Source organism: Gossypium raimondii, chromosome 9, assembly GCF_025698545.1.
Source record: "Gossypium raimondii isolate GPD5lz chromosome 9, ASM2569854v1, whole genome shotgun sequence".
Taxonomy (NCBI): domain Eukaryota; kingdom Viridiplantae; phylum Streptophyta; class Magnoliopsida; order Malvales; family Malvaceae; genus Gossypium; species Gossypium raimondii.
The window spans coordinates 41895927-42014544 of NC_068573.1; the positions used below are offsets into that span (position 1 = coordinate 41895927).

Consider the following 118618-nt stretch of genomic DNA (forward strand, 5'->3'; position numbering starts at 1 on the left):
TAATGACTAATAAAGAGTAAAAAAAAAAGAAAAAGATTCTTTTGATTTACTGATATATTATTATAATCAATCATGATTCATTGAATGTATAATTATTTTATATTTTTTGAACATAATAAAAACGTTTGAAATTTGTTATGAATGCTACCTTCAAAAACTTGTGAAAACACACACACAAAGACGAAGCCCTTCCCTTCGAATTTTAACTACTTTCTGTTAAAGCAGTAACACCAGCAATGTTTATGTAGTTGTTGAGTCATGGGATGTGTCCCTAATTTTAGGGGTACTGAGTAGAAATTATCCATCACTTCAGTTTAGTTTCTTTGTCTTTTTTTTCCCTCTTTTATCTTCTGCTTCTTCTACACTTTCATAGATGAACTTTTTAGACTTTAATATTTACTTAAATTAGATTTTCAAAATAAGGTTTTGAGTATTTTGATTGATCAGGTTTATTACATCCTCTTGAAGTTGCATACTGTTGGTGTTTAGAATTCGAACTTTGATGGTTGATCGAGAGATTTGAAGCATAAAGAAGAGACAGGAAGTTTTAAGTAGAAAAATAATTGAAGATTGGAATATATTAATTGATTTGCACTTCAACTATTTGAATACAAAAGTACAAGCTAAAAATAGAAAAAAAGTTCTAAAAATCTGTTAAAAAACTGGTAACAAAATAGCAAACAAATCAAAAATCTAATCTCCTAAAGTCAAGGAGAATTATTCAAACTTAGTAACAGAAAAAATTAAATGGCAGCAATCTTAAACATATAATCTCAACACTCCTCCTTGTTTAGATGCTGCAAACTCCAATTATCTTTCTGTCCAGAGGTCGATCAACCAACTCCCAAGTTTTGTTTTTCTCGATCATCGCAAGCTCCTCCTTCATTGCAGCCATCCAATGTTGACTGTTTTTTTGCATCATGATACCCTGCAGGCTCACAAATAGCCATGTTACATCTTTGGTAAATGTCGGAGAGCAGCCTTGTACCTCTGACAGGTGCATCATCAGCCAAGACATCTTGCCTTTCATCTTCAGGCTCTTCTAACGTGCTGCTAATGGTAAAATGATTTGGTGCACTAGAAGTTTGGTTCGTCTTGGTCGAGTCTTCCCAATTCCGTTGCTCATTTTCAACAAAATAAACATCTCTGCTCACAATAACACGTCTAGTGTGTGGTTGAAAGACTCTGTAAGCTTTAGATACAGTGCTATACCCAACAAAAATGCCAGCTTCTGCCTTTTTGTCAAGCTTATCACGCTTGTAACCATACCAAGCTTCAAATGGCGTCTAAGAAACACAGGCAGCCAAACACTCTAAGAAACTTTAAAGAAGGTTTGTAACCATACCAAGCTTCAAATGGCGTCTGATCCTTCACAGCTTTTGTTGAAATCCGATTTTGCAAGAACACAGCAGTGTTTGCAGCTTCTCCCCAAAAACTTTTTGGAAGATTCTTCTCATGAAGCATACATCGAGTCATCTCCATTATGAATTTGTTCCTCCTTTCACTGACTCCATTTTGTTGTGGAGTGTATGGCGCCGTCAACTGATGCTCAATTCCAGCCTCTTCACAAAACCTATTAAAAGTTTCTGAAGTGTACTCCTTGCCATTATCAGATCTTAAAATCTGAATCATGCATCCACTTTCATTCTCAACTCTAGCTTTGAATTTCCAGAACACACTAGCAACTTCTGATTTTTGCTTCAACAAAAAAAATCCAACACATTCTTGTTAGATCATCGATAAAGGCTATGTAATAGAGGTTACCATTTAACGAAGGCGTTCTCTGAGGACCACAAAGATCAGTATGAACAATCTGTAACTTCTTCAAGGCTCTCTAGGCTTGTTTAGGAAAGGGTTGTCTATGTTGTTTCCCAAATTTGCAAGCTCGACAATGAGGTAGATTATAATCAATGTCTGTAAGTCCTTCCACAAGCTTCTTCGACAGCATTTGAAGCAATCCCCGATGGTGAAAGTGCCCAAGTCTCTTGTGCCAAGTCTCAGTAGCACTAACTCTGGATTTAAAAGCCATTTGCTCATTTTCCATTGGATTAAGAGCAAAACTTTTTCCCTTCATTTTGACATTGAACAAGTCTCTGCCATTAGCATCTCTGATCAAGCACTGCTTATTCTCAAATAGCACTTTATAGCCTTTATCCAGTAACTGACCAACACTTAAGAGATTTTGATCAATTTTAGGTACAAACAAAACATCTGAAATGAATTTTGTACCTTCATAGCTTGTAATAGCTATTGTGCCTTTTCCCTTGACTTCCAAGTACTCACCATTTCCAATCCTCACTCTTTTGACTTCAGTGTTTCTCAATTCCTCGAAGAGCTCCTTGTCATACGTCATGTGATTTATGCACCCACTATCAATCAACCAACTCTCACTTGATTCTCTGCCTGAGAAACAAGTAACCACGAACAATTGATCTTCTTCTTCTTGATCAGCTACCTGTGCATCTACTTCTTGCACCTGGCCTTTGACCTTGCAAATCACTGCTTCATGCCCAAGTTGATTGCATTTGGAGCATTTGGCGTCAGGTCTTTTCCAACATTTGAATGGTGGATGACCTTTCTTCTCACAATGATGACAAGGTGAGTAGGATTTCTTGACACCTCCTCTTTTGTTCTTCTGATAATTGGCTGATGAATTTTCTCCACTCGTCGACTGGTTCTTAAAATTTTTCTTCTTTTTATACCTGTTGTTGTATTGATGCTTGATAGGTAAGGCCCCTTCTATCACTCTCTCTTACCTCATGGATCTTCTTTGCTCTTGTGCCTGTAAAGCATTTAAGAGCTCTGCAAGAGAGATCTTTGACAGGTCCTTGGTGTTCTCCAGAGTAGTAATGTTGGCTTCAAACTTCTCTGGAACAGTGACCAGCAGCTTTTCTACGATTCTAGAGTCGTTCAACTCAGAACCAAGCAATCTCACCTTGTTGGCAATGTTGAGAAGTCTGTCAGAATATTCTTTCATTGACTCAGACTCCTTCATCATCTGCAACTCGAAATCCCTGATTAGATTCAGGACTTTCATTCCACGAATCCTCTCATCTCCTTCATACTCAGCCTTGAGGTAATCCCAGATTTCCTTTGCTGATTTCAGAGACATTATTCGTGTGAAAATCATTTGAGACACAACTGCAAATAAGCAAGCTTTTACCTTTGATTTCCTTGTCTTCTTTTCCTTTTGTGCTTTAATCTGTGCCACAGTAGGATTTGCTGGAAGTGGCGGGACCTCGTAATCCTCTTCTACAGGTTCCCAAAGATCCAAAGCCTCCAGGTAAGTCTCCATGCGAACTGCCCACATCTGGTAATTGTCTCCATCGAAGACTGGTGGTGCAGCAACTGAAAAACTAGACCCTCCTTCCATTTTAACACGTAAATAACCTCACAGACCCCTCAAGAAAACAGCTCCGATACCAATTTGTTGGTGTTTAGAACTCGAACTTTGATGGTTGATCGAGAGATTTGAAGCAGAAAGAAGAGACGGGAAGTTTTAAGTAAAAAAATAATTGAAAACTGGAATATATTAATTGATTTGGACCTCAACTATTTAAATACAAAAGTTCAAGCTAAAAATAGAAAAAAAAGTTCTAAAAATCTGCTAAAAAACTGGTAACAAAATAGCAAACAAATCAAAAATCTAATCTCCTAAAGTCAAGGAGAATTATTCAAACTTAGTAACAGAAAAAATTAAATGGCAGCAATCTCAAACATATAATCTCAACACATACAGAACTTTAATAGAAAATACTTGAAAGGACTTGTAACTATATAGCTGCTTCAAATAAAACTTATAGTTGATTTACACTGTCAACCTCAAATACACTCCTTAAGCAAGTAAAAATAAACACGTGTAGCCTATTCAGCCTTAGCTCAGCTGGTATTGGCATTGTTTCTAATGTAAGAGGACGTGATTTTGAATGCGTTGAAACGCATTATCTTCCTATTTATGAGTTAGGGAGGGGCTACGGGTAGTTTTAGGCATTGTGCCAAAACCTATAATAAGATTATTCAAAAAAAAATAGACGAGTGTACATTTTCCATCGTAAGAAAAAACGTATCCTATGCAATGTTGTTTGAACGAAATAGAATTGATAGGTCAAATTGGTTAGGTTGAAAATTGATTTGAGTTTCGATTTAGAAAGAGGCAAAAAAGAAACAATTGATTCGCGGATCAATATGGACTGATTGAATTAGCCTAAAAACTAGTTGAACTGGATTTTATAATTTTATAAAACTTATGAAATTTTTAATAATTTATTTGATTTGAACCGGACATGCCATATGAAATTACAATGTAATTATATTTTATTACTCAAACACGTTTAAAGAATTATAATTCCTTATTATATTTTATTAATATAAAAAATTAACACAAATGAGAATACAAGATTACCGATTCAAAGTAATACTTGTGAACCAAATTTAAAAGAGAATATATAACTTGTATTACCATAATCCTAAAATCTATAATTTTAGATGTTAACAAAATAGTGTCACGTGCTCAATTTTAAATGCATTCAAATTTTATTATACACTTATCCATATTTAATAACTTCTCCGATTTAATTAAATTACTTAATTATAATTAAAATTTTGAAAAGAATAAAAACAAACATGTCTTTTTTATAATTTAAATCATTTTAACTTTTCTTTTCAAATTCTAATAGTATTTTATTTATTTTATAAGAGTTTTACTTTTTTAGTTTCTTTTATAATGCAGCCCTTTTTAAGTGGATTTTAATCAAATACCAAAATCATGCTTTTCAAGTATTAGTTTTAGGGTTTTTATCCTTTTCTAAATTTTGATTATGTCTTCTTATCAATCTTTCAAATTTCAGTTAAATTTCTTATTATTTTTCGTGTTTGTTTATGATTTTTTTTCAAAATTTTAATTATATTTAAATAATTTAATTAAATTAGAGAAGTTATTAAATATGAATGAGTGTATAATAATATTTGAATGTATTTAAAAATTGAAGATACGACACTATCTTTTTTGTGCCTAAAAATTATAGATTATCATCTTAACATAAGATATCCTCAATATAAAACAACTCCGAAAAATAAAGTTAGCAATTGAGTTTACTATTGTCAGCTTAGGTCTTGAGCAGGACGTAAGTTTGAGCATACTCAAGCACATTTTATCTTCCTATTTAAACGTTTTGGGCTTACAAGTTTGATTCTGACCTTAGGGGCTGGGTTAGACTTTCTTTGATTTATAGAATCATGAAAAGACTCATTTGCATACGTCGGATAGTAGATATATTACAAATTAAACTCAACAAGCTTTGACGGGAAAATGGAAAAAAAATAAATTTTGAGTTTTGTTGGTGGGGAATAAAAGCGAGAGGAAATAAAATATGAGAGAACGATATCATTTTTTATCTAATGCATAAAAATTAATTTTTCAAAAGTTAGAGATATGCATCTTAGTTCAAAATTATGTACTTTTTTAAATGTTTTGTTTTCTTTCTTTACATTTTTTACTTCTACCAAGCAATGGATCCATTTTCATATATTTCTAAGCATCTTATTTTCTATCTCTCAAAGTTCTATTCTTCTAATTTTCTTTTCACTCTAACAAACAAAAACCTAAAGAATAATATTAAGTAACTAGGAATCAAAATGAGAGGAACTTTTTCTAGTGCAACTTGCGAAGTATGAAAATACATCCCATATATTATTTATCAGAAAATACACAGCTGCACGGCAGACTTTGCGTCCACACCCCACTTGTAAAGAAACTTCTATGCTTTATCTTAGTTTTGTCACCAATTTTCAAATACCATGCACCTAGACCAACCTCTTGGCCAACCTACTTTCAAACTTCCCTTCTAGAAGGTAAATTTTGACAACCAACCAATTTGGTCAAATTTTGATCTTGGTCTCTTTACTATGTTCAACTTTGCGATTCAATCCATGTAATTTTGATCCTTTGTTTTTATAATGTCGTCGGTTAATTCAAATACTTAACCCCATTAATTTTTTTGATAATATTATTGGTGTGAATTTTAATAAATATATATCTTTTTCAATCGAAACAATTGAGGTGTTAACTATTTAAGCTAATTAATGAAGTAATTAAAGTAGAATAATGAAATTACACCAAAATAAGATATAAAGCCTACATTTTAAATTTAAGCAGAGTTCAAGGATAAAAAACTATAATTTAACCAAAATACTAAACATGCGAAACGTGGTCAACTTGGAAATAGGGGGAAGAAAGAAAAAGATGGTCACGTGGGATTTGAAGGCAGCATGTGTTTTTTAGATTAGTGATGTGTTTGTTTAGAGTGAGCTTAAAAATAATAATGAAGGTAAGATTCATTGATATAATGATGATATTAAAATTAGCGGTCAACCGTGTGTTTAAATTCGATGAGATTATTAAAGACATTATATTAAAATTTATATATAATAAAAAATTTAAATTATTTTATTTTTATGAAATTACTAAAAACATGATAAATTATAATTTTATTTAATAAAATAATATATATCAAAATATTTTTATAAATATATTAATTAATTCTTTTACAACCATTTTAAATTATTTATTATATTGATTTTTTTATAACAATACTAAGTACTATTTCAACAAATAAAAACATAATATATATATATATATATATATTTGAGGGAATAAAATATACTAAAAGAATTTGATATTAAATAATATTTATATTTAAAACAATATTATAATAATAGAGTTAAAATAGTGGAAGGGGGTAACATAGAGATTATCCCCTTCATTGGAGCTCCGTTTGCTCCGTTGGAAGCCTAAAGCTACAGCCAAAGGTTTTAGGGGTAATCTTGCTCCACTGGGGTGCCCCAAACAGCCAAACAAAAATAAAAAAATAGGGTGCGATGAATCATAATATATCACTTATGAAAAAAATTAAAAAATGTATTGATTCACTGACAGCAAATAACAGCAAGATATTTAACAAATTTAACATTATTGTTGGTATTGACTATTGAGAGAGTGTTGAAAATTGAAATTAGGATCCACAGCAGACATTTTGGACTAGTTAGTAGCATGCTCCGAAATTAGGTGGATACTGGTGAGGTTCACATTTGACAATCGCAGAACACTCCGAGCAACCCCACACACCTCACCTGTCTGTCTGGCGGCCATGGACGATGAACAGCCTTCCTCTTCGCAACATCCAAGAACAAATAACACAAAATTCCAGGTTCACCAGTATTATACTAGTAATATTTTAAAAGAAATGGTTATTCAAATAAGTAAGCTTTTATGCAAAGTAATGGATTACAACTTATTAACACTGAGAAAAATTTTACAATCATCGACCTCCAGAAAGTAAAGAATCTGCAACAGAACAATGGGAGAATCCCTTGCAAACGGAAGATGAATACGACATGACATAATCATCAAACCCTTGTCGATGTCCAAATGTTAGTCCACTGGAAGTGAGACTGAGTGATGACATTTCTGGAAATGGAAGATCCCCTTCTAAAAATTGAAGGACTTGGCGCATGGTTGGCCTTGCTTCAGGTTCTGAGTGAGAGCAGAGCAACCCAAGTTTTAAAACCAACTCTACTTCCTCTGCCTCATAACCTGAACCCAGATTCGGATCTTTGGCCTCCATAATATCACCGTTGGACCAACATGAATACACCCAATCTACCAAGATTACATCTTCTGTCGGAGATTTTGCCTCTATTGGCCTTCTTCCACACGCAACTTCAAGCAAAAATGCCCCGAAAGCAAACACATCGGTGGACGGCGTGGCTTTCCCGGTTCGAGTATGCTCGGGAGCCAAATAACCAAGAGTTCCCACAACGTGAGTTGTTTGGGGATCCGTTCCATGGTCATATAATCTAGCAAGCCCAAAATCTCCCAATCTTCCATTTAATTCGCCATCCAGTAAAACATTGCTGGCTTTAACATCTCTATGAACCACAACTTGATCCCATTCTCCATGTAAATAGAACAATCCTGATGCTACACCTTTGATGACTCTGAATCTTTGTCTCCAATTTAGGGTGACTTTTGGCTGGTCATGCAAATACTTATCAAGACTTCCATTAGGCATGTAGTCATAGACCAAAAGCAGCTCACCTTTGCGCCGGCAATATCCCAAGAGTTGGACTAAATTCCGGTGTCGGAGACGACCAATACTCACAATTTCTGCTACAAATTCCCTCATCCCTTGCCTTGATTCATGCGAGACTCTTTTCACTGCAACCTCAAGTTTATTGCTTGGAAGAACTCCTCTGTAGACCCTTCCAAATCCACCAGCACCCAATAATTCCTTGTCTTTGAATCCTTTTGTAGCAATATATAGATCTTTAAACTTGAATCTATGAGGCCCATACTCAAGCTCCCAATCTTCAACTACATCAGCAAACTTCCTTTTCCTCCTTACCAAGTAAGCAGCACCAGAAACTCCTGCCAAAGCCAAGCTCACCAAAATCAAAGGCAACCCAATTGTCAAAACTTTCGGCTTTTTCTTTGGTCCTAACCGAGGAAGCTTGGGAAGTTGAGACAGGGTAAGCTCTTCTGCCTGACCATTAACCTTAAAGCTCCAGCCCAAAACATAATGAGATGTGAGGACCGAACCAGTTGACGATGAAAAACCAACATACATCTCACGGTTAACAATTGAAGACAGATCACGAGACAAGGATAAAAGTGGGGTGTCGGGTTTAGGAACCTTAAATGGAGCTAAAGTGACATCCATTCTCTTCTCTAGACCATGATATTCGACCCAAACTTGCATCCGTTTACCACTGATCAAGGTCAGGTTTTTAAAGTCATGGCTGTCGTCCTCATAATATCCAGCTGGAGAAGAAGTAGCAGACTTCAACCCATTAATGTCAATCCCAACGTGATTGTCATTGATATCATCGAACTCCGTACTTCGTATAGTGTCGAGTTCTACAGCAACAACATGGTTTGTATCATTGCCATTGTTGGACCCATTGAACAGTCCGAGATACTGACTTGGAAGAGATCCGGGGAGGCCTTTGGTTGGTGCAATCACGAAAGCGATTCCATGGCCGCTGAGAGTTGGATACTCCGGAAGTATGGCGAAGACAAAGGTGGAAGAGAAGGAAAAAACAGAACCGTTGGTAGAGTTCTTGAAATAAACGAGGTGAGGGTAGAAAGCATGACCTGTTTCTTGCACGGTTTTATTGGTGAGCTTTAGGAGTCCATTGGAAGTGAGTTCTGCAATGCCATCAAGGTTTAGATTAGCCGACCGGAATCCGTTGTAGATGAAACCAACATCCTCGGCAGCTGCAAAGCTAATCAGAAGTAGAGTCAGCAGATTCGAGAATCTGAAACACATGGCCAATGTCTACTAACACTGTCGTCTTTATATTCTGTTCTTCTTTTCATTTTATATTCTCCGACATATAACACAGCTTTAGATTAGTTTGAAATTTCAAAGAAGCTCTCGCCCATGCCATAGAAAACCTTCGCCGGTATGATGAATCATTTTCTTAAATAAATATACATTTTTTCAATAACTAATATTTAATAGAGATGGCAACGAGAGATTGGTAGGCGATGCTGGTTTGCACTCGATTTTCTTGTTTTTTTTTCATCCGATTTTGATTTTAGTTAATATTTTAGGGTAAATTTCACAGTTGGTCACCCAACTTTCTTAAATTTTCACTTTTGGCGCTGAAAATAAAAAAATTGCAAATGGGTATTGCTGTTAACAGCCATTTTTATTTTAGTCATCCAACTTTAATAAGTCTTCATTTTGATCACCCACCTTAATTCAATGTTACTGTATACTCATTTTACTCATCAAATTTTAATAAGTTTTCATTTTATTCACTCATTTACTTTGTAAAAATTAATTTTATTTTAAAGAAAATACTTGAGCTTTTACAGGAAATTGAGTTAATTGAAGAATGAAGCTGAAACTCAAGTTTTGTCGTGCAACCCAATTCACTATAAAACCTAGATTTTTTCCCTTTTACTGGAAAAAATAATTATAAAAACTAAAGAAATTAAAAAGAAAATGGGTCTTCCTAAAAAACCCAAGGAAATTAAAAATAAAATAGTTTTTCCTATAAAACTCAAATAATTCAATGTAAAATCTCATCTTTTTATTGGAAAAAGTTAATCATAAAGAAATAAAGGAAATTAAAAAGATAAAATAATTTTTCCTTCTAAAATCCAAATTTTCTATAAAAATTCAGGTAATTCCTATAAAACACCAGCTTTTCCCTGGGAAAAATTAAAATTTAATTCTATAAAAAGAAAAAAGAAAATCAATTTATAAAAGATAAAATGAGTGATTAAAATGAAATTTTATTAAAGTTGGGCAACTAAAATGGGTGTACAATAACTTAAATTTCTGACAGTAACCAAAATTAAAATTTAATAAAGTTGGGTGATTAAAATGAAAATGGATGTTAATGATAGTGCTCAATTTGTAATTTTTATTTTCGTGCCAAAAATTAAAAAATAATTATAAAAGTTGAGTGATCAACTATGTAATTTACCCAAAATTTAAAACTCAAAACTAATTCTAAGAAAATTAAAACTTTCAACTTGACTTGTCGGGTTACTTTTTATATAATACTATAAATTCTATTACACGCGTATGGAAATTACGTATTTAAAATACATAGGTGTGTTTATAAATAACATACAATAAATAAGTTTAAATTATGCCATTAGTTCCTATACTTTGCAAAATTTGTGAATTTAATCTGGTTATTTTTAGTCACCGTACTTTTCAAATTTTAAAATTTCAATCCTCCCCAAACAGTAATGGTTAAATTCATTAAGTAAAGTTCTACTATTTTTAAAGTCTGATGCGCTAAGTATATTACCGTATGTGTACTATCATATGTCAACTTATCATTTCCACAAATTGCTTACTAAAGATCCAATTAGTGAATTAACAACTGTCAATTGCATCAGGATTGAAATTTCAAAATTCGAAAAGTAAAGGTATTTAAAACGATCCAATTAGAGAAAAGTGACTAAATCTATAAATATATGCATAGTACAAGACTAGTAATTGAATTTAACCAAGCGAATTTAATTACTGCTATTTGGGTCGAGAATAAAATTTCAAATTTTGAAAAGTACAGAAACTAAAAGTGACCAATTCGAAAAATACGTGAACTAAAATTGATCAAATAGAAGTACAAAGAATAAATCTACAACTTTCGCAAACTATAGGGACTAATAGCAAAATTTAATTTATAAATATTGAAATGTAAGATTTGAAACTAATAACAATAATATACTTGCAATGAATACCAAATGTTACTTTTGTTGAAATTGGGAGGGTGTATGTATGGCGTTTTGGGCATGATTTTTCTTGACTTTATATAAAAGATAGAAAATTCTGGCTGAGTTATTCTCTTATTTTAACAATGCAGTAAATATTAAGGGTATAATACAATTTAAATATTAATATCATTTTAAAGTAAAACTTTGATTTAATGCTAAAACCAATGCTATATTGATGTAAATAACATGAGTTTAAATCTCATAACATGCTTATTTTTATTGACATTTTTAAAATATAAAATAATTAAAGTACCATTAAATAATATACTTTATTTTAATTACGAAAAGATCCTTCCATAATTTTTAGTTGAGTTTGTGTCCGATTAACATGTGAGCTTAAATAATAATATAGATTATACAAAATTAAATAATACAAGTATTCTTACTTCAAAATTTTATAAAACTAAAAGTATTTAATTAAAATAATTTTAAAAATCATCAAGGGCGGAGCGAATTTTTTTAAAATGGGTGAATAAAGTTGTATATTTTATGATAACAAAAGTGAAAATTTACCATTTTAATAGTCTATATCTTTATAATTTTAAAAGACTAAATCAATTTTTTGTCATTCGTAAGAGGTTAAAATGTAATTTACTATATATTAATTTAAATTTTTAAAATTATAAAAGGAGAAAATTTGAGAGACGAGAGCCTTGACTTTGCCCCTAAACATCATAATTCTACTAAGAGTTTTGCAAAAAATTAAATAAAGATAGTTGGAAATTAAAAAAATTAATAGCTTTTTTTAAAAAACTAAACTTTGAGAATTTTAAATAAAAAATACTCCTCTATCTCAGAACCCGATTTTGAAAACAAAATAAACATAAAAAAAATGATGTGAGATCAAAATCAAACAGATTGGGATTATTTTAGGGTGTCGTGTGGTAAAGAGAGTGGGGACAGGATCGCTGGATTCGATGCCAGCTTGTCGGCGAAATTCTTGGGGACCCACGTGCCTTGAAGTTTCAAAGGTAAGAGCTTTAGGACAACCTTTTGCTGCTTGCTTGCCTTTCTTTTTTCAAGTGGTTAATAAATTACATTTCGTCATTAATGACACTGATGGCTGAATTTAGTTTTTCTAATTTGATTGCACCTTATTCATCCCTCCAACTCTTTTAATACCTTTAATTTCTATTACATGACTTGCTCAAATTTTGCCACCACTTTTTCCATGTACTAAACTATTTCAATCACTTAAAAAAATTTTACAATATATTTTTATTTTAATTATCTATGCATTAAATGTTCAATCGCACTGCACACATCAAATCATGTCCACATCGCGTTTATATTTTCATTTTATTTGCTTAACTTTTAGGTTACTTTCATTTTAATCACCCAAAATAGATCATTTTTTAAGTATTGATATGTGTAAAAATTGAAAAATGTAATTATGGTGCTCCAACTATACCTATTTCAAGAGGATCTTATAATTACAACGGTTATCCAAACATGTCACGCTTATGTAATTACTGACAAGCAATTAAATCCAAATTTAATTACTATGTGGCTTTCCAAACACTACTTAAATAAAACGTTGACTAATATGTTACTATAATATTGAAATTAATTAAATTAATATCCTCTTAAAATTTTATTTTATGTTTCTAAATTATCCTTAACGGAATCAACTCATATTTATCATTGTCTAGAAATCTAAATTTCTTTTGATTATAAAATCTTGAATCTTTCATGCTAAGTTAAAAGTAAAGAAAAATTCTTACAAATAATTAAATTAATTGTTTGTTCTTTGTTTGGGTAAAGAAATGATGGAGAAAATCCTTGCAATTAATTGTTTTAACTTAGCATGGAAGAATCAAGATTATATAATAAAAAATAGATTTCAGAGACAATTATTAAATATGAATTATTTGAGTTTATCTCGTTAAAGCTAATTTAGAAACATAAAATAAAATTTTAAATTTTGGGTGATTAAATTAATTAATTTCAATATTATAGTAACAAATCAATTGACACTATCAATGGATAAAAGTTTTCAACAAATTATTTAATTGATATTGATGTTTTGAAATTTAAAAGTTAAAAAATAGAATTTTCAATAATGGGATAAATAAATATAATTTGATAATTTTTTTAATACAATGTTTATGTTTCTACTACTTTTTCACTTTAATCCTTAGTTTTTTTTTATCAAGGTCAATACTTAAAAAAATATTTTTTTTAGGTGACAAAAGTGAAAACGACCTAAAAGTTGGGTGGCCAAAATGAAAGTGTAAACATAATGTGGCATATACAGTCAATTGCCACTGGAGATTTAATGCTTGGGTGACTCAAATGAAAGCGTTCTCTAACAACGGTGGTGAAATTGCAAGAATATACTTTTAGGTACCAAAATGAAAGCACTTTAAATATTAGGTGACTAATTAAATAGTTTATTCAAACTGTCTTATCTTAGTTGTTGCGTTATTAAAAATTACAATAATTGGCCGACACATGTTCTTATAAAATAAATGAAAATTTTATAAAATTTTCAATAATTGAATATTAAAAATTTAATGGTTACGTAGATTGAAAAGAGAAAGAAAAAGGATTCAATATGATATTATGGAAGTTAGTACGACTTTTCTGCATCTTGAGTTTTAAGAGGCTGCTAGCTGGTTTAATTATTCGAGGTTACGTGATGAGATTCTTTTATACCCTCCAATTTTATAAAAACAAAAAAAAATTTAATCCTTCATTTATTTTTATTCTTTCAGTTCTTGAATTTTTATATTTATTAAATTATCTCAAAATAGATGAAAAATTAAGATATATGAATTTTACTGACCTGGCATTAATGTGTATGTCACACCAACAATTAATTATTATTTTTAAATATTTTTATATTTTTAATATTTTTTAAAGTTTAATTTTTTAAATTTTAAAATTTAAAATTAATTAATTGTTGACGTAACATCCACGTGGGACTTATTAGCATCGTTAATTTTTCTATCAGTTTTGAGGTGAATTGACAAACAATACAAATCAAATATTAAAAGAGATGGAAAATTAAATAAAATGCTAAAATAATATTTTTTATAAATTTAAAGGATTAAATAAATTGTTATGCCAAAAAATAATTACATAAAGTATAAAACTAACATAAGTGTTGCTTAACCTAGAATGATTATTTTGTAATCTACTCTCTCTTTTCTAATAATAAAAACAAAGATAATAGATGAAATGATATAAAAAATTATATACAAATTTTCAAGTGTAACCTTCCATGAATATAGAATTTGTATCATATAAATTCAATTAACTTAATTAATTTAAAATTAATTCATTTTATTGCTAATTTCATATCAAATTAAATAAAGGCAATCTAGGTGTTTTAAATTATTAATTAATTAATAAGTTACTTATTATATTATTTTATTAATATTTTTAATTGTTATTTATTTTATAGGAATTACATTTTATAATGTCATTGTGCAAACATTTTATTATTTATTGATCGTTTTATTAATTGTGTTATTTCTTTATCCCAACTGAGACACGTGGCAATATGAGATGTGACTTGAGAGGCTTCTACGAACAATTCCCTGATCGGTATCACTCGACTAGTCATAGGATGAGAAGCCATCTGCACATTTAACACCTCTATCAAGCCACTTGCTTTTAGCGGACCCTCCATTAAGTCAATTGCTATTAACGGCATGCTCCTATCCCAGAAGCGAATCACTAAAGGATTACTGAGACATAATGATTTCGTGGTACCTCAACAAAGAGAATGTTAGAGTAGAACCCCACTTGACGACAGTAGACATATAACAGACTAGCCACCTAGCCAACCACATGGTTGAGTAGCCATCACTGTTGTTGATGACACGACTCTATCAAACAAGGGAACATTTTCCCTATATGTACCCCTAATACACGATATTAAAGAGATCTTTTTCTCCCATAAATGTTTAAACATAAACTTATGACTATATATACAAATTAATTTAATAATATATTATATAAATATAATTTAATATACTTTAATAATTATATTATTTTTATGACAAATGACACCTCTCGACACATCCGTAATTAGTAGTTAAATTATTATTATCTTTACTAAATTATTTATGAGTTAAATTTGTAATTAATGTTGAACAATTTTTCAAAATAAAAATAGAAATATATGAAAGTAAATGGAAGCTTACCATAAACACTTCGAAGTAGGTGTTTTTCCCCATTTTATGTTTAAAAACTATCAAAAGAGTTATATGTTAACATATAAACAATTTTGAAAATTATTTTTTGAAAATTATTTTAACATATTACCTTAAACACTTTAATAAAAGTTCAAATTATTTAAAATATTATTTTAACATTATCAATATTTTGAAGTAATATTTTAAATTAAATTATTTTTAAAATGTTTTGTAGATTGAAAGTTTTAACAGAGTTTTTTAAAATAAAACTTTTTAAAAACATATTTAACTTTAATTTTTTTAAATGATTAGAAATTTTACTTAAATGTTTAAAAAGTGATTAACTCATGTTAAAAGCATACTACAATTTGTTATTTTTCAAATTATTTAAAACTATTTATATTTATATTTTTAATAAAATAGTTTTTTTTCAAAACTAATTTAAATTTATATTATTTATACAAACATTTTAAAAATTTTTAAAATAGAATTAATATATATTTAAAATATCATTATAAAAATTACAAAATGATTGATTGATATACATGGTATACAAACTATTTTTTAAAATATATTTACATCATACATATTTTCCTCAATATCGTCATGAACCCATTGAAATATTGTACTAGTTCTCAGTCTATTTTCATCTAAATCATCTAAGTTTTGATACAAAAAAGGTACGCTTTCATTTCTTGGTTAATTATCATCTCTAAAATCACCACCCATATCAAATAAGTCCCTAGATTTGTTGCGGAGGATAGCATAACAACTGTTATCAATGAGATCCTCAGAATAAAAGACTTATTTTACTTGAGACGAAAAAAACGTACGACTCGTCAAGTAGATGTTGCCTGGTGTGAATTAATTGCGAGAAGTTGACACTTATAAAACCAAACTAATCTTAGTAGTTACATTTGCCCAATTACAGTTGAATAACACAACCTTCTACTTTCAATAATAATCTAACTCAATATTTCCTTCCACAAGTTTACTATCCTTTACACTAGCATAACTTGTAGTTCTAGAAGTAATAACTACTACACAATTTTGGTTTATCCTAAATCTTTCACAAGATTTTGAATGGAATTGAAATCCATTGATTACATATGTACAGTTGAGTAATTTTTTGTGTGTCTCATTAAAGGGTATATTCAGGTATTTATACATGCTATTATTGTTCATGATTTTACTCCACTGTTCATAGACTTGACCCCACTATTCATAAGATTGTCATTCCGAGCAGGCTTTGGGCATGCTGGACATGTGTATCGTTTTAGGTCAACTAATGAACCTCGCAGCCCACCACATGCAAACTCCTCGGGTATATGCGAATTGAGACTGCGAACTCCGCTCGACTCGTGCGAGTTGATTCCGCGAGTTCCCCTAGTTGTCCTCTTGTTGTATGTCTTGCACACATCCATCTGGCGGGGCTAATTCGGGTCATTGGTAGGCTACCCGGATCTTATCTGGGTTTCGGGTTGGTGGTCATTGGTGTATAACATATACTATATCTTTTAACAGTTTTGTTTGGCCCTTTTGCAAGTGTATGAACTTCGTCACAAACACCCCTTCCACTCCAAACCTATAAAAAAAGAAAACAATAATATAAGCTCGTGAATATCTAGCGACTTAAATGAAAACTTTCAAATGATTTAGTGATTATTTGTAACTTTTTGAAATTGAGTGACTAAAATGTAAACTTCCTAATAGTTTAGTGATATTAAGTGTAATTTACCTTTTAAAATTTTGCTACCGTAAATTCTAGTTAAAAAAATGTGATTGGTGTTTTTAGGTAGCTACAACACTGGCCTTCAGTCTAGTTGCTCATCGTGGTTTCTTCACCATTTTCATTTCTTCGTAGTTTTATTTTATTTTTAATTTCAGTCCACATTCATAAGTTCATGGTTTTATTTTGTCTGCAATTCCGTAGATTTATTTTGTCCATATTTTTCATGGTTTTTACTTTGTCTAATTTGTTTTATTTGATTTGATTTTAATTTTAATTTTTAATAATATTCTAGTGTATATGTGAAATTTGTCAATATAAGGATGTCCCAGATCTATTATGAATCGTTCTCAAAGGGCTTTATCATGATAAGTTCGAGATGATGGTGATGATAAACCATAAAAAACTTACCTTTTATCGGTAGATCTCTCAAGACTTTTGGTAGTTTTTCTTGATTTTGAAGATGACAAAATTAGGATGAAAATTTCAGCAATTTGATTAAGCTGATACATCTCGGTTTATTTTGAATTATTCGAGTGTTGCAGTTATTATCAATTTGTTTTTAGATTATTCTATAATAATTTATTTATCACGATCTCTTTATATTGTTTTCGTTTAATGTTGTTATTAATTAATGAAGTTAAGCAGGATTCAAAAAGAAAATGTGATTGATCACATGGTTGGAGGAAAAATTCATGAACCGGGGTGAATCCTTTTAAATTTCAGTATTCAGTAACTGGATCAATCCATTAAGCATCTGATTTGGGTTAGGTAATCCCTCTTAAAAAGTAATTAAAAGCGTATAGCCCACGCTTAATTAACACCACGCGCTAACACCGTTGAGTCTTCCACGCCACAGGCCCTTTTCCATTTCTTTTCTTTTTCTTCTCCTTTTCAGTTTTAATTTAAGCGTTCGATCTCTCACTCAGATTCTAGGGATTTTAATTTTCTCCAATTTCTGAAAATTTCCGGCTTTTCATTTCATTTCCATGGAATCGATTTCATCACCCTATTGGTGTTACAGATGCAATCGCTTTATACGAGTCCGGATCCAATCCCCCCATGATTCGGTTCATTGCCTCCACTGCGGCGGAGGATTCATCGAGGAAATCCAAACGCCCTCTCGATCTCCCATCGACCACCGTTTCCCCGTCGCATCCTTGTACTCCGGCACTCCCAGTCTGAGCCCCAGCCCCACCGCCACTCCTCGTTTCCGTCGAGCTCGACGAAACGCTGGCGATCGCTCCCCTTTCAATCCCGTCGTCGTACTCCGTAGACCCTCCTCCGAAACGGACGGCGAACTTCCCGAAAGAGGGAATACCAGTTTTGAGCTTTATTATGATGATGGGTCCGGGTCGGGTCTTCGTCATTTACCCGATAGCATGTCGGAATTTTTAATGGGTTCGGATTTTGATAGGCTTCTTGATCAGTTATCCCAGTTACAAGTAAACGAAGTTGGTCGCTTCGAGCAGCCGCCGGCTTCAAAAGCAGCGATTGAATCAATGCCGGTGATAAGGATCGTTGGAAGGCACATCAGGTCGGACTCTCACTGTGCAGTTTGCAAAGAACCTTTCGAACTTGATTCCGAAGCTCGGGAAATGCCTTGTAAGCATATTTACCATTCGGACTGTATTGTACCTTGGCTTTCGATTCGAAACTCTTGTCCAGTTTGCCGCCATGAATTGCCAATGGAAGATAACAATTCAGGGGAAAATGAGGCTGTGGGATTAACAATATGGAGATTGCCTGGAGGTGGGTTTGCAGTAGGGAGGCTTACTGGAGGGAGGAGAGCAGCGGAGAGGGAGTTCCCATTGGTGTTTACAGAGATGGATGGCGGGTTTAATAACGCGGCTGCTCCTAGAAGGATTTCATTGGCGCCCAGTGGGAGAAGTTCACAAATAGAGAGCAGAGGATTCCGGCGGGTTTTCCGGAGTTTTGTTTCATTTTTTGGGAGGTTTAGGAGTTCATCTCGTTCAGGCTCAGATTCTGGGTTTACAAGGAGAAGTCGATCGCTTTCGGTGTTTAATAGATCTTCTAGAAGGGATAGCGACTGAGATTTCGAGGAATCGAATGCAGTTTTTGTTGGGTATTCTGTTTTAGGTTAACCTTCGATGCTATAATGTTGCCGCTTTCCGAGGAATAGAATGTTTATAGATTGCATGGTTTTACTTGGATGTAAATAACAACACTATTGGTGAAGCTATGAGTCGTTATGTGCACCATTGAGGAAGAAGAAAGTGGACGAAGGATAAAGTTTTGTGGTTAGTAAGATCCTTTAGTGGTTGCTTAAAGCACTGATCCTTGCTGGCTAAAAGTATTCATTAGTAGGTTTTGTGATGATAACTTATGTTCTTGTATTATCAGGAATTTTGTTGTTTATTTGTTAATGCAAATTATTCATTGGTTCATGTCATTACTTTTGGATTTACTTGACTGGAAGCCAATCTACCTGCAACAACTGGTTTTGGGATTTCGTTTGAATTGCTTAACCATGTGACGGATTCTGTAAACTTTTAGTGTTCTATCTATTCAATTATTTATTATTGAGCATAAATGTGATGTTGCAGCAAAGGCTATGTAATTAGTGAATTAATTGTTTCTTGAAGAACACTATGTCTTGGAGAGATAGGGCTGTTTATTACAGCATGAAAATTTTCCTATAGGAGTGGTCTTACTTGTGCATGGTTTTTCAGTGGTGTTTGAGAGTTCGAAAAGGTAAAAATCAGCAGGCATATGATGCATGTTGTTGTACCTTAGATTTTTTGGTGTAAAACCACGGTGCTCCGGAGAATTTAAATTCTTCTCAACAAACGTGTTTTTTAGAGTTCAAATTTGTGTTCTCACCATTACAGGACAAGACTGCTACTTCTACCACCTTGCTTGGAGTTGTTATGTTGGTGAAAGGCAACCAAAAGCTGCAATCTATTGGACATAATTTGTGGTGGTAGTAATATGGCCGACTGTAAGAGGTTTAACAAGCTCTTGACTTTGGTTTCTGTACTTTTGGCTGGTAGAAAGAGGGGATACTATTAGACATCACATATGAATAAGTCTTTGGAGGGGACCATCCTTATCCAGGAAACCACAAGAATCGTGAGTTCTGACGTGGCCTTATCCAAAATCTAAATCCATACAATACACATGCTTAGATACAAACAAGTACAACCCTGGTAAAGAACCTGCAATGTGTCACTTCTAACATCCACAACCTAAAGCCCCCCCCATTTTTATTTCTCCAGCCGATATAAGAACGCTGTAGGACTGAATATCTCCTCCAACTTCCTCCCTTACTTCCCGAGGTGCTTTAGCTATTGAGTTCAGTTGACAATGGCATCTTTGCAAGTTTTGCATGCAACAAATCTGAAGCAGTCGCCATTGCAAGGGTTTCTTCCACTCTCATCCCGTTATGCTGTGGCTGCGCCCCTGAAATCGACTGTTTTGTCTAGGACCAAGACCAAAGGCCAGAAGAACCAAAAGAGATCTCTTACAGTGGTTGCAGCAGTTGGCGATGTATCAGCTGATGGTACCAACTATCTGATTGCTGGTGCAGCCGTTGTTGCTCTGGTTGGAACTGCTTTCCCTATCTTCTTCTCTCGCAAGGACACGTAATTAAACCCATTCCTTTTTTTTTCTCTGTGTTTAAAATTGCACTATAATAAATTGAGCCCTTAGGGTGTTTCTATGTTGTGGTTTTTATTTCAGATGTCCTGAATGTGACGGGGCTGGCTTTGTTCGTAAAGCTGGAGCAACATTGAGGGCAAATGCTGCACGAAAGGACCAGGCTCAAATCGTATGCGCTCGTTGTAATGGGCTTGGAAAATTGAACCAAATTGACAAATGAATACCTTTGATTCCGTGATTTTAATCCAAATTCCTGGTGTAAAGTCCAAAGACCCTATCTTTTACTGAACTCAGAAATTTCTCTGCAGTTCACACAAGTTTAAATTGTTGAATGTCCTCCTCCACGTGTAACTTATATATAAATAACAGAAACATCTTTGATGTTAATCATTCTTAGTTCGTTTTTCTGTCTCGTTCTATACTTGATGGAACAGTTTCAGTTTCTATAATAAGATTTCTCCATTTTTATATAGTTGCAAATGCTTCAAGCTTGGTGGCTTGAGCAAGTAATGTTGCAATTTATCAGGAAAAAGAAAAGATTAAAGAAACCAAGAACCTTCCAATTGACAGCCAAAATTCCTTGTGGTTTATATATGACGTGTTGATCATACTGGGATTTTGAATATTCTTGTAATAATGTCGAAACGGGAAATGCCATGATCTCCGTTTTAAATAACATTCTTCATATACATGGGTGATGAAAATATATGTAATATAAAAATTGGATAATATAGATGATGAGAAGATAAATGTTGATACAGAAGGCCCAATTGTATATAATTTGGAGATGGAATTCGGGGTCAAATCTCCAGGCTTGAAAAACTTCACCTGATTGAACTCTTCTTTAAGATAAGAGCGTTGCAATTTATTATCATGATTTCTAGAACCGGATTTGCTTAGATTAGTATATCTGATTAGTTTAATTGTTCAACAAATGTAGCTTATAAATCCTCCCTACTACAAACTTCCCTAGTTCCCAAGCAAAGACAGCCCAATATCAAAGAGGGAAAAACAAGGTTCCAACGTCACAAATATTAATCCCCACAAGTTGGGATTTCCTTAAAATACATGGTTTCTATGTAAGCTACCTGCAATAAATATATATATTATTCAATGACAGCGGTTCCATGCACGAAGAAGTTTATAGCATTAAGGACATCTACATTCTGTCATCTCCTTATCTTTCGGGCGTCATCATAAACTAAAGTAGAAGAAACCAAAGCAACCTCTTCTTCTTGTTTGTGGTTCCATCATAGAAAACGCTCCCGCGACGGGTAATTAACTCAGTTGTATGTTTGTTGTTCAAAAAAAAAAAAAAAAAACTTAGTTGTATCTCTGAGTTGGGAATATAGTGTTAAGAGACGATGAAAGGGTATGATGTGGAAGGGGATGATGATGCATTCCAAACAAACGATGAAAGGGTATGCGTTAACGTTGATAATGGTGAGGATGATGAGAGTACAGAATCTGAGACAGGCTCCCCATCTCCAAATTCATCCCCTAATTGCCTTCAACTAAACCATTCACCTTCATGGCCTCAAAGCTACAGGTTCTCTTCTTTCTTCTTTTTCTTTTCCCTTTCCTCTCTCAATTTCCAATGCTTAGAGCTAGCGTTGTTATTCAACAATTTACAACTAATGTGCTTAGGATCGACAACAAAAAATCTTTCTGAATCGAAGCTTTACACTATTAATCAAAATTCATATAGATAATAGTTGTCAATAACTTAATATACAACTAATTGAAACACATATATTTTTGCTAATTTTTTAAAGGTTAATATTTGATATACTATCAATTAACCATAAAAAACCACCTCATCATTTAGTAAAATAAACAATAATTGAAGGACCTATAAATAAATGACGATAAATTTATTTATAAAATGCAACCTTCAGAATCAGGCAAAACATGCATTAGAAATCAACGGATATACTCTTGCTGTGTGGTTAAACCTAGTACTGACTTATAAAAGAGCAAAATGAAAATCCTTTTCAAAAAACCTGAATTACATATGTTGCCGTGGTTGAATACATGCAGGGAATCAATGGATATGTTCAAAGGCCTTAGTCCTCTATCCAATAGTTTCCCCAAGGGAAATAACACCACCAGACTAACAGGCACTAATCCATTTGGCGGCTATCAAAGTAGCGATGATGAGACTTCCCTCGGTAAACCATTCATTTCTGAAAGAACTTTAGATGAAGAAGTGCCGGCCACTACTCTCCCAGAATCGCAGCAAATAATATCTGTCAATAGATCAATGCCATCACCGAAGCAGTGTTCATTTACGCAAGCACTTGTTAATGGTACTGAACAACTTATTATCTACTGTCAATGTGTCAATGCATGCTGTTTTTTTATCCTTCAGTGTAAAGGCTTTCTCATTGTTGTTTTGTTTACCAAGGAATCAATGTTCTGACCGGCATAGGACTCCTTACAACACCTTATGCTGTTAAAGAAGGAGGGTGGTTGAGCCCCACATTGCTCTTAATATTTGGTGTCATTGCCTGTTATACTGGGATTCTATTAAAAAGATGTTTAGAAAGCTCTCCAGGTCTACAAACATACCCAGATATCGGACAGGCTGCTTTCGGTATAACCGGTCGCTTAGTTATAGCTGTAAGTGTGATAAGCGCATGTTGAAATTGAATTGTCCTATGTTCTTTTTGCATTGACAGTGACACTAACATCAAGCGCTTCTTCTATTTAATTTATGAAATGCAGGTAACTTTGTATGCAGAATTATATGTAAGTACAACGAGTTCTTTCATCTTTTCTGTTGATCTATCATGGTTCAGTATATATAATTGAAAGAGCGCCTCTGATATGTAGGCAGCATGCGTGGAGTACGTAATAATCATGAGCGAAAACCTGTCCACGATTTTCCCAAACACCAGCATACAATTCGGCGGAATATATCTCAATGCTCATCAAATATTTGCTATCATAGGAATTCTCATTGTTCTCCCAACTGTTTGGCTACGAGACCTTAGTTTGCTATCATACCTTTCAGGTTGGTTTCTCATCATCCTTAAACCACTTTAAACCTATGAGGGCTGCTGATATTAATCTTTTAAATGTTTAGTTGGTGGAGTAGGAGCATCAATTTTAGTGGTGATTTGCTTGTTATGGGTTGGGACTGTCGATCAAGTCGGGTTTCCTCGAGCTGGAACCACTCTTAACCTCGCCAATATACCCATTTCAATTGGTATATATAGTTTTTGCTATTCAGGCCATTCGGTTTTCCCAAATATATATACTTCCATGAAAGAACCATCACGTTTTCCACTCGTACTTATAGCCAGGTAGCTTAAAATTTCACCTTCATCTTATGTATGAACAAAACCTGTGGGAATAATGAACTTTGTTAACTTCAGTTTCTTCTCTTTCAGCATTACATTTTGTTGGTTCATGTCCACTGGGGCAGCAATCTCAGGTTTTCTGATATTTGGTGACTCTGTTGAATCTCAGTTTACATTAAACATGCCAACAAAATTTGCAGCCTCTAAAATCGCTGTCTGGACAGTGGTACGTATGTAAATCTGCTATTTAGTTTCTTTTATATATTCATGCTTGTTTACAGTTCCAAGAGCTGAAATGTAAAATGGTTTTGGTCAGGTAATTATAACAATATCAAAGTACGCTTTGACACTCACTCCCATTGCATTGAGTCTAGAAGAACTTGTACCTACGACATGGTTGACATCTTATGGTGGTTCCATACTTATCAGAGCTGCTTTAGTGATTTCAACTTTAGTTGTTGCATTGAAAGTCCCCTTCTTCGGTAAAAATAAATAAAAAGTACATTTAGATCATTTACAGTTCAATATTGCCTTGGTACGTGCTCATTTATCGACTTTCTTTACTGCAGCTTTTCTCATGGCATTGGCTGGATCTTTGCTTACGATGCTAATTGTGAGTTCATATTGTTCTTTAGTTAGCTTAGAGACAGTTAAAAAGGTAATGTATTTTGATCTTATATTTTATTATTATACAGACTATTATCTTCCCATGTGCCTGTTATCTCAGCATACGTGGCGGTGGATTAACCAATTTACAAGTAAGAATATCCCTACTTACAGCTTTCCAAGATTAGTTTATATGTATATGTTTACAAATTATTTGACTCTAATGTTTTGTACCATTCAGAGGGCAGTCTGCATTTGCACTGCTGTGCTGGGATTGTTGATTGCTTGTGATGGCACATATTCAGCGGTCATAAGAATAGCTGGCCAAAACTGATCAAAGGGGGTTTCAATTGCTCTGCTTTAGCCTTGAATTCCATCTTTGTTTAAAATGTGAAAATAAACCCCAGTTTCCCATATCCAAAGTCACAATTCCATGAGGTTTTGCTTAATCATTCAGGTGTCAGCTCATAAGCTTGGTCCTAAGCGTCTTTTTGGCACTTCTCCTGCGGCAATTCTTCAGTCCATGTCAAATGCCAATCGAGTATTTATTGCTTCAAAAGCTAATATATATATATATCAGCAAATTAATACCGTGTCAAATGTGTTACAGCAACATACATTAAAAACATGCAAGTTGTGCATGGCTCTGTATTCAGAATGTCATTTTATATTAAGAAACACTATTCCCCATCACTGGTGTGGAAAAGATGACTGTAATCCTATATCTTAATTGATTGACTATTTTTCTCTTATATTCTTTCAATTTATTGTTTAGTTATTTGTATAGTCATGTACTTATTTAATCTGCTTCCATGGCCACTAATTTGTATTATAATTAGGTAACTGTTGGAACAATGGCATTAGAACAAAACAAAATAGCAAAACAGAAGCAATGAAATCGAAGCAAAAAGGAAAGAAAAACAGCAGCCAAATTTTTGTAACTGAAGAGCAACCACTTTTCATTCAAAAATTGAAAATATACATAAGTTACAAGGTTAACTTGACAGTTACCTAATGGCTTAACTGCCCCCACTAATACATGACTAATTTGAAACTTAAGTTACACACAAAATGAGCTGACATATCAGCCATTACATCAAGAACTAATCCTACCAACTTTCTTGAATAAGTCACAAGTGAACTAAACAAAATTACATTGAAACAAAATGGACCAAGCTACTGTTGCATTCGGTCAGCTTCAATGCTGCACTTGAAGCTGCTTTGCTGTTGCTGCATGTTGCATTGCAGGCCAAAGTTTAACAGTAACCTTAAGAAAAAGTTAACCACAGGCTTGCTTTGTGAATACCCAAAGGCTTCAATGCAACCTCAAGCCTACTCCGCACAGCACCCAAAGGCTTCAAGCAGCCTCAACAACGAACAAAATTATGAAAACACAGAAGAAATGAGCTAAATGAAGAACAAACATTTACTGCTGAATGAACTTTCTTGCTTAACCTAATTCATTCTATCTTCATCAACTTATATACTGTGTACATGAAGACTAACAACTGACTCATGAACAGATTAATTGTATTTAACATACTAACTATCGGCTGACTGAGTTACTCTAATAAGCAAATCATGCAGGCTAAAACTATCACATTCAATATTATCTTAGTAAAAGTACTATACGAGTTTAAGTATTGTTCTAGAAATATAAAATCTCTTATTCAATTAACAAGTCCATATATAAAAATCAAATTAGAGGAAGATTTATTTATTAAATCAACTAGATGTATTCTTAGCAAAAGGTAACCCAAGTTTAAATCTTAAAATTCATGATTTTATTAGCAAATATAATTAACATGTTACATCAGGCTCCTTAAAGCCCTACACTTCATTATCTATAATATATATGAAGAAAATTTTAAACTAACCAATGTAATATTTGTTGTTCATTATATAATTAAATTTTACATTTTATATTTTTTATTTATAAGATTTATCACATCTATAAATAAAAATTTTAATTTTACTAAGTTATTTGAGGGATGAAATTGTAATTTCTCATACTTAAATAACCAAAGTGTAAACTTATTAATAGTTATGTCGCCATGTATAATTTATCCTTTTGTTTTTTCTTTTATTTTTAACTAGCATTTCCACCCTGGTTAGTGGTTACATCAAGGATTTTCAATATATATATATATATATATATATATATATAATTCATATAATATTTAAAGTTAACTTTAAATAATTTTTATTAAATAAAAAATTTCAATTGTTAAATTAAATTTATAATAATTTATGTACAATTTTTAATAGATTCATAAAGCAAGTGAATATGAGACAAATATTAAAACAAAGAATAATATTTTTTTCTGGATACATCAAAATCTTTGAATAATTTTAAAATAGAGAGAATATTTGATGCATTACTAGTGTTTTAGTTCCATGCATAAATGAATAATAATATGATACATTATTATTTAATAAAACAAAAAATAGTGGAGGATTTACAACTAAAAACTAAAAAATTATTTAAACATAATAAAATAATAATTAATTATAAATTAATATTAAAATTGTAAATCCTAAACTCAAAATATAGGCTTAAAATTTTGTCCAAGCCTTTCCATATTTGTAAAAGATTAACCCAAACCCATTTTAAGCCCACTCATATTATTTTTATTTTTAAAATATTTATATTATATTATTTTAATTTAATATTTAATAATTTTTATTTATTGAAAATTTTTATATAGTCATCTTAACATTATTTTAATGTCTACATTAGAGTAGTATAGTATTGAAAATATATAACGATAACTTAAAAGTGACTTGGGCTAGGCCGGACTCTCGGGCCTTAGATGTTCAAGCCCGAGCCCGACCCATATTTTAAATATGTTTATTTTTTTGCTCAAGCCAATTTTTCGGGCATAACAATTTTACCAAAATCCTCCCAAATTTCGAGCGGGCCTTCGGGCCTAGACGGGTAGCCCAACCCATGAACTGATCTACTAAACCCTAAATCAAAAAATTGGTAAAAGTACCACAACCCCCCCCCAATACTATACTTTGGATTGCATTTTAACCCCTCTATTGAAACAATAGGCAAATTAGTCCCTATACATTAGATAGTGAGAAAGCAATCCCTCCGTTAAAATTTGGTGTTCATATATAAGGTATAATAACAAATTTAACCCTTAATCTTTACACGTTTATTCAATTTGACTCCTACTCTTTTATTGGAAGTAAATTAGAAATTTTTGAAACTTATAAGGCTAAATGGTCAAAAAGGCCTTAGTAACAAATTTTAGAAAACTCAACTAATCACTTTTAAATTTTAAAATTATTTAAAAATCATAAAATTATAAACAAAATTTATAAAAAATTCTAAATTTATTAAAATTTAAAATTTAACAGTTATAAGATTTTAAAAAATTTGACCCTGCTCTATTATTAGGTCAATATTATTATTTTAAAAAAATAATATTTTCTTTTTATAATTTTGACAATTTTAAATTTTAAAAGGGCTTAATTGTTTTGGTTTAAATTTGTTACTAAAGCCGTTTTACTCTTTAACCTAAATAGTTTCAAATATTTCTAATATACTTCCGATAAAAAGAGTAGGGTCAAATTGTATAAATATGTAAAGATTGAAGGCTAAATTTGTTATTATAACTTATATATAAACATCAAAAACATTTAACGGTACAATTTTAATATAGGGGCTGTGTTGCTCACTCATTTAATATACAAGGGTTAATTTATTTATTTTTTAGTAGAAGGGCTAAAATGCAATTCGTGGTATAGTACAGAGGATTTTGTAATACTTTTACCTCCAATAGTTATTGATATATATTTATAATAGTTAGAACTAATTAGTGTTTAATTATATTTAATAAAATCATTAATGCTTATTTATAAGTCATCCATAATTTTTAAATTTATTTAACGGTGATGTATCATGTTATAAATAAACAAAATAAATTTAGTGCATCAAATATCATCCCTTAAAACAAACAAAATAAAATATTGCAAATCGACTAAGTAGGAAACATAAATCAATTTGTGAATGGATGTGCAAATCATCCTTTAGATGCACTCTGAATTGACTCTTTTAGCAAAGGCAACTATGAACATTGAGTAGATTTGTCTTCATGAACCCTAAAATATAAAAGGCACCACAAAAATAATTTAAAAATAATAATTAAAGCACAACATAAAATAAAAAACAATATAAACATTATAGATATACACATACATGTTAAAATATGCGCTCATATGATTTTGATTTAGTATAATAGCTCTCACTGTTTAAATGTTTTGTCAATTTTGTTTTAAATTTAAAAAATTTAATAAATTTAACCCTCAACATTTAAATTTTGTTGATTTTTTAGAATCGTGACCAAAACAACTTAATTTATAAACATTGAAGATTAAATTTGTTATTATATCTATCAATAGTAGGATAAATTGACGGAAAAAGTCAATGTTGTGATTAATTGTCCTTAGTTGCTCATTTTTAAATTGATAGGGGCTCAATTATTTAGTCCCTTTTAAAAGGGATTAATTTATTTAATATCAAAATTGAGAGAAACCTTTTACCAATTTTTTTCCTCTTCCCTTTCCTTCTCTCCTCTCTTTTCCTCCCTTCTTTTTCTTTAATTGTATAATAGTAAAGAATTGATTAGACACTGAAAAATAAGAAAATTTGAGAGTAGAATACGATTTACTAGTGGGGTATAAATTAACTTGTAAAAGGTCTAAATATGTGGTTAAGCATAATCGCTAAAGTTGGAAAAGGTAGATCCTATAATTGCAATTAAACCAATAAAGGACGAAGTGATGTTTTGCAAATAAACCAAAATGTTACGTTGGTGCTCATAGGTAACCGTTAGATTTGCACCAAAATGTGCCTTGAACGATGAATGACCGTTGGATTAAGGTGGATGAGTTCAAATTCATAAACACATGTCAGGATATGAGCTAAGCATTATGTTGTATAAATTTGATGATGGTGAGCCGCTTCCATGATCAACTATTCTCCTGCTTAATGGTGAGGGAACATTTTACGTTTCCTTTATGTTGACAAGACATTATATGTTCTGTACTGAAATCCTGGACAAGCCTGGAGTAAAAGCAAATTTTATTTACAGTCCACGTTCAATTTTCTTTTTTCTTCCATTAAAACGTCGTCGCTGAGATATAAAAGTGAAACAAATCCCAGCATGGCGGAATGGGTTACCATAACCAGAGAGGTGGACTCCCCCAGACCACGACCATGTGTTTGTAAAATAATCAGCACAGCATGTGCAACCACCTGATAACTATGTTTCTAAACACCATATGCAAGGAATTGGATCCAAGAATCTATTGTACTACTCATGCACGTGAATGTTTACATAATTTAATCCTACTTTTTTTCCCTTTCCACCGTAATACCTTGCATTAACTGATTTTCCATCGTTGATTTTCTTACTGATTTCTGGAAACCAGACAAATCAGTTTTCCTATGACTTCATAACTGCAGGATTCATGTTCCTTGGTCCTCTTATTGTCACCAAGTTCGTTTTTGGTTACATGTCTCTGTCAGTGTTTTAGTTGCAGGAGATTTCACATTCATGTATTTCAACCATAGTCATTAACATAAATTATTATAAGTACTCAACTCTAGATAATTAATTCAACTCAAATTAATTTACACAAATAAAACTCCAACATAATCACTTCTTAAAACTTCAATATTATAATGAAACGAAGGCCTCGTTGAAGTCTTTAACAAAAATATATATTAACCAATAACATAAAATCTTCCACAAACACTCATTTTAAATTAAATCCTAAGAAAGCCACATTATACCTTTCATCAAATCAAGAAGTCATCATTAGTATGAAATAATATGAGAAAAATTCACATCTATTTGTATATGTCAGTAGGATTCTATCACCTAAAAGAACCCACTAACCCTTCAGTGAAACACAAGCCACAAATACACCGCAACAAGATCTAGGTTATTGATAAGAAGTAGGTCCTAACAACAAGTTGTCAAAATTTAAAAAATAAATAAATAAATAATTTTCATATACATCTATATGTATCATAAATACACTTGAATATTTGTCAGAAAAATTCTATATTTTTTATTTCTATATAAAAAAGGAATATTACCAGTGTCAATGTCAGGTAAGCAAGTTTGATCGGGGAAATGGAGAGCAAAAGCACCAATTCGAGACTAAGAATAACAAAGGAATGAAGGAATGAAATGCAAAGAAGACAAGAAATCAGGTGCTTTAATCAGAATGCACGATTCAAATAAAGGGAAATTTACCTTGTAATTAAAGACTTAAAAAGTAATAAAAATTTTAGCCTACAGTACATGAGACATTAGTGACTAGACGAATGTGATTAAAAGAATTTTAAATACAGACAATATGGTTTAATATCTCAAATAAAAGGGGATGATCAGTCTTGATCAAATACTGGAAAAAGAAAAAAGAAAAAAAAAAGGAAAATTTTGGGAATTCATGGCGGGCCAACACATCAACAAACAAAACAGGAAATGTTAAGCAGTGTCGGGTCGAAAACATTCCGAACGGCACCGTCTCGCCCACTCCACTCCACCATGTAATCTCTAGTTTGCATATCTCAGCCAGCCTCAAGATATTCTTTCTGAAGCTAACTGACAGAAAAAGAAAGAAGAAGCTTCTTATTTTCATACCAGAGTTCCATGTTTGAAATATTTCACTGCACTCAAAATAAATTCCTTACCCTATCTTCCAAGAAAACCAGTTTCTTTGTCACCAAAAAACACATCTTTCTATCTTCATTTTCATCTAATTATACTTTACAACTTCCAAAACCTTTACTTAAATGTTCCATTCCTGACATTTAAAGAGCAAAGCTGTTGGTCAAAAGACACTAAAATAAAAACATCATGAAATCTTACATCATCTCCAATTCTAAGTCTAACCCATTTCTCAAAACCCTATACCTTCGAATTTTCTTGTTTTTTCTTCTTATTCAGATTCGCTCTTGTTTTTCTTCTTCACCAGCACCCTTCATTTTCCCCCTTAAAACTCAAATCCTAAGATCTCCGAGCAAGCTTCAGTTTCAGCACAACGTTAGCCTCATTGTCTCATTAACAGTAGGAACTCCACCGCAAAATGTTTCCATGGTTCTTGACACCGGAAGCGAGCTCTCTTGGGTCCATTGCAACCAAACAACCCGAAACAACCAACCAGACCCGACAATATTCAACCCGAATCAATCAACCTCGTACAAACCAATCCCTTGTTTTTCTCCGACGTGCGTAAACAAAACCCAAGATTTTCCAATCCCACCTTCATGCGACTCCGACAACCTTTGCCACGCAACTCTTTCCTACGCCGACGCTTCATCTTCCGATGGAAATCTCGCCTCCGATACTTTCCATCTCGGGTCATCTGGCAATATCTCGGGCCTTGTTTTCGGTTGCATGGACTCTATTTTCAGCTCTAACGCCGACGAAGACTCCAAAACCACCGGGTTAATGGGCATGAACCGTGGGTCCCTCTCTTTTGTTTCCCAAATGGGATTCCCCAAATTCTCGTATTGCATCTCGGGTTCCGATTTGTCGGGTCTCCTCTTACTCGGTGACTCCAATGTCACGTGGCTTACACCGTTGAACTACACGCCGTTGGTCCAAATTTCCCGACCGTTGCCGTATTTTGATCGGGTGGCTTACACGGTTCAGCTGCAAGGGATCAAAGTATCGGGTAAGTTATTACCGATTCCGAAATCGGTTCTAGTTCCGGATCATACTGGAGCAGGTCAAACCATGGTTGACTCGGGTACCCAATTCACTTTCTTACTGGGACCCGTTTATAACATTTTAAGAAGAGAGTTTTTGAATCAAACGGCTGGGGTTTTAAGGGTTTTGGAGGATCCGAATTTTGTGTTCCAAGGAGCAATGGATTTGTGTTACCGGGTACCACTGGGTAAAACCCGGCTACCAAATTTGCCGTCGGTGAGTTTGGTATTTACCGGGGCGGAAATGGTGGTGTCGGGTGATCGGGTTTTGTATAGGGTTCCGGGTGAAACAAGAGGGAATGATTCGGTGTGGTGCCTGAGTTTTGGGAATTCTGATCTGTTGGGTGTGGAGGCTTATGTGATTGGGCATCATCAGCAACAAAACGTGTGGATGGAATTTGATCTTGAGAAATCAAGGATCGGATTGGCTCAAGTACGGTGTGATTTGGCGAGGCAGAGATTTGGTGTGGGCCTCTAGGGAAAGGAACAACAATAATACACACGGTGCTTTTCAATTCCAAAGGGTTAAAACATTAGCCATGTGATGATCAACTTGATCAGAGGCTGCAACCAATTTGATGAAGGGGGAGTGAGAGATGGGAAGGCAAAATTTCTTCCAATTTGTACAACGGGTTTTTATGTTTATGACCTCAAAATTTCACAGGTTTATTATAAAGTGCAACTCTATTTGTTTTCATTGTTGCTCTTTCCAAATCCCAATTACAAAGTAAATGCTGCCATTAAACCAGTAACATTGACCATGTAGAAAGGAGATCATGGGACAAGTTTATAAAGTGTGACACTAATAAAGAAAGGCTAGCCCAATATGCTGGTTTGTGTTCTACCTGTAGTGGCTCAAAATGGATTGATAGGCACAGTCTAATTGGCCCAAATGTTGCAATTAAAAACGCTATTTATATCATTTTTAGGTTGAATGTTACGTTTTAACTATAATTTATATGGGATAAATCTCAAAATTAGACATGAACTTTAATTTAATGTACAATTGTATACATTAATTCTAATTTGGTGTAATTATACACTCTGAACCTCTAATTGCGGTTCAAATGTATACTTGAAATTTTTTTTGATTTAGTCATGCACATTAAAAAATAAATAAATACATCAATTTATTTTATATTGGCTAAATATAATTATTCATGAATGCAATATATAAACATAAAATGTTGTTATATCAATAATTGTGCTAATAATTTCAAAATTTTGATCAAATTAAAATTTCATGTACAAAACTACACAAAATCAAAATTCATATATGTAATTACAAATTAAACCATAGTTTACATATTGTTTTGGAATTTATCCCATTTTATATCTAACATTGTTTGACTTCTTAATATTTGATTATTTTATAATTGTTAGAATATAGATTCTAATCTCAATACTACATATAATCTTAAATTTTAGATTAATTTATTTTTATTTAATTTTTCAAATAAAATTTAAATCTAATTAAAAATAAATATTTCTTTTTATTAACAGTAGAATAGTAGATTTCATTCCTTAAAATTAAAATTATTACATTTACTGTATATATTAATAATTATTATAATTTAGCCTAATAAATTTTATAACAACAACAATTTAGTATACTTTGTTTTTAGGTGATCTTAGATTCTATTAACCAAACACTTGTACTGGAGCTAAATGAACTAAATAAGATAATATAACATATTAGATATTCTAACCCATAGTTTTACATTCTCATAATTCTATTAACACGGTTAAGTTTTTAACTCAAATACCCAAAAACATTGGAATTACAATTTGAGTTTCATCCATTAATTCTATCGATCAATTTTTAAAAAGTTAGATGTTAATATATCAATTTTTTAAAAAAGATATTCTTATTTAAAACACTTAATTTAATGCTCATAATCTATAGTTTATTCCCACTTAGTTTTCAAATCTAAAATGTAGTCATCAATGAAGGCAACAGAAATTTAGATGAATTGAGAGAAAGGGGCAGTGAAAGTGATGTTGCAATCAGAATTTGTTAAGGAACTTAGAGATTAAACAGTTTGGAACAACCGACAGCTAACAAAGATAATACAATTTCTTTCTGTTTTGGCTTCATTAACAAGTATTAATGGTTGGAGATTGAAGGCTACCAAGCAACCATGCCCACAATAACCCCCCCCCCCCCTTAGCTTAATCAAATCCTTCCCCTTTTTTTTCTATTTTTAACAGTACAATTAAGTTTTTTTTATTTATACTCAAATAATTTTGGCTTAAATATTAAAAACAAAACAAAACAATCATCCCACACCCAAAATCATTTTATTGTTCATCAACCTCATGTCAGCTCCAAAATTTTTCTTAATTTTTGGAACTTTAAGATGAGGAATTTACTGTTAATACATTAGAGAAATTGTTCATTGGCTTGGACCTCACTCTAAAGTGATTCACCAGCAGCCTTTCGGACCAGACATGTAAGTTGCTGCTTAAGATGCAAACTTGTCTATAAGCTAACAGGGGATTATCTGAAACTTAGTTACCTAATTAACAAACTAGTCAGTCCTCTCCCACTATATAAACTGATTGATTCCTCCTTTTTTTCTCGGCATCCAAACATTTTTGGCTACATATCTCACAAAATATATTGCTAAAGAAAACAGAAAACACACCATGGTTTCACTTGTTCTTACATCATCCGACATTTTCAGGGCTTTGTTCCTAGCATTGTCTGTTGTCTGGTTAGTATCTGATTTGGCATTTGCAAAACATGCAGGCATTACCAGGCACTACAAGTTTGATGTAAGTAATTTTTGTTTACCCTTTTCTGATACTGCAATTTTAAGTTTGGTTATAGCTTAGCCTAACATTTCTACTATGAGTTTGCAGATTAAGATGCAGAGTGTGACAAGGTTGTGCCAAACGAAGAACATTGTGACAGTAAATGGCCAATTCCCGGGGCCTCGGATAATAGCACGGGAAGGTGATCGCCTTTTGATCAAGGTGGTTAACCATGTTAAATACAATGTCACAATTCACTGGTATGAAATTTGAGTTCCCTAATCCTACTGATTTCCTTCATTTATCAATGGTTAGCATTTTAGTGTAAAAATGTTGGCGGTTCGTTTGTGAAACTAGGCATGGAATCCGGCAGATAAGGAGTGGATGGGCTGATGGACCTGCCTATGTCACACAGTGTCCGATTCAGACAGGGCAATCCTATGTATACAATTTCACTCTTACCGGCCAAAGAGGGACGTTATTTTGGCATGCTCACATCTCTTGGCTAAGAGCTACTCTTTATGGACCTATTGTCATCCTCCCCAAAAAGCATGCCTCTTATCCATTTCCCCACCCCTACAAAGAAGTTCCCATCGTTTTCGGTAACCGACACGATTTCTCATATCAGCCACTATAACAGTAATAATTTTATTGCATCTCTAATTGATTTGTTTGAGTTTTTGCCTCGAATTGCAGGGGAGTGGTGGAAAGCTGATACCGAAACAATTATCAACCAGGCAATGGCAACCGGAGGAGCACCAAATATCTCGGATGCCTTCACCATTAACGGTCTTCCGGGGCCTTCTTACAACTGCTCAGCAAAAGGTACCTCATCATCATGCATTCACAACATTGTCAATTTCTATTGGAAAGGTTCCAATTTAGTGACATACTAAAATCATGTAAACGAAACTTATACAGATACATTCAAGCTTAAGGTGAAGGCCGGTAAAACTTATCTTCTCCGTCTCGTCAATGCTGCACTCAACGACGAGCTGTTTTTCAGAGTCGCAAACCACACCCTTACAGTTGTAGAAGCCGATGCAGTGTACGTCAAACCCTTCAAAACGGGTATTGTGCTTATCACTCCAGGGCAGACCACTAATGTCCTTCTGAGGGCCAAATCCAAGACCCCAAGTGCCAAGTTTGCAATGTCAGCTAGGCCTTATGCCACGGGCCCTGCCACTTTCGACAATACCACTACAATTGGAATTCTGGAATATGAGAAATCTGCTTCAGCCTCAAAATCTAATCACAAGAACTTGCCACTGCTAAAAGCAAAACTTCCACAATTCAATGACTCCAGCTATGCTATGAAGTTCCAGCGTAAATTCCGCAGTCTTGCCACTGCTAAATTCCCGGCAAAGGTCCCAAAAAATGTTGATAGACGGTTCTTCTTCACGGTGGGGCTAGGGATACTCCCTTGCTCAAAAAACCAAACATGCCAAGGTCCCAACAACACCAGGCCAGCAGCAGCAGTTAACAATGTCTCATTTGTGCAACCAAATATTGCTCTTCTCCAAGCTCACTTCTTTAATAAATCAAAGGGTGTTTACACCACAAACTTCCCAACTAACCCACCTTTCAAGTTCAACTACACAGGCACACCACCCAAAAACATAATGTTGAGCAGTGGCACCAAGTTGGTAGCGCTACCTTTTAACATTAGCGTGGAGTTGGTGATGCAGGATACTAGCATCCTTGGTGCAGAAAGCCACCCTTTACATCTTCATGGCTTCAACTTCTTTGTTTTGGGTCAAGGTGTTGGAAACTTTGATCCTAAAAAGGATCCGGCCAAGTTCAATCTCGTCGACCCTGCGGAGAGGAACACGGTAGGTGTACCAGCTGGTGGGTGGGTTGCCATTCGGTTCCTTGCAGACAACCCAGGTGAGTTAATTATAACTCTGCATTTCTTTCAATTAATGATTTGCAATTCTTTTGTATCAACTTAGAATGTTAAATGGTGCATGAATAGGCGTTTGGTTTATGCACTGCCATTTGGAAGTACACACAAGCTGGGGCTTGAAGATGGCTTGGGTGGTCAACGACGGAAAAGGGCGCAAACAGAAGCTACCACCTCCGCCTGCCGATCTTCCTAAATGCTGAAACCCCACCCATCGTTGTCGTCTTTACCATGTTACGATACAATTTTCCACTATATTCTCTTATTTCCTTTCCTATGCACTTTATATACGAAACGATATAGCACTTGTTAGGTCCCCCAGATCTTCACTGTTTTCGGGTTCCATATATACAGCGCCAGAACAAGAACTGGTGCAGATTTTGGTATAGATTATCAGGCTGTGTAATGCACTACCATCACAACTAATGATGTCTGAAAGGATCTATATACATTATATAGATTTTCTACAAATACAATTTTTCTTTTTCTTATTAACTTGTCCAGATTTCCATAATCATTACCGAGTTTTGCTTTAGTATATGGTTATATATAGTGGCTATTTCTGCCTGTTTTCATGTCTAAGTCCTGGATACACGATGGAAAAATGTACATACATATGTATGCGTATTAACACACAAACTCAAAAAAGAGAGAAACCTATCTATTGGGTTACTGTTAAAAATCAAGATCATAATTGGTTTACGTTTAATTCATTAGGTAAATCATAATAAAAATAAAAATAATATTTGTATATAGTAAAACTTATAACTAATGGAAAATTATATAAATAAATGAAAATATTAAATTTACTATAATATAGGTACATTATTTTATGTACTTATTTAAATATTTTGATTATAATTATGAAATTTTATTTAAATTTAAAGAAAAAATAGCCTTAAACTATATCATTTTTTCCTAAACCAATAGTAATAAATATATATATTATGAAAATAAAAAAATATTAAAATACATATTATAAAATTAAAATTAAATTATTTAAAAGATAATTTAATCTCAGTAACAATTAAATGTCTATCTCATCCCATCCCATTTGTTCTCACGACATTTTTTTCTCTTCTTTCTTCAACCTAGGGTTTAGGTGTTTCATATTATCTTTGTATCAACTCACAGGATTTGAGGTATGTGCAGTGAGAACAAAGTTGGAGCTGAAGAGAATACCGACTGGAAGCTCAAGTCAAATTGATTCAAAGCTTATTTATTGTTACTGTAGATTGAAATCTGGTTAAACAAAAAAAAAGTATTTTTTTCTTCTTCTTCTTTATTCTCAAGGTATCTCCGGGGAGGAAGCCATTTCTCCTATTTATGTATCTCTTGTGTAAAATAGAAAGTATCTCTGGTGGAGGAAATCATTTTTTCCATCGATTTGGGATTATAGGGTTTCTCAAATTGATTAAGCAAGACGAATAAACTATTTGAAACACCTAGGGTTTCAAGAAACAAAATTGAAAAAGAAGAATAAAGAACAACCAAAGGATTTATATTTTCAATTGGATGATTAAACCATGGAAGCCGATGGATTGTTTGATATCTGATTACAATTTTTCTTTTTGGTACACGATATCTGATGAGAATTGAAACAGTAAGGAACGAGAATGAGTAATCTTTTTGAGTATGGGGTAAATTTAAATTACGGTAATTGTAATTATTATTAATTTTTCCATTTCCTATTTTTATTTCTTTTATTTCAAAATTTTATAATTTTAAAATATAATTAAAATATGCCACGTATCAAATTTTGATTAGTTCAGGAAGTTTTTAAACGACATGTAACAGAAGGATCGATAGTGCAAATACCATTTTGATAAAAAAAAGAAAAGAAAATTAAGTATTTAAGTGGAAAAGGCCGTATATTTAAGCTTTTTATTTATTATATTAAATGGAAAATGTTGAAAGCCTCTAAATCAAAACAAATAAAAATTAAAATAATGAATAATTTTCGAACTTTTAATTTAAAAAATAAAAACTGAAATAAATATATCTCGAAATATGATAATAATATTATGAATTAAATCAAGAAAGTTATTTAAAATTTTAAATAAAAATGTAAAAAGTGAAAATGTAGTATAAGCCAAATAAAAGGAAAGGAAAAAAATATTAATATGTGATGGGCAGATGACATTATTAAAAGGTAGTTATAAACCTTTTATTTAATCCGTAGAAAAGATTACTATTGAATAAGAAAAGGAAATTAAAAAGTATTTCTTGGAATATATGGTAAGAAAAACCAAAAAGCTTTAATAATATTAAGAGTAAATTACATTCAAGAATACTAAATTATTAATAAGTTTATATTTTGATCACTCAATTTTAAAAAATTATGAAATGGTCACTAAGTTATTCGAAATTTTTTATTTAATTCATTGAGTTGTTAAGTTTTTTAATAAAAAGATCCGGCTTACGAGCTCTAAGCGACGATTTGATGATTTGTACAGTAAATCAATACCCATTAAATAGTGGGCAAACATACCTTAGATCCAAGTCAATATGACAATCATTGTCGGAAGTAGAATAGAAGTTGTTGCATGAAAAAAAAATTAAACTGTAGAATAGAAGAGAAATGAGAGCTTTTAATTGGTGTAGAGGTAGCAAGTAAAAAGGTCATGCAATAGCATTTTTAAGAGCCTGATAATTAAAATGAAAACTTTTGAATAGTTTAATAACTATTTTGTAATTTTCTGAAGTGACTAAATATAAACTTACTAAAAATTTAGTAAGAAAAAGTGTAATTTACCCTGATAGTAAAAAGAAGATTAGTGGGATGAAAATGGAATCAACTAAGATCTAACGGCAAAATTACGCCAACTCGATGGATTTTGAGTCGATAGAAGTGGATTCTTTTTCATTTTAAAAAAATCGAATATGAGGGGAAAGTGGGACAATGAAAATTTTTAATTAACAAATTATGAGATCAGATAGGGATTGAATTTTTATCAAACCAATTTTTTTGGAATTAAAAATTTCAAAATATAAAAAAATAAAAAATCGATTCAATTCATTTTTTAGTCTCATTAAACATATCTATATTGATTCATGGGCCAACCAACTTTATATCTCTCACTAAACCAATACGTTGATTGATTCCTAATCTAGCTGGTTGATTCAGTTCAATTCACATAAACACATCATCTTGGTAAGAAAATTACCAAAATATCTCTCTTCTAATTTTATAATTAACTTTTAAACTTTTATTAGATTCTATAAAAAATTAACTATTTTTGTTTATTTTAATTGAAATATATTTTTTATTTTTATAATTCATTCTTTATAAAAATTAATATAATACCAAATTTATTTAATATTTTGGGTAGAAATCGGTGAAAGCCAAAGATTTAAAAAAGAATAATTTAACAAAGGATGGGTTCGAGTATTGAATTTCTAAATAAAATGGGATTTAAGACGAGATCCGAAACGAAAGGTATAAAAAATTGAGCCGAGAGCAAGCAAGCAAAAATTGGTCGCCTCCTTCCCGTTACAATCTCCAAATTGAAAACATGCAGTCCAAAAGGACTGGTATGACATTTGAAATATGAAGCTTTCGAAACATATCGCACTAAAGCGTCTTTTAAACCCAAATAAATCTTAAATCAGATTGTTTTGAATAATCAGTTAACCATGTTTTAAATCTTCGTTATTTTACTCCTATCGTGAATGAACAAGAAACTCATAAAATTGATGTGAGAGGTAAAGATGATTATATTTCTAAAAGCAAACTTCAAGGGAATCTGAAAAATGATAAAACCCTTGTGTTTGAAAATATGATAGAAAAGAAAATCACAAATAAAAGCTTAAATGCAAGCTTTTCTTTTCTTACCATTTCCGCATCAAAATTAACCATGTTCATCAAGTACAATTAAGGGGATTTGTGACTGTGCTGTGGGAATGCTGCTGCAGTTGGCTAAGTTTTACGCAAAAACCTGCTGCATTGGATTCCCAACATCATAAACTTATCCCATCCTCACTCACTGACACCACTTCACATTTTGTTTCAAATTCCAGCTTTGCCAGCTATTGTATCGAGCGGGAAAATCATTGCCCTGACAACCCTCAATCATTCATTCCCACATTCCTCAATATTTGAATTGAACAACAGGAAATTACTAATATCTTCCACCAATTTCTCTTTTATTTCATCTCACTACTAAACAAATCTTTGAATAATAGGTCAACCCTAATATTGAAGAATTAAAAGTTGGAATATAAACATTTTCAAAGGTAAGCATTTATATGGGACAAAAATTTAAAAAAATCAGCAATTTATAGCTTCAAAAGTAGGCTAAAATTATTAACAAGATTAGTATCATAATCAAAATGGGTGGAACAAGTCGGCCTAATTCTGCTAGCACCTTACAAGAAAGATAAGCTTTTTTAGGTTAAAAAGTCCATAGATTAAACAAGAAATGTGTAAGTCTGTTACGTCATTGAATCGGAAAAAGAATTTAAGTAGTAATAAAATTACTGAAAAAAAAAAGAACAAATAGCGAAAGGGGAAACAAAACAAAATTGGATGACATAATAGAAACCGAAACGATAGCAAAGACAATAAAATTCATACAAATAAATTTAATATGCTTCTACATTAGAAATTTGAAGAAAATAGATAACACTACTAGTTTCTAATCATCCTAAATCATATATTTACGGATGGAATTTATAAAAATAAAATAAATAAGCCAATAATGCAAAAAGTTTTTTTTTTTATAGTTTGAACCATAAGGCTTCTCGTCTAGGCTGCATAGTGAAAAGAGCATCGAGATCAGGCGGCTGGAAGTAACCGTTCTTCGGTGGCTCCCTCTTTACTACGCCTTGTGATTTCTTTCTTGGCGGCGGCGGACATTTGAATGCCTCCGGAATTCGATGCTTCGGTGTCGTACATCCTTCTTCTATCAAGCCGGCTCTCTCCATTACTCTAAAAACTTTTAAAAAAGCAAAAATCTAGAGACTTGAAACCGCTATATATATATAAGGAATTGAATTTCGTATAACTTTTTGAATGTTTGAAAATTTGGTGGGAGAGGAAAAAAAATGGGGAATGTTCGTGGAATCGTGGGCGGTTTTTTTTTAAGCTGTTGAAATATATAAATATATAAATAATAAATTAAAAAGATTGGCCAATTTTGATCTCGCGAGGGGGATTGTTGACAGCTAAGCAAGAATTGGTTTGGTTGACGTGGCGGATGATGACTGGAAGTTAATGAAATTACACGTGGCTTACAATGAGCCGCGTTATGTGTTCATGGGGGCATTTTTCAAATAGGGCGGCGCCTGACTTGGGTCGGCGTTTGGGCGGGAAATATTAGTTACTTTGAATGTCGACCGCCCGTTTTTGGGCTTTTTTATACTAAGATTTTGGTGGAGATAATTTTTATTTGGATTTTATGATGAGGGTTTATCATATTTGAGTCGGTGGATATGAATTGGTGGACTGAACCCGCTGTCAATGGGGCCACTGGCGACTGAAAAAAATAACAATGGGCTTAGATTTGAAGCATGCCTAAAATGTGCTTCAATTTAGTTTCTTACTAATACCATTTTAACCCCTAAATCCATAAAAAAAGAACATACAATTTTATTTTTCATGCATTGCTCCTCCAGTAGGATTCCAACCTACAACTACCGGTCATTTACAAATGTATAATTTAATTAAATAATTTAAATTGTGCTAACTAAGTTTTAACTCGATTTACATCGATATTGTTGTCATTATATGTAAGAGTTAGAAGGGTTATGAGTAGTTTTAAGAGTTGTGTAAAAGAAGTTTAAATTGGTTAAAATTTGACATAAGTTCCTATACTCCTCAAAAATTTAGAATTTAGTGCTTATACTTTTATTTTTAAGAAATTAGTTCCTCTACTTTTGATTTCAAAATTCAAGTCCAACGGTTATCATTGTTAATTTTGTTGTTTAATTTGTTAGTGTAACATTTAAAAAAATACTCACTTAGTAGCCATGTAACTAAAAAATGACATTGTAATGAACCTGAATTTAACAAAATAATTTTAATAGTGTTAATAGTTGGACTTGAATTTTAAAATCTAAAAAGTAATGGGTTCGAGAACTAAAATTACAATGACTAGATTCTGAATTTTCTAAAAGTACAAGGACTTGTAATATATTTTAAGCATTTATCAATACTTAGTAGTAAATTTGAATTATAAAATTGTTTGGTATATTAATTAAATTTAAGCTTTTAATATAATTATAATTATTTGATAAATGTGAATATTAAAATTTTAAAGGTAAAGTATTTAAAGGTCACTATAACGTTAAAAGAAGTTAAATTAAATTTAAAAATTCTATATCATGAATTACCAAACTGTTTAAAAATTAAATCTTTGAAATAGTAATTTTCAATTTATTTTTTCTTCAATGGGTTATCAAACATGAATTTATTTTTAGCACTTAATTTTTAATTTATCAAACAATATTTAAGTCTTATGATAAAATTAAAATAGAATGAATTTATTTTTAGAAATTTTAAATAATGTACCATCACCTGGTTTATTGATAACATATAAATTTATCTGGTGTTAGTGTATCAAATATTAATCCAAAATATGTCATGATAAAAAAATTGTGATATTAATTTTTTATTTAAATTTACTATAACAATTAAGTTATACAAGGCATTGCGTTAACTGTGGTGGTGGTTCAAGTCATGTACGGTACAGAGGACACTAAAAATGAAAGTAGTGAGTGTAATTAAGAATAGTTTCATCTTGTGTTGGGAAGAGATATTTGTAAAGAAATGTCAGTTAGGTATGGATCCTAGCGACTGAGCACTACATTTCACAAGCTTAAGACAACAAGAAACCTTTGCTAATTGTTGATATTGTGTACAACAAAGAGGAGGTCAAGGAGGAGGGAATGGTGGTGACAAGTAGGTCAGTTCACCTGGTAAAGCGGAGAATGTGTTCTAAGGTTGTTGGAGAGGCCAAAAGGATCCGTTCTTCCTCGTCTGGGGGAGTATATATAGTGGATGTCCTCTTGTTCGCTAGCATGACATGGTAAGCCGTTATAGGAGGGTTTCCATAAGAAAGAACATGCCAGAGGTGCAAGACGTGTATCGTGAGCCCCGTTCTATTATGGTAGTACGAGGTGGATGGATAATTCCTAGAGATGGGTGGCTCCTGAAAGAGAGAGCGTGTAATATCCTGATTTTAGGGTTAGTCGGAACAGTGGTTTTGGGACCACAATCCGAGGTCAAAATAATTATTTTATTATTTTATTAATGTTTACAGTATGATAGAATGTTCGTGTGAAAATTTCATAAATAAATTTTATCGTTTGAGTGGTTAATTCAATAAAAAGGACTTAATCGCGTAAACTTGAAAAGTAGCATGCTATAAGTTAAAGTGCTTATTTGCTTTAGTTAATTAAAGGTGAGGTCCTTATGTTGTGATTTGACCATTAAATAATTGAGTGGACAAATATGGACAACTATTAAGTGTTTTATTTATGTTTTATTAATTGACATTTTGGTAATTAAATAAATAATGGTAAACCAAAACATGACTTTAGTCCATCTTTTTGGTGAATGCCGAATTTCTAAAGAAAGAAAACACTATTTTTGAGCTCTCATGCATTCGGCACTTGTATCTTTGATCAAGGTAAGTTCTTTGCTTGATTTTTTGATAATTTTTATGTTTTTGAGATCGTTGCTTCGTAATTTAGCTAGCCCGTACCTCCGATTTCGAAACTGTTAAAGATTTTGATAGTTTTCATTGTTGAATACATGTGTTAATTGATATTTGACGATTAAATATGAAATTTTGATGATAGTTTTACATGTTTGGTAAAGTGATTTTGAGTAAAAATGTTAATTTTGGACTAAATTGAGAAAAAAGATAAATCGTGTGGTAAAAGTGTGAATAAATGAAAATTTTGGGCTGTTATGGCAATAATAAAATTCGGCTAGCTTGGGTTTGTGTTTAATTTTATGAAATTGTGATTTTATGTGATAATAACTAAATTGCAAAAATGTGAAAGTATAGGGGCAAAAGTGTAAAATTGCCCTAATGTGTAAATTGTGTTATATTGAGTGAATTAGTGATTAAATAAGTAAATTTTGTATTAATTTAGATCAAGAAAGGAAGAAATCGGAATTGGATCGGGGGAAGTCGAAAGTTATTGAATAGTCGTTCTGGTCTATTCGTGTTCGTACGAGGTAAGTTCATAAGTGAATAAATGTTCTCGAATTCAAATGTATATGTTTTATATATTATCGAATTGAATTGTATTTATATACATATTGCCGAATTGAATTGAGCACGGAATGACGTGTTTCGAGCTGGAATTGATTGAATTATGACGTCCGAAAGCCCCGTACGAACTATAGGAATAGTATAGGATACATATGTCATGACATAGGATTCCGAGATGTGTTATCGTGTAAGACCACGTCTGGGACGTTGGTATCGATTTGTGATTTACGTGTAAGACCATGTCTGGGACATCGACATCATATATGATTTCGTATTAGACCCTGTCTAGGATAGTGGCATCGATATGTGATAACATGTAAGACCATATCTGGGATATGGCGTTGTATGAGCTTTCCGAGCAATCCAAGTATCTTTATTGATTCTGAATTATCGAAAGAGCAATATCGATAAATGGATAACTGTAATGGCCTAAATTCTAGGTTATCGGAACAGTGGTTTCGGGACCACAAATCCGATGAGGAAAATTTTATTTTTCTTATATTTTTATGGTCTATTATTTCACAAAATGATTTCGTGAAAATTTCGTTGAAAAATTTTGACGTTTGGGCACTCAATTTAGTCAAAAGGACTAAATTATAAAAAGTGCAAAAGTTGAGTTCTACATGTTAGAGGTGTCCAATTGTTATGAAATTTTAAATTGGAGGTCCTTATATGGTAATTAGACCATTGGTAACTTGGTAGACAAAAATGGACATGAGATAAGTGAAATAGAAAATTTTTAAGTTAGGGGCAATTTGGTAATCTAGTAATAAAAGAATTAAAAAGGGAAAAAGATGGCAAAAATCATCATCTTCTTCATTAGGACGAAATCAGCAAGGGGGGAAGCCATAGTTAGGGTTTTCAAGCTTCCAAGCTCGATAGTAAGTGATCCCAAGCCCCGTTTTTAATGTTCTTTACGTTTTTGAGATCCCGGTAGCTTAATTTAGCTTATTTTAGCCATAATTTAACCTAGGGTTTATATTTGGAAAAATACCCATATGTGAAAAGTGTTTATTTTGATGTTTTATGATAGAATATGAAGCTAGAAATTATGTTAAACAACTTTTGCTAGTCGATTTTAAGCGAAAACGAGTAAAACGACATAATCGGTAAAAATACCTAATGTTCATAAGTACATGTTAGAGTGAGAATTTGATGTTTCCATAGAAGGGAAAAATGTTCAGCATGTCATAAAACATAAGAATAAGAGATGAAGTTTAATTTCCGAGCCTTGGGGCAAAAATGTAATTATGTAAAAGTTTAGGGGCAAAATTGTAATTTTGAAAAAGTTAGAGTCGAGGGCTGTTTTGATGAATGTGAGTATTAAATAAGTTAAATTTGCTATTTTAGATCAAGAAGAACGAAACTCGAGGTTAGACAAAGGGAAGAATAAAGTTGAAGATTAAGTTGGTGAATTGGACTATATTTGATACCGAGGTAAGTTTACGGTAAATAAATGCAATATTTCAATATTTATTATTAATGCTGTTATTTTCCAGCAATTATGAATTTATTTTATGAATTTATTTGATGATGATCCAAGCATGAAACGATAGAGAATTAAAGTTAAAAAGCCCCGTTGATACATAAGGATGGTACTGGATACGAATGTCATGACATTTGGGTAAAGAGGTCCCATGTAAGACCATGTCTGGGACATGGCATTGGCACCGAGATGATAGGTCCTCTGTAAGACCATGTGCGGGACATGGCATGGGCACCAGATGAGAGGTCCCATATAAGACCATGTCAGGACATGGCGTTGGCACCGAGATGAGAGGTCCCAGTAAGACCATGTCAGGACATGGCATGGGCACCGACATGAGAACATCCCATGTAAGACCATGTCTGGGACATGGCTTTGGCATGTTATTATCAGAAGAGACCCGAGTATCCTTATTGTTCCAATGTAGCTCAACGGGCTAATAAACGAATCATGTTCAGGAAAGTTCAACTAAAAACACAAATGGCAAGCTCAGGTAAGTTTTAAGAGTTACGAACTTATTATATTATCAATTGATATTTGACGATGCAGCAAGAGAAGAGTAAGTTATGAACACAAGTATATTAAGTAAACAAGCAAGAGAACTAATATGAGATTAACTAAAGAGTAAACTAGAGATATAGACATTTAAGTTTAATTATTTGAGTTAAGTATTGTTATTTATTTGCTAGTAAACTTACTAAGCCTTATGCTTACTTCTTTTATTTCTCTTCCTTGTATAGTATTGCAAGCTACTTCAAGGATCCTAAAGAAGTCGGAGATCGTCCACACTATCAACCACAGTTGCTCGGTATTTTATGATAAAACACGTTTGAGTTATGGCATGTATAGGAATTTAGTTATTTTGCATGTTTGTAATTATGATTTTACTAATGAATGATGTGTAAGCATTTGATGATGTATGGTCATTAAAATGGTTAAGTATGAAGGTGTTTGTTGTTATGAAAGTCTAGGTGATGAATTATGCATGAAAATCATGAAAGGATAAAATTGTGCAAAGAAACAGAATTCAAGCAGCACTGTGACGTGACTTTGAAAAATCACTTAGGATGATATAAAATGAATCAGAGGGTGAATGATATATGGAATTAAAGCTTGTTGAGTCTATTTTCATGTAAAAATAACGGTTTAACAAAAGGAGTTTTATATTTTAAGATATGTGAATTTTAGTGAGACAGGGTCAGAACTGTTTTTGGTGTCCCCTGTTTTGAGTTTAGAAAATCATTAAAAATTGTACAAAAATATTTATGAGTTGTATTTTACATTCTTATATTCCTTATTGAGTCTATTTTCTGTATAAATAAGTAATAACTTCATATAAAAATCCTATAATGAGAAAATTTATTTTAATGATAAGAGGTCAGGACAGTCAATTGGTGAAACAGAGGAGACTTTAACAAATAAACTGTACTAATTGGCTGAACCAAAAATTCTAAAAATTTTATGGTAAGTAGATATATGAGTCTAATTTCAGGGAAAATTTACAGAATTAAATTTCGAGTTCCGTAGCTCGAGTTATAATCAATTTAGTAACTGCTGCGCGATTGGACAGCTTTGCTGTAAATAGTGAAAGTAATTTACAAAGTAAATTTTTATGCTCCGAATTAGTATGATAAGTTAAGTAATGCCTCGTGCTCGACTCCGGCAACGGTCTCGGGTAAGGGGTGTTACAATAACTATGTGAAAGTATATCCGATCCAGGTACATATGAAGTGTATATGTTATTCAAAAATTGAAAGGTGAGTATGTTTAAAATGACAATATGTGAAATATATGACAATGAATGAAATTAATGTATACAAATGAACGTTGTGTTACATATGCTCGTTATATGAAATTGTGGTCATATGTTCTGTAATACCCCGAAAATTTTTATAGTAAGATATTATCTTTGATATAGTAAGGAAATAAAGTGACAAAAGAAGAATTTTGAGTTATGACAACATTGAGAAGTATATTATGACATATTAATTCAAGAAAGGATTAAATTGCAAAAGTGAGAAAAGTTTTGTTACCCAAGAGTAAATACTCAAAATTTAAGGGGTTAAAGTGTAAATATAAAAAAGTTGAAGGACCAATAATGTAAATATTTTAAGGGTGGAATAATCTATAAACTAAGGAAAATTGATGAATTAGGACCAAATTGAAAAGCTAGAGAAATTTGAGGACTAAATCACAATTTTACCAAATTAAGTGATGACTCAATGTAATACCCAAAAAAACAATTACTATAGTAAAAAGTAAGATAATATTCACGATATAGTAAAATAAGGAAATAAAGTGATAAAAGGGTAATATTGAGTTATGTCAACATTGAGAAGTATATTATGACATATTAATTCGAGCAAGGATTAAATCGCAAAAGTGAGAAAAGTTTTGTGGCCCAAGAGTAAATACTCAAAATTTAAGGGGTTAAAGTGTAAATATGAAAAAGTTGAAGGAACAATAGTGCAAATATTTTAAGGGTAGAATAATCTAGAAACCAAGGAAAATGGATGAATTAGGACCAAATTGAAAAGGTGAAGAATTTTGAGGGACTAAATCATAATTTTACCAAATTAAGTGATGACTCAATGATGGAATTTTAAAAGAACATAAAGGGAAAAATGGTCAATTAGAAGAGAAAGAAATCTAGAAGGCAATGATGATGTTGGTGATATTTTAGATTAATTAATTAAATAAATATTAGTTTATTAATATTTTAATTTTGATTTTTAAATGATATTTTATTATTTTATTATTAATTTATTTAGTATATATATATGTGGAAAGATAGATGAAAAGCAACCAACTCATCATCTTCCATGCATCCATCGTGAGGAGAAGAGAGAAATAAGGAAAGTTTTGCTTTCTTTACAATTTGGTCTTTTCTCCAAAAAACTTACCATTTTCACCTAGAAATCAAAAGAATTTCTAGAGAGAAAGAGAACAAGGAGACTGTGGGGAGCTAGAATATCAAGTTGGATTCAAGAAATTGAAGTTGGAGGAGAGAGAAATCAAGTTAAAGATTGAAATCAATAGGACAAGGTAAGAGCATTGAGATTTCAATATATTTTTAAGTTTGATATTATTGAAATAGCATGGAAAAGATGTTATAGTAGAGTTTTCTTATATAAAGTCTTATGTTCTTGATATATTAGTGAAGAGAAATAAGTGAAAGTGATGGGAAATATTACAGAGAAAGGGAATAAGGGAGTTATACACCTAGTAATCAACATTTTGCACTAAAACAGTTTTGGACAGCAGTAGTAGGTTAACTTTGAAAAATCACCATAAATTGTGGAATTGAAATTAGAGGATGAACAAAATATGGAATTAAAGCTTACTGAGTCTAGTTTCTCATAGAAGAAACGATGTAAGTAATGGAATTGTAAATCATGAGATATAATAGATTTTGTGAGACAAGGTCAGAATGATTTTGGGTTCCCTTGTTCTGAATTTGGAAAATCATAAAAAAATTGTACAAAAATAATTATGGGATATCATCCGAATTTTGTACAAGGAGATAATTAAGTTTTAGTGAAGAATGGTCGGAACTGTTAGACAGCAGAACAGAGGTGAATTTAAAGAATAAACTGTACTTATTGGCTAAACAAAAAATTCTGAAAATTTTATGGTAAGAAGATATGTGAGTCTAGTTTCAGAGAAAATTAACGGATCTCAATTTGGAGTTCTGTAGCTCAAGATATAAATAATTTAGTGACTATGACTCAAGTGGACAGCTTTGAATGAATATATAAATAAATAGTGAAATTATAGATAATGTTACATATAAGCATGTTATATATATTAAGGATGTGGAATGGAGAGGAGGAGGAGGAAAATATATGATTATTCAACTAGTATGAGTTTTCATTAAAATGACCAATTTACATGTTTTAGATTCAGGGACTAAATTGAACAAATGTGAAACTTTGAGGGTAAATTTGTAAAAATCAAAAAGTGACCAAATTGCATGAAATGAATTATTTTATTATTTAAATTAGTAAATTGAATAAAATATTAATTTAGATCAAGATTGGGTGGAAATTGAGAAAATAGAAATTTTCCAAAATGTCCTTGAATTTTGCTATTTTTGCAATTTAGCCCGGTAAGTTCGTATGAACTATATTTTGTATAATTTTAATAGAAGTGAATGCTATTTGGTAATGAATATTATATATATGTGTGTTTTATTATTGGAATTGAATTATTATTGGTAATAGGTATGATTATTAGATGTTTTGAAATGATTATCGGAAGCTCGATTGGGTTGAAAGCTTGTTGGAGATATATCACATTATCCATTGGTTCTATTGGTAATTTTGGATGATTTGATTCTAGTTATAATGACTTGTATAAGTTAAATTGGTTAATGTTAGCTCATAAATGTTTTGATTTTGATTGGTTATAAATATGAATGCTTGATGAAATGAAATGTCTGAAAATTAATTTGTAAACTCCAATAATGCTCTATAACCCTATTCTGGAGAAGGATACGGGTTAGGGGTGTTACACTCAAGGATGGAAATTTAAAGATTATAAAGGGAAAAATAGTCAATTAGAAGAGAGATAAATCTAGAAGATAATGATGATGTTGGAGATATTTTATATTAATTAAATATTAGTTTATTAATATTTTAATTTAATTTTTAAATGATATTTTATTATTTTATTATATAGAAGAAAAGGAAGATGAAGAATCATCCATTCCACCATATTTCCATGCAACTAATGTGAGAAGAGAGGAGAAGAAAGAAAGTTTTGCTTTCTTTACAATTTGGTCCTTCCACCAAAAATTTACCATTTTCACCTAGAAATCAAAAGAATTTCCATAGCTTCCAAGAGAGAAGAATAACAAGGAGACAATGGGGAGCTAGAATATCAAGTTAGATTCAAGAAATAGAAGCTGGAGGAGAGAGAAAATCAAGTTAAAGATTGAAATCAATAGCACAAGGTAAGAACATCAAGATTTCAATATATTTTTAAGTTTGATATTATTGAAAAAGCATGGAAATAATGTTATAGTAGAGTTTTCTTATATAAGGTCTTATGTTCTTGATATATTAGTGAAGAGAAATAAGTGAAAGTGACGGGAAATATTATAGAGAAATGGAATAAGGGAGTTATACACCTAGTAATCAACATTTTGCACTAAAACAGTTTTGGACAGCGGTAGTAGGTTAACTTTGAAAAATCACCATAAATTGTGGAAATGAAATTAGAGGATGAAAAAAATATGAAATTAAAGCTTACTGAGTCTAGTTTCTCATAGAAGAAACGGTGTAAGTAATGGAATTGTAAATCATGAGATATAATAGATTTTGTGAGATAAGGTCAGAATGAATTCGGGTTCCCTTGTTCTGACTTGGAAAAATAATTAAAATTTTTTTAAAAATAATTATGGGTTATAATTTATATTTTTAAAATCCATAATTAGTCTATCTTCAATAGAAACAAACGAGAACATCATCCGAATTTTGTACAAAGAGATAATTAATTTTTAGTGAAGAGGGGCTGGAACTGTCAAACAGTGAAACAGGGGAAACTTTAAAGAATAAATTGTACTTATTGGCTAAACAAAAAATTCTGAAAATTTTATGGTAAGTATATGTGAGTCTAGTTTCAGAGAAAATTTGCGGATCTCAATTTGGAGTTCTGTATCTTAAGATATAATTAATTTAGTGACTATGACTCAAGTGAACAACTTGTTATGAGTAAACAAGATAATAGTGGTATTATGTATATATAAAGGATGTGGAATGGAGTGGAGGAGGAGGAAAAATATATGTGAATAGTCAGCTAATATGAGTTTATTTTAAAATAGCTAATTTACATGTTTTAGGTTCGGAGACTAAATTGAATAAAAGTAAAATTTTAAGAGTAATTTTGTAAAATGTCAAAAATGACCAAATTGCATGAAATGAATTGTTTTATCATTTAAATTAATAAATTGAATGAAATATTAATTTAGATCAAGATTTGGGTGGAAATTCGTGAAAAATGGAAAATTACCAAAATATCCTTGAAATTTGATATTTCTGCAATTTTGGTCCGATAAGTTCGTGTAACTTGAATTATATTCTTAAATGCTTGAAATTTTTGTTATTGATGAAACATTGATATATTTGATAAAAAGGGGAAGAAATCCCGGTTGAATGGAAGGAAAATTCGATGGATCTCTGAAAAGGAATTGACGGTAAAAAGGATCTAGCCCGGATGGGTGATCTTGATATAGCCCTCCCGAAGAATATGTGGAAAATGGATTTAGCCCGGACGGGTAATCCAAATTAGGGTTTGAATTTAGCCTGGACTGGTAATTCAGATCCAAGCTCATTAGAGTAATTGTCGTTGTAGGGGATTTAGCCTGGACTGGTAACCCCGACAATACTCTATGAGTTTATATTACTGAGGATTTAGCATGGATGGTAATCCATTGTAAGAAATGAGGTTCATGGAGTGTGCTCTCTGAATTGAAAAATGTGCGCACATGAATATGAATTGACGGACCCGAATTTGTACATTAAAGTGTACCCTTGAAAATCCATCGAAATTTCGAGAAATTCAACGGGATAAAAATAGAAAATGATAAGTACTTAAAATCATGAAATTAAACTTGAAATACATAGAAATGATAATTATTTGATATACTAAAATATGACATGGAAAATACATGTATGTGAAACTTGCCTGATAATTATGCATATTCAATATTATGAACTACTACTGGAATAAATATACATTGAACTTATAAAAAATTATGGTACATGAAATATTGTCATAATGAATTGAATAATTTATATTTAAGAAGAAACAACAAGAAAATGATATGTATCATGACATGTAAATATGAGACTATCTTTGATACGTTGATACAAGGAAAATTATGTGTATTAAGACGAGTAATAAATTTAAGTGAGACATGTCGAGAAAATAAGTTTGTCAATATTAAAGTACGCTAACCAATGTTGTTGCTTGAAGTTTAGGCAAGTGCTAAATTACTGTTGAATGGTAATATGTTTAATTATAAGGTGCATTGGAATGGTAAGTGCTTAGATGAAAATATAATTGAGCTTATGAAAGAGTGGAAAGGTTTCAGTTATGCAATTTCTTATGAAAAGATTTGTTATATGATACACCCGTATGAACCCTGGACCTAATTCGGAAATAAAAAAAAATTTAAAATCTATATATATATTTAGGATTCTGCGAAAAATCTCCTATGATTCCGATTTAATCCCAGTAGGTTCTTAATAAATATTTTGGGCTTCGAGAGCCCAATAGAAGGACGTTATGATTATTTTAAGAATATGAACAATAAATGATTCAGAATTATTGAAAATGTTCAGTAAACTCCGGTAATGCCTCGTGCCCTATTCCGACAACGGATACAGGTAGGGGGTGTTACATGTTCGAACATGGGAATTATTGTAACAACCCTATACCTGATCTAATCGTACAGACCCGGTATAAGACTATTACATTTGGTGCCAAAACTGTTATGGCTAGATATTGTTTAATTAAAACATTTATACATAGCATTTTAACTTACCAACCATATTTGCAAACATACATATAGTTTTAACTAATTCATTATATATATATACCAAAATACGTAAAGTACCTAAAAATAGATAGAAGTCCAAGAGTTTACATTTTAGTTCTTAACACATGGAAGCATAACTGACTGTCTATGTACATGCCATTTTAAGTCAAAATATGGTACCTACTTCCGAAGCTCTTGAGGATGTGATGAGATGAGAGATCTTCTATCCTGACTTTATCTCTTCGAGTCAAATTGTACCTACGCGTTAAAATTTAACGCGTTAAGCCTGTGAAGGCTTAGTAAGCATTACAAGAATAAATAGATAAATAAATTTTAAATAAAATATTTCAAATTCATTCTGTTAATACGTATTTCCGTACATATAAACTTTATAAGACTTACCTTAACACATTAATGATTCACTTTTGTCCACAGCTTATAATCTTAGCCCAAAGTAGATTTTACAGAACACCCCGGATATACGGAACAAATACAGAGAGCACAAATGTGTTAAACAGAGAGCACTGACGTGCTAAATATCAGAGAGCACCAACGTGCTAATAATCAGAGAGCACCAACGTGCTAATAATCAGAGAGCGCGCTAAAGTTCCTTAATGGTATGCCACTAATATCCTGGTAGTTCTAAATTCCATCTACTTGGGCATTAAAATTTAATCTCATTCATTTAAATACTTTATAGAATTATTTCAAAAAGATTTATCATTTCTCCGTCATTACAATTTACTACTTGTTCCACAATTCACATATATCACACATTTTCACGCACATATATATATTTTTTTGTCACAACATTTCCTTAATGTTCAAACAATATACCATCTTATATTTTCCATCTAAAATTTTCTTTACAAATTTCATAGTTCCATAATCTTTTATTTTACTTTATTTTATTTTATTTCTAAATAATTCTATACTATAATATAGGCATTTAAATAAAATAATTTTAAATAAAAATAACCTTGTAGTACTTACAACAAAAGGTTGAGGTGATGTCTTCCTTCACTCCTTAGCCTTCTCTTTTCCTTTTTCTTCAATTAGATCCTTTCCTTTCTTTTCTTTCTCTTCAATTTCATATAAAACACATAACACATATGTATATTAGAAAAACAATCAAATAACTTTCCTATATTATTTAATAAAATAAACATATATGATATAATAATTTCATAATTTCTTACCTTGGCTAATATTTCAATTTAATTCATAACTAAAATTATTTCTATTTCTATCACAATCTATACCTTATTTTTACTTAAATTCTACTTACAACTTGACTTAACTCTCAAATTTTCACTAATAAACCATAATTTCAAATTTCTTACAATTTTACATTAAACTTATAACTTATTTCTCAATTTAATCTTTTTCCCAATCCTAGTTTGAATTTCCATCAATTCAATCTCTAATTCATCCACTAATTCAATATAAACTACATAAAAAATTCTACTAACTTTCAAAATTTCAACATATACCTACTAGTATTTTGATCTAGAATCATAAAACTCAAAGATTTCAAGAAAAGGACTTAATTTGACTTACCAATTTGAAATTGAACCTTAAAACCTTAATTTTCTTCTTTACTTTTCTTTCTTTCTTTCTCCCTGTTTCTCCCCTGTTTCGTTTGAATTGTATTCATTTCTTTCTTTTCATTTCTTTTCTTTTGTTTTATGTATATAATAATAATATAATATTATAATAATATAATATAATAACTTACTTATTAATTAAATAACATAATATATAATATATATAAAAAATCTCAGATATTTCTTTTGTTATGCGCCTCAAATTAGAAAAAAAAGCATAATTGCCTATTTGGTCCACTTAGCTTTCTTTAATTTATAATTAAACTTTCACACTTATTTCAATCTAATCCCTTTTCCTAATTACTTCTAATTACATCAAATTCTCCTAGTTAAAACATAATTAGACACACAATTAACTTCGTAAATATTTATCATAAATATTTACGAATCGATTTACCGAACGAAGTCCCGGAAATGCATTTTTATTTAATCTATTTAAATAAATTTTACCATATAATCAATAAAATTTTATTATCAAAATTTTCATGCAACCTTCCTATCATAATATAGACCATACCACAATATTAAAATAAATTTTCTTTTTAGCTCGAATTTGTGGTTCTGAAACCACTATTCCAATTTACTGAAAATGGGTCATTACAATTATGAAACATGAAACATGGTCTTGAGGTATGTTAATTTGGTTTGAAATTTGGATTAGATAATTGATATCGAGATGGTGGTGTTATGATGCATGGTTAGCATATATGTGAAATGGCTAGTAAAGCATGACTTGTTCTGGTTGGTTATGTAATTAATATGTGCAAATTTAATTTATATGATTAAGCTAACGGTTGCTATTCAAATTTGAAAGCATGGTTTATATGTTCATTGATAAATAAGATAAGTGAAGTTACTTAATGTGGTCAAAAAATTTTACGAGTATGATAAATGTATATGTGGTTGAAATTTGCTAAATTCGGACTAGTTAAATTGAATTATAAATATCATTGAGATGATTTATTTGCTTATGGCTTACTAAGCTTTCTAAGCTTACTCTGCGTGTTTTCTTTCTATGTTTATAGAGTTTCGGAGACTTGCTCGGGTTGGAAGTCACACTATCTGGTTATCGCTTCGGTATATATAAGCTTTGAGTTTTTGGTTATGTGGCATGTATAGGCTAGTTTTGATATGTTTGGTTTTGAAATTTGTATATATGTATATAGCCATGCGAAAATGGCTTGATCATGATACTAATGATGGTATATATATTCGGTCATGTTATAAGCTTAATTTGGAGGTATGTTTCATGTTAAATATGTTTGTGATGTTGGTTATATGATTCGACAATGAGAAATGTTAATGATGATGTATAATCGGCCATGAAAGTAGCTCATTTTGGATGTATAATTTGTCTTGTGTAAAGGATTGAAAGTGGTAAATGATGCGTTTTTGACATAATACATATGCTCACATAAGTTAAGTTATGTATGTGTGATAGCTTGCATATTAATTTTTAAAGTACACTTTGTGATAGTAAAAATATGAACATATATTGTAATTTATTTGATGGTCATTTAGAATACGGTTATAAATGGCACTATTAGCTTTGATTCAATTATGAAATTGGTTGGATTATCGGAGGATAAATTTTATGATCGAATATATGGTTAAAAGATCGATTATGCATATGTATTTTGGAAATGGTAAAGGGTGTGTATTTATATTTGGCTAATAATAGGAAAAATATACTTATCCATGCCTATGATATGTTTTGTTCGTGATTTTGGTAATTAATGGTTAAGTTGTTAAGTTAAATGCTTGAGTTTAAAATGTGTCATATATGTGATTTCTGAATTTGGTAAATGATAGATAGGTATTTTAGATATTTACTAGTCAAGGAGTATTGTAATTATGGTATGATTTGATTCGCTCTTTTATATATAAAATTGGTAGTTATTATTTTGGTAAAATGTGCATAATATGGTACAATCAAATTTTATACTTAACCATTATGTGAAGTTGTTAATGTCGTATGTATATATTAACGTTTAATAAATCATGTGGTTTGGCTTGACTTAGTAAAATGTGAAGAAGTGCATAATTATAAATAGCGTTTTGGAAAGTAGTTAATGAAATAGATTTATATGAATGGATGTCTTAATATATGATCGGCATATGAAAAAAAATTTTATACTTGGTTATAAGTTAAGTATTTGGTTGCCATGATTCATTTGTTATAATGTTTGAATATTAATTTGGGTAGAGTATAAATTATAGAATCGAAGCACGTTAGTTTGGTTTAAAATTATACTAGATGAATAGAATTGAAATGATTATATTATTTGGTACTTGAATTGAAATGAATGTCTGTTCTGAGTTGTATTTTGATCGGTAATGCCTGATAACCTTAATCCGGCGACGGACACAGGTTAAGGGTGTTACAGAGCGAGTGGTCTAAGTCTCACACTGAGACAAGGGGACCCAAAACGACTAGTTACCAAGACGCTCGTGTGGAATTAGTGAGTTGGTTATGGATACTTCCTCGATAGCATATCTTATTAACACGTGCCCAAGTCCAAAATTAATACAATGTAGAAAAGAAGATTTTAGCAAAGTAATGACAAGAGATGATGATGGAAATGGAGATGATATGTAATAGCCCGATTTTCAAAAATGTCGAAAACAGTGGTACGAGATCACCAAATTCAGAAAATAAGCTCGTAAATTTTATTATCAATAATTACGAGCCAAATATGATTTTTAAGAGATTTTTAAATTAGTAATTTGTATTTTATAAAAATTTATTAAGTCAAGAAATTGAGAAAAGAGGTATCGAGACTTCGATATTATAAACCGAGCCGTAAATATTTTTATAAATATTTACGAAGTGTCAATATGGTAGTGTTAAAGTTTCATCAGAAAATTTTAATGTTTTGGCAGTTAATTAATTAAAAGGACTAAATTGAAAAGATGCAAAACTTGCTAAAGTGATTAAATAGCTTAACAATTAAATAAGGAAGGACTAAAAGAGAAAATGGACCAATTTAGGGGTGAGATGACATACCGTTAAAAAAAATCTAAGATTTTTATGTATTAAGGACAAAATTGGAATTACAATAAAGTTTATGTGGCCAAATTTTATTTTAAGCATTTCAAGACCATTTCTTCTTGAAATTTCGGTGGGAGACAGCCATGGAAGAGGGTTTGGAGCTGGTATTCCATATTTTGGCTTCACGTAAGTTTAATTCTTGCTTTGTCCTTGAAATTTTTATATTTTTAGATTTTTACAATTAGGTCCAACTTAGTATTCTACTAGTTTCTCATTTTGCTGAAAGTTTTGGAAGATACTAATGATAAGTTCATATGATTGTTGTTATTTTGATGAAATTGATATGTTAATGGATGTTTAAAGGTGTTTTATTAAAGAATTTTAGATGAAAACATGTTTTAGGGATTAAATTGAAAAGTATTGAAATCATGGATAAATTCTAAAATTTCATGGAATCTATGGGCTGTTATTGATATGTATGAGAAATACTAGGCTTGAATTAAGGATTATATTGCAAGAATTTCATTTTCCAAGCCTAGGGACGAAATTATCATGTATTAAAAGTTTAGAGTCAAATTGGTAATCAATATATTACACTAAACAGTTTTGGGCAGCAGCAGTGGTCTGACTTTGAAAAATCACCAAAAATTGTGGGAATTAAATTAGAGGGTGAATAAAATATGAAATTAAAGCTTATTAAGTCTAGTTTCTCATAGAAGAAACGGTGTAAGTAATGAAATTGTAAATCATGAGATATAATAGATTTTGTGAGACAAGGTCAGAATGAATTCGGGTTCCCCTGTTCTGAATTTGGAAAATCATTAAAATTGTAAAAAAATGATTATGAGTTATAATTTATATGGTTAGAATCCTTAATGAGTCTATTTTTATAAGAAACAAACTAAAACATCATCCAAATTCTGTACAATGAGATAATTAATTTTTAGTGAAGAGTGGTCGGAACTGTCAGACAGCAAAACAGGGGAAACTTTAAAGAATAAACTGTACTATTTGGCTGAACCAAAAATTCTGAAAATTTTATGGTAAGAAGGTATGTGAGTCTAGTTTTAGGTAAAATTAACGGATCTTAATTTGGAGCTCTGTATCTCCGGATAAAAATAATTTAGTGACTCTGACTCGGATAAACAGCTTTGAATATACATGTGAGTGAATAGTAAAATTATAGCTAATGTTGTTTAAGTGTGTTATACACATTAAGGATGTGGAATGGAGAGGAGGAGGAGGAAAATTGGGAAGTATATGAATGATTTGTGTATAATTGGTCATATGCTTGATTATAATTGATAAACGATGAAATAGAAATAATGCTTATATTTGTGCATTATTGGTTTTGGTTTAAGCTCATGTGTGAAAATAAAGTTTCATAGTATGTGTGTATCGTATATTCGGTATATGATTTGGCATGAAATAATTTCATGAATGGTTTATCATGTGGTTAGTTCCAAAAAGAGTTATGTTTAAATATACTAGCTTGTGACTATGGTTGAATGCTATGTTTATATCTTGTGTGATGTGTATAGGAAACAAGTGTGGTAAGATAATGAAATAGTAAGTTCATATGACTGAAATTTAATGATTAAATGTTAATTTCATGAATTATATAATGTATGATGAAATGTATTTAGTGTTGAAAGAGAGTAAAATAAAATGCGGAAATTGAATAAATGATCAAATTGAGCGGAACGCCGGATTTGAGTACTTCGATCAAGTGACAAAGTGATAGGTGATAGCTTGGCTACACTTATCGATCAAGTGACAAGTGGAAAGTGATAAGTGATAGCTTGGCTACACTTATCGATCAAGTAACAAGTGGAAAGTGATAAGTGATAGCTTCGCTATACTTATCGATCAAGAGACAAAGTGATAAGTGATAGCTTCGGCTACACTTATCTGATCAAGTGACAAGTGAAAAGTGATAAGTGATAGCTTTAGCTACACTTATCTGATCAAGAGACAAAGTGATAAGTGGCTACACCTATCTGATCAAGAAACAAAGTGATAAGTGGCTACACTTATCTGATCAGGGACAAGTGATAAGTGATCATACGTAAGACCATAGTTATACTATGGCAAAGTGAAAGTGAAGTACTCAATTTTCCATAACCGTTCCCTAATTTGATTAAGGATGGTAAGTGACAAATGGGCCCAAATGAATTAAAGTAAATGAATAAGTGGTAGTGTATTTATACCAGGATGATGTTGTTATTTAAGCTAAAGTGATATTTTCATTGCAAAATTAAGAATTTCATAAATGTGTTATTGAATGATATAATCGATAAACGTTGAGTTAAATGGTAAATACGTATTAGTGTTAAACTTAGTGACATTGAATTGTACGTGAATTAAATGGAAATTGCTAGTGATATGATCTAAATTGTGAGCATGAGAAATTGCGAATTAAATGAAATGGAAATGAAGCATTGAATTGTATGAGTATGTACCGGGTCTCGTAGGCCCTAATTATTATGATTATAATATTTTGAGGATATATTGTGAAAAGTTATAGAAGCATTCTAATTATTTTGAAAGTTTTAATTTAGTTGAAATTTTATAACTCACTTAAATACGTTTACAAGCGTATGTGTTTTGGTAATGCCTCGTACCCTATTCCGGTGTTGGATACGGGTAAGGGGTGTTACATTTAGTGGTATCAGAGCTACGATTTAGTCGGTTCTCGGACCGAACGTAGCATATGTGAAGTTTGGAAATACATGCCATTATATAACTTGTGATAGTGTGATATCTCTCGACTCTGGTGAGATTTGTTTTATTCATAAACATGAATGCTTTCTCAACTGAGCTAATTTCGATAATGTTGAAAATGATACTCAAGTATATGAATAAGAAAAGAGAAAAAAAAAGAACTAAAAAGTCAAATTGAGTAGAACACAGGAATGAGTACTTTCGTTCAGTGATATGTGATGAATTGACCGAAAATACCATGGTTTGACCATGGCAACATGTGAACATGTGATTATGTGATTCCGTGTAAGACCATACCTGGGCTATGGCATCGGTATGTGATTTGTGATTACGTGTAAGACCATAGTTGGACTATGGCATCGAGAAAACGAAGTACTCAATTCCGTAAGACGTTCTCTAATTTGACAAATTATGGTAAGTGTTAAGTAAATTTTATGTGATAAAACATATTGAACAGTGAAATTGAGCTCAATTATGTGATCTCACCATTCAGAGATTATGTTTGTCAGGTTATGTTAATATGTGTATGTGAATGTAAGTGACAGAAATTAAACAGATAATGATATTGAGCTCATTTACATGAATCTGCCATTTGAAATTGTGATTGACAAAAAGAAGTAATGATTTGCATGCTTATTTCTGGTTATCTGTATTTATTTGAAATACAAGAAAATGATGATTATTGATATGGCTATAAAGTGAACAAATAGTGAAGTTAAAAAATCAAATGGGTGAGAAATAAAGCTTGGAAAATAGCGTGATTTTTTTTCTATACTGGTAGACACATGGGCGTGTGACCCCTATATATGAGAAAATATATGAATGAACTAGGTGGTTACGATGGTATTACATTGATGATGAATGTTAAGTCTTATATATATTCTTTTATCCTCAGAGTTATGTGTATAATTATTCAGTTTCTAATGGAGTTCTTATGTTATGAGAATGTTAGCTAATTATGATGTCAGACAAAAGCCCTATTAGACTGACTGGTTTGTGATCGTTATTGTTCTATTTTGCATGCGTATTTAGAAAGTGTATTATTTTGTTACGATGAAATTCCAGAGCTAAAATGTGGTGACTCTAGTGATTTGCATGCTAAAAGAATATTGAAAGATTGTGTGTTTGAGTTGCATTCTCAACATGAAGAAAAGAGTACTTTGATATGTTAATGTTCGATAGTTGAAATCAACTCAATTGTTTTATTAGAGTGAACTGATTTATCGATATGAGATTTGAGTTGTATGTATTTAAGCATGTCTATTCATGAGTATGAAGACAGATAGTCGGAAAAAAAAATCTATATTTCAGAAAGTATGATATAAAGATATATTTATTGAAAAGAGATATACGAGATTAAATTGATAAGTGATTCTGGAAAGTTAGTGAAAGTGTTTCATGAGAGTTGGAAATAACTTGTTTTGGTAAGATTTTCGAGGACGAAAATCCCTAAAGGGGGGAGAGTTGTAATAGCCCGATTTTCAAAAATGTCGAAAACAGTGGTACGAGATCACCAAATTCAGAAAATAAGCTCGTAAATTTTATTATCAATAATTACGAGCCAAATATGATTTTTAAGAGATTTTTAAATTAGTAATTTGTATTTTATAAAAATTTATTAAGTCAAGAAATTGAGAAAAAGAGGTATCGAGACTTCGATATTATAAACCGAGCCGTAAATATTTTTATAAATATTTACGAGTGTCAATATGGTAGTGTTAAAGTTTCAGTCAGAAAATTTTAATGTTTTGGCGTTAATTAATTAAAAGGACTAAATTGAAAAGATGCAAAACTTGCTAAAGTGATTAAATAGCTTAACAATTAAATAAGGAAGGACTAAAAGAGAAAATGGACCAATTTAGGGCTGAGATGACATACCGTTAAAAAAATCTAAGATTTTTATGTATTAAGGACAAAATTGGAATTACAATAAAGTTTATGTGGCCAAATTTTATTTTAAGCATTTCAAGACCATTTCTTCTTGAAATTTCGGTGGGAGACAGCCATGGAAGAGGGTTTGGAGCTGGTATTCCATATTTTGGCTTCACGTAAGTTTAATTCTTGCTTTGTCCTTGAAATTTTTATATTTTTAGATTTTTACAATTAGGTCCAACTTAGTATTCTACTAGTTTCTCATTTTGTTGAAAGTTTTGGAAGATACTAATGATAAGTTCATATGATTGTTGTTATTTTTTGATGAAATTGATATGTTAATGGATGTTTAAAGGTGTTTTATTAAAGAATTTTAGATGAAAACATGTTTTAGGGATTAAATTGAAAAGTATTGAAATCATGGATAAATTCTAAAATTTCATGGAATCTATGGGCTGTTATTGATATGTATGAGAAATACTAGGCTTGAATTAAGGATTATATTGCAAGAATTTCATTTTCCAAGCCTAGGGACGAAATTATCATGTATTAAAAGTTTAGAGTCAAATTGGTAATCAATATATTACACTAAACAGTTTTGGGCAGCAGCAGTGGTCTGACTTTGAAAAATCACCAAAAATTGTGGGAATTGAATTAGAGGGTGAATAAAATATGAAATTAAAGCTTATTAAGTCTAGTTTCTCATAGAAGAAACGGTGTAAGTAATGAAATTGTAAATCATGAGATATAATAGATTTTGTGAGACAAGGTCAGAATGAATTCGGGTTCCCCTGTTCTGAATTTGGAAAATCATTAAAATTGTAAAAAATGATTATGAGTTATAATTTATATGGTTAGAATCCTTAATGAGTCTATTTTATAAGAAACAAACTAAAACATCATCCAAATTCTGTACAATGAGATAATTAATTTTTAGTGAAGAGTGGTCGGAACTGTCAGACAGCAAAACAGGGGAAACTTTAAAGAATAAACTGTACTATTTGGCTGAACCAAAAATTCTGAAAATTTTATGGTAAGAAGGTATGTGAGTCTAGTTTTAGGTAAAATTAACGGATCTTAATTTGGAGCTCTGTATCTCCGGATAAAAATAATTTAGTGACTCTGACTCGGATAAACAACTTTGAATATACATGTGAGTGAATAGTAAAATTATAGCTAATGTTGTTTAAGTGTGTTATACACATTAAGGATGTGGAATGGAGAGGAGGAGGAGGAAAATTGGGAAGTATATGAATGATTTGTGTATAATTGGTCATATGCTTGATTATAATTGATAAACGATGAAATAGAAATAATGCTTATATTTGTGCATTATTGGTTTTGGTTTAAGCTCATGTGTGAAAATAAAGTTTCATAGTATGTGTGTATCGTATATTCGGTATATGATTTGGCATGAAATAATTTCATGAATGGTTTATCATGTGGTTAGTTCCAAAAAGAGTTATGTTTAAATATACTAGCTTGTGACTATGGTTGAATGCTATGTTTATATCTTGTGTGATGTGTATAGGAAACAAGTGTGGTAAGATAATGAAATAGTAAGTTCATATGACTGAAATTTAATGATTAAATGTTAATTTCATGAATTATATAATGTATGATGAAATGTATTTAGTGTTGAAAAGAGAGTAAAATAAAAATGCGGAAATTGAATAAATGATCAAATTGAGCGGAACGCGGATTTGAGTACTTCGATCAAGTGACAAAGTGATAGGTGATAGCTTGGCTACACTTATCGATCAAGTGACAAGTGGAAAGTGATAAGTGATAGCTTGGCTACACTTATCGATCAAGTGACAAGTGGAAAGTGATAAGTGATAGCTTCGCTATACTTATCGATCAAGAGACAAAGTGATAAGTGATAGCTTCGCTACACTTATCCGATCAAGTGACAAGTGAAAAGTGATAAGTGATAGCTTTAGCTACACTTATCGATCAAGAGACAAAGTGATAAGTGGCTACACTTATCGATCAAGAAACAAAGTGATAAGTGGCTACACTTATCGATCGAGACAAGTGATAAGTGATCATACGTAAGACCATAGTTATACTATGGCAAAGTGAAAGTGAAGTACTCAATTTTCCGTAACTGTTCCCTAATTTGATTAAGGATGGTAAGTGACAAATGGGCCCAAATGAATTAAAGTAAATGAATAAGTGGTAGTGTATTTATACCGGGATGATGTTGTTATTTAAGCTAAAGTGATATTTTCATTGCAAAATTAAGAATTTCATAAATGTGTTATTGAATGATATAATCGATAAACGTTGAGTTAAATGGTAAATACGTATTAGTGTTAAACTTAGTGACATTGAATTGTACGTGAATTAAATGGAAATTGCTAGTGATATGATCTAAATTGTGAGCATGAGAAATTGCGAATTAAATGAAATGGAAATGAAGCATTGAATTGTATGAGTATGTACCGGGTCTCGTAGGCCCTAATTATTATGATTATAATATTTTGAGGATATATTGTGAAAAGTTATAGAAGCATTCTAATTATTTTGAAAGTTTTAATTTAGTTGAAATTTTATAACTCACTTAAATACGTTTACAAGCGTATGTGTTTTGGTAATGCCTCGTACCCTATTCCGGTGTTGGATACGGGTAAGGGGTGTTACATGATACGTAAGCCTTATACTTGGTTTGGAGGCTGCCTTAGGGCCAGTTCTTCATTGCTTTTAAAAAGTGCTGTGGAAAAGTGCTTTTGAGAAGTACTCTTGAAAAAGTTTGGTTTAAAATTTGAGTGTTTAGTATTGCTGTCAAAAAGTGCTTTTCAGAAATAAAATGTCCATTTTAGACATGTTATTATCAAGTAACAAATACGTATTTAAATAATATTTAAATTAGTTAACATTATTATATTTTAGTAATAATATAAAAAATTATTATAACTTATTGTTAATATTTTATATATGAAATATAAATTGTAAATATTTTTAAGCAATAAATATTAATTATTTATAAAATTTAATTAGAATATATAAACTATATTTTAAAAATTTAAATATAACCATTAAATACTATATTATTAGAGGGGTGAAAAAGTAATTAAGCACAAAAAGTGCTTTTGGGAGAAGAAAAGCTAAAATTTTTAGCTTCTCCTTTTTTTCTTTCGAAATCTTTTGAAAAGACTTACGAAAAGTTAAAAATTCTGTCAAAAAAATTGTTCTTCATAGCTTTTCTTTCAAAAGTACTTTTGGAGTCAGAAGTGCTTTTTTTAAGCAATGAAGAACTGGCCCTTAGTCTGTAGGTGAAGGGGGATTGATGGTTACCTTTGTCCAACAAGACTTGTAAGGTTGTGCAAGGACTAAATTATTGCCTTTCAATTTGTATGTGTCAACACTAGGCTAGCAACATAAAAGGTTAAAAAATAGGTTGAAAACTATCAATCTTAAGTTATTTTATTGCCCGTTGTTTTCTTATTGGTGTTTGGAATTCTATGGGACACGTGATCCTCGGTTCTTTGGTCTTATTTACATGTTTTGATATAACAAAACTACTAATCTACTATAGTAATAACATTGTTCATTAAATTACTATTATCTCCTTAAAAGAAAAGCAAATTACTATATTTTCTCCACTAACATTGATTTTGGTGCCACTGAATTAAGTGACAACAATTTAATGTGTAATTTAATCGATGGTAAGAGTTTTTTATATAATATTTTAAATAAAATAAAATAACTTTTTTTAAGAAGGAAAGGAAAAACTAAGCCTAATAAAACTTATCCTTCTCTAATAATCGAGATTATGATCATAAACGATTTAGGTCACAATTTGCAATTATATTTGATAAATTTTATATTTCGAATAAATAATTTACAATTATATTTGATAATTTTATAATCGAAATTATGATCATAAACGATTTATGTCACAATTTGCTCTAAATTATATTTGTTTTTTTTATATAAAAACTTTTTTTCCAATATTAGTACCTAAACTATCACTTCTATATGATTTTTGTTTAGAAATTGTGTTAAAAAGTGGCACACTTAACCAATGAGAATGCACCACATGACATTCATTTACCCATGACAATTCATGATGTGGCATCCATTAAAATATATATAATATATAAAATTAAAAATTAAAAAACATATAAAAAGTATTAATTCAATAAAATTATTTTTATAATATATAAATTATATAAAATAATTTTATAAAAACATTATACAAAATATAAAATGTCAAAATTATATTAAGTTTGAAAATTTATAAGATTATATTAAATTTATAAGATTATATACAAAATTGGGCCTGTTTGTTGGGTCTACTGCTAAGTTTATTAATGGTTTCGGTTTATTTTATTATACTAATAAAAGCACAATCTTTTTCTTCAAAAAGATATAAAATATATAGAATATAAAAAAGTGGGAAAATATACATAAATTCAAAATAAATAAAAAATTGAAAATTTATAATATATTTAATATAAAAAATTATACATGGTATGTAAAATATAAATATTCAAAAATAATAATTCTAAAACTTTTAAACTTTTAAAATATATATTAAAATGGTTAAGGGTTAAAGGTCGACGGTCAACAACCAATTAACATCGATAAACTTCTATTAATGGTCTGTCAATGTAATTAATGCGTTGAACCAACGATCAATCAATTGCCACATCATTGGTCATTGGCCACTTCATCAGTCATTAGCCCCCTCATAGATGACATGGAAAAAGGTAGACAAATGACACATTCTCATTACTTGTGTGCACTGATTTTTTTTTCCCTTTAATTCTTTCGATCAAAAGCTATAATAGATGAATAATTTAGGTGTCGACAAAAAAAAATTAAGTAGAATGATTAAAATTTAGAAGCCAAATCATAATATAAACCAACCATAAACAGTACTACTTGATTTATATAATGAAATTTCTTCTACACGTGCAATTATTTGTTCTTTGAATAAGCTTAAAATTTAAATGCTTAAATAAAATAAGGAACTTGGTGGATGAGACCTTGTCTAATACCTCTTGTTTGCCCCTAACGATTGGTACAGATGAGCGATATCACATTAACAAAAGATTTGCATTCAAAAAGTTTTTTTAGCATAAATTCATCATAAAATTAATTTAAGGGTTTCAAACATTTATGTTTTCACATTTCTAAAACCTTGCGCCTAATAGATTTTCAAATATTATGATGAGGTAAAAGCGTAAAACAAATTTTTGATTGCTTAATCTGGTTAGAAAGCACACTTCTGGAATCAAAACAATAAAGCACTCTCTTATGAATCAAGCCACTTCCCACTTCGGTTTATTAAAAAGAACATTTTTAAGGTTTTAGAAGACTTCTCAAATCATTTCTAAGGTTTTGTTGTAAAATTATATCATTGGGACTTTGTTCAGGATCATTTTTAGCTTAAAAACCCACAAGTTTTGGGGTGTAGGGGCGGAGGTAACAGAATCTCTCTCCAAGGTATCGGTATCTCTATTCATTATTGTAGCATTTTAGTTACTGACTTGGTTATACCGATACAATCAAGCCATGTTCTAATATCTAGATCCTTAGAGTTGAAAATTCGACTCAAAAACACTTTAAAACACCCCCAAACATAATCAAACCATATCAAATAGTTTCATTTCATTTCAAAACAATATCAACACTCATTTGCACATACTAGTCCCTTTATTTTTTCAAAAAAGAGGTTATAAAGATTAATGGGCTAAGTTTATGATTGCACGTAATTTTTTAACGGAGTTAATAGAAAATAATAATAAAAGAATTGAAAATGAAAAAAAAGAGAGTAAAGGGACCAATTTTAAGCAAATAAAAATAGATAAATTAATCATTGAATGTATTTTTATGATTATAACTCAAAGTCACAAAGTAACTCTTTATTCGGTTCATATCAAATTCGAATAATCATTTCCAGCCCCTTGACCATTAAAAAATGGTTATAGTCAGTGATATATAAGTTTTTGAGTTTAATTTTAATGAGAACTTTTAAAAATTAAGGTTTAATTAAAATTTTTAAAAATCTTGTGTAGTTAATAAGAATTTTCAGAAAAAAATTATGAGAATTTAATTAAAATTAAAAATAAGAAATTTCAAAAAATTTGTGCCACCGCCCCTGCCTACAGTCCATCTATCCCCATGCATTAAAGGGGTCCCCTCTTTTATTCTGCCCTAACATGGTTTTGTTGGTTGCACCGTCAGCCAGCCCCCGAGGGGACAGCTGAAACTGCTCCATTTTTCTCCACACGTGAATTTTGACCTCAATCCTACCAAAGGTGCCGCTAAATCTCAACCCCCGATGGTCCCAAGGGTTGACTTTTTACATAACCTCCATTTAGCATTTCGTCTCCATTCGGGGTGGCGGCAAGAATTTTACATCAAAGTTTACCCCTTTGTTTGTTACGATAAATAATTGGATATGGCAATTTAAATCTTTGGCTGACTCCTTAATTACGACCCATCTGACAGTCAAAACCATTTGTCTTGACGTTCCAAGGGGAGCCTCACCTTTGTTTTTTCTTGGATATCCACCAAGTCAAAGCCGAATACCTACAAAACTTCCCTCACTCTCAAGCAACTGCTCCGAAATCGTCTCGTGTTGAAGATAAAGTTTTGTGCATATTTTTGTATCAGTTTTTTCTTCTTCTGATATAGAAATTGGAGCAAACTAGATGTTGTCCCCTCCATTGACAGGATTATATTTTGATTATCTGCTTCTGCTAATTATGCATGTCAGAGATCTGTCTATTGCATTATTGATCTATTTTTTTAATTTGTTGGATATGGATGTGTTCGTCAATTCTATTGATGAATTTGGTATTGTCTTCAAGTTTTGCTTTGAAGATCTTAAATCAAATGTTTAGCCACTTTCTTCGTAATATCATTTATGATTTTTTTTCTAGAACGTTCTACATGCAAAACAACCCTACTATTAACTCGAGGTCAAATTAATCATGATGATGACTTTGATTATCCAACTTAAGTATCTCCATCAACCCAATTTAACTAATAATATATGCTCAACTGCCTAAAGGCTTCAATGATTTGTGCAGAAGGGTATATGTTATTTAAACATTAATATACACTCAATTATTATTTTTTAGAGTACATTATAAATATTACATACTTGTACATTATAAATATTCAGTGGTTGACCTGACACTTGCTGAATTAACCAAAAAATTATAACAACTAGAGGGATAGGATATTCTTAGCAAAAGTCAACATATATAGGTACACGCCTAAGCCTAGAAACTCTTAATTTAAAGTCAAGAGGGCTCACACGTAAAATCTAAACCTCATAAACTTTCCTTCATCTGCTCCACCAGTTTCCTCTTCCTGGCTAATTATTGCAGTCTCTTTGGGGTTATTCTTGTTGTAAAAGCTAAGTTTTTTTCCTCTTCTTATACTTCATCTTATTAGTAGTTCAATCCATGCAAGGCTTAATTTAGTTATCGTTGAGAATAAGTACTGTGATGGAGAAAGAGCAGAAGGATGATAGGTTTGGCTGCGAAGATGAACTTGTGAGAGAGCTTCTTGATGATGAGTCTCCTCTCTTTGTCCTACAGCAAGGGACGGTTCAAGCCAAATCTAAAACTTCTGGAGAAGATTCCACGAAGCGACTCATCTGTGCAGGGCCGAGGATTGAAGATATCGAGAATGCTTTGTCAGTGAAAACATGGAACGGTACTCAATATCAAGTACAACAGCAAAACAGGTTAATTTGGTTTCCTCCTGGATTTTCCTTAACTAGTTTTCATTTGATATTTAAATGAACAATCTTTTCCTTTTGCAGAATTAATTCGATACAGCAGGAAAGAGGTTTGACTAAGATTGAGAATAAGTATACTTTAAAGATAAAAAACTATGGCAATTGCATGGCAGATGATGGATATAAATGGAGGAAATATGGGCAAAAATGGATCAAAAACACCCCAAATCCAAGGTATGAAACTATCTTTCTCTTCTAAGCTCAATTGGTATCCGCAAGTAGAATATACTCATTTGTGTGAGGGTGGCAAAACTTTGAGACTTGAGGGTACGTACCCAAGATAAACAACCATGACACGGCTCATGTCTCGCGGGCTGAATCGAATCATGACACAGGACTGAAGTTTTGCCGAGAATGGAAATCCCTTGAAACTTCCGATTCCCCTAACCACCTGACAGAAACGGATAAAAGGAAAGGAAAAGCACATGCATCACCCGACAAATATCATACGACAATATCCCTTGTCAAGTCTTAGAACTGGATTTGACAATGCCATCTTCAGTTACTTTCCTTGGGACCTCTATATGTCTTAAGTAATTTTGCATTTAAGGCCCATGTCCCAGTCCTTTTGTAATTGTTATCCCCACACATATCATGAGTTAAAAAGTATTGAAACCTAGCAGTACTAGGTGTTTACATAAAACCCTATCTTGTAGGTTTAAATCGCAAAACAACTCTATTTGTGGTGTAATTTACTCTTGTTAGGGATATGTAGGTCAATTATAAATGTAAAAAAAAAGAAGTTCAAAGTATTTTATCATTGTGCAACTAGTGACTATATATTAGAAGTGTGGCAATTCACTTGATCCGGATGGGTTGGGTCAGTTTTATTTAAATGATTCCATGTTAATCTTTTGAAGTGTTTAAGTAACAAGTGGCTTTGAAACAGGAGCTATTACAAGTGCAGGAACCCAAGATGCAGCGCAAAGAAGCAGGTGGAGAGGTCAAAAGATGAGCCAGATACGCTGATCATCACCTATGAAGGATTTCACCTGCACTTTGCCTATCCATATCTCCCACTCGATAACCACCACCAGCCTTCTCCAGATGATACCATTTCACCAACCAAGAAGGCCAAGCAAGGCATTTCCGAAGCTGAATCACAAGTTCCGGAAACTATAGCAAATTATACCAACATCGAGCCACTGCCAAGCTCCATTGAGGGTTGCCCTCCAGAAATGAGTTTGGAAGCAGGGTTTAGCCAACAAGGGCTGCTCGAAGATGTGGTGCCTTGGGTGATAAGGAATCCTTCACATAACAATAATATTTCCTCCATTTCTTCGTCTTCTTCATCTTCTAATTACTCTCGTTCTCCTCCTGCTTCACCTTATTCACTATCTACTTCTCCTTTTTATGACCCATGTTTAGATATATTAAGCGTAAACTCTAGCATTAGGTAAATATTTTGTGCTTAGTGGGTAGAAAAGAAATAACCCAAACAATCTTCCAAGTCTCCATTATTGTATTTGTACCTTTTTTTTAGTATCATATTTTCTTTCTAATCAAACGATGTTTTTCATTGAAGAATAATTTTTTAGAAATATTAAGTAGGATTTATAAATCATATACACCTATTCTTTTAAAACATTAAAATTTTAATCAAACACCATAAAATACGATATTGGATCACAAAATCACCACCTAAGGGTGAGCACTAATCAAATTAAAATATGAAAAAAAACTGACTGATTCGATTAAATCGGTTCAGCATGAAAAACTATTCTTCACGCCTAACTCAATTCTTGCGCAATTTACAGCCCAATGAAAAAGAGGGAAAGGGATTTCTGGCCTATTCGGTTTGTTCATAACAACAACGACAACTCATTTTGGATTAGCCAGAGGCCGAGAAACCTGAAACTCAATTCGAAATGATGAACTTGTTAAATACCGCGGCAGAGCAGCCATCTCTGCTCTAAACCTCTTCAAAATCAAACAAGATAGAATAAGTAATTTTTTTAATGGTATTATTTTCTCATCAACCAAACAGAAGCCAAATTGGCAACTCATCCTTCGATAGTTATCCATTCTGAATCGGCCCATGTTAATATCGTTAGTCTATTGAAATGATTGTCTCTAGAATTGGTCGCTCTCTCTCCTGCTCGTCTAGTTTCAATTTCAAAAATGTAATAACATTTTCCCTTTTTCCTTTTAAATTCAAATTTTTTCAGTCTCCAAGTTTTTTTATTTATTTATTTTTATGATGAAAAATTGAATATTCGTTTCTGCAGAATGTAATATCGAGAAATCTGTTATTGAATGAAACGCATATACCAAGGCCTGTCGGAAATGCATGCATTTCACACGTCAGTCAAGGGTTAGGGCTGTTAAGGGGATATTTTGCACTAGCTGAAGCTGGGAAGAAGCTTGTTCTCAATGCACGATTGTCTATTTTGGATTCGATTCTCGGAAACCCTAGGATTAGGCGGCTTTTCTCCAGTGGTGGTCCTAAGAAAAGAAGTGAGTTAACACAATTCCCTTATTTTATATATGCATATATATTTTTTAAAAGTTACGCCTTTTATATTGACTTTTTTTTTTTGTATTATTGTAACTTATGAAAATTACCATCAAAAGAACAAGAAGAGAATTCCTAAGGCTAATGAACAGAAATCTGGAGGATCCATAGGTACTTCATGTAATGGATATCTTTTAAATTTTATTAAGGAAAGAATAAACGACTTGGCGATTATTTAGAACTTTAGAAATAGGGAAATTGCCTTTGTCTGATTTAGTTGCAAAGCTGAAGTAAGTGAAAACTGACATCAAATTCGTACTTTTTGTTGAAAGTGCATCTGATTAATATAAGTTTTCTTATGTTCTTGTTCAAATATGCAATTCATACCCATAAGAAATCCTATTTTCTAGTAAAAAAGATGTGGCTGAAAAAGATAAAGCATGTTGAAGTAAATGCCTATCGTGTATGGTTTATTTGGAAAAACATGGAATCTCTATTAGTTGAAAAAGATTTTAATTTCCACCCTCAACCCACCCCCCCCCTCTCTCTGTTTGATGTGTTCTTCAGATTAGTTTCCAAGAGTTCAAAAACAACTCCTCGAACCTGGCTTGGTGGAAAAATTGTTGTTACTAATAAATCAGTTGCAAAAGTGTATGCGAGGAGCTCGCCCTGTGATGCAAATCAAACTACTGATGATGCTGTAGAATCTCCTACCACTGGAGCCCCTGCCAAAAGAAAGATAAGCCAAAATAAGTACTACTTTACATAGGGAGTGTTGAATCTTTCGAGGAGAAGCTAGAGGAAGTCCTAGAAGCATTGGGGATAGATCCTCATAATTATGTTCCTGTAACTTATGTAAGTGAAGTGAACCGGTTCCAGGAGTTGCTGCGCTTTGGACCCACACTCTTGCTCCTGGGGACCTTTTGGTTTATGGGGAGAAGAATGCAAAGTGGATTTGAAGTTGGTGGGCCTGGGGGACGAGGTGGTCGTGGAATATTTAATATTGGAAAGGCGCAGATCACAAAAATGGACAAGAATGCGAAGGACAAGGTAAGCCATCGTTAGAAGTTTGCTTTGAGACTTTAGGGCTGTTATCTTACCTGTTTACAAAGTAAGTTTTCAAGGTCATCATCTTGATAATGGTTTACATATTGTCTTGTTGTCTCAGGTCCTTTTTAATGATGTTGCTGGCTGTGATGAGGCAAAGCAAGAAATTATGGAGTTTGTGCATTCCTTAAAGAACCATAAGAAATATGAGGAATTAGGAGCTAAGATTCCCAAAGGTGCATTTCTTGTTGGTCCTCCTGGCACGGGGAAGACACTTCTTGCTAAGGCAACTGCTGGTGAATCCGGTGTGCCTTTCCTCTCTATGTCTGGATCAGATTTTATGAAAATGTTCGTTGGAGTTGGGCCGTCAAGAGTGAGAAGCTTATTCCAAGAGGCAAGGCAATGTGCTCCTAGTATCATATTTATTGATGAGATTGATGCAATAGGTAGAGCAAGGGGTCGTGGAGGCTTTTCTGGTGGCAATGATGAGCGTGAAAGTACTCTTAATCAGTTGCTTGTAGAAATGCATGGATTTGGAACAACTTCTGGAGTTGTTGTGTTTGATGGCACTAATAGGCCTGATATTTTAGACAGAGCCCTGTTGAGACCAGGTTGGTTTGATCGTCAAATTACAATTGACAACTTGACATTAAGGGTCGTGGCCAAGTCTTTCAGATATGCTTGAAGAAACTAAAACTTGATAATGAGCCATCATATTGCTCTCGGTGACTTGCCACTCTAACCCCTGGTTTTGCTGGAGTAGACATTGCAAATGTTTGCAATGAAGCAGCATTGATTGCTGCCAGAAATGGAAGTGCTGTGATAACCATGGAACATTTTGAGGCAGCTGTAGACAGAGTAATAGGTGGTTTAGAAAAGAAGAACAAGGTGTGTTGTTCTTCACCCTCTGTCTCTTTCGTTTACTGATGGACTGCGACACTATCTCGATTGGTCTATGTTATCGATTATGTTTATAGAGATGCAATTGAGTGCGTAGAAGAGTGATTTTGAATTTTCAATGTCAAAATCAGGTTCTCCATTTTCCTCTGTAGTGGTATAATACATTTCAGGATTCTGGTGTAAAGTTTGTACCGAGTACAGAATGTCTTTTTATCACTTGTTCTCTGTATGATGTTCATTCTTAGTGTCTAATAGAGACATGATTTATCCTTTTCTCAGTTCTGACTAATTTCTGCAAGTATTCAATGAAGCTTTGTCGTCTTCAACATTTTTGGTCTGGTATGCAGGTTATAAGCAAGTTGGAAAGGCGAACAGTCGCTTACCATGAATCTGGCCATGCTGTTGCTGGTTGGTTCTTGGAACATGCGGAACCATTGCTTAAAGTAACTATTGTTCCTCGTGGTATCGCAACATTAGGATTTGCACAGTATGTTCCCAATGAAAATCTTCTAATGACCAAAGAGCAGCTTTCTGATGTGGCTTGCATGACACTAGGTGGTCGAGCTGCTAAGCAGGTGAAATTTCAGTTCACCTCCTCACACTTTTCTTTGTCTATCTTAATATCTTCCAGAATTAGTACCATAGACTTATTTAGAACTTAAGATCTGATTAGCAGTATCATATGTTTGTTGCCTCTAACTTGAATCATGTCTGCATAATTGCTGCGTGCTTGACCATTTAGTTCCGAGGTTGAACTTGAAACAGAAGCCTTAGTATCTTGTCTTCGGGTATCATCTAGAAAGGGGCTCGTTTGTTGCAGTTTTACATTTTCTTCCATATGCATGTGTTTGATTGCTTCGAATGCCAAGTGCATGGATCCGCCTATGTTATGCATGTGATGGTTGTATCTCGAGTAAGTGGAAACCAACATGTTTTAGCCATAATATTTTGCACTTTTCAGTGCCATTGATATCTTAATTATAGAAATTTTGCCTGTGCATGGAATCGAATGCTTCCATGTTGCATGTTAGAGTTCTAACCAAGTATTAGATCGTGGTATGTGGAGTAGGTTTTGTTGAGGAAGATATCAACTGGAGCGCAGAGTGACTTGAAGAAAGTAACCAAGATGACCTATGCCCAGGTGGCAGTGTATGGTTTCAGTGACAAGGTTGGTTTGCTCTCTGTCCCTCAAAGGGACGCATTCGAGATGACCAAGCCTTACAGCAGCAAGACTGGTGCAATAATTGACAGCGAAGTAAGAGAGTGGGTGGTTAAGGCATATGAACCAACAATGCAGCTGATAGAGGAGCACAAAGAGCATGTGGCTCAGGTCGCAGAATTGCTTCTTGAAAAGAGGTCCTTCACCAGGAGGACTTGATTCGGATCCTAGGGAAACGGCCTTTTAAGTCGAGTGAACCCACAAATTATGAAAGGTTTAAACAAGGGTTCCAAGAAGAAAACAAGGAACCCAAGGACACAAAAGACGAAGGTAGAACTGCAGGGGATGATGGTTCAACTCCCTTGAAACCTGAGGTGGTGCCTGCATAGTTCTTTCCTATGGTTGTCTAAAAATATATTCTTTTCAGATGTTAATTAACATACTCATTTCGCCTCCAATTTATCCAAATCAAACTTGAAGCTGTAAAAGGGAAAACCGAATGTCTAAACCGAAAATGAGATAGTCCTTCTCTGATTTTGGTCTTGAATTAAGCCACTGATTTGATTTGTTCATGGTTTGCGTATCTAAGCTGTGTCAATCTAGCATCGTTGTTGGCACAGCTTTTAAGGTTAAAAGCTGTTTCCTACAGCAAGAACAATGCTAAACATAAAAAATAAAGGTTAAAAGCTGTGTCATATGATTCTCTTTGCTCGCAACACTTGTACTAATAGAAAGTTCGCCTTCTTTTGTTTTATATTTCAATTTCCTTTCATGAAATTTTGAATGTCACAAATTTACAAACTAGAATATAAATAGCTTTTTCCTTGATTTTTGACATTAACTATTAGATTAACTTGAATCTAATGTATGTTCTACTCATTGATGGGTACTAATCTACCGTATTGATCATCGAATTGTCATTTGGAGCTCACTAGTCGAACTCAAAAAAACCTTTAAGTTTAAATAAGAATTTTCAAATAATTCAAAATTTGAATGAAAACTTTTAATTAAATAGTTCAACCATTATTTTAAAACTTTTTAAAATTAAATTATCAAAATATTAAGGTGTAATTTACCCAAAAATAAATTTAGTTTCTACGGTTAAAATTGACAAACAAACCATGGAGTTAGAAAACTGTGCAGTTTTCTTTATAATTATATATTATTTTTACTAGGAATTAAAGAATGAAATAAGAAAAAGTGGCATTAAATTAGCAATTAAAGTGGGGGTTCAGCAATAAATTCATGGGCTAACCAATTTAACGGCAATAAAAGTAGAGAAGAGGATGGGATAAGGGAGATGGGCAGGTAGGAGGATAAGAAAATTCATAATATATTATTATATTATAAACATTTCTTACCATTCAACTCCCTCTTTGTAACGGCAGCAACCAATCCAAAAGCTTTAATTTATTCCTCGTCACAATTTTGCTAGCCTTACCGGCGGTCGGATACAACCCACTCTAACCCAACCCTTCTGGATCAATGGCTACGCTTACACGTGTCCCATTGGTATTTTCCAGCAACAGGGTTGCACCAGCTCCAGCTGCTTCATTAAATCACAAATGTAATTGCGTGGCGTCATCATCACCCTTAACAAGAAAACTTCCACATTGTTCTACTCCCTCTTCTCTTAGCTTCAACCCTTTTTCATCTTCATTCCCTTCTTTCTCAACGCGACAAAACAAGGGTTTTAGGAGAACATCTGTGGTAGTAGCTTCCATGGCTGATCTCAGCACTGTGCTCGTCACTGGAGCCGCTGGCAGAACAGGTTCTCTCTCTCTCTCTCTCTCTTGAGATATTAAGAGGAGTTCTGTTAATGGGTGAATTGGGTTTTGGGGGGTTTTAGGGAGTTCTGTTGGTATGCCGAGAAATTTGGTTGCGAATAGTGTGATAACCTTGGAGTTTGTCATGGATTTATGATATTTCTGTTGTTTTCAAGTTAATGAGCATATCAATGTTTATTTAGATTGATATGGTTTCTTGCAATTACAAGGAAAAATTGTTACTCTATAGGATAATTTGAGGCAAATTTAGCCCTTCTGATTGGTTTCTTTAATGCTTTACATATGAAAAATGTCTCATTTAGAAGGCTTCTTAGTGTCGATTCAGTAGGCTGTTGTGCTGTATGTATAATTAATCTTAATATAGACTTCAAATGGAGTTGAACAAAAATGATCTCGATGGGATGCGTAGATGAGTTGCGTATATGTTTTCCTCTGCTTACTATCTTTTTGGTCACCATGGTGGTTCCGTTTTTCAATCGAAGATTGGCTGTTAATGTCCTGGGATTAACATGAATCTATTTGTGGGAGTTTGGCAGGTCAGATAGTTTACAAGAAGCTGAAAGAGAGGTCCGATCAGTTTGTCGTGAGAGGATTCGTTAGAACTCCAGAAAGCAAGGAGACAATCGGTGGAGCAGATGATGTGTTTGTTGGGGATATCAGGGATACCACCTCTCTGGTTCCTGCCATGCAAGGAATTGATGCACTCATAATTCTTACTAGTGCTGTTCCTAGAATGAAACCTGGGTTTGATCCGACGAAAGGCGGAAGGCCTGAGTTCTATTTTGAAGATGGAGCATATCCTGAGCAAGTAAACCATTTTCATCTTCTAATTCTACGATTGTTACTCTTGTTTTCTCTTGTTCTTCACTAGATTGATGTTAAGGCTATCTTATCATGTTTCTTAGGTTGACTGGATTGGTCAGAAAAACCAAATAGATGTTGGTGAGTTGTTCATCTAAATTGTTCCTAAGTGTTCACTCTACATGTCTAGTTTTTACTTAACCAAACCATATAATAAAAACCCATATTGAAATGGGCAGCTGAGGAGGCTGGAGTGAAGCAAATTGTGTTGGTTGGGTCCATGGGTGGAACAAACCCTAACCATCCCTTGAACAGCTTGGGCAATGGGAACATTTTGGTTAGCATCCTTTTCAGTACTAATAAACTGCTCCCTCATTTGCTTGCCCTCCTGCTCGAGAGAATAGTGAGTACTAATGAATTATTTAGTTTCTTTTTTTTTTCTCTTTCACAGGTCTGGAAGAGAAAGGCTGAGCAGTATTTGGCTGACTCTGGTGTCCCATACACAATTATCAGGTAGAGAACCACTGGTTGTTTAATATTGTCGGTGTCCCTTATTTTTCCCCTCTCTATTCTACTAGTGGAAATGCTATTGACTTCAAAATTATTGTTTGTTAAATCCGTATGACTTTACAACTAACAGTGACCCTTTGTGGCCAAGTTAGGGCTGGAGGACTGCAAGATAGAGATGGTGGCATCAGAGAACTACTTGTCGGGAAGGATGATGAGCTTCTTCAGACTGAAACAAAAACAATTGCCAGACCTGATGTAGCAGAAGTCTGCATTCAGGTATCGCCTTTCACATATTTATAATTCTCACCGTTGACATTGGATTGCCATAATCATGCACATTTATTTGTTTTCTTTTCAAACAGGCACTGAAATTTGAGGAGGCCAAATTTAAGGCGTTTGATTTAGCCTCGAAACCTGAGGGAGTTGGCAACCCAACAAAGGATTTTAAGGCTCTTTTTTCCCAGATCACTACTCGTTTCTAATTCTCAAGTTCCATAACTTCCGTCTTAGACTTTGAGTGATGTTATGCTCCTAAAGACTTTTTATCAGTATCTCAAACTTCTAAAACCATGCTATGATCTGCAGAGAGGTCTACAAACAAGCAACTCTCAGCTGGTCTACTAAGCTGATGGTGTGATGATATTATCAAAGAATTAGCATTCCTAGTGTTATTTTTGTCTGACATTGCTATGGAACTCGATATTTTAGTAATATTTGCTCTCATCTCTGTCTTTTGATTTGCTTTGAAAGCCATATAATTTTTAGGAACATGAGATATGATATGGAGACTGTTGTAAAAGGAGCAGCCAAAACATCATGTAATAAAGTTGTTTAAGAAAAGGAAATTGTTTGCATTAAGAACCAGAATATTATTTGCAATGATGGGCAAACTATAGCTGTAGTTTTATCCCCCCTGCTAATGTGAAATTGCCCCCAGCAAGCTATCAAAATCTACTGAAGGACATCAGGGTTTTAAGTTTATACATTCGTTAGAAACAACTTCCAGATATAATAGATTTCATTCTCTATTTATCCCAATTGCCCTTTATTAAGTAAACTCTAGTCATATTCCCACAATATTAAGTAAAAGAATCATATTTACTGAAGTATTCTTTCATGAACATTTCCTGTTAAAACAAAAAACAATGGTACAATGTTGTTTGAAAATAAAATTCAAACTATTATTACAAAAGCATCTAAGCATACATTTGTTTATTCAACAAATCATGTAACCGAACTCCATCCAACAAAGGCAGGTGGTTCGGTTTCAGGTCAACTTTGAAGCGAGAGCATACTATTACTAAACATAATTTTCATTTACAGAAGATTTCACTACACAGATTTACAAGATCGACCAGAGATGTAGTCAAACCTCAGACACCTGGTTTTAGTTGCTGCTGCTTAGCCTGCTGTTGGGACCAATAGGCATGGACCGCAAGGACCCTGTCCAAAAGCTCTTGTGGCACAGGTTCTCCTCTCCTTTGCTGAGGGGAGATTCTTGCTGTATGGACCAATGTCTTCCACTTATCCTGTACCATATTCCCTCAACTATGTGAAAAATCCTCTAACACGTATACAATATTCAACAACTAAAGAATCTCAAGATAATGGAATCCAGTTTGGAAAACCAAAACCTGGAAGAGTGGTGATGAAAACTTTAAAAGAACTAATTACTAAACATATTTTATACACAAAAACATGCAGTTGTTCTAAACATATTCAGAAATGAAAGGTTAGTAGGGAATGGACAACAATGAACCTCCAATCTGAAGCAGAAACAAAAATGGACCATTCACCTTCAAATCCACATATGTACGATGCTTTGCGTTGTCAAAAGCATATAATTTGACATCACGCCACCTAGAAAAAAATTAAAAGAAGCTTAAGCCCAAAGCACCAGAGTCAGCAAATCAAACATTCATCAACCAAAGGATGATTGTAAAAGTAACCTTCCGGTTCCTAGTTTCTCAACTGCCTGAACCAATGCTTCTACTTCTGAAACAGAGAAGGGTCTTCTGATACGCCGCTGGACAAACTCGCGACGCCCAGCTCTGTGATGAATTGGAACCACAGCCAATGCCTCCACACTAATGGCTGGGACTGATACTACAGATTGGGAATTCGGAAGAGGAGTAGTACTAGCTGATATATTGGGAAGAGAGGGAACTAGGTGATGGTCCCTTCGGGCACCATTGATGCAACCAGCCACAGGAGGATCAAGGGAGATGCTAGAAGTCCTCGGATCTAGAGTAAAAGATGTCGCATGACTAGAAGACAAACAATTAAACCATCAAAATTTTTGAAAAGAGAGCAAGAGCACAGACCACGAAGTGAAGACAGAATGAGAAGAAGGAAATAGGAGAAGATGGAGGACAATTGAAAGGTCACCCTAACAAATACCAAATACTTACCTTGTTATCCCCTGCTCTCCCAAGCACCGAGGTAGTTTAATTTGTGCGTGCCTGGGCTCCAACATAAATCCCAAATTACAATGCTTGCCATCTCGAGAAATACCAGTCTGAAGTAGAGTTTTACTGTCATCTCTAACCTTCTTTCCTTGAAGAAGGATGCCGACATGTAAGCCATCTCCAAGTACAGTAGTCACTGCTTCCATGACTGACCTCTATAATAACCACTGGACGTTAATTATCAGCAATATACAGATAGGAACCAATATGCTTGACTTCATATCTATGAAATTGAAGAATAAGAAGCCACTTCATCTCTGATATGGTCATACATTATTTCTTGAAATGACCAGTGCACCGGTGATAAGAATATGCATTTTATCGAATGGATAAAATCTTGTACATAAAAGATTAGAAAATAATCAAATAACAGCAAAGAAGGCAATACTGCATACTTTCAGTGAACCAACAGTGGCGGTTGTAGGAATCTCAACAAGAAGCTCCGGAACCTTGAAGGATTTAATCCGGAGCTTCACTGAATAAACCCAAAAAAGAAAAGGAAGAAAGGTTAGAATGGATGGATAATATGGCCATCAGATCACATACTAAAACATTGCACCAAAGATCTTCATACCATTACGGTCTCTGGACCCAGGATGTGGATGTGGACTTGTAACTGAGGATGCCACTCTAATGGCTGCACATAAGAGGACGGATTATTCGGAAAAAACTGAATCTATCCCTAAAGCCAAAGAGCAGAAAATAAACGAAAAGCAGAAGCTGGCAGCCAAATTGAACCTGCACAATAATTATTACCATCGCCTCTCTTGTCAGCAGCAGAATTGAATCTGTCATCAAGCTGAAAGCCTCGATCCGACCCAGAGATGGGGCATTGATTAAAGAAATCCCTTCTCTTCAAAGGAGAGATCCTCTTCGATCTTTGACGACTATAACTAGTTCTCCCATCGTGGAAAATCTTTCTTCTTTTCCCATCTAAAAACATTAGTTAATCAGGAAATAGCATTTAGTCAAGAAGGTAATTTATGCTGCTAAAAGAACAACTATGGGAATGAATGCCTACCATATCCAGTAACATGAGCAAGAACTTATTACTAGTCGCAAACTTCAGCGACTTCAATAGACTGTATCATGACATCTAGAATTACATTCATACTACAAGAGCAGAATCCATTATTAATATACCATAGGATGGTCATATACCATTTCTAAAGGAAGCCCCACCATTCAAATTTGGAGATACTCTCCAACGTCTGGATGAAGACGGGTTCTTAATTCTTTGATCTGCCACGTAATTTCCGTTATCATCTCTACTAACTGTCTCTATAGTATCAGAATGCCTAGAAGGACCCAGAGTTGTCCAATCCTTGGACAATGATGTCTTGCTTCCTGAACAGAAATAATGAGGAGGTTTACAGTCCATTTCCAACGCATCCAAACTGCCTGTAGGCTGAAGAGTTTCACTTTTTACGGTTTGAATGATTGAAAGTTCAGCTCCTGCATCCTCAAATTGCCCTTCAGAAAATTCCCCAGATATAAGAGAAGAAATGCCTAATTCAGAAGAATGGTTTGTGTTTCTACCACTGACATTGGCCAACTTATCGAAGCCCTTTAAACTTGAATAGGGTTTCAAATTAAACCGGTCTGGAGCATGTGAGAACTTATTCACTGTACGGATTTGGTGATAACCAGATAAAGGTTTTTCATTGTATGTTTCCTTATCGGAAAGGTTGCACTTCGATGATTGACTCTCATCCTCTTGTTCCTTTAAAACAAGATTCTTACAAGCATTTTGCTGATCCTTTTTACAGTTAGGAGGCACAAAAGTTTCACCTTCCTGCAAAAAATCACCGGCTACACTAACCAAAATTTCGAAAGCATGTTTCTCATTGTTCCCACTTTTCTTCCTATTTGGCACCCTAACCTAAAACCAGCAGCAAGCAATAACAGTATTTTAAAAAAGAAAAAAAAAACTATTTTTTGAACATAAAAAATACGAACATGAGCATTTCTTTACCCTTGCTGATCTAGAAGCTCGAGGGAACACAGGCACCTGGTAGCCGATGAAACCATATTCCAATCTTGTCTGTGACACCATGTCTTAGGCATTCATTGAAAAAAGAACTCATTAAGCAAAACCAACAGGCAGACTAGATTCTGTAAATGAGAAAAATAAATACAGCAAACGAATAGTACGAAATTGATGATCCAAAATGATACAGAAATATGAAAACCGAAGCCCAAAAAGTTGGAAAACTCAACAAGTTGAACAAGAGATTTTGCCTGAACAAGAAAGAAGAAAGATAGGTGCATGAAAAAACAAGCAAGCAATGGCATCTCATTTAAGCATGAATGAGGCAAGCGTAAACTTAGTACGTATTCAAAGGTTTCGAGTCTAATACGAGCAATACAGCATGGTTCGGTCACCTATATAGCAATGCGTATGAGAAAACAAAAATTGAACTCCATCAACTCCATAGCATATTGGTAAATGAATATCGTACCTAAAAACATGATTTATCGATGGCATAATGAAACCAAAGGCAGCCCTCATAACATATAATGCAACCTAAGGCAGTCCTTATGAGATAATTCTATACCATCAAAATAGGGGAATCTGGAAACGGAACAGTTCTTTACAAACCACTAGGCATCAATGTTACTTGGACTCTAAAATACAGGTCCGACATGAATATACTCGATTTTTCAAAGTATTTGAAGGATCATAATCTCGTATCTATATGTGTGGGATAAAGAAAATAAACAAAAACACCTACATTTGAAAAGGGAAATTCAGACAGAAGGATACTAGGCATTCGAAAATGGTGTAAGAGGAAAATCAATTTCCGTCCATGTCTTGTAATTTATTACTGTAATAAAATAACAAAACCAGGACAGCACATGTCAAAAGAATTATCTCATTGAATATTATTTTATAATTTAGAGAACTGAGCTTTTTAGATCCCAAGAACTTCAAAATCTAATCATCCGTAAACACAACTAGAAATAAAAATTCAAAATGTTCCACTTGGAATAACAAACTTCTCAAATACTCACAGCCAAAAACTACCTTAAACTTTCCACCGAGCAGAAAACAATGTCCTAAATTACCCAAAATTTGCAAGTTTTACGACCAAGACAAACAATGTTTTTGAAAAAAATCTCACCTCTAAAAATGGTTTTTTTGAGTTTGTGTCTGATCAATATAAAACCCCCATGAAACCACCCAAAACTGCAACTTTTTTTGGTTAAACCCACGAAAAAGAACTGCTTACATTTATATAAGATGTGGGCTTTAACTGGAATAACCGGTGAGTTTACCGGTCACTGAAGGGTAAAGCAAAAATTACATTGGACCAATTCCTCCGTTTTGGTTGATCCACTCCTGTCCGTATCAGTTCTATGGGAGACACGTGGAAGCCTGTCCTTCCATTTTGGTTAATCTTATTCTCGTTCACATAAAATTACGTTTATTCTTCTTTGGTTATTTTGGATAATTGGATTTTGAAGGGTTCTTTTTCGACAATTTTTGCCATAAAACTGTGACAAGGATGTGTTTTGCTATCACATTGTCTATTTCACTCGCACTTTTTCCCCAATGGGACAATTCTATATTCGAAATATAGAGTTTTCAAATTAAATGGATGATTAAATTTTAAAATGTTTTGATTTAGATGTAAATAATATATTATCAGTTGAAATATGATATATATTATCTATATCATTAATAGAATTCTTGACTAAGTTGATAGTATAAATTAATTGAGTATTAACTCGATTAGAAAATTACGAAAATATCCTTTTATAATTATAATAAGTCATATTATTCTAAGATATTTTAGTCTTTTCATACTATTTTAAGTTTTTTAGTCTCTTCATTTTAATAAAAATAGAAGTGTTTTTTTTATTTAAAAAAACCAAGAAAAAATATGCATGCCATTGAATTTGAACTCACACCAATTGAATTAATAAAATTTTAAATTTATCACTCAACCAAAATTTTATTTCGATGTTATTTATACATATTTTTAATATGCACAATTTATTATCTCCACCAATTATATATATTAATAATGTTAATTGAGTTTGTGTCACAAGTTAACTCGATTCTAATATTGTTTATCGATGTATTTATGTGTTTAAATGTCATTTTATTCATAATTTAATATATTTTTATTTTAATATCGTATATATTTCATGTATTATTATGATTAATTAGTTTTAAATCATACATTTCATTGTTTATTGTATATTATTTTTAAACACACGTTTGTGTTTTAAATTTGTAAATTCCACACTCATATGTGTGCGATAAGATTTCTAGTATTTAATATGTGGATTAAATTATTATTATTATTATTATTATTATTTTGGTATAATCTCATATGCCCTTATTCGTTTTATGGTCTAAGTATATTCATGTTTGGGTCAAGGCAGGTATTTAGGTAAAATCATCCCAACAATAGAGTTGAGCAAGGAAAACGAAAATTGATCTAAATCGAGGTGTTTAGATGATTTATGGAATACAAATTTAAAAACCACAGTTATTCAAAATCGAATCGAACCGAATCGAACCGAACTAAATTCTATTTTATTTAATATATAATTAAATTTATTTTATGATATAAAATAAATATTTTATATTTAAATTAGTGAATATAATTTAAAAGTTCATCAAATATTATTATTTTTAGAAATATTCATGAAAAAATTGAAAATTTGTCCAATAATATTCAAAAGATAAAAAAAAAAAGAAGCTCATTTTGTCAAAATAATTCTAAACCTCCAAAACCACAAATTAATATGGAAAAATCGACAATCGAAACAAATCAAACCAAATTATAATGAACAGTTCAAAATATCTAAAAAGAACCTTGATTGAATCAATATCAACTCTACCCAACAATATAAACTTTAGGACTTGAACTTGATCCAAATAACTGATAAGAAGTCACATCCATTTCCTCAAACCACTTCTCTTGCATAGATAACTTAAGTATTCTCCAATAAATTTTAATTCTTTGGTTAAAATATGTTATAACGCTTATATTATTTGTAAATTTGATATTTAATCTATGTACTTTGACTTTTAAGAATTCAGTCATTTTACTTTTCAAATTTCAAATTTCAAATTTTAGGTTCAATTGTTAACAATTATAAAATTATTTTGTTAAATTTAAATTTATTACAGTGTTATTTTTTAATTACATTACTACCGAGTATTTTTTATTTCAAAATGTCACACAAAAAATTTAACAAAAATTTTAAATTTAAATCTAGGTCAAAATAATTTAATTTAATTTGTTTTGTTTTTAACCTAATAAAATATCAAGTCGAGAGTTTACACATGATTTAATGAAAATTATGTCACATAAATAACGGGTTAGTGAAGTGTGAGAATTGAACCAAAATTAAATTTTGATGCATTCAAATGGACTAAATTAATGTTGATGTCTACCATTGCAAATTGTATCAAAGTTCATGTATAATTTTGGTATTTATCCTTTTAATAAAATACAAAAATATCTTGAGAACTGCGCACATCGTTCATTTATACTATTATTTAAGCCATTGATTCAGTTAGTATCATGAGTCAATCGGGAACCAACTTTATTAAGAAAATTACAAAATGTCCTTTCGCATTCAAACTAAGTTATATTGTTTGAATTTACTTTAGTCATTTTATTTATAAGAAAACAATAAATATATATATATATACAAGATTTAAACTCACATAAATTACATTAATAAATGCTTAAATTTTTCATTCAACAAATGCTCTATTTTGATTTTTAATATATTTTATTTTGTTATGCATAATTTATTATTTCCATCAATTATGTATTTATACTATTATTTTAGTCCCTTACTAAGTTGGTGTTACAAATCAATCGGGCATCAATTACATTAGGAAAATTACACAAAATATTTTTTTGTATTTAAAATAAGTAATATTATTTAAAGGTACTTTAATCTTTTTTAATTCTAATAAAATTTTACATATAATGAAATTTGAACCATTTAAACCAATAAAACATTAATATTACCACTAAACCAAAATTTTACTTTAATATAAGATTCAAATTTTAATTTTAGTATAATCTTCTATTACCTTCATCATATATTCTTATATTCTTATTGATTGAATTGATGTCAAAAATAAACATGACACTAATTCAAGATTTATAACAACACCATATATTATTTTAATATTATACGTGTTATGTCATAATCAAAATAATACTATAATTTAAAAACTTCAATATATTCTTTTAAGTAATTTCCTCCGCGATAACTCTCGGCACTAAAATCAAGAATTTTGATAATAATATAAATACGGTAATATTTATTTTTATTTCATTTTAACACATGTAGACTTTTGCATATTATTTTTGTATCTACGGTCATATCATAATCAAAATTATTGAATTTTTTAAAAAAGAACCTGAGTAATATTATATCATATATGATTTAAGGATAAAAATACAAAGAACTTTCTTGAAAACCATGGACCAAAAACTAACTAAACAATAAAATTCTAGAAATTATAAATAAAACAGAACAGAATAAATACCTATTATGTAATTGTTCTATAATTGACACTAGCCACAATAGGAAACCAAAGTGTAAGAGGCATAGAAAAAGAATATATCAGAGTGTTCAAAAGCAAGCGCAAAGATGTGCTTTTAGTTAGCAGCCAAATCTTCATACTGCCATGGGTTGAATTCAGTGGACTTAATGTCAATCTCCTCACTGCTACTCGAGCCATCTATGGCAACTCGGTGTTCGGTATACTTGCCGTTGTATTGATAAACTTCCAAGTCACCCCAAGGTGTAGCAGCAACTTCGTTGGCGAAGTCAAACCATTTAGGCGTGAATTTATGTCCCTTTTCCTCCCTGTTTTTCTTTTCAGCTCTCTGTCTTTCCTCCAAACTGCACAACAAAAAGAGAGATTATATGAATTTGAAAGTGAAAAGTGGCATAACAGAAAAAAGGAACACTAATTCTGAAAGAATTACAACACCATAACCTGTTTCACCTCCATTAACAACGCTCATACAATCAGCAACATGTATATGTGCATAAATAAACATAAATTCCAAAATCTAAGTTTGAGGGGGAGGGGGACAAACCTGCTCTTTTCAAAGCCTGCCTTAGAGAGGTCACCCAGCTCTAGTGCATATCTGTCGGGACGTAGGCGAGAGTCAGATGCCAATAGCTTCTTCGGAGCAGTATCAAAGCTGTTAATCTTATGCGCAAAATGTGTATACTGGAATTTATCATTTTTTGGAGCATCAGCAAGTTTCCATGCCTGCATAACAGCAACAGAGTAACGACAAGCAGTTCAGTACTGGGGGCATAATCTTTTCTGTACTTCTTAAAGCGTCACAAATTATTAGCAAATGTAAGCATATTAGTCCTCGACTGCTTCAATTTTGAAATCAAAACACTCATCATGTCAATAGAGAAAATGTTATAATATGTAAACAGAACTTTCAACATCGCAGATAAAATACTACTGAAACCAGGCACCAGGACTCTCTTGTTCATTGTTAGAAGCAGCACCATTTATTTAGCATATCTGAAGCTATTGAGAAAAGTAATACGTATGATACTTGGAAAACAAATCTGGTTTCACCATTCTGACAGGAAATCTTGTCTCAAAAGTCCAAAGTTAATAACTACGGGGGAAGGCTCAGCATGAATAAATTGCTTTCTGATTAAGAATCCCAGAAGAAACATCATTCTTTGTTCCAGTAACTTTTTGACAGGAAAAAAAGAATATTCCAGAATACAAGCATCAAAAGAACTAAAAGAGTGTTTCCGAGAAGAATAAAAGATGAAAACAACTCAGAGATGCTGAAAAAGACTAACCTCCTTTAGTTCAGTGCCTGGAAGTGGTTCCCCTTCACTATCACAAGGTTGATAACTCATTGACTCATTCCATTTCCCAGTCATCAATATCTTTGGCTCCTCAGCGGAATTATACACGTATCCATCAATCTCATACCGGCCAGCTCTGTGAACAACCAAGGCCTAATGTTAAATTGTGAAGTGAAATCCTTTCAAGATTTTGATGAACCCTTTTTTTTTTTTCGGTCTTCAAAGAATATAGAGAGAAAAAGACACTGGCAATTTGTGCCTACATATGCAGATGAATAGTAATTTCTCGTAACAGAACTATACCCAAACCAACCACACGGTTGAAAATATAGCACAGCTTTGTCGCCTGTTGTCAAGTTTGTCATGATCATCTCCCCTGGTGAGTCAACCCAAGTTCGTCCAAAAATTAAGTTGTTAACTTTCGTGGGAGGAGGAACCAAATCAAAAACTGTGCCATCTCTTTTGAGAGTCACACGGGTCCTGCACACAATTATTTTAGAATTTATGTGTCAATACCAAGAGCTAACCTTAAAAATAAGTTGGTTTTATACTTTCGTAGATATTAAACAGTGAAAAGATAACCCAAATGAGTTCAATTTTATCAGATGAGAGGCATCCTATGAGACAATGATACTGAAGAAGATTATGTGGGAGAACATAAAAAATCAAGTTTATGTATGGCAGCCACACAAACTCTGACAGATCAGAGTGCATAAAAACAAATTCTTCCCTACCCATTACAGTGTTCTTTTTTGAAGGATACAAAAAAGTCAATAGATGCTAAATGTACACAAAGTCGAGCGTTCAAAAATTTTGTTGAATTTTTCAACCTATTCTCCAGCAAAAATAAACAGAATTGCAAGAAGAGGCCTTTGCATAATAAGAATAGAAATTATTCTAATTTCCAAGAACTCCAGAGATTAATGTTGCTTCTATTGGCTTATAGAATATGCTCATGAGGTACAATTGTACACGATGATGAATTTGAAAAACTAAAGCAATAAATGGTAAAAAATAATGTCAAACAAGTTATGAAAGAGAGCATGTTTTACCTTCCAAGTGGATAGATATCTATTGAGTTTCCCAAAAATTTGGTTTTCACTTTAGAAGAAATGTCATAAATGAAATGCTCATTTTCAGCATGACCAGCACTCATTGGAGGATGATGACTAACCTGAAAGGGAAAAATGTTCGATAAATACCTTTAACACAGCAACCATTTAGAGAGATTATACGAAAACAAAATCACATATAAGAGCCCAAAGATCCACCTGTTCAGCTATAAAAGTAATGCCGCCATGATTAACCATTTCATAAGTCTCACCAAGTATGGGATTGAATGGTTTCCAGGTACGTTGATAGGCATAGTAGACAGATATAGCCCATGAAGCTGCAATTAGTTACTATTAGTCTACCTATATGGACTTAGAGCAAAAGGGAAAGAGAGGTTAGAAGAAACCTAACTGGTGTACACTAATCGCATGTAAGGATCTTCGCATTCATCAGCCAGATCTAGCAGGTATGAGTACTCCATCAACTGTCACAGACAATGAAATCGATAAATCCCACTGAGAGAACAGCAAATAAATTTACAGCAACAGAAGTGGGATATAAAAACACAAACCTCCGCCATTTTCTGCAGCATTGACATTGGCTCAAAAATAAGTACTGGAAGTGTCACCATTGACGTAACATCAGAACCTATATACTTTTGCATCATTTTCCAGTAACTGTCCCTGTCCTGTTAAACAAAAAGCAAAGTTGTAAATGCCCACATAAGTTAATAAAATGCCATCCTCATCATTTCAAGCCAATCGAAGCTTTTCACTAAATAAGCATCACATGCCAAGCAACATGCAAATATCTCATATATTCCAGCGAATTGGAAAATGTTAGCGCAAGCAAAATATATGCTTAACCATGTCAGGATCATCATTACTACAATATAACCCTGTTAAGCGCTAATGAAAATAAGGCAACTTAACACTTAATCCTTTAGTGATTTTGCATGCACTGCATTTTTCAAATTAAAGCATCATTTTCTCATTTTATCGAATTAATATGAAGATCCCGAAATTAAACGTTACCTCCTGTTTCCATCTTCCTCTCCTTGCTTCTTCTTCGGCATCTTCAGTCCCGCCTTCTGGATTAACAACTTCAAGCCCTTCATATCCCATTAAACTGTTCAAACAGGAAAACAACCGTGAATCCTATCGAGTTAGAAAACCTTTCTTAAAACATTCAAATAAGTTCATTTCTAGCTAAACCCTCTAATCATCTCTGAACAAAATCACAGATCTGATACAACAAATTCCTTTTAAACAACATGAAATCAATAACAACTTTAAAATTTAACAAAAAGTTATTCCCACTTGGAGATCGAAGCAACCAAATGAATTTCAAATTAAAAAAGATCCAAGAAAAATAAATCAAATAAAATTAAAATTAAAAGACGGATCGTAATACCCGTTGACTGATTTAGTCATGGCGCTACCAAAATTAGATATACTGCTAGCGATGGACGCAAAGAAACCACCGCTTTGTTTGGGATCATTCGGCGCCATCTCTCTCTACTATTTTGCAAAAATAAAAATAGAAAATCACAGCTCGAAACAGAAGAGGAAGAAGAAGGGAGGTTTAAGGGAAGGAGGGATTTTAATGTTTTATTGTAAGATTGGTTTATGAATTAATTAATGGGGAATATCTTCTCTCTATCTTTTTTCTTTTTTTCTTTAGTATATTTTTTTAATAATGATGGAAACAGCGAACTCTAGCGAAGCAAATATGCTAGTTGGCGGTTCTTTGTTTTGAAGTCAATAATGGAGATGTTGGACCACGCAAGAGCGCGTGAAATTCCAACCGAGGCGGCTTTCGAAGAAGTAACAAAAAGGTTAAACTACAATTAGTCTCTCTACCTTGCAAAATTTATGGATTTAGTCTCTATATTTTAATTTAATCAATTTAATCTCTGTACTTTTTTAAATTTTGAAATTTTAGTCTTAACTCAAAAATTAGCAATTAAATATATTTTGTTAAATTTAATTAATAGTCTTGCACTATATGTATAGTTATTAGATTTAGTCCATATTCTCCAATTAAATTATTCTAAGTCTCAATAATTTTAAATTTGAAATTTTAGTATTAATGCAAATAATAGTCGTTAATCCATTAATTGAATTTATAATGAGTAATATGTGAAAATATCAAGTGACATGACATTGCACATATGATAATATGTTTGTCATATCAAATTTTAAACCGCACAACCATCTCTATAACAATCTCAATTCTTTGTTGAGGTTTTTCCTATTATAAAGAGGTAGTTGTTATACACCTATAACAACATGCTTTTATAAATATATAATTATTGTAAATCTACCATAAAATTTATATCGTGAATTTCCATAAAATAAATAAAGTGAGAATTATGCTCAAAAATAAAGAAATGGGGAATCAAATAAAAGAAATATAGCAAGTGTATGCATTATTGCTTTTATGTATATTTTATTTTACATTCATTCACATGACTAATTATGAAATTCATACGTCTAATAAGTTCAATTAATCTATCTCGAGTTGTCAAATTAAATTAATTAATTTATCATTAGTTATTAAATTCAAGTAATCAATTTATATGTTTACGATTTTCCAAATTCATAGTAGAATATTAAATTGGGTTTATTGAATCGATATCTTTAGTTCCACTCATTAAAAATTATTTCATTTGATAAAATATGATTAATAGGTTCTTTGTGTGAAATTTAAATATTTTATTGAAATAATATTTTAATTAAGATCACTTTTATTTAATAAATTATAATTAATAGTCTTGCTTATACGAAATAACTATAATTTTACTTAAAATTTTAAACAATAAACAAAACTAATTTGTTAAAGAATGTATTCCATAATTAAAATAAAAAAATTAATGGAAGATCAAAATAAAATATAAAAATTAGTTCTACTAGAAACTTGATTGTTAGTAAAATGTTGTTATAACGGGTGGCTATTATAGAGAGAACCGACTATAATATATCTTAATTTAATGAATTAACAATTCTCATATGGTGATAACTGAATTTTTAAAAATTGAAAAGTACAAGACTACAAATGTCCAATTAACGTATAGAGATTAAATCTATAACTTCTATAAAATACAGGGACTAAAAGCAGAATTTAACCTAATAAAAAGGAGTGCAACCTGGGTTCCTTAGCCGGCAAGCCTACACGGGTTTGTGGCTACTGCCGTGCGTTTCTACGTGGGTCTTTCCTTTGCCGCGTTAGAAATTTCCACAATATCATTCGTCTCATTATGCGTCTTTCTATTATATTTAGTTTAAAATTTTTGTTCTTCTATTTCAATTTCATATAATTTGTTATTCTTAATGTTATCAATATATATTATTTTTAAAAAAAGATTATTCTGCCATTTAAATACAAAATTATGGTAAGCAAAAAATCACTTATTTGTTATTATAAAAAATAATTCTGAAAATTATATATAAATTTTAATTTAATGTACAATGTTATACATAAATTTTAATTTTATGCAATTTTATATATGAATTTTAATTTTACACATGAATTTTTATTTGATATAATTCTTATAAATTATTAATGCTGTTATTGATATAGTATTATTTAATGTTTTTATGTTTCATATTGAAATGTTATATTTATCCAATATAAAAATAAATTAATATATTTATTTCTTTAAATATATACGATTAAATCAAAATTGTGTATACAATTGAGCCACAATCAAAGTTTATATGTATAATTGCAATAAATTAAAGTTTATGTATCAAATTACACATTGAATATGTCTATGTATAAAATTTGAAATTTATCCCTATAAAAAAGGTAAACTACAAAAATAGTCTCATATCTTTGTTTAAGTTTATGTTTTGATCACTAATGTTTCAATTGTCACAATTTGATCATGTTACCGATTAATAATATAGAAAAAGAAAAGAAGAAAAAAGGAAATATAGAAAATGAAATAAGTAAAAAGAAAAGAAATAAAGATACAAGTGGCGGGCCCACAATAAAAAACTTAAAAAAATTAAAGATGTGTATTCCATGTAAGCATTTGACGGTTTCCACCAATTTTTAATGGTTATTAATGGACCGGTGATTAAATTACTATTAACCGATAACGTTCGTGACTTAATAACCAAAACATAAACTAAAACAAATATAGAGAACTTTTTTATAGTTTACCCTAAAATAATTACCTCATCTCCATTATTTAATTATTTAATATTTTCTAACATATAAATAATTTGAAAAAAAAGCATAACATTAATTATTGTAATAAGAGTAAATTATGCCAAATTAAATTATAATATCTAAATTACAAATTGAATATAATATACCAACGAAAATCATAATTTGACTCTAAATTAATGTTATTTTACTCTAATATTAAATTTTTTTAGTAATTTGATGTTGTTTTTAATTTTAAACTAAACAATGAATATTCTATATAACTTACTTTTTAATTTAAAAATTAATAGATTTGAAGAATTATTTATTATTTTACTAATTTAGTTATAAACTTAAAAAAATTATAATTTCTCTCAAATATAGCACTGATTAAATGAAAAGGGACCTTGGTCTTCGACATTTAGATGTTAAAAATAAAAATTTAAGGGACAGATACCGTGATGAAAATGACACTTGTTTTTCTGGACTTTGGACCAGCCAAGGTTATGAAGAAGAGAAAGAAAGTCTAAGGCTAGTTGAATATCTTAATTACATCATCAACTTTGAATTTTTTTATATTTCAATTGGTATAGTTCTAAAGGCTTTCTTTTTTCTGAAACGAAATGAAATATTATTGACTTTGATAAAAAATTCCTACCTGCAAACGCCTTACCTAAAGTTCAAATTTTGGAATCTAAAAATATTACTAACTTTTAAAGATTTATATTTGAATTAAATTTATATGTTATCAGTAAATTTGATAATTATATATTATTAATCCATCAACAACATTTAAAATTATAGATTTTTATTTACAGTATAGATTTAAATTCATAATATTATTAGAAATGATCAACATCCATGTATAAATCACAAATTTGTATTTAAAAATTATATAAACTTCTATCATTCAACTAACGGCTTTAATTTTCATATTTAAAAGATGACAATAAATTCAACGGTTCTAATTTTAATATATATTTGAATTTATTTAATTTATTTAAACTTTCAATATGGATACTATTCAATTACTACCTTAACTCGCATCGATTCAACAAAATATTACCCGAATATCAATATTCATTATTTTTCTAAATGAAATTAAATGTGTAGTAGATTCAAATATTTTAACACGTTATCCATATAAATAAAAATATACAAAAATCTGATATTTTCTAAATGGAGATCGAAGTGGCTTCAACTAGTAAATATTCAAAAGTTAGGTATATAAAGTCTTCATGATAAATTCAATATCTAAATCGATAAAAGTTTGTTCATTAAAAAATGCGACAAGGAGGCTGGAGGCTGCTCATTTAGTGGGTTGAGAACCGTAATTGACTAAGTTGAGCGATGAGAGACTATGAGGAGCTTCAATGGAGCTTAGTTGAGAGATAGATAGAAGAAAAGATTACCCCTATTATGAGAGGTTTGGGGAATATTTAAGGAAGTACTTAATGTGTCATATGTCCTCTTTTGATTAGTAGGATTGCCATTCAAGGTGGGTGCCTTGTTAGATAGACTACATAATTCGACACGATGGGGTTGTAGAGTATGGTGAGTAACAATAGTCATATCGGAGGGGTTGTAGGGCATGGAGGTTAGTGGAGTCTTACGGAGGCATCCTTGTTGGTGGAGGTGGAGTGGGGTATGTATAATTATTGCCTCGAGTTGAAAGGAATATTGTTATAGTGACATTGTCTAAGAAGAAAGAGTATCAATGAGGTATTTGTGTCATGAGCGAGGTCTATTTGATTTAGGAAAAGCCTTCATATCTCTTGTTAAAAAAAATGGTGGAAATTCTTCTTGAGTTTTATGGTTTGATTGTGTTGACCTGAATCAATTGTTAAATGCAATAAACAAAGTATGAGCAGAAGTAACAGTGGAAGTGTGTACTTTTGATCAAATTGCAATAAATAATCAAAAAAGATAGGAAATTAAAATTATTTCTGCAGTTCTATTTTTCTATATTTGCGGAACCTAGCTCAATGAGATGAATCCACTATTTTTGAACTTAATACAACCAATGATCATAGTTCCAATACACCATAGCAATGTATCTTCACTTTTGTACTTCAAAGACTAGACCTCTCACAATAAATTCTCCCTTGAGAACTTAGTTTGTAAAACCAATAACAAAAGGTTTTACAATCTCAAATGCACCCTCACAATAACGTTCTCCAATGAACTGATAAGAACTCTCAAATACCCAATACATAAACATATGCAAGCCTCTCAAGTATATAGAAGTTTTTGAAACTTTTTAACATATTAAAGATCAATTACAATCTCATTTAAATCTAAAATAGCTAAACACTATAATAATAACAATAGTAAGGAAGATATTGAAAGATAAATCTTCAAGATTTGTCTCGACCCAACATTCTTGATCCAAAGGATTTGGTACACCTTAAGATATGTTACTCCAATAAATTTATCTTCATTAATAGATTTGATTAATTACACAATATTAACACTACCCAAGGATTTGTTTCAATAAATAATCAACTTTCAAATGTAACAAGTTACTTTTTCTATCACAGTACTAATCAGAGTGAGCACTTCTATTAACGCACAACAGCTACTTCAAATATTTGCCTCAACAATCTCTAATCTCCCCATTTGAATTTTTTTAAACAAAACCAAAGCTAATCAATAAACCAAAAAAAAAAAAATCCATTACCGGTCAAAAACAGTTGGCCAAACTTAATACCAAACGTGGTTCCCGGTCTTTTCTCTGATTTGGTAAAATGGCCGAAACGGTTGCTTAAATTTTGGTAACTTCCGTTAACAGCACACACTATGTTTGCTTAAAAACAATTGCCGTCTCCACTCAATCAACGCAATCCTCGAAAAACTGAGCACCCCTTCCCCACCCCCACCATGCTTCAATGTTACGTATATTCAAAAAATACAAGTATTCCAGATTAAGATTGCTTAATTTTATTCTCCCAACCTACCTCAACTAATTAGTTAAATGTTAAGCATAAAAACAAATGACTCTGCATAAACTTGACAACTTCCTCAACATAATTAATTAAAAGAAAAATCAGTAATTTATTATTTTTAAATTTCTTAATATAAAAGTCGCATGTGGTTGGCTTTTGGTATTGGAGTAGGAGTAGGTGTAGGCGTGTACAGTTATACTTACCGCTATATTTTTCATTGAAATACTCAAAAGAAAAAAATAAAAATAAAATCATTTTCATGACAAATTTTTCGTGTAATTGGCAGTTGTCTGAACTCTGATCGATTCTTATAGCAGCCAAGATTGTTGGTTGTTGACTAAAACTTCCCAAAAAAAAAAAAGAGTTTTCGCTTCACTTTTTTAATCTGTCACGTTTCATTGACTAATTTGGCTGATAAAATCATTCATCTGAGTGTTTTAAAATTTTGATTTGGGCTTAATCAATCTCTGTTTTTTCTCGGTTTCAGCTGCCATGGCTACCGACCCTTCACCCCAAATCCCAATGAGGGCCAGTTCAAAGAGCTCAAACAATTCGATACACCCAGTGGATGTGGAAACCCCACCTGTTAGGACTCCAACACCAATCATTTACAGAGAAATCAAGCATTTCAAGAAATGGATACCTTGGTTGGTTCCTGCTTTTGTTGTTGCTAACACTGTTATGTTTATCATCACCATGTACGTCAACAATTGTCCCAAGAATTCCGTTTCTTGCGTTGCTGATTTCTTAGGCAGATTCTCCTTTCAGCCTTTTAAGGAGAATCCTCTTCTGGGTCCTTCTTCCGCCACGTAAGTCCTTCATTGCTTTTGCGCTCTCTCTCTCTCTCTCTCTATTCTCCCAATTTGGCTGATTTTTATTATGTTTTAATCGATTGGGTTCTTGGTTAGGCTGCTGAAGATGGGGGCTTTACATGTGAAGGAAGTGGTTGATGGAGACCAAGGATGGCGTCTCATCACTTGCAATTGGTTACATGGAGGGGTTTTTCATTTGCTGGCAAATATGTTGAGTCTTTTAGTCATTGGAATCCGGCTTGAAAGAGAATTCGGATTCAGTATGTGCTGCTTTTAATCCATAGTTCATCCTTGCCTTGAAATTTGATGCTTAGACTCTGCAACTTGTAGAATGCTTTGAACTTACTAGCTATACTTGCTGTTTTTGTGAAAGTCTTTTTATGTTCCATACCTATTTTCTTGGTTCAGTTTATGCATATCTGTGTTATGGACTTGACCCTCTCATGAATTGTTATATAAAAGCCTCCCGTTCTTTGACTTTGACAGTTTGACTCCTTTTATTCTTGTTTCTCCACAAGTTTGGTTTGTTTCTCATCCTCATTAGCATCCAAAGCAATCCAATCAATCAAAACTGTGATTTTGCACTGATGTATCCTTTAGTCTTTTTGATAGTCATTCAAAGGATTTTAAGGCCTCATTAGACCATTTCTTTTGAAATCCTTCTCTAGTGGCATCAAAGTGAAGCATTATTATGCATGTATTCATATTCAGTGCTGCATGTAACTTATTATTAGAGTTAAGGCTATCAGTTGATAACTCTGGCTAGACTTCGTTTAATTACTATCTGCTGAGTATTGGGCATCTCTAACTTCTTACAACATGAGAATGTTTCAATTTTTTTAGCTAGGATGAAATCCTGCTTGATGTTTTGGGATTGTGTTGCAGTACGGGTTGGATTGATCTATATCATCTCTGGATTTGGAGGGAGCTTGATGTCTGCTCTTTTCCTCCAGTCAAACATCTCTGTTGGTGCCTCTGGTGCACTTTTTGGAATACTTGGAAGCATGCTCTCCGAACTCATTACTAATTGGACAATATATGCTAATAAGGTATATAAATTGCAAAGTCATTAATTGAGTTACAGACAACTGTGGTATGTTATTGCTTGGTATCGGGCTGAAATGCCTTCAATTTTGTGTGCTGTTGCAGGTGGCATCATTTGTGACTCTCCTGGTCATCATTGCCGTTAATTTAGCAGTTGGAATCCTACCACATGTTGACAACTTTGCTCACATTGGAGGATTTCTCACCGGTTTCCTTCTTGGATTTGTATTTCTCATCCGCCCCCAGTTTGGATGGGTTAGTCAAAGATATGCTCCTCCTGGACATTCAAGTTCAGCCCGACCTAAATTCAAGAAGTATCAGTGCATTTTGTGGGCTGTTTCTTTGATCCTCGTAATTGTGGGGTAAGCGGATGAACCATTTTGTTTCTCGAATGCAGTTTCAAAATGTTGGAAAAGATAGTGAAAGAAAAAAAATGGAGGAGCTTAAGAATATGATATCTATTTCGACTGATGAGCTTATGTAGTTTACTACTTCCATGCTCACAGACTAGTTTTTGTAGTTTACTGCTTCCATGCTCACAGACTAGTTTTCTTTCCCTCATTTGGTTTTATATCTACATAGTGCTTTGTTTACTTGGCATGGTGACATTTGATTTCTATTTGCATTTAAAAGGCGATGCTAATTTTGCAGTTTGAGTCTTGGATTGGTTATGCTCCTACGAGGAGTCAATGCAAACGATCATTGTTCTTGGTGTCATTACTTGTCCTGCGTACCTACTTCAAGATGGAGCTGCAATACAGAGCCTGCGTACTGCTCGGTAACAAAATCAACACCCTTTTTCATTTTACATTTCCCTCTCTTTATGTCTTAACGCATATCAACGGATTCAATCCTTCTATCAAACTGTATGCAATTATGGTACCAGGCATGAATTTTCAAAAAAAGGATTTCATCGTTAACTGGTGTACACAATTATTTATGGATTCTAGCCAGACCATGACACAGGATTTGTGAAAAGCGGTGGGCTATGTTTCCTACTCTACATTTTCATTAAAGCACTTGTGTTAGACGTTTTTGTTTGACACCTGCTCGGACATGAGCATGTGGGTATGATGATCCTCTCAAGCCTGGGTAACATAGGGGGTGGGTACATGGTGCTTCAATTCTCTCAGTTAATGTGCATCTTGAACTAGATTTTGGTGGTGGAAATCAGTTTCTGAATGCCATTGTTTTTAAAATATTGGTGTGTAGTGTATATATGCTTGAATTTAAACCATGGAAAATGTACTATTATTGCAGTCCACCCAACTAGGCAGCCAAGTTAATGTAACTTGCTCCACCAACGGAAGGACCACCACATACTTTTTGCCGGGTGCAAGCAGTTCTCAGATCCAGAGCTTATGTTCTCAGCAGTGCAGCTGATTGTTTATATATATATATATACGCCAAACACATGGATCTTCTAGCATGTATTACTTTCATGTACAAATGTTTTATCAGTACAAACATGTTTCTGACCCATTCCTTTTTATATGCTTATAATAAGTTTTATTTCCCCATTCTAGATTGGTAGCTAAAGTATCAAAATGAAAAAAGAAGAAGTCCTAATTAATTTTAGTTTTCGTAAATAAATCAATATATTACTATTATATTGAAGTAAGTACTTTATCTTTTGGTTTGTATTCAAATAAATTCTTTAAAATGGAAGATGAAATTGTGTTAAAAGTTTACTTAAAATATAGATTTATTTGAGCATAATTGGAAAAATTAATTATTGAAAATTTAAGTTATAAAATTTGTTTTATATATTCCACAAAAATAATTATGGAATATAATTATATTGTTTGAGAAATATAGATTTTAAATTATAAAAAAATATTCTATATTTTATCTTTAATTTCTAAACATTTTACCTTATTCTGAATAAAAGTTAAATTTTAAACTTAAAATTTTAGGATAGTATAATATTAAAATGAAAAAAAACTTACTGTTTTCCACACTTTTTATAGACAAATTATTTTTATTTTAGATTATTAAATATGTGTAAAAATAAAATTGATTTAAAAATAATTATAATTATAATTTTTAAAAGTAAATATAAAAGTTTGATTTATGTAGAAATAAAATATCTAAATTACAGGGATTTTTTAATTAAAAATTACAGGTCAATTCAGCCACAAAAATCGCATCAATGTTAAAATCTGAGACGACCCATTTTCCCACCTTTTCAGAAAACATATTCTGTTAATAAACCGAATGGCCAACATTGATTACGGTTCACTGGGCAAGCCCCAAATCTTCAAAGGGACCATAGAATCCATGGTATACGGGCTCCTTCTAATAACAAAGCAGGCGACCCGGCCCTTATAAGTCCGCGGGTCATTTTGGCGACAAAATATCATCCGGACCTCCATACGGCTTTATCGCCAACAGCTACTTCAAACCAAGCTCCATCTTTCTTCCCTCACTTCACCACATGAACCATAACTTTCCTCTTCACTAAGATTAGGAAATGATGGCTGTTCGCGCCGTCAACGGTGGTTCTTTGTTTCGTTCCGCCGCTTCGCCTCCTCTGTTGACGTTTGGCTGCCGTTTCCGCCAATTCAGCTCCTTACCGTTTCGCCGAAACTCTGAGTTAGGGCTTCGATTTCCTATTTTTTGTTGCGGGAATCAGTTTCTAGGATATGGCGGTGGCCTTTCGCGCTCGGTTCATAGTATCGTTGATTGCGTCATGGAAGAGCTAACAGCTTGGCGCAGTCGCAGAAGAATTCGCGCCACTGTCAAGTAAAGTTTGACCATTGCTTACCTTCTTTTTCTTCGTGAGAAATTATATTTAACTAAAATTGAATTACTAAGCAAAGAACATTTTTAGGTGTAACTGTTTCATACCAAAAAAAATAAAAGGAGAGTAAAATGCTACTTAGTCTAGCTATATCGTGATTATACTGAATATAAAATGTAATTTAAGAAATGCAATTTTTTTTTCAGCTAGGTACTTGTTTTCCTTTTTTGTTGCTTCCATGATCTGTTATATATTTAACATCGTTTTTGCTGCTTAATCAAAATGGATTTTGAACATTACTCATGTGTTTGATTTAGAGTAATTGATTAAGGTTGAACGTGACAACTAATTTTCTTATCAAATTCAGGCTAACGACTAGTGGTGAGCTTCTTGAAGATAAGCTTGTCAATCAAGAAATAGAAAAGGGATTGCTGCTGGAGTTTAAGAAGGATTCAGATAGGGTATTGCTCGGAGTTGCTCAGAGACCTGATGGAAAGAAGAACTGGATGGTGTACGATCAGGTTCTTGTAGAAACAACTCATGCGGCATGTTGAATAGGTTGCTAGGTGTTAGAACTCGTGTTTGTTACATTAGATGTTTAGACTTTTCAGAATGTTTGAGCTAATGTGACTTTTCTGTTTTATTGTAATACAGAATGGTGTCACATCATCTATCAAACCACAACAAATTACATATATTGTTCCAGGTGTAGAAAATTTTGATCATGCTGAGATCTCAAAATTTCTCCAAAAAGCTCAGGAAAACTTGGTTCGTTCAACTTGCTTTATCAATGACAAACAGAATACTTGTTGTAGTGTTCTTCTGTGGTTTACTATGTTGCAAAATATTTTGGTGCAGGACCCAACATTGCTTGAGATTGCTTGGGTTGAGCTTCTTGAAAAGAATGCGTCAGTGACAGCTGAAGAATTGGCCGAGGTACATATTTTCCTTTGAATTATGGACCTGTCTGCTTGTGCATTTGGTGATCTTATGTTACTGTGCAGATGATATTTGGTAGTTCAGAGCCTCTTGAGAGCTATTGTGCCCATCTTTTGCTATCAAAAGATGAAGTATACTTCACTGTGCTGGCAACAAAAGGTTCTCGTACCATTTATGGGCCTCGACCGACAGGACAAGTACATGCGCTGTATATTTTGGTTTAATGGTTGATTAAGTCTGGTAGAGTGCTGTTTTGACACAAATAAAAGTGTGGTAGAAGAGCTTCTATATGCAAATTGGACTAGTCAGACGAGTTATGTCTTGTACCTTATCCTAGACCTCTTATTGATTTTCATATGTAGGTGGAAGAACTTTTACACAAGAAGCTTGCCAAGGATGCCTCTGAGAAAGAACTTCAGGACTTCGTACAATTACTTGTCTCTGCTAAAGCAAAGGCTACACTCGCTAAACCTTCCAAATCTTCCTGGATTATGGATGAGAAAATCCAATACAAAATTGAATCCCTTGAAGCATATGCCATTGATGCCTGCAAAAGTGATGAGCAAAGGAAAACTGCTGGAATGGTAGTTTGTCTGACTTGATTGAGATCTTTCTATGATATCATAATCCATTCTGTATTACTAACAGGATGATCAAGACGAATTTGTTACCATAAGATCATAGGTTTTCTGTAAAAGAAATAAAACTTAAATCAGTTTTATGACCTTTGTTATGTTTGCATTTGTATAAATTACACGGTTAATTTCACATTCTCTTATTGATGTATTCTTATTCTTGTCAGATCCTGAAGGCAATGGGACTAACAAAAACAGCATCCTCTGCACTAAACCTTCTCATAAACATTGGTTATTTTCCTGTGCATGTCAATCTCGATCTGTTAAAGTTAAATATTCTTACAGATCATTCTGATGAGATTATAGCTGCTGCTGAAAGTCTTCTGTCTGATTCATCTGACTCAGATGAGGTAATTCTGGCTTCCATCTCTATTAAAAGGTTTCATTTTCATTTAGTCACTCTGTCTCACTAAATTTGTCACATTTGGACTTTTAGTGGTCAAATTTTTTTAACTTTTACCTCTTATTCTGTAAGATAAAAATTTGAAAAATATATTGTAAAAACTTTTAATGAAGTTGTTTTTAAATATATATTTTACAAAATTTAATTAATTAAAATATTTAAAATAATTGAGATAAAATTTTAAAAAGTTTGACCTCAAAAATATCAACTGTGACTTTTTTATTGGGTCAAAGGGAGTACTCGAAAAGTATGCAGCAGCTTATGATATTATAAGTCAAAAATCAGCTCTCTGACATTCAGAAATGTTTCTTCCACTTCATTTTAGTCTCTACAACATTAAATGTGAACCAATAAAGAATTTTATATTGGTTTTCATTTTTTTTTCATGTTTCGACCTAGTTTTCTTTTCGTTTAGATGAACAGAGAGGATCTTACTCATTTGAAGGTCTATGCTATTGATGTTGATGAGGCTGATGAGGTATTTGCCACCGCTGGCTTTCTTGACGTGAATTCTATTTCCTTTTTATGTCAACTTTTTTTTTTCTCAAATGCTTATTGTTTGTAGCTTGATGACGCCTTAAGTGCAACAAAGTTGCAAGATGGCCGCATGAAAATATGGATACATGTTGCAGATCCAACTAGATATGTTGAACCTGGGAGCATGGTAGACAGGTATCTTTTGAAATTGTGACTGTAGGTTAAAACAATTTTATACGGTCATTTTCATAAACTTGATTATGTTTAGGGAAGCACTGAGAAGAGGAACCTCTGTTTTCTTGCCGACTGGCACTTATCCTATGTTTCCCGAGAAACTTGCTATGGAGGGAATGAGTTTGAAACAAGGAGAACTTTGCAATGCGGTCAGTGTTTCTGTTATCCTGCACTCTGATGGCAGGTAAAGTGTGAATTTATTATTTTGCTACTTTGCAGATTATAAAGAACTTGCTATCTCTATGTTTCTGTTGACATTACATTTGAGGGTGGGGGGACAGCATGTTAGCTCTTGAACTTATAAGATTGAGTCAGTAATGTGATGGAGGTGTATATCTTCACTTGGAGTCTGGAACTCCTAATAAGTTCTTTTGGTGCTCCCTCAATACTTCGAGTTGAGTCACTTGTATATTTAATTGTTGAGTAAACTTATTGTACTATTTGTAATTATTGTTGGCATAACTGCATCATTTTGGAACTGAAAATAATAATACTTAATCTCATTTCCTTTCTTGTGTCTCTATTTGTGCATTTACTTGCGTGCATGTGCATTGATTGCTTACATTTTGTACACAATAAACTGTTTCAATTTTATTTTTTGGTTTCATTAGATTTTGGCTTATATTTTTATTAATGGAGACCATCTGACATGTCTTTGGTACTAAAGCATTGCAGAGTATTCAGTTCAAAACTCGATTATTAAACCAACTTATATGCTGACCTATGAGAGTGCAACTGAGCTGCTTCATTTGAACCTGGAAGAGGAGGCTGAACTGAAGATTCTATCTGAAGCAGCTGCTCTAAGGTTAAAATGGCGTCGCCAGCAGGTTGGGCTGTACTTCATTATCATTTTAATTTGCCGAGGGTTTATTGTTATTCTATGTATGCATGTGTAAGACAGGCTTGTTCTGAATTTACATCCCTAATAATCCTCTGACATTACTTATTTTGCAGGGTGCAATTGATACATCCACCCTAGAAGCTCGCATTAAAGTAGTTAACCCAGAAGACCTTGAACCATCAATTAATCTTTATGTTGAAAACCAAGCAGACCCTGCAATGCGGCTTGTTTCTGAGATGATGATACTTTGTGGAGAAGTTGTAGCCACATTTGGATCTCGCAATAACATCCCTTTACCCTATAGAGGACAACCACAGTCAAATATTGATGTTTCTGCATATTCACATCTTCCTGAAGGGCCAGTTCGAAGCTCTGCCATTGTTAGAATAATGCGTGCAGCTGAAATTGATTTCAGGAAGCCTATTCGTCATGGGGTTCTTGGACTTCCCGGTTATGTTCAGTTTACATCACCCATCCGTAGATATTTAGATCTTCTTGCTCACTATCAGGTCTTTTCTTTACTTTTGTTGACACAAATCAATCTTAATAATCTGTCTTCTGGCTTCTTCTATCGGAGATGTTTGTTGCTAATATTGTTCATCTGTACTGTAACTTTTACATTATGGGTGTGTTTGCTGTTACTGTTATTATTGTGACTGCTATTATCATTGTATTACAAGTCTAGATATTTTAATACAAATATTGAATGTTGTCATGCTGCAAAGATTGATACTTTATCTTGTTTGAAAATGACTGTAACGTTTTCATATTTCGGTCCAGGTGAAGGCATTTCTTAGAGGTGAATCTCCACCTTTTTCAGCTGGTCAACTAGAAGGGATGGCATCAATAGTAAATATGCAAGTTAGAGTAGTAAGAAAGCTCTCAGCCAGCAGTCTCCGGTATTGGATAATAGAGTTTCTGAGAAGGCAGCCAAGGGAGAAAAAATTTCGTGCATTGATCCTTAGATTCATCAAGGACAGGATTGCAGCCTTATTACTTGTTGAGGCAAGGATATTTAGTAGTCACTTTGCTATCATTTATATAAGAAACTAAGTAATTTAACAGATTTGGATTTTGGAGTTCAAGAGTTCTGATTAACATCTGCATTAATATTGACATTTTTAATCGAACATTCAATGTTGCAGGTGGGACTTCAGGCATCTGCATGGGTGTCTATAGGATCTCAGGTAGGAGATGAAGTAGAAGTTCAAGTTGAAGAAGCGCATCCTCGCGATGATGTTCTTTACCTTAAGGAGGTTCTAAGAAACTGAAAATGATTGATTGATTTGAAGAAACTTAACGATTATCACTGTAAAGACATTTTTGTCACTATGGTAACCCTGCAGTTCATTACTTCATTCATGAATTTCATAGTAATAGAAATATATGCCCCATTGCTATCGTTGTTTTCAATTATCGAGTATAGATGGTAATAAATTTCATTATTTCCCTCGTAATTTTCAAGAATTGACAAATTTCTCTTTAATTTGAAGCTGATTCAATATTTTCAGTTTCCTTTAGAAGCAGTCAATGCACCAAAAGCTGCGTACCTTCCAAAAGCGAATTCGTAACAGGGAAAATCATGAATGGTTACGGCCGTCCCTTCCCTAATTGTATGTTGCTTGATTTCTTGGTTTCAATTTAGCAACATGTCTCATAACCCTCTTTAGCGGCTTCTTTGGTGAAAAGAGGGTGTTGCAAACAAGTTCAATAGAAGATGTTTTGAGACGGCAGAGAAGATCTGAGCAAATCCTTTTAACGTCGAGTACATGGGCAGGTGAAGGTTAATAAGGTGAAACTAGACTAGGTGTATAACTCAGCTAGCATAGATTGAGAGTCCTAGAAAATGTTCAGAATTGCCAAAAATCCTTTCATAAGCAATTGTTATACGTGCGGAGGCCATCATCACTTATAAAAGGAGTTTTTGGCATTTTAACAATTCCAACTTTCTTAAACATTTTTCTAGAGCTCTCTGTCTATTTTGCTGTGTCTTACTTTCATTCCTACTTAGCCTGTTTCACTAGTTCTCTATCTTATTAATCATTTTCCTTTGTTGCACTTAATATTACAGGATTTGCTTAAGTCTATATGTCCACCGTCTCTGAGTACATTCCCCTTAATTTGATTGCAACACTTCTTCCCTCCCTCAAAGAACCACTTACACCCACAATTTTCAGTACCCACACAGTCACAAAGTTCCTACTTTCATAACCTAAAAACTTAATGTATCTGGGGTTTGTTTTTAATATGATTTAAGCACTTCCCATTGATATTACATCCAACAGTGAGTCATTTTAGGGGTTTTTAGTCTCGCCATCATGCTTTTAAGTCTCGTGATTGTTGATAATGTTTCAGCCATCGGCAGTGCAATTGATCTCTCAACCTAACTCCAGTGAGACACAGAAACCAACAAACAGTGCCCACCAAATACAAAATGTTGTACCAAGATATCCTCTAGTAGCCTCTAGCAAACTTCTTTTGGCGTTTCTGGGGATAGTTTAGTCGTTGTGGTGGTTGGCTTGCAGTTGATGGTCAATTAAGTTATGAGTAGGTGCGTATGGTTGCACGCTGAGAATTCATTTAAGAACTGAGATTAAAACCTTAGTTATGGTAGGATGAATTTTAATGTTCCAACTTCCAAGCAACCAGCAGGAGATAAAAACACAATTCAATTCTCAACTAGAACCAATAATTGGGAAACTTCAACACAATCAAGGGTAATACATTTGTATCAATTTTTTTGTTTTTTTGGGAATTAGTTTAGGAGAAAATTGAGTGTTCCTTTTAGTGCTATAAATCTAAATGCTAAAATATTGAACAGATCAGAGTGTCCCAATCAACTGAAAGCCTGTCTTATTGTCTACTCCATATACAACATGTTGAAGTGCATGTTCATACACATCAAAATCCTGACCCATAATTTGCACAAACAGACACAGAATAAATAAATTAATAAAAATACATAGCCACTAGTTATATAAAATCATGCAGATTGAGGGTTCCTTCTTTGAGTGACTTGAAAATAATGCCTTCCCTTGAATGTCAAGCCTTATGTTGACAGCATAAAAAAAAAAAAGTTTCCTTTCAATGAAAGGTGGGGACCATGGAAGTTCCACCATTGATTCATTTTCATGATGGTTGTAGAATGCAGATGGAGGAATTCTAATATATTAGCTATAAAATGTTATCTCAAATTCTTGTAGCTTGAAGACAAGTTATGAGGATAACATAGAACAAAAGAAAATGGGCCACAACAGTTGATTCTGAAATGGTTGAGACACAGCTTCGATTCTTGACTTTTTTTTCTTATTATTAAAACGGAGGCACCACAAGATCCACACGAAAGATTCAGCAACATGGAAGCAGTTTTTGTGAGAAAGGTAGATCAAAGGTGAAGAAAATTGTCCAATAATCAATTCTAAACCTACCCCTATACAATTTGTAGTGATTAGAACATTAAATGTGATGTTTAAAATGCAGTTGAATTTGATGGAGCTGATCCTAAAAACTCATATTATGTGATTTGGAGTGATAAATGTGAAAACCAAACCAAATAGGGCAAAGTTTGTGTCGTTTTTGGATGGAGCTAAAAAAAGGTCCATGAAATTGCAGGATTCAAGTGGAGTACAGAGAAGGAGATCCACATGGATGTGGAGATCTCTATATCAGATGGGTGATTGATAGGTGAGGTTAAAACAAGCCTGATATGATCAGTTGCAAATGGTGGATGTTGTTCCCTCCCCTCCCCCACCTGATAAGGCTGAACCCACACCCACATGGGTGCAGCCACCCCCATACCTCCTCCTCCTGACACTTCTATCTCTATCTCTATCTCTATCTCTATCTCTATCTCTTTCATGCGCTGAATCCATCCATGTTTTTCAGTTTCGTCGATTTTGTAGTCAAAATTTTTCAGCTCAGGTGATAATAATGCATGAATTAAGACTTTTGGTACTTTTTTTTTTCTTTTTGGCCCCATAATATATCAATTAACTAATTAGAGGTTCCTCACGTAAGTCTCACCCTTTGACTTGCAAATCAAAAACAACAGAAATCATTTGATACATTTAAGAGATAATATGCTAAAATTTAACTTTGTAAAATTTGTTGAAGGGTATCGGTTCTTTTAGGAGAATTCTCCAAAATATTGTCCGTCATACGGTTGATCTGATCCTTCAACAATTGAAGATATTATTCTCATGTTGGGATTTTATTTTCAATTTCCACAATTCATGGAGGAGGGGCACCTCAATTGATGGAGATAGGTACCTATAAGACTTGGAAAAGATGTTAATATAGGGTATGAGAATAATAATGAAGATACTTGAGCATGGGGCAAATCGAATCACCAACTAAGGCTTAAAGGCTTTAAGCATCAAACATGTTGCCATTAAGCCTTGATGGTTTGAGTCGCCTCCCTTTCTGAGTCTTGTAATCTTGCAGGTACTTGTCTCTACCAATTGAAATGTTTTCCCTTCGTAAACTGTACATGGTTCTCCGTGAAAGTCGAAAACAAAACCCTAACACGAGGATGATACCTTCAATTGTTGGGGGTCAAATTGACTACCTAATAGGTGACACTTTTAAAACTTCTCCCAAAAGAGCCGATTACCTCAACAAAATTAAATTTGATTTTAATAAAATCCAATTTTTTAATCAATCTACGTAAAGGAAAATAAAACTGTCTACAGAAGTAATTTAAAACCAAGGCATTTCCTTATTATGGAACCCAAAAAATAGTCATAACATCTGCTACATACATGATATAAATCATACTATATTAAACATATTTAATATTTTTATAAAATTATAATTAAATCCATATAGAATTTAAGTTTAATTTGAAATATTGAAAATATAATAAAATTGAAAGTGCAATATCAATAAAATTAAATACATGATGTGTTTTTTTATTTTAATTTAATAATGCATTTGCACGTGAATTATTTATCATATAATTATTATATTATTTTAAGATAAAATTTTATTAATTAATTTAATGTAATAATTTAAAGAATAATTATTTGATACATAAATAATAAAAATTTTAACTCCACAAACCATTTTAAAAATATATAAATTATTATAATTTAATATTTAAATATTTTACATAAAGCTTGAGACCAATTTAGTAATCATTTCATAATCATTATCCTATTCTAGTAGGTTTGAATAACTTAGCGGTGCAATGAATATAGCTAAATTCGCAATTATGGATTTCAAGTACTAGCCCAAAGAAATTATATTCTAAAAAATAAATTTTAGAGATATCTATTTTAATATTTAATTATTTATCTACTATATTCAAATAAAAACCGGAAGTTGGTATCTATATTTTCCTATATTTTCTATTAATAGTAAATTATCAATAGAATTCAATTATATAATTTTAAACTTAAAATAATGATAAACTTTGCATATCTATAAAAATTTATTAATAGCCGATCGAGTTTTAGTTTGATTGGTATAGACATTCTTATCAATACAGGAGGATGTGGATTCGAGTATACTAAAGCGCATTATACTCCTATTTATGATCTGAGAAGGGGCTATGAATAATTCTAAGAATTATGCTAAAAGATTAAATATAATCAAAACCTATAATAAAATTATTTTAAAAGTTAATAACTTATTAAATTTTGTCATTTTAATAATAAAACATATAATTATTGTGTTACCTATTATAGATGGTATTTTCATATGAATTGTTAAATATTATGTTTTCAATTATACTTTAAAATATTATAAATATGTCAACAAAAACTTTTTAAATTATTTTAATATATTAATATATCTTTAAATGTTTTATTAATTTAACTCTCTGACTTTAGAATAATTTAAAATATTGACTAAATTATGATTTGACATGTAAGTTGGAAAAATTTTATATGATGAGATTTGAAACAATGTAAAATTTTAAATTTAATACTCAATTAAAATTTTATTTCAATTTATTTTATACATTTATATTTAAATGTGTATAAGTTATTATTTTCATTAGTCAACTCGATACTAACTCACAATTGTTGACAAAACCATGATAAATAATTGTAGTGCACTTAGTATTGTTTGTATGATGATTTATGTGTTTATATTTCGTTTTACTCACAATTCAATATATATATTATTTTAATACATACATATTTCTTGTATTATTATGATTAATTAGTTTCAAATCACACATTCCATTATTTATTGTATGCTATTTTTAAACACACATTTATATTCTAAATCTAATATTTCCATCCACATACGCGTGTGATAAGATTTCTAGTATATTTAGTTCCCTTAATAAAAGTTTGTTAGATGTTGTAAAACCCCTAACCCGCCAGATTAGGGTTACGGAGTATTACAAGGCAAAGCAATCAATCTATGTGTCTAACCAATGTGGCCTCGTGGACACCACAATTCTATTATCAACCTCAATTCACTTGACACATCAACTAATTTGCATTCAAATTCATAAGTTCATATATAAAACTCATGCCAAACTTATCATTTCTTCTTAATCATTCACATTCACTCATACCATAATTCAAACACTTAATTTAGGTTTATATCACATGACCAAAACAACTTTATATGAACATATTCACACCAAAATTAAAGGAAAATTCACAACTAAGATTATACCAAGCTTAAAACATAACATTTGTTAAAAGCATCTAAACATATACAAAAACGCCTATTACATGCCATATAACCCAAAATAAACATATCAAAATCTACCAAAATGTATCTAGGTAATGTGATCTTCAAGTTGATCCGATCGTCTGACTCCACAAAATTTTATCTACAGGGAACATAAAAGAATATGAGTAAGCTTTACTAGAACTTTGTAACAGCCCGTTTTTAGTGAAATCGAAACATTGATTTTGGGACCACAAATCTGAGTCCTTAAGAAAAATTGTTTTAAAATTATTTTATGGTCTACCGTATGATAGAAATATCGTATGAAAATTTTATTAGGAAAATTTTACCGATTACATGTTTAATTGATAAAAGGACCAAATTGCATGAAATGCAAAAGTTGAGTTCTAGTAGCTATAAGTATCAAATAGCTATGGAATTCAAAATTGAAGGTCCTTATATGGAAAATAAACCATTAAGAGGGGTTAGTAGATAAGTATGATGATTCATCCATGGAAAATTAAATAAAGAAAATGACAAAATTGGAAAGATGAAAAATAATAAAATATCATCATTTATATCATCTTTCCCAAAATTAAATACATGGAAACCCTAGCTAAGAGAAGATAACTCAAGAAAGCTTACTTGGCTTAATTGGGTAAGTAATCTTGTCCCGTTTTTAGTAATTTTTATGTTTTCGATATCATAATAGCTTAATTTAGCTATCTCGGGATTCATTTGTAAAGTTATCAAAGTACTAGGGTTTTACCATGGATGAGTATGCATGAATTATGAAATTTTATTGTAGAAAATGAAAGTTTGTTGATAGATAAACAACTTTTGTAAAGTGAATTTTATGAAATTGTGATTTAGGGATTAAATTGTAAAGATGTAAAATTCATGGAAAAATTATAAATTTTATGAAATACATGGGTTGTTAATGTTACATGTAAAAATCGGTTAGGCTTGGAATAAAGATTAAATTGCATGAATTTCATTTTCCGAGCCTATGGACAAAATCAAAATTAATTAAAGTATAGGGGCAAAATAGTAATTTTGCCAAATATGTGAATTGAATTGAAATGAATATAAATTAATTTTAAATTCATTCGTATAGATCCAGATAGATGAAAAATGGAGTTAGATCGTGGAAAAGAAAAAGTGTCGGATTAGTAGATTTTTCGTACAGGAACAATTGTTGAGGTAAGTTCATGTAATTAAATTGTAAAATTATATGTTTGAATTGAATGTTATGTATATGTATTGTATAATTGACTTGTATGAAAACCGGTCACATATTCGATAATGGCTGGCAAGTATTAAGTCCCGTTTGAATAAATGAAATTCGATGGATACAGAGTTCCCAAATTGGTTGTGGTCTTGCATATGTTGCGGACACACCATAGCTCGAAAGAACATTCCATTATTAGCTCTCATGCGTATCCTGATATATGGCCCTCTTGATCTTCCCGTTATACAGCCCGAATAAGCTTCCCATTACATGGCTCACATGAGATTTAGTGCACCTCTGTATCAATTCCGTATATCTTAAGTGTTCTGTTTAGTCTAATGGGCCTTTACTAAAAAGGTAAACAATTTTCGTTACAAGTTAAAGGTTTACCTCTGATTAATGTTCGAAATATTGAATTAGTAAAATGAAGACATAAGTAAATTGAATATATTTGAGGAAGTATAAGAAAGACAATGACTAGTAAGTTAAATATGTAAAAATAAATTGTGAAAGAAATAGTGAGGGAATTATGAAAGTTTACACTAAATGGTGAAATATGATCATGTATTAAAAGAGTAATAATTTTTATAGGTTGATTTGAGGATTTAAGGACTAAATTGTGAAATAAGTAAAAAGGTTACAAATGAATATGATAATAAGTAATTGAAATGTAATATGATAAATAAACAAAGAAATGAGATATTGGGATTTAAGGAATTTAATAGAATTTGAATATCATGGGTACTTACTAAGTCTTCACCGACTTAACGCGTTTATTTTCAATGCGTAGGTACAGTGATTTTGAAGAGTCGTAGTTGAGGTCGTGGATATCCATCTCATCACATCTCTAAGTGACAAAAGGGTATGTTTCATAATTTGGAATAGAATGACATGTACTTAGGAAAATCAAGTGTGTTCCAAGTAGTAGGGACTAAAGTATAAGTTATGAAAACTTTACTTATTTTAGATTCTAAAGAAGAACTTTGTTGATATTTGCATTGATTATTAAAAATCTAAATGCATACATGCATAATTGATGGGATATGCGTTAAATAAGGTTGATTTGGGATTATTTCGAATTGGTTTTAAACTTTAAAATGGCTTAAAAAAATGCAGGGGGTCTTTAGCAATTTTTCCAAGCATTTTGTTTAAAAATTTACCCAAGGTATCAATACCTAGAGCTTGGTTTCGAAAAATTCCAAAACAGAATGCACTTTTGGTATCGATATTTAGGTTGGTATCGATAATGAAGGAAAAGTATTGATACTTAGGCCAAAGGTATCGATACTTTGCCCTGATTTTGTGCAAAAGTTATATTTTTAAACATTTCCAGACATAGAAAAATATCTGGTAATGTCCCTGAACATTGAGCATAATAATATTAGATTATTTTAGTGAAAACTTTATTTATTTTTATGTCCAAATTTATTAGTGATTAGCCAAAGTCACTTCGGCACCAAATTTAATATTCCTATATCAGGTTCCTTGGGTCGAACCAGGTATAGGGGTGTTACAGTTCAACAATTCAATAATAAGACATTTAACACAAGAAACATTGCCTGATGAACAATATATGGATATGAGTACACAGTTATCCATTTGAAACATGCCAAATGCTCAAACGAGCCAATCTAACCGATAACACACCCCGACACCAAGTGCCTAGCCCGTAGGCTAGTATCCCTCCTATAACACGCCTCGGCACCAAGTACCAAGCTCGAAGGCTTTACATCCACCCCGATAACATGCCATTATTACTATAAATATAATACGATAGTCCGCAACAAATGCTGGAGTTCGGTATATTCAGTGAACCGAAAATAAACAGGAATCATCATCTCATCTCAAACCAATTCCGAACAGCGCACACTATAACCTATTAACATGCCAGTCGTACTCTATTCTACGTTCATCTGGTTAAGGAGTTATTTTTGTAAAACACAAATCCAAACAATTTATTCCCCCAATTCATATTAAATTAACAGTAAAAGATTAATTTCAACATTCAACATCCAATACCTCATTCAATTTATATTGCAATTTATTTCAAAATAAATCGAACGAACTTACCAGGGCTAAACTGCAATAACGACAAAGATTCAGGGACTATTCAGCTACCTTCCCTTTTCTTCAATTATCTACTTGTTCTTGATATTTGATATGATTTATTTCAATTATTACCCTCAATTTCATATACCATTCAATTTAATAAACATAACTTTCTATTTACAACTTTTTCACATTAGCCCCAAAATTTCACATTTTATTCAATTTGGTTCCTAAGACCAAAACATGATTATTTCTACAATTAAACTTTATACCCATTATAAAAAATATAAATATCCCAAATCAGCTCTCACATGCTAAAATTTCACAAGAAAATCATGTCTAATTTAATTCATTTTCAATTAAACCCTTAAACTTGAAAATTATACAAAATCACTTAACAAAATATTTCTATTAAACATCAAACATCATATTCTACCAATTAACATCCAAATCATTTAAAATCACCAATGGTATATTTTCTGTACTTTTCTAATTTCACAAATTAGTCATTGTACTATCTAGATTAAGTTACAACGATCTCAAAAATATAAAATTATCAAAATCGGGCAAGAATTTACATGCCATGCAATTATATTTTAGTCAAGCCAAAACCAAGCAACTTCAATGGTGTTTCTATTCTAATTTTAGGTGGAGAATTCCACTAAGGAATATGATACTATTCTTACATATATTAAATTTAAGTTTTATTTAATAAATTACTTATTTACCCTTTAATAAAACATGCAAATTTAACAAACATCTAGCCCTTAGCCGTCCACTACAATTAGAATAGGTATAATTATCATTTAAAGCCACAACTTCAAAGTTTAATAGCTATTTATCACTTTTAACTAGTAAATATTAACTTTCGTAACTCTTACGATTTAGTCCTTTTTTTGCTTAATTGACTATCTAAACATTAAAATTACAAGACCAAAATTTAATACGACACTAATAACCTCGTAAATATTAAATAATAATTAATATTTACGGGCCGACATGTCGGAATTTGTGATCTCAAAACTACTGTTCCGACACCACTAAAAAAGAGATTGTTACATATGTTTTATTGTCATGTAATTTAATCATTAGTGGATAACTATTGAATAATCAAATTCTTACTGTGATTAACTTTAGTGTCTAAATTAATCATTCTGGTAGATGGATGGTCAAATCAAATATCTTAAACAGTGGAGTGACCCTCCCTAACCCATAAATAAGAGGATAATGTGCTTCAGTACACTCGAATCCACGTCCTCTTACATTTACAACAATACCCATATTAATCGAGCTAAGACTCAATCGGTCAAAACCTTTGCAACTGTAGAAACATACAATTTAATAATCTATAATTGTAAAATTTAAAATTTATGCTAAGAAAATGATGAGATTTGTAAAAAAATTTATTCTTATTTATAGCTTATTCAAGTTTTGAAATTTTATGATTATTGTATTGCCTATCATAATTTATTACTTTATTATGAATTAATTATTATCTCAATTTTATTACAATATTATTAATATGTCACTACAATCTTTTTAATTATTTATTAATAACTTATTTACGTAATAATTTTATTAAATTTAAAGTTATTAGTTTAGAACTATTTAACACAATGAAAATTTTACATTTGCAAATATAAAAGTTATTTGTCTTTTATTAATAGCTAATATAATTTATATGATTATAATAAAAAAAATTAATTTTTATATTATGAATTATTTTTTTTGTGAAAATAAAATGAATACAAACCTAGTTAGCCTAGGTCCTCCAAGGAGGATCCTCAAATAATCTTGAGCCTGGTCTTCTGTCTCGAACCATCTTAACAAAACTATCAGCAGTTATATTTTCTTCCCGAGAAATATGTTGAATCTTCCACTGCTTTACCGTCGACAAAGTTTGTAGTATTCTTCTGATTAGGGTAGAATTAGATGTTTCAGCTGAATTATCCTGAATGGCAATAATCGATTAAAAACTATATGTTTAATTATTTAATATTATCTTATACATTATATTTCTAATAATTAATGAAGTTATCATAATTCCAAACTTAAATATTTAATGCTATTTGTGTCTTAAAAAGATTATGTTCTTAAAAGAAAAAGAATCTTTATCATTTATATTAATAGATTCTGTA

The 118618-nt window shown here is 32.1% G+C and overlaps 14 protein-coding genes and 1 long non-coding RNA gene across 23 annotated transcripts; 11 read left to right on the top strand and 4 right to left on the bottom strand.

Moving 5' to 3' along the window:
• Positions 1–2752: 2752 nt before the first annotated feature.
• LOC128032608 (uncharacterized) lies at positions 2753–3373 on the bottom strand. The gene has a single exon (XM_052621273.1). It carries the CDS (start codon positions 3371–3373, stop codon positions 2753–2755), a length of 621 nt encoding a protein of 206 aa, XP_052477233.1.
• Positions 3374–7245: 3872 nt separating this feature from the next.
• Positions 7246–9538, bottom strand: LOC105799825 (L-type lectin-domain containing receptor kinase IV.1). The gene has a single exon (XM_012630581.2). It carries the CDS (start codon positions 9324–9326, stop codon positions 7317–7319), a length of 2010 nt encoding a protein of 669 aa, XP_012486035.1. The 5' UTR covers positions 9327–9538; the 3' UTR covers positions 7246–7316.
• Positions 9539–18006: 8468 nt separating this feature from the next.
• LOC105799839 (probable E3 ubiquitin-protein ligase RHC2A) lies at positions 18007–19727 on the top strand. The gene has a single exon (XM_012630597.2). It carries the CDS (start codon positions 18163–18165, stop codon positions 19225–19227), a length of 1065 nt encoding a protein of 354 aa, XP_012486051.1. The 5' UTR covers positions 18007–18162; the 3' UTR covers positions 19228–19727.
• Positions 19728–20336: 609 nt separating this feature from the next.
• Positions 20337–21181, top strand: LOC105799840 (uncharacterized). The gene is made up of 2 exons (XM_012630598.2): positions 20337–20778; positions 20876–21181. The coding sequence occupies exons 1-2, from the start codon at positions 20501–20503 to the stop codon at positions 21012–21014; spliced, it is 417 nt and encodes a 138-aa protein (XP_012486052.1). The 5' UTR covers positions 20337–20500; the 3' UTR covers positions 21015–21181.
• A 148-nt stretch (positions 21182–21329) lies between these two features.
• LOC105799837 (amino acid transporter AVT1D) lies at positions 21330–25388 on the top strand. Its single transcript, XM_012630594.2, has 11 exons — positions 21330–22343; positions 22835–23103; positions 23202–23416; positions 23522–23545; positions 23630–23810; positions 23883–24102; positions 24190–24325; positions 24416–24581; positions 24669–24712; positions 24795–24857; positions 24947–25388. The coding sequence occupies exons 1-11, from the start codon at positions 22159–22161 to the stop codon at positions 25037–25039; spliced, it is 1596 nt and encodes a 531-aa protein (XP_012486048.1). The 5' UTR covers positions 21330–22158; the 3' UTR covers positions 25040–25388.
• A 5804-nt stretch (positions 25389–31192) lies between these two features.
• Positions 31193–33285, top strand: LOC105799838 (aspartic proteinase PCS1). The gene has a single exon (XM_012630596.2). The coding sequence runs from the start codon at positions 31590–31592 to the stop codon at positions 32919–32921; it is 1332 nt and encodes a 443-aa protein (XP_012486050.1). The 5' UTR covers positions 31193–31589; the 3' UTR covers positions 32922–33285.
• Positions 33286–35039: 1754 nt separating this feature from the next.
• On the top strand, positions 35040–37594 carry LOC105799836 (laccase-17). Its single transcript, XM_012630593.2, has 6 exons — positions 35040–35221; positions 35309–35460; positions 35558–35802; positions 35897–36025; positions 36122–37087; positions 37176–37594. The coding sequence occupies exons 1-6, from the start codon at positions 35093–35095 to the stop codon at positions 37304–37306; spliced, it is 1752 nt and encodes a 583-aa protein (XP_012486047.2). The 5' UTR covers positions 35040–35092; the 3' UTR covers positions 37307–37594.
• An 8575-nt stretch (positions 37595–46169) lies between these two features.
• Positions 46170–47658, top strand: LOC128032496 (uncharacterized). Its single transcript, XR_008188735.1, has 3 exons — positions 46170–46209; positions 46679–46765; positions 47555–47658. It is a non-coding gene; the product is annotated as an uncharacterized LOC128032496 (long non-coding RNA).
• Positions 47659–70686: 23028 nt separating this feature from the next.
• Positions 70687–72827, top strand: LOC128032523 (probable WRKY transcription factor 49). The gene is made up of 3 exons (XM_052621064.1): positions 70687–71266; positions 71345–71494; positions 72210–72827. Exons 1-3 carry the CDS (start codon positions 71025–71027, stop codon positions 72718–72720), a joined length of 903 nt encoding a protein of 300 aa, XP_052477024.1. The 5' UTR covers positions 70687–71024; the 3' UTR covers positions 72721–72827.
• Positions 72828–73005: 178 nt separating this feature from the next.
• On the top strand, positions 73006–77721 carry LOC105797721 (ATP-dependent zinc metalloprotease FTSH 8, mitochondrial). Its single transcript, XM_052621274.1, is given in 12 exon segments — positions 73006–73443; positions 73549–73777; positions 74186–74238; positions 74343–74364; positions 74367–74393; positions 74396–74536; positions 74539–74825; positions 74944–75463; positions 75466–75710; positions 76070–76297; positions 76792–77068; positions 77071–77721. Coding segments are annotated over 12 exon segments (2289 nt in total). The 5' UTR covers positions 73006–73383; the 3' UTR covers positions 77271–77721.
• Positions 77722–78211: 490 nt separating this feature from the next.
• LOC128032522 (uncharacterized protein At5g02240) lies at positions 78212–80702 on the top strand. Its single transcript, XM_052621063.1, has 7 exons — positions 78212–78652; positions 79205–79476; positions 79574–79610; positions 79709–79806; positions 79921–79982; positions 80132–80255; positions 80342–80702. Exons 1-7 carry the CDS (start codon positions 78367–78369, stop codon positions 80459–80461), a joined length of 999 nt encoding a protein of 332 aa, XP_052477023.1. The 5' UTR covers positions 78212–78366; the 3' UTR covers positions 80462–80702.
• A 374-nt stretch (positions 80703–81076) lies between these two features.
• LOC105799841 (telomere repeat-binding protein 6) lies at positions 81077–85738 on the bottom strand. Of its 8 annotated transcripts, XM_052621062.1 has the most exons (11): positions 85573–85630; positions 85183–85275; positions 84423–84505; positions 83609–84329; positions 83186–83380; positions 83022–83084; positions 82843–82922; positions 82391–82602; positions 81929–82246; positions 81776–81839; positions 81077–81508 (listed from the first exon to the last, which is right to left on the bottom strand). In XM_052621062.1, the coding sequence occupies exons 3-11, from the start codon at positions 84501–84503 to the stop codon at positions 81353–81355; spliced, it is 1890 nt and encodes a 629-aa protein (XP_052477022.1). In that variant the 5' UTR covers positions 84504–84505; positions 85183–85275; positions 85573–85630; the 3' UTR covers positions 81077–81352. The 8 variants fall into 8 exon arrangements, with proteins under 8 accessions (XP_052477022.1, XP_012486054.1, XP_012486060.1 ...); XM_012630600.2 differs by lacking the exon at positions 85183–85275 and having other exon boundaries at positions 85573–85738; XM_012630606.2 differs by lacking the exon at positions 85183–85275 and having other exon boundaries at positions 83630–84329; positions 85573–85732.
• A 3093-nt stretch (positions 85739–88831) lies between these two features.
• LOC105799842 (oxysterol-binding protein-related protein 3A) lies at positions 88832–93030 on the bottom strand. Its single transcript, XM_012630609.2, has 10 exons — positions 92756–93030; positions 92377–92470; positions 91914–92030; positions 91754–91826; positions 91561–91679; positions 91342–91463; positions 90593–90769; positions 90281–90425; positions 89539–89717; positions 88832–89338 (listed from the first exon to the last, which is right to left on the bottom strand). Exons 1-10 carry the CDS (start codon positions 92851–92853, stop codon positions 89092–89094), a joined length of 1371 nt encoding a protein of 456 aa, XP_012486063.1. The 5' UTR covers positions 92854–93030; the 3' UTR covers positions 88832–89091.
• A 5579-nt stretch (positions 93031–98609) lies between these two features.
• Positions 98610–101818, top strand: LOC105799843 (RHOMBOID-like protein 4). 2 transcript variants are annotated; one of them, XM_012630613.2, is made up of 7 exons: positions 98610–98771; positions 98930–99251; positions 99351–99514; positions 100140–100303; positions 100404–100660; positions 100950–101076; positions 101559–101818. In XM_012630613.2, exons 2-7 carry the CDS (start codon positions 98935–98937, stop codon positions 101679–101681), a joined length of 1152 nt encoding a protein of 383 aa, XP_012486067.1. In that variant the 5' UTR covers positions 98610–98771; positions 98930–98934; the 3' UTR covers positions 101682–101818. The 2 variants fall into 2 exon arrangements, with proteins under 2 accessions (XP_012486067.1, XP_012486066.2); XM_012630612.2 differs by having other exon boundaries at positions 98764–99251.
• An 853-nt stretch (positions 101819–102671) lies between these two features.
• LOC105799844 (ribonuclease II, chloroplastic/mitochondrial) lies at positions 102672–107983 on the top strand. The gene is made up of 14 exons (XM_012630616.2): positions 102672–103043; positions 103409–103562; positions 103696–103809; positions 103900–103977; positions 104046–104177; positions 104343–104564; positions 104783–104965; positions 105434–105496; positions 105584–105690; positions 105764–105913; positions 106397–106556; positions 106684–107079; positions 107351–107575; positions 107716–107983. Exons 1-14 carry the CDS (start codon positions 102772–102774, stop codon positions 107839–107841), a joined length of 2382 nt encoding a protein of 793 aa, XP_012486070.1. The 5' UTR covers positions 102672–102771; the 3' UTR covers positions 107842–107983.
• Positions 107984–118618: the final 10635 nt, after the last annotated feature.

Bases quoted from the DNA above. Each gene is read 5' to 3' on its own strand.
- LOC105799843 (XM_012630613.2), top strand. From the start codon at position 98,935: ATGGCTACCGACCCTTCACCCCAAATCCCAATGAGGGCCAGTTCAAAG. The intron at 100,661-100,949 runs GTAAGCGGATGA...CTAATTTTGCAG, and splicing joins TTGATCCTCGTAATTGTGGG to TTTGAGTCTTGGATTGGTTA. The intron at 101,077-101,558 runs GTAACAAAATCA...CTATTATTGCAG, and splicing joins CAGAGCCTGCGTACTGCTCG to TCCACCCAACTAGGCAGCCA.
- LOC105799825 (XM_012630581.2), bottom strand. From the start codon at position 9,326: ATGTGTTTCAGATTCTCGAATCTGCTGACTCTACTTCTGATTAGCTTT.
- LOC128032523 (XM_052621064.1), top strand. From the start codon at position 71,025: ATGGAGAAAGAGCAGAAGGATGATAGGTTTGGCTGCGAAGATGAACTT. The intron at 71,267-71,344 runs GTTAATTTGGTT...TTCCTTTTGCAG, and splicing joins CAAGTACAACAGCAAAACAG to AATTAATTCGATACAGCAGG. The intron at 71,495-72,209 runs GTATGAAACTAT...GCTTTGAAACAG, and splicing joins AAAAACACCCCAAATCCAAG to GAGCTATTACAAGTGCAGGA.
- LOC105799838 (XM_012630596.2), top strand. From the start codon at position 31,590: ATGAAATCTTACATCATCTCCAATTCTAAGTCTAACCCATTTCTCAAA.
- LOC105799836 (XM_012630593.2), top strand. From the start codon at position 35,093: ATGGTTTCACTTGTTCTTACATCATCCGACATTTTCAGGGCTTTGTTC. The intron at 35,461-35,557 runs GTATGAAATTTG...TTGTGAAACTAG, and splicing joins TACAATGTCACAATTCACTG to GCATGGAATCCGGCAGATAA. The intron at 35,803-35,896 runs GTAACCGACACG...CTCGAATTGCAG, and splicing joins AGAAGTTCCCATCGTTTTCG to GGGAGTGGTGGAAAGCTGAT.
- LOC105799842 (XM_012630609.2), bottom strand. From the start codon at position 92,853: ATGGCGCCGAATGATCCCAAACAAAGCGGTGGTTTCTTTGCGTCCATC. The intron at 91,464-91,560 runs GTGGATCTTTGG...TTTCCCTTTCAG, and splicing joins TTACTTTTATAGCTGAACAG to GTTAGTCATCATCCTCCAAT. The intron at 90,426-90,592 runs GTATAGTTCTGT...GGTTGTTCACAG, and splicing joins CAACCGTGTGGTTGGTTTGG to AGCTGGCCGGTATGAGATTG.
- LOC105799837 (XM_012630594.2), top strand. From the start codon at position 22,159: ATGAAAGGGTATGATGTGGAAGGGGATGATGATGCATTCCAAACAAAC. The intron at 23,104-23,201 runs GTACTGAACAAC...TTGTTTACCAAG, and splicing joins TACGCAAGCACTTGTTAATG to GAATCAATGTTCTGACCGGC. The intron at 23,811-23,882 runs GTTGGTTTCTCA...TTAAATGTTTAG, and splicing joins TTTGCTATCATACCTTTCAG to TTGGTGGAGTAGGAGCATCA.
- LOC105799839 (XM_012630597.2), top strand. From the start codon at position 18,163: ATGGAATCGATTTCATCACCCTATTGGTGTTACAGATGCAATCGCTTT.
- LOC128032522 (XM_052621063.1), top strand. From the start codon at position 78,367: ATGGCTACGCTTACACGTGTCCCATTGGTATTTTCCAGCAACAGGGTT. The intron at 79,477-79,573 runs GTAAACCATTTT...CATGTTTCTTAG, and splicing joins ATGGAGCATATCCTGAGCAA to GTTGACTGGATTGGTCAGAA. The intron at 79,807-79,920 runs GTTAGCATCCTT...TCTCTTTCACAG, and splicing joins TGGGCAATGGGAACATTTTG to GTCTGGAAGAGAAAGGCTGA.
- LOC105799840 (XM_012630598.2), top strand. From the start codon at position 20,501: ATGGCATCTTTGCAAGTTTTGCATGCAACAAATCTGAAGCAGTCGCCA. The intron at 20,779-20,875 runs GTAATTAAACCC...TTTTTATTTCAG, and splicing joins TTCTTCTCTCGCAAGGACAC to ATGTCCTGAATGTGACGGGG.
- LOC128032608 (XM_052621273.1), bottom strand. From the start codon at position 3,373: ATGGAAGGAGGGTCTAGTTTTTCAGTTGCTGCACCACCAGTCTTCGAT.
- LOC105799844 (XM_012630616.2), top strand. From the start codon at position 102,772: ATGATGGCTGTTCGCGCCGTCAACGGTGGTTCTTTGTTTCGTTCCGCC. The intron at 103,044-103,408 runs GTAAAGTTTGAC...TATCAAATTCAG, and splicing joins AGAATTCGCGCCACTGTCAA to GCTAACGACTAGTGGTGAGC. The intron at 105,691-105,763 runs GTATCTTTTGAA...GATTATGTTTAG, and splicing joins CCTGGGAGCATGGTAGACAG to GGAAGCACTGAGAAGAGGAA.
- LOC105799841 (XM_012630600.2), bottom strand. From the start codon at position 84,503: ATGGTGTCACAGACAAGATTGGAATATGGTTTCATCGGCTACCAGGTG. The intron at 84,330-84,422 runs GTAAAGAAATGC...TGCTGGTTTTAG, and splicing joins GAGCTTCTAGATCAGCAAGG to GTTAGGGTGCCAAATAGGAA. The intron at 83,085-83,185 runs GTTCAATTTGGC...TCTTATGTGCAG, and splicing joins TGGTAATAATTATTGTGCAG to CCATTAGAGTGGCATCCTCA.